The sequence below is a fragment of the Canis aureus genome, chromosome 18 (genome assembly GCF_053574225.1).
Source record: "Canis aureus isolate CA01 chromosome 18, VMU_Caureus_v.1.0, whole genome shotgun sequence".
Classification (NCBI taxonomy): Eukaryota; Metazoa; Chordata; class Mammalia; order Carnivora; family Canidae; genus Canis; species Canis aureus.
In genome coordinates, this window is record NC_135628.1 from 33,782,393 (window position 1) to 33,909,858 (window position 127,466).

At 35.7% G+C, this 127,466-nt stretch overlaps 1 protein-coding gene across 3 annotated transcripts; it reads left to right on the top strand.

Moving 5' to 3' along the window:
- The first annotated feature begins 12,874 nt into the window (after positions 1 to 12,874).
- Positions 12,875 to 112,032, top strand: VWDE (von Willebrand factor D and EGF domains). Of its 3 annotated transcripts, XM_077856739.1 has the most exons (31): positions 12,875 to 13,115; positions 21,799 to 21,877; positions 22,625 to 22,809; positions 25,623 to 25,854; positions 33,974 to 34,039; positions 37,409 to 37,656; positions 38,291 to 38,380; positions 40,165 to 40,309; positions 43,249 to 43,466; positions 43,712 to 43,785; positions 45,691 to 45,961; positions 48,158 to 48,366; positions 48,513 to 49,477; positions 52,262 to 52,398; positions 58,457 to 58,612; positions 58,731 to 58,835; positions 60,583 to 60,697; positions 65,184 to 65,434; positions 66,277 to 66,496; positions 68,124 to 68,261; positions 72,977 to 73,546; positions 74,958 to 75,053; positions 75,135 to 75,230; positions 76,636 to 76,731; positions 77,292 to 77,387; positions 78,826 to 78,921; positions 81,519 to 81,614; positions 81,716 to 81,811; positions 82,520 to 82,615; positions 85,364 to 85,467; positions 111,694 to 112,032. In XM_077856739.1, exons 2-31 carry the CDS (start codon positions 21,847 to 21,849, stop codon positions 111,718 to 111,720), a joined length of 5,325 nt encoding a protein of 1,774 aa, XP_077712865.1. In that variant the 5' UTR covers positions 12,875 to 13,115; positions 21,799 to 21,846; the 3' UTR covers positions 111,721 to 112,032. The 3 variants fall into 3 exon arrangements, with proteins under 3 accessions (XP_077712865.1, XP_077712863.1, XP_077712864.1); XM_077856737.1 differs by lacking the exon at positions 21,799 to 21,877; XM_077856738.1 differs by lacking the exons at positions 21,799 to 21,877; positions 111,694 to 112,032 and adding an exon at positions 88,535 to 88,838.
- Positions 112,033 to 127,466: the final 15,434 nt, after the last annotated feature.

The window sequence follows — 127,466 nt, forward strand, 5'->3', positions numbered from 1 at the left end:
CGTGGACAAATGTACACATTATAAATGAGCTAAGTCTTGGTCATCATGTTGGGGACAGATTCTGATTATATGAAACTGAAGCTCAGGCAGAAGGTCAGGACTAGAGAATCACATTTGTAATTTAGTGGGCAAGAAAAGTAGATAAAGCATCAGAGTTGATGGATAATGCAAAAATATTACAAATGTGAACAAAGTAAGAATGATGGGCCAAGGGAAGAAGTTAACATCATTGAATAAGAATTAACATAGCAAGAAACCTTTCAGGGAAATAGTTAAATAAAGAAAAGAACAGGAGATGCCAAGGGCAGTTTCAGACTTTCTTGCTCTATTTTGTCTCATAGAATCTGGTAAAAAAAAGTTTGGTTAAAAAAAAAAAAAAAAAAGGTTCCTGGGGCACCTGGCTGGCTCAGTCACTAAGGCATGCAACTCTTGATCTCATGGTCATGAGTTCAAGCCCCACATTGTGTATAGAGATTACTTAAAAATAAAGTCTTAGAAAAGCACAAAACATAAGGTTCCTTTCCAGAAAGTCTTTATGTAAAATCTAGCATACAGAATAAATCATACCTTGTATTTTTTATTTATTTGATAATTCCCAAAAATTAATATTAAATGATGTACTATAATGGAGCATTCAGTTAATATTAATTAATACTATTTAATATAACAATATAATAAATACAAACTAATAGTCATTAATATAAGACATATAAACAACATATGTATTAGTGGCTTTAAGCAAGGCTGGGAATTTTTTTTGGTAGTTAAAAGGAAAGAAAAAGATCTATTCAAAGGCTTCATGTTATTGAAAGTCTATCATTAAAGCCCTATTCAACATGGCATTATTTGTAATAAGTACTGTATTTCCCCAACATTTTTTATACTCTTGTAAAAAATTACATTCATTTGCTTGTACATTTTGAACTGTAGTTTCTTCTTGTTCTACATTAAGCAACTCAAATAATAAGGGTGAAGCTGAGATATTCAGTGTGTCACTTGTTACCTGCTAGACAAATTTTCTTGTATGACTTTGGTGAACTTGCACGTTCAGTGTTATCTATGTCATGAACTATAGTCTCATCCCCTCTGTTTTTAGAAACACCCACATAAACCTGTGATGGGTATTTGTTTTATTGCAGATGAATACATGAGCATATATTTTGGACTTATATGATAAATTTGGGAGAAATTTATTCTGTAGACCCAAGGGGAAAAGCATATATATTTATAATCATGCTTACCCAGTGAAGCCAATTAGGCCTATACTTTCTCTTTTCTCACTAACTCACACTCAATTTTTTACTTCTATCTAAGATTTAGGAATATCGCAGTTTATCAAATAGTTACTATATACAGGGGTGAGGATAATACTTTCCATTTACTATCTCATTTCATCCTCACTACAGCCCTGTGTGATATGCATTTATTACTATTATCTTAGAAACAGGCAAACTGAGACACAATGGAACCCAGAGCTAGAATTGTGGAAAGTTCTGTCCAGCTACAAAGTCCAGGCTCTTAACCGCTGTAAGATTAGCTCAAACCTCTTCTCAAATCAAAGATAATGTGTTATTGATCTAGCATTTGGTTACCGAGGTCATAGAGCCATATGCCAGACTTACTCAAGTTATGAAGATTTCTGATTCTCCATTACCTCATCTCTACCCTATTGAGTACAGATTGCTAATTGGCAGTTGCCTCAAACAATTGTTTCTTTGGCCAGAACAAGGTTGTTTAATTTTTAAGATTAATTGCAACTTAAAAATATTATACTAAAAAAAACCCCCCACAAAACAAGAGTAAAAAGAAAATATTTTTAGTTTTTTCTTGAAAAAACAAACCATCTGACAAAATAGGACCACATTCCTTCAGTGCAACAGTCAGCTGGGATAGACAGTTCCCTTTAAGTTATCAATGCTCTTTTGACTTTCTAATTCCTACTACTCTCAGTTGCCTTGCATTGAACAGAAGTCACCCATTTTCATCTCAGGCACTGCCTGTGTGGACATCTGAGTATTAGTCCTGGTCTCATGCCATGTTTCCAAACTGCTCCCTGCAGAGATGGTGAGTAGGATACTAGAATTTCCACACCATCTTCAACCAAAGCCATTGTCACCTGTAATTAACTTTGAATAAATAGCTCTTCACCTTAAATAAGCTTAAAAACAATTTCCCCAAATATTTGAAAATGTCTTATTTCTTACTTTTCAAATTTTCCTATATATTTAAGGTTATTACTATTTTGTTTTTAAAATAATTACTTGATAATACATTTACAAGTAACTACATATAATTATATAACAACACAGGTTCATGAGTAGTTACTCGCCATTCTTTTGAAGAATTTCCCTTATAATTTTGGTATATTAAACCATCCAACATGCATTTTTAGGTTGTTTTAGAAGACTGACTTTTTAAAAAAATATGTTCTGTGCCCAGCATGGAGCCCAAATTTTACATCAGTAAAATTCATAGTTTTGCTAGAACCAATTTAATTAGGCATGTGTGGATTGTGTCTATGATGCCTCAAGCACTGAGCCAACCTTGGGGAAAACATCACATCTCAGAAAGATTTACCTTCCAGGACGTCCTCATATGGTGAGTTAGACAATCCGGGAGGAGGAGATTTTTAATGCCATAGGTGAAGATAAGAGCTGCGAGAATGTGGAAGATGAATGCCATCGGAATGATTGTTAGTGGGACAAGAAAATGCTGGAGAAAGAGATGTCTCTGTGAGACTTAAACTCAGGGAGTAGAAAGCCAGGTAGAAGGTGAGGAACAGAAAGAATGCAGGCCAGGGATCCAGTGCTGTAAGGAAGTACTTGCTCAATCCAGGTAATTCCAAGCTGCTTATTACGGCTGGAGAACTGTATTGTGGTAGGAGACTCCAGAGATGTAGGCTAGACTCTTCAGCCCACCCTGAAGAGCCCTGCAGGCTATCTTATGGACAAAGATAAAGGGGAGCTGCTGCAGAGGTGTTAGGAGGCCTGGGGGCATGAATGAAGACCACGGGGTGAGTTCACCTACTTACTAACCCCAGGAGGGGTAACGGTAAGCTATGCTAATGTATTATCAGTAGGAAGGTGAGAGATGAATGGAATTGAGTGATATTAAAGAAACAAAAATTAAATGGAATGGCTGCAAAGGTGAAATAGAGGCAAACATGTCTTTTTCTTCAGGCAGAAAAGAATGTGAAGATACAGGTTTTCTGTAGCAGTGCTGACTTCCTATGCGCCCTGGCTTCAGTTTATTGAGTATCTAGAGGCATTAGAGTGAGCCTGGTGGCCAGACTCTCTTCCATTTTCCTTGTATCAACATTTTAGCTTTTTGGCGCAGTGCTGGTGGCTGCAGTGGCAGAAGCATTGCTGGCTTCATCTCCACCTACTGAACGCCGCTTTGTAGAGAAGGTAATGGGTCTTTTGAGTCGATATTTCCAAGGCAGCCTCTTGATTATTCACATTTCTGACAATGGTAGAGATCGAAGCCCACTTATCAGGGCAGATCTTCATGCCAAGAGATTCCTGGGACCTAGACTGAAGTCTTTTCCTCAGACCTTGCAATGATTGAGGGAGCATCCAGTTCCTCCATTAAATCCCTTCTTACTTACATCACAGAGTCATTGTTTCCAGCACAGCAACTTGACTGACACAACTTTATCACTAATTTTTTTTAAAGATTTTATTTATTTATTCATGAAAGACACACAGAGAAAGAGAGAGGCAGAGACACAGGCAGAGGGAGAAGCAGGCTCCATGCAGGGAGCCCGACGTGGGTCTCAATCCCGGGTCTCCAGGATCAGGCCCTGGGCAGTGCTAAACCGCTGAGTCACCGGGGCTGCCCTCACTATTTTTTTTTTTTTTTAAGATTTTATTTATTTATTTGAGAGAGAGAAACCAGCAAAAAAGAACTGGCAGGGAGAGCGGCAGAGGGAGAGGGAGAAGCTGACTTCTGGATGACCAGAGAGCCTGATTTGGGGCTCCATCCCAGGACCTGGGGATCATGACCTGAGCTGAAGGCAGATGCTTAACCCACTGAGCCACCCAGGCACCCCACTTTATCACTATTTTTAAGTGGCCCATGTATTATTTATATCTGTTTCCCCTGCAGTACCCAACAAATCACGGCCTACCTAAGAATTTATTTAAGTGAAAAGTAATAAATATTACTATTTTGATTTCTTAGGAATCTTTCACACAACTAGATTACAAAACCCAACAGTCCTGCCAATTTGGTACTTACTCTAGTCTACTATTTTCAACAATTTTCATTATGAATAGGTCATGATGATTTATCAAAGCAAGCTGTTCACTGTTTAAATAATCAGGTTTAAAGAGGAGTATAAAAAGAGAATTTTTCTGCTTTGGACTCCTGGGAGTCTTCTTGTTTTATATCCTGCTTCTAATGGTGAGCTATACATTTGATTTTAAGAAATGAAACATGAACATAGTGATTTGTTTTTGAAACCTTTCTTTATTTAATTCAGATAATATCCTCTATCATCTACAAAATCCTTTTATTACAGTGCTTTGGTGGTGTATGCCTTTTTGATTACTGCCTGAAGTTGAAATTGCCATTCAATAAAAACAACTTGTAGCTCTAAGAAATAACAAACAGGAAATTCAGTTCCTTGAAGCAAGACTTGCTTGGATTTGCTTTGATAGTTAAAAGGAAGAAAGAGATCTTTTCAAAGGCATTATTTTATTGGAAGTCTCTCATTAAAACCATTGTTCAACATGATATGAATTTCAAGAAGCCATATGTTTCCTCAATGTGACAATTTCTTCAGTCTCCTTTTGTAGTGAATTATATTCCTGTGTTTGCTTATTTTTAGGTGTAGTTCCTTTCTCATCTAGCTTGAGTGTTACAACATTTAACATGAAACTGAGATATGTAATGTTTCACTGACACTTGCAAGATAGGCTCCCCTATATGACTTGGGTTTCCATGAATTGTCACTGTTACATATATAGAGGGCTACAGTCTCATTCCATCCGCCTCTGGAAACTTCCAAAAGCATTCATATTGTCCTTGTTTTCTTGATTGAAAACTAATATAATTAAACAACTTTTATTCGTGTAATAATTTTTGGAGACTTTAATTCATTCTGTAGACCCAGAAAGACAGAAATGTGTATATGGACATAGCCACAATTGACCAATGAATTAGATCTATATTTTTCACACTTATTTCTTATCAAAATTTTCATTACTTTGTAAAATTTAGTAATAGGCCCATTAATCAAGTGATTACTATATGCCAGGAATGGGACTAAGTGATTTCCATTCACTATCCCATTTAACCCTCTTCACAACCTTGGGAAATATGTGCTTATCCTTTAATGTTACAAACGAAAAAGCTAAAATATTATAGGATTCAGAGCTGAGATTTCTAAAACAGGTCTGTCCAACCACAAAGTCTGCTCTCTTAACTACTACATGATCAGCCCAGTTCTCTTCCTAGTCAAAGATAATGTGTTAGTGAAAAGTGTATTTGGACACCAAAGTCAAAGAATATATACCAGCCTTACTGAAGTCATGATTTCTGATCTTCCATTCTCTTACCCATAAAATGAGAACCTTTTTTTTTTTTTTTTTAAGATTTTATTTATTCATGAGAGACACAGAGAGAGAGGCAGAGACACAGGCAGAGGGAGAAGCAGGCTCCATGCAGGGAGCCTGATGAGGGACTCAATCCTGGGTCTCCAGGATCAGGCCCTGGGCTGAAAGTGGCGCTAAACTGCTGAGCCACCCGGGCTGCCTGAGAACCTTGATCCTAAGCAGAAGTTACTGATTGACAGAATTGTTTCTTTGATCTAACAAAATATTGTTTCTTTTCTGTTTGTTTTAAACTAGTTTCTAACTTATTTTTTTCAAGATTTTATCTATTTATTCATAGGAAACACACAGAGAGAGGTAGAGACATAGGCAGAGGGAGAAGCAGGCTCCATGCAGGGAACCTGATGTGGGATCCTGTGTGGGACTCCATCCCAGGACCCTGGGATCACACCCTGAGCCAAAGGCAGACACTCAACCATTGAGCGACCCAGGCATCCCAGTGACTTTTAAAATTGTAGTGTTTAATAAGTATTTTAAAAATGAAAGAATGAAAGAATGCTTTTTAGAAAAAAGATATATTTAGCAAAATAGGTCCAAAATCTGTTAGTACAACAATCAGATGGAGGTAGCAGCTACTTTATGTAATCAATGCATATATCATGCCCTAGTCCCCACCTTTCCTAGTTGTCTTGCACTGAACCATTGTCACATATTTACCTCTCCTGCCCTACATCTGTGGAATCCTGAGTACGTACCCTGAGTTCAAGCCATATTTCCTAAACCGTCCTCTGCAAAGCTAGTAGGTAGGGTTTCAGGACTTCCATTCCATCTTCAATCAGAGCCTTTGATACACACTTTTTTTTTTTTAATAAATTGTCTTAAAATAAGCTTAAAAACCATTGATCTTGATGACTTCTCCAGCTCTAAATAGGTAAATTCTATTCAAATATAACTAGAATATATATATATATATATATATATATATATATATATATATATATATCTCACGCCCTCTGCTGAAGGCGGCGCTAAACCCCTGCACAGGGGCTGCCTGAGAATGAGTATTTATGATAGCCATAAGCAATCTCTCAGTTTCCTGACAATTTCCTGTAATTTAAATTTTTTTATTTTTATTTTTTATTTATGACAGTCACAGAGAGAGAGAGAGAGAGAGGCAGAGACATAGGCAGAGGGAGAAGCAGGCTCCATGCACCGGGAACCCGATGTGGGACTCGATCCCAGGTCTCCAGGATCGCACCCTGGGCCAAAGGCAAGCGCTAAACCGCTGTGCCACCCAGGGATCCCCCAATTTAAATTTTTTTTAGTTAAATACCACTAATTAACATATAGTGTATTATTAGTTTCTCAGGTAGAATTTAGTGATTCATCAGTTTCATATAACACCCAGTGCTAATCACGTCATGTGCCCTCCTTAATGCCCATCACCCAGTTACTTCATCCCGCCTCAACCCCTCTAGCAACTCTGTTTGTTTCCTGTAGTTAAGAGTCTCTTATGGTTTGTCTCTCTCTCTGATTTTGTCTTATTTTCTCTTCCTTCCCCTATAATTATCTGTTTTGTTTCTTAAATTCCACATATGAATGAAATCATATAATGGTCTTTCTCTGACTTATTTCACTTAGCATAATGTCCTCTAGTTCCATATACGTAGTCTTATCAGTAAAGGGTTAGTACTCAAAATCTAGGAAGAGCTTATCAAATTCGACACCCCAAACCAAATAATCCAGTCAAGAAATGGATGATTTCCTATAATTTTATTTTCTTCAGGCTGCAGTTACTAGATGTGCTAAGGTAAAGGAGTTTGCACTGATTCAGTAAATGAGAAATTATAATATTAACAGTAACAAAAGCCTCAGCCATTTGTAGAGCATATTCCGTACCTCATATAAATTGTTTAGTTTAATTCACAGAAGAACTTTATCAAGGAAATACTATTATTAACTTCATTTTAGAGATAAATACCAGCCATTCCATTCCTAGATCACTTTGCATCTTATAAAATTCTGGCTTATTTCAAACTGGATTAGGGTGAGTGGGACAGTTGGACAAAAACAAATTTACTAGATTTAGATTTATTAGATTTTTGTCATAAATCTAACTATTCATTTTCTAAATAATGGAATTTCTGCTCCAATATTATCAAACTTCCCTTCTATAGTTACAGAATTTAGCTAATCATATATTACAAGTCATAATTATGAGGCTCAAAATGTTTTATGATTTAGAAAGGGATGATAACATAAATCATATAAACAGAAATGTTGCATAGTTTTCCCACCTGCTACAACATTTTATTTAAGTCTTCTGGAAGAATCTAAATAACATTCAAGTATAATCATGACACTTACTAGGCAGACATTTTGGTTATAAAGGCATTTTATAATATATACTTCAGATGCAAACAGTATTACTTATGTGTATGGATGGCTGTTAAAGGGAATAATATACACCTTTTCCAATTCCATTCAAAGGAACTTTAGTATTTCACTCTCATTTTTAAACCACATTGTGGAAAATATTAAGTTGAAACAAGTTAATTTCTTTATTAAAATAACTTCATAAAATCTGCTTTTATTCTATAAAAATGACAGAAACAAATCTTTGAGAAGTAATTTATGTGAAATATTCTGACTGACGAGATAGGAAAACTGCTGAGCTGGCAAATCTTATGTCACCATGTTGCAATTTATGTGGTTTTGCATGGCTGATTGATGTGTAATCAATTTGTAATCAATTTGTCAACCTCTGTAAGTATGAGTTTATGTCCCAGTTGTAAACTCAATCAGAAGTTAAACTAGTTTTACTCTACAACATTTCAAGAAATCTTCTTGTAGTCAATAATGTTGAGATCTGTTTAAATGAAGAGTTTACTTTCTGGCTGACGTCTGAAAGATTCACTCATTTTATTTATTTTTTCTTATTGTGAAATTTACATAACAAAGTTATCATTTTAACCATTTTAACTATACAGGTCAGTAGCAATAAGTACATTCATATTGTTGTGCAATCATTATCACCATCCATCTCCTGGAGTTTTTTTATCTTTCCAAACTGAAACTCTGTAATCTTTATCTAATAATTCCCCTTTGCCCCTGCCCCCAGCCCTTAGGAACCACCATTCTACCTTCTTTCTCTATGAACATCATTACTCTAGGTGCATCACATAGTGGACTCATACAATATTTGTCTTTTTTTTTTTTATATTTGTCCTTTTAACTGGCTTATTTCACTTAGCATAATGTCTTCAAGCTTCATCCTTGTTTGTATTGTATCAGAATTTCTTTCCTTTTTATTTTTTTAAGATTTTATTTATTTATTCATGAGAGACAGAGAGAGAGAGAGAGAAAGGCAGAGACATAGGCAGAGGGAGAAGCAGGCTCCATGCAGGGAGCCGGATGTAGGACTCGATCCCAGGACCCCAAGATCACGTCCTGAGCCAAAGGAGACGCTCAACCACTGAGCCACCCAGGTGTCCCTCTTTCCTTTTTTATTTTATTTTTTTTTAAGATTTTATTTATTAAATCATGAGAGACACAGAGAGAGAGGCAGAGACACAGGCAGAGGGAGAAGCAGGCTCCATGCAGGGAGCCCAACGTGGGACTCAATCCCAGGTCTCCAGGATCACTTCCTGGGCCGAAGGCAGGCACTCAACCACTGAGCCGCCCAGGCGTACCTCCTTTTTTAACGTGATAATATTCCACTCTATGTATATACCACGTTTTGTTTACCATTCATCCATCAGTGAACACTTGGGTTTCATCCACATTTTAGCTATCGTGAGTAATGCTGCTTTGAACAGGTGTGGAAAGATTCATTCTTCTAACCAGCATTCATCTTGGCAGGCAACTCTCCTCTCTCATGTTATTTTGTAGAGGCGTGTCACGATAAACATTAAAATTCACAGTTAATGGATGTTCTCAATGACTTTCCTTTAATATATCAAATCTCTAGTTCACTCCTCATTAAGAAAAAGAAGCTTGTATTCTTGGTAGTAAGATGTCTATTCCATTTAGTGTCTCTGTCTGGGAGCAATAGCCTCCTGAATATAAACTCGGAATTAGAGCCAAGACATTATTTATGAAGCTCAAGTATTGATTTGGTGATACCATTATCTCCCCCTGATGGTATTTCCTGTTAACCCTCCCCCAACTGCCAAGAAAAAAATTAGATGTATCTGGGAGAGAGCCAGACTCTCTCATTTAGTTAAATATACACTGGCTGAGGAATTCATATGTTATGTAAATGTGTGTTTTCAATAATTTTACTCCAAATTACACTGTACACTGTTACAGGATACTACTGAGAAACTATGTACCTTTACATAATAACAAGATAAGAAAAAGAATAATTATGTGGTATTACACCTTTGTTTTATTAACAGTAAACTATTATCTGCATTCATTTTAGTTACTCTGCACCAGATGCTAAGTGTTCTCTCTTCAGAGGAGTCTGAAGTCTTAGCACCCATCACCACACATATATACACTTCTGTTTCTTAAACTCCATGGAGTATGTATTATTATTATCATCATCCCCGTTGTACAGAAAAATGAGATTAAAAGAGGTTAAGGGTGGTGTCCAAGGTTACATAGCTAGTAAATAGGTAGATCTAGGATTAGAGCCTGGGTGTTCTGACTCCAAGGTCTGTGCATTTAATTTGCTGTGTCTTTCTGCCCCCTCCAAATTTGGGGGCTTTACCTAGACAAGTTCATCATCATTTTGCAAATGAACCTGGCAAGTGCTGAGTTATTTTCATTTCCAAGAAAAAAAAATCATCCTTTGAAAGTTTCTATTGATGGGCTTTTCTCTTTATTCAAGTTATATTGTACTTATTGACTCTTGGCTTCATTTCATCTTCCCTGGGACATTCTATACTATTTTCCTCTTAGTGATATCTGCTGCGTTTCCCCAGCGCTTTAGATATTTACAATAAGGGTACCATGCATTCACTGTTTTTTCTCCTTTTCAAAAAAAAATAAAAACTTAAAAGTGTTTGAATCCTTTGAATTGGTTTGAAATCCAATTTTTGATGAACTTCACCAGATATGTGTTAAAGCATCATTTTTATTATGTTGCTTTTTCCCACAATCCTATGACTAATTTTTATTTGGTATGTTCTTACAGACCCACACCAGTTTAGACAATATTTCCATTGAGATTTGAAAATCAATTTTTTGAGTTCAGCTTTTTTTTCCATCTTAACTCACTTATATCAAAGAAAGTTGGTTCTTTGTTACAAATGTAACAAATGTATTGTAAACTCATAAAATGGTATTCATCATCAAAAACTGAAGGGAAAAATGGTACTTAAATTGTATAATCAGGGTTTGTTGAAAATTAGGTAAGTAATGTTGTCCTCTAAGAAAGCATAAAAGTTTATTGCATTTCTACAGATATTGTTGAACCAAAAAATTTACAAAAAGCCTGTTACAACTTAATCTTGATTATAACTATTATTTTATTCCTTGTGATTTCACAAATTGAGACAATTGATATTTATTTTTCTGCCCCAGTTTTTTTTTTCTTAAGATTCATTTATTTAAGGATCCCTGGGTGGCGCAGCGGTTTGGCGCCTGCCTTTGGCCCAGGGCACGATCCTGGAGATGGGGGATCGAATCCCACGTCGGGCTCCCGGTGCATGGAGCCTGCTTCTCCCTCTGCCTGTGTCTCTGCCTCTCTCTCTCTCTCTCTGTGACTATCATAAATAAATAAAAATTTTTTTAAAAGATTCATTTATTTATTTGAGACAGACAGCGTGAGAGAATGGAGGGAAGGGCAGAGGTGAGGGAGAGAAAGAATCCTCAAGCAGATTCCCCCACTGAGCATGGCGTCCTATGCAGGGCTGGATCCCAGAATCCTGGGATCCTGACCTGAGCCAAAAAAAGAGTCAGCAACTTAACTGACTGCGCCACCCACGTGCCCTTCTGTCCCAGTTTTAGTAGGGCCTTATTAGCTAAAACCAAAGATGTACACTAAAAAATCTCTCAGCTTTCATCCTGCTTATTTTAAATTGTTCTTCCATAATTAGTCTAAAGATAAAAATCATCTATCCAGCCCCACCAAAAAGTTATGTTTCATTTTTGTTCTGGATTGGGTGCCTTCTTTGTGTGTAAAGGGGGCTACGCACAACTTTTTTTTTAAATTATATTTATTTATTCATAAAGACACAAACACACACAGAGAGAAGCAGAGACACAGGCAGAGGGAGAAGCAGGCTCCATGCAGGGAGCCTGATGTGGGACTCGATTCAGGATCTCCAGGATCATGCCCTGAGCTGAACCGCTGGGCCACCCGGGCTGCCTTACACACAAGTTTTGTGCACTGCAAAGTTTTTTGTTTTTCTCAAAATAGGTTAATACTTATATTTTGGAAACAGGTTTAAAATTTTTAATTGCAATTTCTCTTTCAAGTAAAAAAACTAAACTATTTTTAAAAGAACTTCTTTATGCATTTGGGCATCTTCTGTGTTATCAGCATGCCTCATCCAAGCCTCAGTCTTTCAAATCTATAGGTGAAACTGTGGCCTGAATCCTGGAACACACCAGGACCTACCTTCTGTTGACTAGTGTCTTTCTCCTCAAGTACCAGCTCTGAGGGCATAGTTCTAGGTGATGGATAAGGGGACTCAAAAACTGAGACTGCCAAAGAAAAGCGAGGAAAGTTGAGGTTTCATTTAATGACCTATGATACAGAATCAGGTGTTTGTTTGTTTTAAAGGTGGGGGCCTGTTTCCTCTGCAGAGGGAACCACACATATGAAGATAGCTTCAGATCAAAGACCATTTCCCAGGCCACTTTGAGAGTCATGTGACCATGTACTAAAGGATCCTGAGTTACTGGGTCACCACTGGATAACTGAAAGAACAGTAGGATCACCAGCCAATACAGCCAGCAACATTAATCTCACTCCCTCCCTCCCATCCTTCATCACTGAGGCCTGAGGGGACAGGGGCAACTTCTGAGAAGCATGTGTGCCTTTGGAGGCAAACCAGCACCCCCAATGATCAGGCTAAGAATCCCTCCACAGGTATAATCAAGGACACTGCCCCTTCCAACAGAACCGCTCAAAGGTTGCTTTTATTGAAGGCCCATCTGAACAATTTCTAGGATTTATCAGTGAGATGCGAGGTGCCAAGCTCTACCCCGGGAGCTTGCCCCTGCACGCCTGTGGTTGAGATCCAAGGTGGTGGAGCCAGAGCTGGGAAGCGCGGGAAGGGTCCCCGGGGAGGGGAAGTGGGCGTGGCTTCGTGTCGGGGCGTGGCTTTGCGCCGGGGGCGTGGCTCCGCCGGCTGCTGCAGCCGCCGAGGGGAGGCGCGAAAGGCCGGCGCGGCTCTTCCCGGGAGGGCGGCTGCGTCCCAGAGCGAGGACCCGCGGCGACCCTGCGCTCTGAGCGCGAACCGACTGAGAAAGCCCTGATAGGAGGGGACAGGGGTCCGCGTCCTGCCTGCACCCGCTGCCAGGGCTCTGCGACAGCGGCAGGGATGCTCGGCCGGGTCTGGGCGCTGGCCCTGCTGCTCCTGGCCCCGGGCCGAGGTCGGCAAGGTAGGGCGCAGGCGGGAGGGAGCCCGGGGCCACGCTCCGGCCTTCGGGGGCGCGCGGTGCCCTGGGTGACTCGCGGAGCGCCCCTGCGCATCTGCTCCTTCCTCCCCGACCGCAGCCTTTGGCCAATGCATGTTGCTGTTCCTCTGTTTCCTCCTCCTATCCTGGTCCCTGAGGGCTCTCTAATTTGCCGTTAGAAACTTTCACTGGATCTGCCAGGCATCCCAGCTGCAAGTGGATCCGCATTATCCGAAAAGAGTTCGGTTCCAAACTGCTCGGTTTCTACCCCACTCCCACCCCACCGCCGGAAATAAGTAATTGATGAACATTTTATCCCTACAATAAATCAGTAAGTTTTGTGTATGATTTTTTTTTAGTATATCTATTAGAATCTCTCTTGATCCTGTAAGAGGTCTCTACGAAAAAAATAGCCCTCCTCCCCCCAAAAAAGAAAAAAAAATAGCCCCATTCCTGCCTCTTTAATCCATGACAAAGAATAGTATAGAATGCAGTGAAGTTAAAACGTTAATTAGCGCTTCCTGATTGTTTTTTGTGTATATGTAGATAAGATATTAAGTGAAAGGTAGCTTATGCTTGTATTATAAATTTCCATATATTTTTCAGAAATAAATCTGTTGTACAACTTCGAAAAAAGAATTATGTGCAACATTTATAATTGCTTAGGGTATAATTTTGTCTTATTATCTTGTTGATCTACATCTATTTTACTAAGGTAAATTTGCTCTGTAAAAAAGCAAGTTGCACTAGCCCATGTAACATTTTTTAAAGAATATTAAATATATTATTTCCTGAAAGGTATCATTAGTCTATACCTTCTTTGATTTGCTTACAGATTTACTAGATCTTCCTGAAGAACTGTTCAACATACGTGTAATGACATTAAATATGCATGTATTGCGGTTAGATAAAATATTTCTTAAAAAATGACCAGTATATATAAAGAGAATTTCAGTGTTGACTATAGATCACATAACCCCTTCTTGCCTCTCCATAATAGCTTTATCATCTCTCTACTGAAGCCAAATATTAACCCTTACCAGGTTCTAAACTCGTATCATGGTAAAGTTGGTAACTTTTTTATATTTAATAGAGATAGGAGAGGAATGGAAAATATGAAACTTTTTTCAGACTTTATTGAATATAGTCCACAGTGTACAATAGTTATTGCAGTGTACAGTGATCTGGTTTTTAGTATAGTCACAGATATGTGCAACCACTATCATCAGTTTTAGAACATTTTTATCACCTTGAGAAAAAATACTTACTCTAGCTTTCCATCCCCTATTCCCTCCATGACCCTCTCCTCCCACTCTTCCAAGTGTAAGCAATCTCTGATCTTACTTTCTGTTCTATGGATTTACCTATTCTGGATACTTTATATAAATGGAATCATGTAACAGGTTGTCTATTGTGACTGAATTTTTTTCACCTAGCATGTTTTCAGGGTTCATCCATATTGTACCATATTTAGTACTTCATCTCTTTTTATGGTGAAATAGTTTTCCATTCTAAGTATTTACCACATTTTGTATGTACATTCATCATCTGATGAACATTTGGGCGGTAATAAATATTACTACTCAGAACATCATGGTACAAGTTTTTATGTGGACACATGTTTTCATTTCTCTTATGCATAGGTATAACTAGAAGTGGAATTACTGAATCATGGAATAATTCTATTTAACCTTTTGAGGACTAGATTGTTTTCCAAAGTGGCTGTGCTGTTTTATAGTCCCATAGAAGTGCACAAGGGTTCTAATTCATGCATGTTCTTGTAAAGATTGAGATTTTGATTTTAGCCATCCTATTATGTATAAAGTGACATTTCATTGTGTTTTGATTTTCATTTCCCTGGTAGCTAATGATGGCAAGCATTTTTCATGTGTTTATTGGATATTAGTATATCTTCTTTAAAGAAATACTACTCAGATACTTTAACAGTTTTTAAATTGGGTTAAGTTATATGAGTTATTTATGTATTATATATACAATTCTCTTACCAAATATGTGATTTGCAGTTTTTTTTTTTCCCATTCTGTGGGTTGTCTTTTCACTTTCTTGATAATGTCTTTTGAAACACGGAAGTTTTAATTTTAATGAAATCCAATTTATATATCTTTTCTTTTGTTGCTTGTGCTTTGTTATCATAGTTTGGAATTTGTTGTCAAATCTAAAGTTTCATGAAGATTTACCCCAATATATTTTTAAAGAATTTTATAGTTTTTGCTCTTGTATTTTGGTCTTTGGTACATTTTGAGTTAATTTTTATATATGGTACAGCATAAGGGTCTAAGTTTATTTTTTTTTTGCATATGAATATCCAATTTTCCCAGCACCATTTGCTGAAAAGACTGTCCTTTCCCCATTAAATGACGTTGGCCCCTCATGCCGAAAATTAGTTGAAAACCATAGGTAGGTACGTGGGTTTATTTGTGAACTTCCAATTTTATTCATTGACCTATGTTTATCCTTATGTCAACACTATGCTGTTTTTATTGCTGATGCTTTGTAGTAAATTATGAAATTGGAAAATATGATTCCTCCTATATTTTTTCAAGATTGATTTAGCTATTCTGTGTCCCTTGAAATTCCATATGAATTTTGAATTAGTTTGCTAATTTCTACAAAGGAGTCATTTGGTATTCTGTTAGTGATTTGATGAATCTTCATGTTAATTTGGGGAGGATTGTAATCCGAACATTAAATCTTCTGATCCATGAATGTAGATGTATTTCCATTAACATAGATCTGTAATTTCCTTCAACAGTGTTTTTTGGTGTTTAAAGTGTAAGTTTTGGCTTCTTTTGTTAAATTTATCCCTGAGTATTTTGTTCTTTTGAAGCTATATAAGTGAATCGTTTGAATATTTCATTTTCAGTCTATTTGTTTGTTGCACATGTATGAGAGCATAATTAAACTTAGTATCTTGATTTTGTATCCTGAAACCTTGTTAAACTTGTTCATTGTAACTTTTGTGTCTGTAGATTTCTTAGGAATTTTTACATAAAAGATCATATCATCTGTGAACAGAGATGGTTTTTCTTTTTTTCCATTCTATGTACCTTTAATTTATTTATCTTGCCTAGTTGTCCTAGTTAGAACCTGAAGTACCATGTTAAATGAAAGCAGGGAGAATGGGCCTTCCTAATCTTATAAGAGAGCATCCAGTCTTTCTTCATTAAGTATGATGTTAACTGGAGGCTTGCTTTTTCTTTTAATTAATTTTTTTTTAATAGATTGTCAGGTTGAGTAAGTTCTATTCTATCCCTAGTTTGTTGGGTATATATATCAAAAAAAGGTGTTAGATTTTTTTCAAATGATTTTTCTGGGTCTATTGAAAAAGCACTTGTGAATTTTTCTTTTTTTATCCTATCAGTATGGCATATTATGTCGATTCATTCTTGGAATTTAAATCAACCTTGCACACCTGGTTTAATTTCCACTTGCTTATGGTTATAATTCTTTTTCTAATTTCTGGATTCATGTTACTAATATCTTGCTGAAGATATCTGCATCCATATTCAAAAGATACATTGGTCTACAGTCTTCTCTTCTTGTGTTTTTTTTTTTTTTTCTTCTTGTTTTGGTATCAAGAATAATCCTGGGTTCATAGAATGAATCTGGAAGTATTCCATCCTTTTATATATTATTTGGAAGTGTTTGTAAAGAACTGGTATTATTCTTTAAATATTTGGTAGAATATAGTATTGATGCCATCTGAATCTGGCCTTTTCTTTATGGGTGTGTTGTGTTTTGTTTTGTTTTTTAATTTTTTTTAAATTTTTATTTATTTATGATAGTCACAGAGAGAGAGAGAGAGGCAGAGACACAGGCAGAGGGAGAAGCAGGCTCCATGCACCGGGAGCCCGACGTGGGATTCGATCCCGGGTCTCCAGGATCACGCCCTGGGCCAAAGGCAGGCACTAAACCGCTGCGCCACCCAGGGATCCCTTGTTTTGTTTTTTAACTCAATATTTTTACATGATGTAAACCTATTCAGATTGCTTATTTCTACTTGAGTCAGTTTTGTCATTTGTGTCTTTTTAGGAATTTGGCAATCTCATCTAACTTATCCACTTTATTGACATATACCAGCTTGTAATAATATTCCTTTCTTTTAAAAAAATATTATTTATTTTAGAGAGAGAATGAGAGAATGTACAGAATGGAGAGCAGAGGGAGAGACAGAGTGAGAGAGTCTTATGCAGATTTTGTGCTGAGCACAAAGCCTGAAGCAGGGTTTGAATTTACGACCCTGAGATTATGACCTGAGCTGAAACCTAGAGTCCAACACTTAGGCACCCTTGTAATAATATTCCTTAATAAAATCTGTAGTGATGCCTCCTGTTTCATTTCAGATTCTGGCATCTGAGTCTTCTCTTTTTTCTTTCTCAATCTCATTAGAGATATGCCAATTGTGTTGATTTTTTTCATAGAACCAGCTTGTGGTTTCATTGATTTTCTCCATTGTTTTTCTATTCTCAATTTTATTAATTTTCTCTTTAATCTTTATAATTTCCTTGCATCTGCTTCCTTTAGACATAGTATGCTCCTCTTTTTCCAGTGTCTTAAGGTGCAAGGTTAGTTATTACATTGAGATCTTACTCTTATCTAATGTAGGCAAATACATCTATAAATTTCCATCTAAGTACTAATTTGGCAGCATCTCATAAATTTGACATATTGTATCTTTGTTTTAATCTTTTCAATGTATTTTCTCATTTCCTTCTTAATTTCTTTTTTGACCCATTGATTATTTAGGTTAATTTCCACCTATTTGTAAGTTCTTTAAATTTATTTCTGCTATTGATTTGTAATTTCATTCCATTGTGATCAAAGAACGCATTTTGCATGATTTCTATCTTTTTAAAAATTTATTGAGGTTTATCTTGTGGCCTCGCGTATTGTCTCTCCTGAAGTATGTTGTGTGTGCACTTCGAAAGAACTTCTATTTGCTGTTGTTGGGAGGAGTGTTCTATAGATGTCTGTTAGATCACATTGGTTTATAGTATTGTTCTAGCTCTATTTCTTTGTTGATCTTCTGCCGTTTTTCTATTCATAGGGAAAATGAAGTATTGGGCACCTGGGTGGCTTGCTCAGTGGTGGAGCGTCTGCCTTTGGCTCAGGGCGTGGTCCCAGGATCCTGCGATTGAGTCCCGCAATGGCTCCCTGCAGGGAATCTGCTTCTCCCTCGACCTATGTCTTTGCCTCTCTCTCTCTCTGTGTCTCTCATGAATAAATAGATAAAATCTTAAAAAAGAAAAAAAGAAAAGAAAAGAAAAGAAAATGAAGAATTGTGGGGCACCTAGGTGCCTTAGTTGGTTAAGCATTCAACTCTTGATTTCTACTCAGGTCATGATCTCCTGGTTGTGAGATTGAGCCCTGTGTCAGGCTGCATGCTCAGCGTGGAGTCTGCTTGTAACTCTCCCTCTGCTCTTGCCCCTGCTCTTTCTCTCTCTCAGATAAATAAATAAATAAATAAATAAATAAATAAATAAATAAATAAATAAAATATTTTTAAAAAATGAAGTATTGAAGTCTCCAACCATTACCATTGAAGTACGTATTTTTTCCTTCTGTGCATGTGTGTGTATTCGTAATTGAGTTTCTTCCTCATGAACTGAACCTAACTGCCCCTCCTTATCTCTAGTAACATTTTTAAAGGTTTTTTTTTGTCTGATCTTAATTTAGCCAATCCAGATTTTTTGTGGTTGCTGTTTGCATGATATTTCATACTTTTACTTTCAATCTATTTGTATTCTTTGCAAGAGGCATACTTTTTGCCTCTTGATATAAAAGAGGGCAAAGTAATATAGCAAACTAGTCACTATTTGACCTTGCTTTTCAACCTTTGTGTTGTTGCAGGATTCATAGTCCTATTTTGAATATCAGAAGCTTTAGGGAAGGTATAAAAATTTTAAAAATCCACAAATATTTGAAATTCCCATAGGGCAATATACCAAAGATTTTATATTTATAAATGAAAATATTATGAAGTACCTGTCTTCAGACATTAATAAGCATTTTTGCCTTTAATAATACAATGATTTATCTACTTTCTTAACATATTTGTTTATCCACCAATTATGAATTTTAAAGAATCTTGGCTATTGTGTTAAACTAGAAAACAATTTGGTACAGATTATTTTGTATCTACAAACAAAACTAGAAAACCATTTTCATATTGTATCATTATGTATCAACTTTACAACTTGACACCTCTCCCTGCTCTCCCTCTACCCCTGCTGCTCCCCTTGTGCTCTCTCACTCTTTCTTTCAAATAAATAAATAAAATATTTTTTTAAATAAATAAAATCTTAAAAAAAAGAAGACAGAATAAATAGAAATGTCAATTTTAATGTGTATTTTCTATGTATTTCTGAAAAAAAGAAAGATTTTATTTATTTCTTTGAGACAGAGAGAGGGAGAGCAGAGAGGAAGAGGGAGAAGGAGACTCCCCGCTGAGAATGGGGCTTGACATGAGGGTGGATTCCAGGACCCTGAGATCATGACCTAGGTTAAAGACAGATGCTTGACTGACTGAGCCATGCAGGCACCCCTATATGTACTTTTGTTATGAAGGAAAAGTTATATTGGGAGTTTTCTAGAAAGCTTAGCATATTATTCATGCCATGAAATTGATTAATGAGTAATTGTAATAATCTAATTGTAGAGCTTTCTTTTATTATTTGAGAAATATTATTTATATTTGAGAAGCTAAGTCCCCAAATTTCCAAATGGGAGCCAAAACCATCCTAATAATTCTCACCTAGTTAATTATATGTTGCACTCTAGGGTTAAGGTTGTAATTAGGTTTTTAAGAGTGTGGCTTGTTCATTGCTAATAAAATTTTTAAATTTTCTACAGAGACCTTGAACTTTTTAAAAAGACAAGCAGAAAAAAAAAAGACAAGCAGATTTTTTGGTAAAAAATGAAGTGAACAATACAAAATATGAGTTCTTTTAATTATATGAAATAAGAATTTTTGTCTAAAATAAATGTTAAAAATAAATAAACTTTTAAAAATTTCTGAGTAAATATTTTATAGTTCTTTAGTGTTTTGATGTGGGGAAAAAAAGCAAAAGAAAAAATTAAATATCCTGGAGGATCCCTGGGTGGCTCAGCGGTTTAGCACCTACCTTCGGCCCAGGGCGTGATCCTGGAGATCCAGGATTGAGTCCCACGTCAGGCTCCCTGTGTGGAGCCTGCTTCTCCCTCTGCCTGTGTCTCTGCCATTCTCTCTCTCTCTCTGTGTGTGTGTTTCATGAATAAATAAATAAAATCTTAAAAAAAAATTTCCTTACAACTTAAAACCCACTGACAAGTCCTTGAGAAAGGAAGAGTGACCTTTCTATAGGAACTCAACTGCTTCAATGTAATACTTTGCTAGTACCTTATCTTAATATTAACCCAACCCCCACAATCCTGTAAGTCTCCTTTAACATATAAAAATTCTTTTGGAAACTTCCTTTATCTCTAGCCCCACAAGATACATGTTAGCAATCATACCCCAAGCACATGGCCCATTGATACACATCTACAGGGTCTCAAGACTAGGGTTTTAGTAGACAGTAATGAATGGCCTTTCTCTAACAATAGCTAACCCCCTCAAGGTCCTAGAAACCTTGCTTCCAAAATTACTCAGAGAGTTACTCTAACCCCCTCTCAAAAGCATAGAAGTCCTGTCACCATGCTTTATTTTATTTTATTTTATTTTATTTTATTTTATTTTATTTTATTTTAATTATTCATGAGAGACACAGAGAGGGAGAGGCAGAGACAGGCAGAAGGAGAAATGGGTGACTCAATCCCAGGACCCCGGGATCACAACCTGAGCCAAAGGCAGACTCTCAACCACTGAGCTACAGGTGCCCCACCATGCTTTAATAAAACCACATTTTTGCACCAAAGACATCTCAAGAATTCTTTTTTGACTGTTTGCTCTAAACCTCAGAATTTCCACACACTGTTGATGTTATGCTGCGATTGCCACTACATTTATTACATTTTTAGCTTTGGATTAGTGAACAATAATTCAAAGTGCAGAGTCAGAGGAAATGTGAGCACTACAGAAACATTAAGGAGAAAAACTGTACAGAATAAAAACGGAGTTAGTGACTTTTTTTCCCCAAGATAATATTCTATCGCAGGAAAGAGATAGAGAAAACATTTCAATAATTCATGCAAACCTCACTGGTAATCTCTTTTTAAATATTTTCCTAAGTTTCCAACCAGGTACAATGTTCTGATATTGAGAGTATCTTGGAGTTATTTCAAAATTAAATGAAATGACAGTATATATATCCCCTGAGTTCTATCCATACACATTTTATGAAATATTTATCTAGTGTTGACAGATTGAGATCATCAAAGTCAATAGAGCATTTTGAATTACATTTTTCTTGGGAAGTTGAAAACTGGTGGAGCAAGAGATAAAGGGAGGAGAAATCTTTTGTGCTCATTCCTAAATTTTTCTACTACAAAAAATTCTTTGAGGAGACTTTGTCTTGAAGAACACTATATTTTGTACAGTTTAATTGCTATCTCTACAAATGACAAAAAACAAAGTTATAATAATAACAGTTTTTATAAGCTACACTTAGGAGATCAACTTGCACATTAATATCTCTAATTTATTGTGCTGTTATTAATTTGTTTCTAGGATATATTTCTACCCCAGTTTCTCTCTTCTTGCTGGGACAAGAGCTCTATGATCTGCCTATGTGGGTTTGACAGAAAAGGTATCTATCTTCCAGGTCAAGTGCTGCTCAGAAAATGGCTTCCCTAAAAAAAACTACAGAACTCTCCCTTTCTCTAGGGTCTTTTCTTGTTTCTCCTTCAAAACTGCTCCCCTACACCCTATTCCTTTCCTGTGCTTGGTAATAAAGTGGATTTCAATACTTTATCTTTAAAAAAAAAAAAAAAAAACTTTGAAAACTTTATATTCGTTCCTGTACTGAAGAATGTAAGGAACTTCAGTAGGAGAGCATTTTGCAAAAAATAGATTGACATTAAAAGCTTAATTTACTATGTTGCCTTCCAAGATGTGGCAGAGATGGGACTTGGGGAGTCATGTGGAAAGCAGGTCATGGAGGGTCGTTGATGGCTTTCAGATCTGGAAGGCCACTCTCAAGAGGAGTCTTTGCAGGGTCTGTGACCTCAGGTGGCAACAGTCCTTTTTTTTTTTTTTTTTTTTTTTTTAACAGTCCTAACTCAACAGTGATCAGCAGTATTCCTTGTCCAAATTAAATGAAAATAAATTTCTTGAAATACAGTACCTCAAACATTCTTCAGTTTGTAGATTGGTTTATTGCATTTATGGAAAATGCAAGTCGTCTTTGACTAAGAGACGCTGACATTTCAGATGGTCATGATGTGCACTTGTAGGTTATTTGCTTAATTTGGGGGAGAAATCAATTTTAATTGAGGGCTAAATTATGTTAATGAAGAAAACACATACACATGAGACACCTGTCTTTCCATCCTAGTTCAGGAGTGCTCTCCTGGAGGACACCAGCTTCTTCAGAGCCCTTATAGAAGTGTGCATTTTGACTCAATGCACCTCCAGCATTCTCCCTTTCAAGACCTAATATGTGACCATTCCCTGTCTCCTGGATGGTATCGATTTCTCATCTTTGACAGACCTGCCGAGATGCCCACCAAATGTGTTGAGGTATTTCAACTACTAAGAACTACACATGTATTTTCTTATATATTCTTTCATGTGAGGATTGAATCATGTTACAATCCATTTATTTCTTGCTCTGAAATATTTTATTATAATATATATATTATTATTTAATATTATAAATTATATTCTTTAATATAACTGTAAATATTATTTTATAATATTTATTTTTGTGTCAAGATTGAATTAATGCAAAAGAGCATTGCCATGTTTTCTGTTCTAATAATAATAGTAACATTAATATTATGCTCATTCATGCAGTCCACCTTTTAAATCAGAATTTAAAAGTAAAAATTGAAAAAAAAAATAAAAAAAAAATAAAAATAAAAATAAAATTTGGGAATGCCTGGGTGGCCCAAGGGTTGAATGTCTGCCTTTGACCCAGGGAGTGATACTGGAGACCTGGGATCGAGTTCCACATTGGGCTCCCTTCATGGCGCCTGCTTCTCCCTCTGCCTGTCTCTGCCTCTCTCTCTCTCTCTCTCTGTGTCTCTCATGAATAAATACATAAAATCTTTAAAATAAATAAATAAATAAAAGTAAAATTTGAGGAAATTCACTACATCTTTAAATATTTGTGTTCTTTTTCTTTGGCTGAACTAATTATAATTGTATCTAGAGCCTCCCATAAATGTAAAGGTGAACTGATTTTGCTGGGTCTTCCATGGGGAAGTGTTCCCTATCCCCACCCTCTCATCCTACTTGAGCCAAGGCTTTAGAGCATCCAACTGGAGAATTAGTAGAATTTTTTTTCTTTAACTCTACAGGATTGGGATCCCTGGGTGGCGCAGCGGTTTGGCGCCTGCCTTTGGCCCAGGGCGCGATCCTGGAGACCCGGGATCGAATCCCACGTCAGGCTCCCGGTGCATGGAAGCCTGCTTCTCCCTCTGCCTGTGTCTCTGCCTCTCTCTCTCTCACTGTGTGCCTATCATAAATAAATAAAAACAAAAAAAAATTAACTCTACAGGATTGTACAAATCTGTGTAGATAAATGCCTACTTATGATGGTTAAAATAATTCATGTGTATTATAGAAAATTTAGAATAATGGACAGTTTATAGCATAACATTCATTCATCATCTACTCACACAGTCATACTACCATGAACATTCTGCTGTCTTTCCTTCTTTTCATATTGTTCTGTAAGGTTCATGCTGCATGTTCAGTTGCATAACATGCTTTTCTCAGGTACAGTTTTCAGTTTTCAAGTACAGCATTAGCATTTGCCTATACTGTTGAAAATTCTTTAATATTAATGTTGAAAATAATATTCTGTCATATATAAGCCATATTTATTTAAACATTGTCATGTGTGCACAGTCAGGCTTTTGCTATAATAATTCTGCAATTAGCATATAAATCACTACTACAAAAAAATCACTGTTACATTTTAGTGTAGTTAGATTATTTTTATAAGTAAAATTAGTGAAGGTTAATGTCCTTTTGAAGGTTCGATACATGATTATTTTTAAAAAATATAAGGCTCATTTCTCATTTTAGTAGATAAAAATATCTTTTCTAATACTGAATAGTTTCATGTATTCATTATTAAGCATCTGTATGTTTCTTCTGTGAATTATGTGTTTGTGTATTTTACCCATCTCTGATCTTAAGAGTTTTTAAGTGGATAATATTATATCATTAAAATAAAATAAGAAATATAATAATGTGACAATAAACAATACACTGAATATAATGCTATTAACAAATACTTTTTCTTATTCTTATATTTTAAAAACTATTATTTAAACATAACTATCAATCTTGTCCTTTATGATTTCTTTTGTTTTTAAGCATGGAAATAGTTATAATATTGAGCATTATTATTATTATTGAGTTACTGACTCATTGTTTTGTAGAAATTATGTTATGTACATAATTATACTTATATCTCACCACAGCACAGTGAGGTGGGTACTAACTACCATCCACCTAGAGCAAAAGGGAAGGATATTGGGTGCCTTGCCTGAGGTCATGCATTTAGCAAGTGCTTGGGGCCTTCCCAAATTATATAGTTTCCTCTTATTTTTCCTGGGTCAGTTTTCTATTTAACTCCATTTTCCATCTGGAAATGATTTTGATAATTGGCTTCAAGTGAGGCTTTAACTTCATTTTTTTTTCCAAATTGCAAACCCATTGTTTCATCACCAGATTTTGAACATCTTTTCCTTCTCCCCTGACTTTTGATGTCTCCTGAACTGTGCATTAACTTCTTACATACCCTATATCCAGTAATTTTAGAAGAAATCTCCAAGGTGAGTTTATCTTTTGCTCTGTATTAAGATGACTTCAGATTCACTTATCTTAGGATGTATCACTATGGAAGTAAGTTATCTGACACTGAATTTCTCTTGTTTACAAAGGTAACAAATAGAATACATTTAAATTGAATAACATTATTATTGGGGATCCCTGGGTGGCTCTGCGGTTTGGTGCCTGCCTTTAGTCCAGGGCATGATCCTGAAGTCCTGGGATAGAGTCCCACATTGGGCTCCCTGCATGGGGCCTGCTTCTCCCTCTGCTTGTGTCTCTGCCTCTGTGTGTGTGTGTGTGTGTGTGTCTCATAAATAAAAAAAATAATAAAATCTTAAAAAAAAAGAGTTAAGATTATATTAATTATGAGCAATTTACCTTAAATTTAGTATTCTGTAGTTACTTTAATAGTAGGGTACAAATTATTAGAATCTTTAAATAATTTATTATTTTAAGGGTTATTTAGAAGAAAATGCAAAGTTGACTTATCTATCATGTGTGAAAATAAATTGGATTTTCAACTTTTGTTTTCTCTGTTGCAAAAGATGAATCACTGTGGAACACAGGCTCCTATCTGGCTGTCTCTGAGAGATACAGAGACCCTGCCTTTACCTGGAGAGATCAAGCAACTGACAGCTTGTGCTACATGGCAGGTTTTGTTTAGTGCTACCAAAGACTGCTGCCTTTTTCAAATCCCAGTGTCTGTAAGAAACTGTGGAAATTTTTTTGTGTACTTACTACAGCCTACTCAGGGATGTATGGGATATTGTGCAGAAGGTAAGAAAATATGAGTAATATATGTGAACTGCTAGTCACAGAACTGTGTGTGTTGATGTGTTGGGGCCATTCTCTGGAGAGGTTGTGTTGAGATAATACATATCTCAGGAAGAGTCTTGGTCTGCCACTGCTGCAAAATGACAGCTAAATTTCTGGTTTAAATTGTCCAAATTTGTTTAGGATTCTTTACCAAGATCTTAAGATCTTGGAAAATATTTGTTGATGTGAAAGTATCAGAGCAGATTGCTTGCCATCCCTCCCGTTGAAAATGATGATTGAGAAAACTGGTCAATGCAATAGGCATTGATTGGCACAGGGTTGCTGCCTTACAAAGAATACCTGAAGAAGGTTTCTCTCAATAGGTGATGAACTTGAGCTGAGCTCTGAATGAGGACAATGGGCCAGCCATGGATACTACGGGGAAAGAGCATTCCAGGTAGAAAGAGCAACAAATGTCAGTGTCCTTAGACAGGTATGAAGATGGCCCTCCAAGGAACTGAGGGAGGAACAAAATGGCAGGAAGACTGGGTGGATGAGACTTTAGAGATGAAGTCAGAGTAATAGGAAGAGGCAGAATCTATAGGTTCTGTAGACCATGGTAAGAACTTAGAGTTAGTCATAATTGCAGTATAAAGTCTTATGGGGTTTAAAGTAGGTGAATATGATCTAAAGATTGTATTTAAAGGGCCACGAATGCTGCAGTAAGACTCCACCTAGGAGGCTATGGAAAGATGGTGGTGGCTCAAAGGTGGGGGGAAGAGGAAATGATTTAAACTAGTGGCAGAGGAAAGAGGTTATTGAGTTCAGATGTCTTTTGGAAGCAGAGCTCATGCATTGAATACAGAAGATGGAAAGAAAGGAACCAAGGGCAAATCCTAGTTTTTTTTGCTTGGGCCATTGAGTTGGGAAAGTAACACATCAGTTAGAGTGAAGATAGAAATGGAGAGTTGTATTTTGTCCTGTTCTGTAAGAGGGGACATGAGATGTACAGACATGAAATGCACACCAGATTCATGAGCCTGCCACTGATACGGTATTGACTAAGGATGTTGGGGAGTAGAGTCACTTGTGAGTAACTCCCATAATACACTATCATGGAGCTCACAATAGATAATTGAACTTAATGAGGTTTTGTTTCTTTTTTCTCTATACTCGATTATGACTATGAACTCTTTGAAGATAATGTACCCTTTATACCAGGGTCTCATGACCTTATGTCTTGAACAAAGTAAGGACTTAATAAATGAATGTTTAATAGAACTAGTGACCCAACTCTTCAGATATACTAGAAGCTCAAAATAGAAAGAAACTCCATAATGGTGATTTTTTTTTTAACTTGGGCTGCTTAGATAAGAATGAAGCCAATAATTGAGGGATTTATTCTTTTGGGAGGATGGAGGGAGTGTATTGATATGCTGTTACGTGGCCAGATTGTGGGAGAAGACCAACCTCCCTCTGCTATGTTATCTGGACTCCTCTATACGTAGAAGATTGAAAATGCTGGGAGATAGTGTTGTAGATCAGTGTTCTTAAACTAGGCAAACACTTGATTCAGCAAACAATAATAATTGTATGAGTAAATACCTACAAACATTTTCATTTGAGGTTGTTAGACTTTCCAAATTAAAAAACCCAAATAACAGATATGGCACAACGATGTTAAAGAGCATACATGGAACCCCAAATTGCAGTGAATGGCATGAATGAGGAGATTAAAAGTTGTTGTAGCTGAGAACACCGGAGAGGAGGGAGGGTGACATTTACAATGAGGTGCCACCTGAGAAAGCCTCTTCTGAGAGCAGGGCATTGACAGAGTTTGAGGCTAAATGGTCCTGGGTCAGAGAAAGAGAAGAGTGTGGGGAAGAACCTTCCAGACAACAGCATGTGAAAGGCCTTAAGGCAGTGAGTGTGGTGTTGCTTCAGGAGTGAAGCCCCGTAAGACATTGGAGCAAGATATTGGATTGCCAAGAGTGAGGAGCGTAACAAGCCATGGGTTTGGAAAGGCAGCAAGGCCTGATATTTAGGGAGCTCTTCATTTTATTCTCTGTGCTTTGAGAAGTCTTAGGAGAATTATCCTAAGAGCCATAGCCAGTAAATCTTCACATTTCTCAAAGGGCTGCTAGCCAGTTAAAACTGGCGGAAAGCAATATATTCAGTAAGGACGGACAACATCTGCTCAGTTAATACAGCTAGTGTTATTCACTGGGAAGGAGAAAATCCAGGGAGATGCTTCAGCTTCATTGAGTGGCCAAGATGAGAGATTTTGAAAAATGTCTCTTTGTGTATTTTTCAAAATTCTGGTCATTAAAAATAGTTAATTTTTATAAAATCTCAAATAATATTACCAAGTATGTGTGGAAAATGGTGTAGGTGTTGCAATGGGGAAAAAAAACCCAAAATATGCCTATATTATTTTAAGAAATATTGATTACTATTAAAGATGAAAATAAAACTTTAACACCAAATAAATAAAGACAATCACCTCAACAGAAAGAGATTACATTGAATTTAAAAACAGTACATAAAATTTGCATTTTTATGACAAGCCTTTAAAACTTAAAAAAAATTTCTCGTTTATGCCATTTCCACCCATTCAGTTCCTTAAGCTTGAATATTCTGGATTATTTCTCTTATTTTCCATGTTCAAGTCCTCCTACTGGTTTTAAGTCAAGAGAATTTTGGAGAGAGGATAGTTATTTTTACTCTGTGTTTTAGTTATTAATCAGATAAACACATGAATTATCCTCTCTGATGTGCCAATAAAAGCTTACTTTGAAATACTCTTTAGACTTGAATTAGACTTCATAGATAGCGGACAAAAATGAGTCACTTAATCCACTTAAGTGTCTCTTTTTCTTGCTTACTAAGAATCTGAAGCAGATGTTCCCTGGTGATGGTGATTTGGCCACTTTACAATGTCAGGTGGAGGTCTCTCTGAGTTTCTAGGCTTTTGCTTTTCCTTCACAGTGATGAGATGAAGCTCCAGTTTTAACCCTTTATGTGCATTTTAGACAGGAGAAAAGCAGAAGCCCTAGGGGCACAAAGAAGGTGTTTGCTAACTGAAACTTATCCCCCTTTAAGGAGCTTATTTGGAAGACTTATCATAGCTACTTCAGAAGAATTCTTTAGCTTATCTCTGTCCTCAGAGGCAGTCTGTAAAATGTACTGTTTTTACCTGAACATTCTTCTGCTTCCAACTAATAGGCTATCAGATATCAACAATTAGTCATATTTAGCTTAAAATAATCAAAACAGAAAAAATAAAGATGTTTCCAATTTAATAATATATCCTCATAGTTATGAGGATTTTAAAAAATAATTTATATATAATTTTTACACAATTTATCTGTATTTTCTAGAAGCCAAATAAAAGAAATGTTAATTTCTTATACTTACAGTCAATGCCATTCAAACAAAAAGATTTATATGTCATTTAAGAAGAATTCACTGGAAAAATATTTTTCACATTTTCCATATTTTTACTTAGCAAGGTACTTAGATGCTAATGCTACACCTGAAGAGGCATTATATCATTTGAAAGTAGGCTATGAGAATTTGAGGGCAGATATTATATATCCTACAGGACCCACTAGAAAATGTATATGTGTGTCTGTGTGTATAATAGCTAATAGCCAATATAAGAGATAAGTCGCACAAGTTACACATTTATTTAAAGATGCAGAAAAAGGTGAAAAGTGCTAATAGGACATATAGGAAAGAGCAACATGATAAGTTTAAACCCTATAGTATCAATAATTATATTAAATATATATTATCTAAAAACCCCAATTGAAAGTCAGAAATTTCCATTCCAGAAATGTTATCCAGATTGGATAATAAAAGCATGCTCAACTACAGGCTGCCCAGAAAAACCTATTTTAAATATAAAGAAAAATGGGGTTGAAAACATAAGGATAGAAAAATATATACTTAGGTATCACAAATCACAAGAAATCTAGAGAGGTGATATTAATATTAAAGAAAGTGAATTATTGAGCAAAGAATACTACCTATAAAAAAAGGTCATTTCCTAAAGACAAAAGGGTCAATTGAACAACAGGACAAAACAGTTCTAAATCTTTATGTACCTAATAATGGAATTCAAAATACATAAAGCAAAACTTACAGAACTTCAACAAGAAATAGACAAATCTATAGCTCATGTTGATAATTAAGCACATAGACACAACAACAAAATAATGGAGGAGACTAGAAAAACTCTATCAACCAACTTGATCTAAATGACAGAGTGTGGAGGTTCCTCAAAGAGTTAAAAATAGATCTGCCCTACGACCCAGCAATTGCACTGCTGGGGATTTACCCCAAAGATTCAGATGCAATGAAACGCCGGGACACCTGCACCCCGATGTTTCTGGCAGCAATGGCCACGATAGCCAAACTGTGGAAGGAGCCTCGGTGTCCATCAAAAGATGAATGGATAAAGAAGATGTGGTTTATGTATACAATGGAATATTCCTCAGCCATTAGAAATGACAAATACCCACCATTTGCTTCGACGTGGATGGAACTGGAGGGTATTATGCTGAGTGAAATAAGTCAATCGGAGAAGGACAAACATTATATGTTCTCATTCATTTGGGGAATATAAATAATAGTGAAAGGGAATAGAGGGGAAGGGAGAAGAAATGTGTGGGAAATATCAGAAAGGGAGACAGAACATGAAGACTCCTAACTCTGGGAAATGAACTAGGGGTGGTGGAAGGGGAGGAGGGCGGGGGGTGGGGGTGACTGGTTGGCGGGCACTGAGGGGGGCACTTGAGGGGATGAGCACTGGGTGTTATTCTGTATGTTGGCAAATTGAACACCAATAAAAAATGAATTTATTATTAAAAAAATATAATTCCTCAGGGATAAGATGCTTACAAAAATTAAATAATCCCTATGAGATATGAAACTCACGTTATAGTATATAAACAGATCTAAAGACATTTGTTAAAATAAATTACCATTTTATAATAAAGCTATAAATCACAGCTCTTATAAATAAATAAATAAATAAATAAATAAATAACAGAGAAGATTCCACAAATGATTGAACAACCACATTCTTTACAAGTGCACAGGAAACATTTACCAAGATAGATATAGTCCAGGCCATAAATTAAGGAAATTAAAATATTAGAAAAAGTTTGATGTTAGTAAAAAGAAAAACCCATTAAATATACTGTGAAAACAAGAAACTTTACCAAAAACAAAACAAAAAAAACCCTCAGCTAATATGTGAAGAAACTAGAAGCAGCAGCACAAAGGAGACCCAAAATAAGCAGAAAGGAAATAATGATCAGAATGAAAATCAATGAAACAATATACAAAACAAAAAACTTAAAATCAAAAGCTAGTTCTTTGAGAAATTCAATAAAATTAGTAATTCTCTAGCCAATTCAGTCAGTACAGAAAGATAAATTTCTAGTATCAGGAATGAGAGGTTTATACAAATACAAACCCTACAGATATTAAAAGAATAAAGAATTATTATGAAGAATTCCCAATACTTTTGAAAATTGAAATTAAGACAAATTTCTTGAAATACACAGATAGAGCTCACTCAAAAAGATAATTTCAATAGTCCTATATTTATTTAAAAAATTGTATTTCTAGTTAAAATCTATTCCATAGACAAAACAAAACAAAAGGAAATCCCTGGCCCAGATGGTTTGGGAATTCTTCCAAATAATAAAGGAAGAAATAATACCAATTTTACACAACTTGTCCAGAAAAATGAATAGTAGGAACTACAAAACTTCTGTAAGGCCAGCATTAATCTGAAACTAAAAGCAGACACAGACTTTATAAGAAAACTATGAAAAAATGTCCTTCATGAATATAAATATAGATGATATCATCTATTTAGAAGTCTAGTTGAATCTATAAAATAGCTCCTGGAGCTAGCAAGCAGCGATGCTGAAAGAAGAAAGACCGACATATTAAAAGACACTTGTATTTATATACTAGAGAAATTTCATCTAAAAATACCAATTATAGTGCCAAGAATATGAAATATTTAGGAATAAATATGGAGAAAGTTGTATAAGGCCTATAAAGTGAGAATAGTAAAACTTTGCTAAGATAAATTGGAAAACTTAAAATAATGGAGAAATAAACCATGTTTATGGAACAAAGATTCAATATTAAGAAATCAGTTCTCCTCAGAATAATTTAAAGCTCTAAAACAATCCTAGTCAATAACTCAGCAAGCTTTTTTGTGGAAATTGATAAATTTATCCTAAAATTTATATGGAAATATAAAATACCTACAATACTCAAAACTATATTGATAAGGGAAAGAATTGGACAATTTATACTAACTTTTAGACTTAATCTAAAGTAGCAATGATCTACAGAGCGTTATATTTCCATCAAGATAGACAGATCAGTGGAAAAAGAATGGAGAAGTCAGGAATAAATTAACACATAATTAACTGATTTCAACCCAGGAACACAGTCAATTCTTTAGAAAAAGGACAGTGGTTTCAATAAATTAGATTTCCATATACAAATAAAATGATAAAAATGCAAATGAAAAAGTGACTCACAATGGTTATTAGAGTTGCAAATACTAGAAAACAAATAAAAACAATGTTTAAAAATGATGAACTGTTGGTGGGAATGTGAACTGGTGCAGCCACTCTGGAAAACTGTGTGGAGGTTCCTCAAAGAGTTAAAAATAGACCTGCCCTACGACCCAGCAATTGCACTATTGGGGATTTACCCCAAAGATACAGATGCAATGAAACGCCGGGACACCTGCACCCCGATGTTTCTAGCAGCAATGTCCACAATAGCCAAACTGTGGAAGGAGCCTCGGTGTCCATCGAAAGATGAATGGATAAAGAAGATGTGGTTTATGTATACAATGGAATATTACTCAGCTATTAGAAACGACAAATACCCACCATTTGCTTCAACGTGGATGGAACTGGAGGGTATTATGCTGAGTGAAGTAAGTCAGTCGGAGAAGGACAAACATTATATGTTCTCATTCATTTGGGGAATATAAATAATAGTGAAAGGGAATATAAGGGAAGGGAGAAGAAATGTGTGGGAAATATCAGAAAGGGAGACAGAACGTAAAGACTGCTAACTCTGGGAAACGAACTAGGGGTGGTAGAAGGGGAGGAGGGCGGGGGGTGGGAGTGAATGGGTGACGGGCACTGGGGGTTATTCTGTATGTTAGTAAATTGAACACCAATAAAAAATTTAAAAAATAATAAAAAAATAAAAAATAAAAAAAATAAAAATGATGAACTGTAGAGATTTTAGGAAATGTTATTGAATCTGAGGAAGAGTTGCATAGGAAGGCCTCAGAAGGTATGAGCCATAAAGCAGCTCCCATGATGTTGGCAGAAATCTATAGACATTCCATCATTGACCTGACTCAGATTTCAAGTTCTATCTCTCAGTTTAAATTCTAAATTCTTCCAAAAGGCAATGTGATGAGCCTATCTTTGTTCAGGTAGTTACCCTTGTTCCAATTAACTGAGCTGTGGCATTGAGTTATAGTTATTGCCATGACAGTTGTTGACTCATTTCTGTGATCCTGCACATGATTAGAGGCGAGGCAAGGTCCATGGAAGTGGTTCAAACCAACTGTTGTATAAATTTACGGAAATTGTTTCATTACTTAATAATGTAGACTAAAATTTAGAAAACAAGATATGGGATGCCTGGTTGGTTCAGTTGGTTGAGCATCTGCCTTCAGCTTAGGTGTTGGTCTCTGGGCCCTGGGAACAAACCCCTGTCAGGCTTCCTGATCAGTGGGGAGTCTGCTTCTCCCTCTCCCTCTGCTGCTCCCCACCACTCATTCTCTCTGTCTCTCAAATAAATAAAATCTTTAAAATAAAGAAAGAAAAGAAAACAAGATATGAAAGCTATTGTTTTAAAATGGGATTCCAGATTATCTCCACTTGATCTCATCCTGAAAAGGGAAAAAATTATTATTAAAAAAATGAGAAGTCTTAGTCTTCATTAAAACATACTTCTCAAAATAAAAATAAAAATAAAACATACTTCTCCAAAGAAATGTTATTTCAGATATTTATGTATGTATTTATATCTTTACGCTCAATTGAATAAGTACCCAAACCTTAACCTTCTGCAGCTATTTCTGATGCAAAATTATACCCATGTGACCCTGATGAAATTGAAATTGGAGGTAACTGTGTTCGTAAGTATCACATTATTTTTAATAATGTATTATAAATTAATAATTTCAGTGGGTTTTTATGTTCTATAACTTACTTAGGTGTTAATTATACTGTTTGACAATGCCTCATTCTAGTGGCTATCAAAAATGAAAATCACTTTATCATGCCTTTAAGGAATAATACTGGAATTGGCAAATATACAGAGTTGAGCATTTCCATACCCTGAAGACATGTATGTATGTTGGTAGCATCTTTTTTACAAGGAAATTTGGCAATTTATTTTAATCTTAAAAATTCATGTGTATTTGTAACAATTCCATTTTCAAAAATCTAGCTTACAGAAATATTTAAAGTATATAAGTAGAATGTTTCAAACAGTATTTTCTAATAACATGAAAAAAATAAATTGCAGATATCCAATAACTGTTGATAATTCAATATTTTTGATGTACCCATTATAATAAAATATTCTTTAAACAATATTAAAATTCAGGAATACATTCTTTGACATTAGTAATTATTAATAGCATATTGTGGGTAAGAAATTAGATTACACAGCACAATCCCATTTTTGTTTTCTGTGAATTATTACATTTGTACCAAATAATTCTTGAAAGATAACCACCAAAGATGTTAATGATACTGTTTTTCTCCTCCTCTCAATCTCTATATTTTTTTTATTTTCTAACTTAAATTTTTAAGTTTTTTCCAAAATAAAGACTCACTACTCAATATTTCTTAAAATAAATCACTCTAAATAGATTGTCTAATAAAATTTATGATGTCTACTTAAAGGATGAAAAGAAATTAAAAATTTTTATTGAAACATTAGCTTTTTGGTGGAATCAGATATATTGATGGTAATAGGAAGATATTCTAAATGAATAAGGGATTGTTGACATATAATTAATGAAGGTGTTTTAATGGTGAAATAAACCATAATGATATAAAACAGATCAGGATATATCACATAATATTTAGATACCAGTTCTAAAAATTAATATGCTTTGCCTTGAAAAGTACTCTTATAGCAGTGGTCAAAACAAATCACTTGTTTCCTATATTCTATTCCAGTTGTAAATGGATTTGCCTTCTCATTTTTCTAGTGTTCTTTAAACAAGCTGTTATTTTATTTGAAAGTATCCGTTATATAAATCCTGTGATTTAAGATTTTAAGAGAATAAAATAATATCCCTAATATAGTGGACATTAACCATAAAGTATAATTTCTTGGCTGTTCTGCATAATAGGTTTGGATTTTCTTTCTCATACACATATATTATAGTAAAATCACTTTCTCTTCTGAATAAGTAATAAATTTAAGCTACTTATGTTATTCAGAATGTTTATGCAATTAATTGGAAAAAATGCTATACAAAACCATACACAATTTGGGGAGGTGACACTTGAATGGAAATATTTAGTCAAAAGTCAACAGCTTCAGGTCACCTGGGTGGCTCAGTGGTGGAGCGTCTGCCTTTGGCTCAGGGTGTGATCCTGGAGTGCCCGGATCGAGTCCCACATCCAGCTCCCTGCATGGAGCCTGCTTCTCCTTCTGCCTATGTCTCTGCCTCTTTCTCTCTCTGTGTCTCTCATGAATAAATAAATAAATCTTTAAAAAAAGTCAACAGCTTCAGGATAAAATAGAGAATATGTTAACATATTTAGCAACTCAATATTGGAATTGACAAAGGGATAATAATTATGCTTATGAAGCAGAGATCATTTATCTCTCCGTTTTTGAAACCGTTCCTTTTAAGTATATGTTGACAAAGTTTCTTTGATCTACATTGCTGTAATGATCTGTTTACCCAGAGTTGATGCCATTTAAAATATTGATTCAGGGACGGCTGGCTGGTTCAGCGATTGAGCATCTGCCTTTGGCTCAGGGCTTGATCCTGGTTCTGGGATCGAGTCCCACATCAGGCTCCCTCCGGGGAGCCTGTTTCTCCCTCTGCCTGTGTCTCTGCATCTCTCATGAATAAATAAATCTTTAAAAAAACAAATAAAATATTGATTCAAAAATTTTAATTTTCATGAATTATTTTCTTTTCAGTTATTTATCATCTCTAACTCTTAACCATCATTTCCATAGATAGTTCTTCCCTGTTTAGATAAAAGTTCATCTTCTTTTTCCTAATTTATTTAAGAGGGAATTTTCCCTTGGATATATAATTTTTAAAAAATCAATGTACTAGGGACGCCTGAGTGGCTCAGCAGTTGGGTGCCTGCCTTTGGCTCAGGTTGTGATCTTGGGCCTCAGGTTCGAGTCCCACATCGGGCTCCCTGGGAGGAGTCTGCTTCTCCCTCTGCCTGTGTCTCTGCCTCTCTCTCTCAGTCAGTGTCTCTCATGAATAAATAAATGGACCTTTAAAAAAAAAAAATCAATGTAGTAAAGGGTAGCCTATTATTTCAAATCTGAACATAATGATTTGGTGTTTAGCAAAATATTTACTACTTTGATAAATTTGAAAAAATTCATTTGTTATTGAGATTTTGTAACTAGATATCTAACAAAATAGCACTTTAAAATATCTCAAAATACATTAGGTTTTCTCCCATACATTTAGGTTAAAGTCCCTCAGAGTTTCCAAAAATCTATATGATGGGGCTAAACTTTTAACTTTGCAATTCTTGTAAAGTTACCACCTATTTCACAGAAGAATATTTGTACATTTTAGCACATATGTTTTAAATCTTGTAAAATTTATCACTTATTTTTTTCTTTTCTAAAACAAAACAAATCAAAACATTTAGATCCCCAAATTAATCTTGCAAGTGACCAGAGATAAAAATTGTGAAATCTTCCTGTTTCTAGAGAAAATTTCAAACATTTTTAATATCAGAAAAATGAAAAGAATAAGACTATTTTTTAACATTAAATGTATTTCACTGAACAGTATAATCACTCTCATAATGAGCAGCTCTTTCAATCCAGAGTAATGATGTGTTGAGTTGTAAGAGTAAATGATAACAGTAAATAGTAAGTCATTTGAATTTACATTATAATTTTTAAGCAAGAAATTATAATGTAAAAAATCTTAATTTTGTTTGTTCCATCTTTTAGGAAAATCTTTCAGAAATTTCTTAAAAAGAGGTAAATTACTTTAGTGTTCAAGAGCTAGACTCTTCAAGGCTAGATGTATCCAACATGCATTAATATAAACTTGATGAGCTGATGAATTTCTCTGCTATCAGTATTTCCGTGATTATGGGTCAAAATAAGAACATGCTATTTTGCTGATTGCTAGAGAATAATTATTTCTCTAAATGTTATTTTCCTTTTTGTAATATAAATCCCCGAGTTACAGTCTCCATGAGCTTTACCCATAAGCCAGTTTCCATTCTTTAAGATGCCTGACTACAGATCATTCATTTTCTCCCATCAGGTCAGCTGTCTGCTTCATTGCCACCACCACCCCCAGGAAGGCCGGAAGTTGTGGTGGAGCTGATTGGATCCAGGCTTTTCTGTAGGTGTGCTTTTGATGTTTACCCTACAAACACCTCAGTGGGATTTCTCATAACTTGGTCTAGACTTTCTTCTCAAGAAATCAAAGAGGAACTGAAGCAAGAGGCCACAGTTCAGGCATCCTCTCTATTAGAACTGGATGGCATAAATCTCAGACTTGGAGATAGGGTATGTTCACAAACAATTGGGTTTTCTTTTTCTTTTCTTTTCTTCTCTTTTTTCTTTTCTTTTCTTTTCTTTTCTCTTTTCTTTTCTTTTCTTTCTTGTCATGAATGTATTAATTTTCAAAATGGATTTCTTAACATAACATATCCTGAAAATACTCTTGTCCCCAAAATATAAAGCACTATTGTTTTTCTTTTTCTTTTTTCCTTTGCAATTGTGCCAACTCCAGTGATTATTGCATGATCAGTAATCTTAGTGACTACGTATGAATATCCACTGTTACAGTTTGCTGTATTATCAATGAACCTTTATAACTTGATGCCTCTTTCTGGTTTTAAAATGATATGTTTTTATTCTAGAAAAATGTTTTTATTTTTTTAATGATGGTATCACTTATTATATTTTTTTAAATATATCTTAAACACAAAGTCTATAGCTCTTTAATTTATGTTGAGGCTTTGAATAGCTAATACTTTTAAATGGTGGAATTTTTCTCAATTTTCAATTAAGTTTTAACATCATTTAATTTCTTATTTTCTTTTTTGCACTACCAAAAGTTAAGTACTTAATTATAAGTTTACACATATTTTCTCCATAATTTTACTACTAAATGATTATTTGTTAATTGTATTTGTAGATATTCTGTAGTGCTTCCATCTTTTTATTGGAGAAACCACACGTACAAAGTATAGCCATCGAAAGCCAAGAATTTTTTGCAGGCATTAAGGTATGTAGCCATAGGGATGGATCAGAAAGATTATTTCTCTATCACTGTGTTTTCCATACTGTGGATGCTGGTTCCAGGATCTTTTTTTTTTTTTTTTTTTTTTTTTAGATTTTATTTATTGACTCATGAGAGACACACAGAGAGAGGTAGAGACATAGGCAGAGGGAGCAGCAGGCTCTCACAGGGAGCCTGATGTGGGACTTGATCCCTGAACTGAGGATCACATCCTGAGCTGAAGGCAGACGCTTAACTGCTGAGCTATCTAGGCATCCCTGGTTTCAGGATCTCATCATAGACTGAATATTGAGAACCAAGAGCCTCAAAATCCTAATTTTTTTTTAAAAAAGGTCCAATTATACACAATAGAAACCAGGGAAAAGAGTGAGAAGATCAACCATGTTGCCAGAACAGCATAATCACAGTGGAAGGAGAGCAGAGCTCAGATGTCGGAACACAGAACCTTTGGATCTCCACTGGTGAACACTCAGCAGACAGTTTCAGGGACAGTGGTCAGCCCCCAGAAAATGTTTTTGATTAGGCTAACAGGAAGACAGTGCGGTGCTAAGAAGCATCTGTTTTGAGAGCTAGACAAGAATCAAGACTGAGTAAAAACTTCCTGCCTCAAAAAAGGATTGATCTATGAACTGGGATAGGACCAGTTTTAGATTTCAATACTCCATAATCCAAATAAGGAAAACAGAGGCTGTGAAATAAGCTGAAGGTTGAAATGTTTGAGGTGACAAAAGTATTTCGATTTATATATTCAAAAATACTTAGCTTTCTGTTTGCAACAATGTGGATGAACCTAGAATGCATTATGCTAAGCGAAATAAGTCAGAGAAAGACAGATACCATATGTTTTCACTCATGTGGAATTTAAGAAACAAAACAGATGAGCATATGGGAGGGAGGGGAAGAAAGAAGAGGGAGACAAACCATAAGAGACTTTTTAAAAAAGATTTTTATTTATTTATTTTTGTGGGATACAGAGAGAGAGAGAGAGAGAGAGAAAGCATGAGCAGGAGAGAGGGAGAAGCAGGTGCCCCACTGAGTAGGGAGCCCAATGTGGGACTCGATCCCAGAACCCTGGGATCATGACCTGAGGTGAAGGCAGATGCTTAACCATCTGAGCCACCCAGGTATCCCCATAAGAGACTCTTAATGATAGAGAACAAACAGACTTGATAGTGGGAGGTGGGCAGGAGATAAGTTAAATGGGTGATGGGTATTAAGGAGGGCACTTATGAGCACTGGGTATTATGTGTAAGTGATGAATCACTAAATTCTACCCCTGAAACTAATATTGCACTGTGTGTTAACTAACTAGAATTTAAATAAAAAATTGAAGAAAAAACCCTTAGATTTGTAACTTATGTTAGGGATGATATTAATCCCTAAGAATAAACAGACTCTTAACCTTGGTGAGTCAGTAAACAGTAACAAACAAATGAAAGAGTGTAGGCATTTCTTTGTCTCCTCCATCCTCCAGTAACCATTCCCAGAACCATAATCGCGAAGGCAGATTCCTACCAGACTGCCTAACATGCTGGGGAACCAGATTATGCCTTAACTCAGAGCAGTCCAGTGACTCTACATGCTGCTAATGTTTTTAAGGGTTTGGTTTTAACTGATCTTATTTAATTAAAAAAATTCCAGGGTTTAAGTTTATTACTCCCAGATTATTTGGCAAAATATGAGCTGTTGAGAAAACTGCTCTTGCAAATTTTTGTCTTTGGAATAAATTCTATTTCTACATATCTGCTCTACATATTTTCTTATACCAGTTACACCCTGAATTAAGCACTATATCAGAAGATGGGAAAGAATATCAGTTGAAGATAGAGAGCACAGTTCCTGTCATTTGTTCTGAATTCAATGAGCTTGACCAGGAATGCAAAATCTCATTAAAACTGAAAACTGTTGAGCAAGGTAATATACTAAATTCCCTTATTTTTATTAGATTTCAGATAATAATTAATGCTTTTTTTCTTCTAGAAAAAGTCACTGGAGTGTACACATATAATTCATTATGTTGTGTGTTTACACCAAATTACAGCTCAGTCATGTTAATAATACTGGGCCATGTTTATGACTGTCAAAACAATCTATGTTGCAATTCACATTTATCCCTCCTGGGCTTGACCACAAACTCAGTACACATTAACTCTCTGCTAGCTCTCTTATTCCTTCTTTTCCCCTTGATGTATCTTTTATGGCCCGGTCCAATTTCCCTCCTTTTTAATCAAGGTGGAAGTAATTTTTATTGACTTTGAGCTCTTATGAACTAAATCTTCAATATAAGTATTTTGATGTTTTTCATTCATAGCCTTATTGTCTTTTTATGTGTTTAGCATATTTGCCTAAAATATATGCTCTTAGAAAGCAAAGGTGCTATCTATTGCCTTAAAGTAATTCTCAATGTTTGGTTAATGTTTTTTGGTTTGCTTTTAAACTAATTAACTGACTATGCACATATACACACACACATACATTTTTATATGCATGCGTACACGCACACACACACACACACACACGACGGCAGCAACTTCACATTAAAAAAATCAAACAGACAGTAATGAGCAGCTCCTCCTCATCTTTCTCTTCTTCCTCCTCATTCTCCTCCTCCAACTTATGTTTTTTTCTTTGCTTTGTTTTCTGAGTTGGAGGGACAAACTGCCCTTTAAGTTTTTCCAGATACTCCTAGCTAGGGAGGTATGATATGTTATGCTAACATAAGTTCAAACTTGGGCAACACGGATCTCCTAACCTCTCTCTAACATAAGCTGTGTTTGAGATCTTTTGTTTTAAAATTCTATTTAAATTACTAATTATATAGATTGTATGATGCGTGGCTGCATATATGTCACTGTCATAGCCTATAGATAGAGATGAAATTCTCCCATAGAACACGATAGACTGAGAGGACAGACCATATATAGCAGTCATTGGCTTGATTGAGTTTTATTTCTCCCCCTGAGACTTAGATGCAGAGACCAAAGCATGTAAGAGATACATAAATTAGAATATAAGTTGTAAGAGAGATTCTTTTTATACAGTTTTTCACCATAAGACATAAACTGTTATGTAGTAAATACACCAAATACAATGTATCTAGGTCTTCATGTCTATGTTATATCAAATTAAACCAGAGAAACAGATAAAAATGCTAGGAGAGTCCAATGGGAATGAATGTTGCACTCAGAAAAGAGATGAACATGGAAATAGAGGCATCAGGAGAGGCTATACCAAGACAATTGACAATAAGCAGAGACTGAGGTAATACCCCACTACCTATTTAGATTTCAGGAGCATCATGAACAACACTGTGTTGTGAAATTCAGCACAGAAATATGCAGTAAAACCGTCTATCAGACTGCTTGACATAATTCTACTTCATACTATCTGTGAAAGACATATTTTGTAAATTTTACTATAGTTTATGAGGGGCAAATAGGAAGAGGATGATGTTATCAATATTTTCCAGGCCTGTGTTAGACGAAGATTTTCTTCAACTGCAAGTTTACTTTAAACTATATTTTTGTGCTCTCAATTCTTTCAACAAGACAAGCATAATTATAATAAGAAAGCAATATATTTTCTACATTTTAGAAATTGGCATGTTCCTATTATTTTTCAATTAAAAATAATTTCCCTTTTTTTTGGAGAAAAATTCCTGGATTTCATTCTGGATATGCCTCATTTTATCTTTTTTTAAGTGTATCTACTTCCATACAGAACAAGTTGGTGTCTCTTAGTGATTTTCTACAATGACTGCACTAATTTTTATAGGCTTACAGAGAACAGTATTTGGCCCTCACACTGTGGATCAAGGGAAATGATGTCAGGGGCTATATCCAAGCCAGATATATTCCATAATTACCTTAGGGAACCGGCTAAGAGTTTAGATGTTTCTGTTATTTTTTAAGTGCATAGGAACAGTATGTATTTCTTGGGGAAGAAATGTACGAAGTGGAACTTTTTTTTTTTTTTTCAGGAATTTGGAGTCTAGTGCAGTGTTCTATGTCAGAACAGTATAATTTTATACTGAAAATTATGTGTGGAAGAAAAGAAAATAAAAAGTTTTTAATGACTGCTTTTTTTCCACATCTCAAAAAGGTTTTGTAATCATTGATTAGATATAAGAGCAAACTTCCCTTGTTGCCAGTTTTTGGAGCAATCTATCCTTTTTGTTTAGTTACACATTTGCGATGTTCCTTTCTTCTGTTACTATTTTCTTTCTAAATTATTAGTTTTTATTCTTTGTTCCATAGGAAAGGGAGCATCTTAGGGTTCTGAATATATTGGGCCATTTGGGAGATGAAAAGCAATAGAGAGTTTATTACTGGTATGGAGTTACTTAATTTATTTTAATTTTTCCATTTTTAAGATGATGATAACAATAATCATCTCTATCAATAATCATTGCTAACACTCATCAATGGATAGAACATAAATACAAACCCTGTGAAATACTACAGACATATCTGGACCCAAAGCACAATTTTTAGGCGGAAAGAACATCAAATTATATTCCTTGGTGGTAGAATTATGATTTTTTTTACAGAAATACAATCAATCTTATATATTGCTTTTGAATTTTTTACAAGTACACATGGGTTTATAACCTTATTGAAAATAGTACTGTGTATGTATAGATATATGTTTATATTGCAGTTGATTAATTATTCGTAAAGATTGGGAAGGGTTCATAGCTTTGGTTTTATTTAGACAAAATTACAACCATATTTTTTAAATAAGAGAAAATAAGAATAATCTCTCAACTCAGTGTTCCATGTTAATCAAGTTATTACATGTTTTGGTTGGTATATTTCCTTAAAAAAATCTCAATGTATTCTTTCACAAAATAGGTAAAGAACAGCGAGGTTTAAATTTGGCATTGTCTTCCTGTCACGTGGACCTTCACCAAACATCATCCTGTGCTAATGGATCCTGTAGCCATGCTTTTGTGTACTACACTGCTGTAACAGATTTTTCTCGAGATGGAGATCGAGTTACAAACATTGTAGTGGAGCCTATAGTTCATGAGGATTTCCTGTGGAACAGCTACATTCCAGACAGCATCCAGGTTGACAAATTACAAAAAAAATCTTTACAATTGGAGCTTTAAAAAAGATATATTTATTTGATCAATGCATCTTGTAAACTTTTCATTTCAAAATTGTTTGTTTTTTCCATTTTAAATGATTCAATTTCAATAACTATGATAAAACAATAATTAATGAAAAAGTCATTGAGATTGCTAAGAAATTTATTGTGTATCAGTAAATACAATTAATGATAATATTTACCAAAAATATCTTTGCTTTTAAGATCAAAGTAAAGGATGTCCCAACTGCTTACTGCTATTCATTTACTGACCCACATATAATTACATTTGATGGCAGGTAATTTCCTGAAAGTTTTTTCTTATAGTAGTTGTTGTTTTCTTTGGATTTTGCTGTTGTCTTGCTTTAAATATCTTACTATTTTATTATTTCTTCATCCTGGTCACTGAAAAATTAGAAGGGAAGGCATATATGGATATTGCTGGCTTGTTTCAAACTACTGATTTATTTGTATGGAGTGTTTTTACCCTAAAATTTGGCCCTTGGTAAATACACAAATTAGTTGTGAGCTGAATTTGTAAAAATGAAAATTCTTGCAAATATGAACAATCATTTTAACTTGATCATTTAGTTATTTTTAATAATGGTTTCTTTACTCTAGTGATATTTTAGTATATTACATTTCTGAATGATACTGAAATAATCTTTAGGATTTAGGCAAAATGATTAGACTAACACATTATAATTATTTATAAAACTAAGCATTTCTACTTCATGACAAGAATAATCAGGGTAAAACTATTGTAGCCATCATGAATAGCTGGATATCTGCCCCTGGAATGCAAGTAAAGTGGGCAAAATGATCAAAAAGTAATCTAAGCTATCTTGCTATTAATATCTACCTATGAGGATTTAAACTCAGTTATACCATTCTGGGAAATATATAATTTTAAGATGTCACTAAAGAAAATTATAAGAACACCTCTTTGTTGAGTCAAAATTTTCTTCATGATGTAAGGTAAGGTAATTTATTATTTACAAAAAATTTTTTTAAAGATTTTATTTATTTATTCATGAGAGACACAGAGATACAGAGACAGAGACATAGGCAGAGGGAGAAACAGGCTCCTCACAGGAAGCCTGATGCAGAACTTGATCCCGGATCCCAGGATCACTCCCTGAGCGGAAGGCAGGTGCCCAACGACTGAGCCCCCAGGCACTCTGCATGATCCCAGGATCGGGGAGCAAGTCCCACATCGGCCTCCCTGCAGGGAGCCTATTTCTCCCTCTGCCTATGTCTCTGCCTCTCTCTCTCTCTCTCTCTCTCTCTCTGTGTGGGTGTCTCTCATGAATAAATAAATAAATATTTTTTAAATTTTTTTAACGTGATCATTTTTCAATATGAGCAAATAGATTTTGAACTCCATAGCAAATGATAATCCAGAAGTTGGAGCAAGTGTTGAAAAGTTGTGGAAACTGATTCCACATGCAAGAATCCTTTATGGTTACAATGAAAAGCTTAGAAGTTTTAGTGGAAAAGCCTCCAGAAAGCATAGTTGGGATTACTTTAATTGGTTATAATTCAACAAGATTAATTGTGCAATGAGTGACAAACTTTGTGCTAAATGCTGAGGGTATGGCAGTGCATAAAACAAACATCCTCTGCTCTCATGCAGCTTACATCTGTATAGGTAAAGAGAGATATGCACAATTAATAAATAAAATACATAGTGTATCTAAGGAACATAGGTGCTATGAAGAAAAAAAATACAGCAAGGAAGAGAGGAGAAGAATCTAGCAGGAGTTGACTGAAGTGGTGAAAGGAAGAAACAAGTAGTGAGATCACTACTTTGTTTCATTCAGTTCTCTAAACTAGTATGAAGCAGGGACGCTTGGGTGGCTCAGTCGATCAAGCATCAGACTCTTGATTTGGGCTCAAGATCATGATCTCAGGGTCCTGGCTGGGACCTCCTGTAGGGCTCCACACGCAGCAAGGAGTCTGCTTGAGATTCTCTCTCTCTCCCTCTGCCCCTCCTCCCTCTCACATGCATGCATGCACTCCCTCTCTCAAATAAGTAAATCTTAATAAAATAATATGAAGCTATGAGAAATATGGATTTTTCATTCTTGCATCAAAATATATTGAATGTGTATGAATAAATTTAACACACTTTTTTTGCTTATAACATATTACTGTGGTATTTTGTACCAATTCTTAATGCAGTTGATTTCTGTTAATGATAGGGTATATGATAATTTCAAGACTGGAACATTTGTGCTTTATAAGAGTATGTCACGTGATTTTGAAGTCCATGTACGCCAGTGGGACTGTGGAAGCCTTCACTATCCTGTGTCATGTAACTGCGGGTTTGTTGCCAAAGAAGAAAGTGATACAGTAACTTTCGACATGTGCAGTGGTCAGCTACATGAATCACAGCCATATTTATCTGTAAAGAGTCAAGATGTAACCAGCAATGTCAAGATAAGTGAATCTTATTTAGGAAGAAAAGTCACAGTATGTATAATTCTTTACAATTAAAAGTATTTTTCCTCTTTTTCCTATAGATTTTGGCTTAGTCTGAACTTTTTTTCATCTCCATTAAATTAAGAACTATCGTTTTCTAACATTAGTTTTTTTCCCCAAAATACCTTTTGATTAATACTGATCTTAGAAGGAATAACATTATTTTTCACTTTGCACACACAAATAGACACAACATGGTTAAGACACTGTTAAATCTAAGCAGCCTTATTTTAAGATTTTGGTAACTTGATGGGTTATTCCTAAAAATTATTTTTGATGGTACCTAATAAATTATATGTTACACAGAAATGAAATATATAATTAAGAATAAATATTCAGGAGTAGTTAGCCAATTTTTGAAATGAGTACAGGTGGTTCTGCCTCAGGAATAGGCTGGCAGGTACATGGAAGAGATTAGAAAACCAACAAACAGATCCAAGAATATGTATTCATTCATATTTTAAAATAATGCTTGACATCTATAAGCTCTTTATGTTATAATGTCATTTTCCTTTCATCTTCCAAGAAAGTAAATTCCAGGTGAATAAGGTTCAAATTTAAATGAAAATAGTAGAAAAGATAGGTGAATGTTTTTTTACCTGAGGTGAACAAGAATTTTTAAACATAATGTTACATATTTGAATTCCATCCTCAAAAAACCAAAATGCAAATGAAAAGTTGGGGAAATATTTTCTACATATAAAACATACAGCTAATAGAGAAAATATGCCCTTTTAAAAATATTTTTCTATCTTCCAATATTTTTTTTTAAAGAAACTCTACAGCCAACGTGGGGCTTGAACTCAAAACCCCAAGATCAAGAACCACTACTGACTGAGCCAGCCAGGTGCTCTTAGAAAACAATCTTATACTTTACTAATAATCGGCACTCCAGTTAAAATGAACAAATAATATACACAGGCAATTTACAAAAGAAATAAAACTGATAAATATATCCAAAAGTATAAATAACCAACAAAAATATGAAAACCACAACCTCATTAGTAAAGAAATGCAGATTAAACATCTCATACAATATTGGCAAGAGTAGAAATAGTATCTACGCTCTTTCCAGAGAACACATATATTATGCATGCATAAATCCTTTGCATGTCATTTTTCAAGAAGTTCCTTCTGGAAATTTACCATAATAAATAATTAAGTATATGCAGAGCCCCAATGATATTCATTGCATCTCTCTCTAAAGGAAAACGTTGAAATTAATCAGTGAAGAATATTTTAGGTTAACCAAAACTCTAAGTGATGTCATATAATAGAACACTTTCTAGTCGTTAAAGTTTTGGAGTTGATTGCATTTTTTTGGAGTTGATTGTATTTATTGACAGGCAAAGATAGTTTTAGAAGAAAGAAGAATTAGAAGAATCTGTACCACATTAACATTAACAAGCTCGGATTGAATTAAGCAATATAAGGTTTGTTTGCTTTTCAAATAATTTTCAGGAATGAGCACTTACCATTTCTATAAAGAGAAAAAAGTGCCATTTTTAAATTTAAAAAATTAAAGGAGAAGGAGTCAGAAGAACAGACACAGATGGTGTATCTTCATGATTTTTAGAGGATAGTTTTTCAACATTCAGGTCCCTGATCTGGGAGTGGTGATAGGCCTTCGAGGAGGATCACAGATGACACAGGCTATTAAGATAATTCAACAAACCCCTTGCTCTCATTCCAACTCCCCAGATATGCCCTGGTTATAATTTGGCTTCTGATTAAATTTGCCTACTGTGAAGATGAGAATATTGATTAGCCACAGGAACATATATTCTTCTGGAATTATATTTATCTGTATAAATTAATTACTTGGTAGTCTAAATCTATATTTAATTATCATCAGAGACATTACTTGGTAAACATTATCCTCAACATCTATAACTGTTTTGATTGTATAAAATATCTCACCTTAGTTTAAATTTATTTAAAGAAAGAGGCTTGAACAATATTTATCAATGAAAGAATCAATATGAGATCAAATTTCAAGTCAGCAAAGTGCAAAAGCCCACTGGTTTGACATATAGCATTAAAAGGAAAATTGTAGTCTGAAGAAAATCATTATTCTGTTCTCTTTTTATATTGAAGGAATAAATGAATTTATTTCTTCTCAAATAATAGTTTTTTTCTTAGTCCATGTTGAATATTGTTTAAGCATCTTTTATTTCTGTATTTCAGATCTGGTTTTCTTCTGGAGCATTTATCCGTGCTGATCTTAGTGAATGGGGCATGAGTTTAACAATCAGAGCCCCTAGCCTAGACTACCGAAACACTCTGGGACTTTGTGGCACCTTTGATAATAACCCAGAAAATGATTTCCATAATAAAAATGGGATAAAAATTGATCTAACATTTAATAATTGTGTTGCTTTTATTAATGAGTGGAGGTAAGAAAGTAAACTATTTTCATTTGTTATTGTATTCACGTTTGATTTAAAATGGTGACACGATTCTCAGATTTTTTTTGCAACACATTACTGAGAAAACATGTTCTTGTCCAATTTACTATTCTTTTCTGTTTTTCACCTGGAAGGATTTTGCCGGGGAAAAGCATGTTTGACACAATGCCAATTTCTCCGCCATCACCTGGAAAACTCTCCTATTGTAGCTGCTCATTGAACACTAATTCATTATATCCTTTTGATCACCTGGACAGTGTATCTCAACAAGAGATTATTTCAGGTTGCAAAGATCTCAAACATGCCAAATTCTCTTTCCTGATACCAGAACTAGATGTCACCTCTGAATATATTAATTCAGAAGCTCTCATCAGAGGGATAAATGAGTATACATCTGGAGAAGAAAATAACTTGAACTTCCTGCCTCAAGAAAAAAAGCATGTGAACCTAAGCAAACTGGAATTACATTTACAAAAACATCCTGGAAATGAAAAACAAGAGGCACCGAAGACTTTGGACAACGAGAAACATACACAGGACCAGGGGAGCCACAGCCAGGAAATGAGGCGGGATCCACAAAACAGATGGAAACGGCAAAACTTTTATGAGTTTCTTCCTATGTTTGCTTTCCAGAGTCTCAGCCAAAGTGACCTAGAAGAATTGACTTATTTTTTCCCTGAGGACCATACTGAGGATGTCCACCAGGAGTTTGTCCCTACGTGGCCCACACCCTCTGGTCTCACCGAAGGCCACACTTTGGCACTGTGCCAGCAGACTCTTGCCAACTCTAGTGTAGGAAGACACTGTCTTGCCTTTCTGGGCAAGAGTCTGGACAATGCTATAGATATGTGTGTTAAGGATGTTCTCCTAAAAGATGACCTCAGCTGGGCAGAAGCAGGTGTGGCTCTTTTAGAAAATGAATGTGAAAAGAGAATTTTGGAAGAGGGGAAATACAATGCAGAAGAAAATAGCAAGTCAGTCGAAGATATTCTCTTGGTACTAAAATGCCCCAATTTATGCAGCGGCCATGGGCAGTGCATGGAATGGGGATGCGCATGTTCCCCTGGCTTTGGTTCCTATGACTGCAGTGATTCGCATGGTAAGTACTCTCCAACTTCGATATTGTGTATGTTATTTGATTATGAAAATTCTTTGTTTTTTACCTTCAGTATCTTAACAACATTTGTTCAGATTATAGAGGGCAAAGAACCCAAATTATTTAATCAATATAGTAATAATTCTTCCAAAGTGTCTCATCTTAGAGTAAAAGCTGAGGTACTTACAGTAGCCTATACTGCACAACATAATCAGGCACGCAGTAACTCTTCAGTCATCCCCTACAACTAAAACCCTTACTCATTTCATTCGACCCACTTTGGTTTCTGTAAAGCCAAGTTCTCTTGACCTCAGGGTCTTTGCACACAGCTCATCCCTCCACTTGTAGAGAATAATTATTTTTTCTAGAACTCAAATTTAATATTTTTTGAGTACTGTGTTTATAATACTCTGCTAATCATACCAATTTGCTTAATTTTTCTCTAGTCCACCTACGTGGCACAAACTATTATATCTCAATATGTAAGAGAAAGAAATTTTTAAAAATCAATTTGAGGGGTGCTCAGGTGGCTCAGCCGGTTAAGCGTCTGTCTTTGGCTCAGGTCATGATCTCTGGGTCCAGGGATCAAGTGCTTCCTCAGGTTCCCTGCTCAGTGAGGAGTCTGCTTTTCCCTTTCCCTCTGCCCCCAACCCTGGCCTTGCTCTCTCTCTCACAAATAAATAAAATCTTTTTTTAAAAATCAACTTGATTTAATTAGCTATTAAACCAATTACTCCTCCTGATTTTCCTTCTACCCCCACCATCCTGCCCTTTTCCATCTGCAGACTTTGCCATCTCAGTAAATGCACACTTCATTTCTCTTAACTGTTCACATTAAAAACTTGTAGTCATGTTGACTTTTCCTCTTTTTTTCATGCCTCAAGCTTAACCCATTAGTAGCAAATCCTGCTCTAGCTTCAATGATTTTCATTTCTTCCCCTGGTACAACTTAGTCCAAGCCACCATTAGCTCTCACCTAATTATAAATTCTCTCAAAGCTTATTCTCCATGCAGCAACTAAAATGATCCCTTTGAGGGGCACCTGGGTGGCTCAGTGGTTGAGTGTCTGCCTTTGGCTCAAGTCGTAATGCCGGGGTTCTAGGATTGAGTCCCATGTCAGGCTCCTTGCAGGAAGCCTGCTTCTCTCTCTGCCTCTCTCATGAAGAGATGAATAAAATCTTAAAAAAAATAGTAATCCCTTTGAAATGATAGTGAGATCATAGTACTCCTGCTTAAGTCTCTCTAATGGCTCTCCCCTCTCCTTCCAAGTAAAATCTACATTCCCTACTACCATGGCCTAGAAGCCCCTATCCAATGGGAGTCTCCTCTCTCACTGAATTTCATCTGTCATTCTCTCTATAACTCACTTCACTGCTCCCCAGTATTCTTAAGTGGTTGCTGTTTCTCAAAGGGCCAAACCTGCTTCTTCCTCAGAATCTTTGCATTTACTTCTTTCAACACATATCTTCATGATGGACTTCCTTCTCATCTCTCTTCAAATGTCATATTATCTGAGACTTCTTCCATGGTCATTCAAAATAAAGTGGTTTTCTTCACACAAGTCTATAGTCTTTATGTCCTTTCATATGGTTAATATATATGTTTTCTCCCTAGTCTTGAAAACATTTATGTTATACACTTCATTTTTCATTTGTTTATTTTTTTGTCCTCCTATATTAGAATGAAGTTATATGAAGGCAGGAACTTTATTCTGGCTATATATCCCAGGTACCTAGAATAACCAGAAAAATAGAAATTGCTTAGTAAACAGTTTGTCGAATATGAAAGCATAAACTACCAAATATATTTTTATAATTTTCATAAGCATTTTTGGGATTCTGAGTACACAAATTATGATTTTATATTCCACTGCTAGTAAAGTTCTATTCACTTCAGTTTTGCCAATAGAGGATTCAATTACTTTTATATGCTGCATTAATCTATTTTGACAACTAGATCTTGCTTATACAAATACTGTGTTATCTTACCAATGCCAGAATCATAGATATAACTATATGAAGATCAGTTAACACTGTCTGCTAGGAGAATTTTTTTCTATGATTGAAAGTACATCTAAGATTATGGTGGCATATAAGATAGCAATAATACCTAAAAACATTAATAACAGTTAAATGAAATTTTGATACCTCTTATGTTTAAGAATTTTTAAGAATTTTAATACATTACATTGCTAGTTACACTATTTTTAAAAAATATTTTATTTATTTATTCATGAGAGACGCAGAGAAAGGCAGAGATACAGGCAGAGACACAAGCAGAGGGAGAAACCGCATCCTGCAGGGAGCCCAACGCAGGACTCCATCCCCAGACCCCAGGACCATGCCCTGAGCTGCAGGCAGATGCTCAGCCACTAAGCCACCCAGACCTTCCTAATTACAGTATTTTATTACCAAAGTATTTTTTTCTGTAACCTATCTCTATGGCACAAACCAAAATGGCAAGAACAAAACACAGACCATTGTAGTAGTAATTTCTTAATACTTGTAAATAATTGATATTAAACTTTATTAAAACATGAATTAAACCTGCATATTCAGGTATTGGTAATATCTTTATTGCTATTTGTATTGGTTTGATGGTGGGTCACACTTCTTTTAACATCAGATTATTCTTAATATTTAATAGTTTAATTAATGTACTAATATTTGGAGTAGATTTCAAAATATTATGTTCCAATGCTTTTAATTTGGACCTTGAAAATAATTAGTTTATTTTTCTGGAATTAAAGAAAATTTATCCATTTTGTTTTATCATTCTTTCCAAAAGACATGCCTCCTGAAATTATAGAACTTGAGAATGCTGGATTCTGTAATATTCGAAAATATAATTGTATGATAGTGAGAGTGTTTGGTAAAGGCTTCAAAGAATCACCTTCAATTAAATGTGAAGTTACTAAACTGCAGGTATGTTAAATTTAGTGTTGAAAAACAATTAAGTTTATGAGTTATTCAGATTAATTTTATCTTGGACTAATTTGGTTTACCAGTTAGCAACATAATCCCAAAAGATGTCATATCCACAGAGAGCTCAGTAGGAAAATGGCTAAGTTGCTTAACCTTAAAGCTTCTCCCTTATTTGTTAACTCTATTAAACTATTTTATATAATTCTTATTACAGTATTGGTTCACTATTCCAGTCATACTAAGAAATTAATATGATATTAAGCTTGATATGCAAGCTTCTGTATTCATCGAAATGTAAAACCACAAAGAATGGAGATCATTTTTGTCCAAGACAATCTGTATAATTTATAGGACATAAGGATATGAACAATTCCCTTTACAAGACAAAAAGATGAAGATTAACTGCACTTATCCTGTATATTCTCTTACTATGGATTTCAAAAAGAAAATAGTGTTTTCTTTCTTCGGGCCACAAACAGCACATATGATCACTCAGTCTGAACACTGGTATATCAGATTATACCTTATTTGGATGATTACTTGTATGTTCTTCTTTTTCTTTATTCAGGTGGCTTTTTATTTTAAGGAAAATTCTTTGAAGTACTTACTTAGAGAAGCTGAAAACTTAAAACAGCAAATGACATTTTAGCACTCTTTATACTTTTTTCTCTAAATTGTTGAAGCCAAATATAATACTGGGTTTGAGAATTTAAGGAGGAAATAACTTTTATATCTGTCTTTATCAAATCATGATACAAGACAAGTATACTTACTTCCATGTTTTTTGAGTAGAACTTTTCTAAATAACCATGAAATATTTTAATCCCAGTGAAATAAGACAGAAAATAGAAAACGGAAATTTTATTCACTTCAGTATTACTCAAGAGAGTAGACATTATGTCTACTGTTGTTCATGTAAAGTTGTTCATGTTGTTCATGGCAGAATAAATTATATGACATCACACTACTATTAAGTGACTTGCCAAGAAAGAGTTTTGTAGGTTTATTTTTTTTTTTTTTTTTTTTTTTTTTTTTTATTGGTGTTCAATTTACTAACATACAGAATAACACCCAGTGCCCGTCACCCATTCACTCCCACCCCCCGCTCTCCTCCCCTTCTACCACCCCTAGTTCGTTTCCCAGAGTTAGCAGTCTTTACGTTCTGTCTCCCTTTCTGATAATTCCCACACATTTCTTCTCCCTTCCCTTATTTTCCCTTTCACTATTATTTATATTCCCCAAATGAATGAGAACATATAATGTTTGTCCTTCTCCGACTGACTTACTTCACTCAGCATAATACCCTCCAGTTCCATCCACGTTGAAGCAAATGGTGGGTATTTGTCATTTCTAATAGCTGAGTAATATTCCATTGTATACATAAACCACATCTTCTTTATCCATTCATCTTTCGTTGGACACCGAGGCTCCTTCCACAGTTTGGCTATAGTGGCCATTGCTGCTAGAAACATCGGGGTGCAGGTGTCCCGGCGTTTCATTGCATTTGTATCTTTGGGGTAAATCCCCAACAGTGCAATTGCTGGGTCGTAGGGCAGGTCTATTTTTAACTGTTTGAGGAACCTCCACACAGTTTTCCAGAGTGGCTGCACCAGTTCACATTCCCACCAACAGTGTAGGAGGGTTCCCTTTTCTCCGCATCCTCTCCAACATTTGTTGTTTCCTGCCTTGTTAATTTTCCCCATTCTCACTGGTGTGAGGTGGTATCTCATTGTAGTTTTGATTTGTATTTCCCTGATGGCAAGTGATGCAGAGCATTTTCTCATATGCATGTTGGCCATGTCTATGTCTTCCTCTGTGAGATTTCTGTTCATGTCTTTTGCCCATTTCATGATTGGATTGTTTGTTTCTTTGGTGTTGAGTTTAATAAGTTCTTTATAGATCTTGGAAACTAGCCCTTTATCTGATATGTCATTTGCAAATATCTTCTCCCATTCTGTAGGTTGTCTTTGAGTTTTGTTGACTGTATCCTTTGCTGTGCAAAAGCTTCTTATCTTGATGAAGTCCCAATAGTTCATTTTTGCTTTTGTTTCTTTTGCCTTCGTGGATGTATCTTGCAAGAAGTTACTATGGCCGAGTTCAAAAAGGGTGTTGCCTGTGTTCTTCTCTAGGATTTTGATGGAATCTTGTCTCACATTTAGATCTTTCATCCATTTTGAGTTTATCTTTGTGTATGGTGAAAGAGAGTGGTCTAGTTTCATTCTTCTGCATGTGGATGTCCAATTTTCCCAGCACCATTTATTGAAGAGACTGTCTTTCTTCCAATGGATAGTCTTTCCTCCTTTATCGAATATTAGTTGCCCATAAAGTTCAGGGTCCACTTCTGGGTTCTCTATTCTGTTCCACTGATCTATGTGTCTGTTTTTGTGCCAGTACCACACTGTCTTGATGACCACAGCTTTGTAGTACAACCTGAAATCTGGCATTGTGATGCCCCCAGATATGGTTTTCTTTTTTAAAATTCCCCTGGCTATTCGGGGTCTTTTCTGATTCCACACAAATCTTAAAATAATTTGTTCTAACTCTCTGAAGAAAGTCCATGGTATTTTGATAGGGATTGCATTAAACGTGTATATTGCCCTGGGTAACATTGACATTTTCACAATATTAATTCTGCCAATCCATGAGCATGGAATATTTTTCCATCTCTTTGTGTCTTCCTCAATTTCTTTCAGAAGTGTTCTATAGTTTTGAGGGTATAGATCCTTTACATCTTTGGTGAGGTTTATTCCTAGGTATCTTATGCTTTTGGGTGCAATTGTAAATGGGATTGACTCCTTAATTTCTCTTTCTTCAGTCTCATTGTTAGTGTATAGAAATGCCACTGACTTCTGGGCATTGATTTTGTATCCTGCCACGCTACCGAATTGCTGTATGAGTTCTAGCAATCTTGGGGTGGAGACTTTTGGGTTTTCTATGTAGAGTATCATGTCATCGGCGAAGAGGGAGAGTTTGACTTCTTCTTTGCCAATTTGAATGCCTTTAATGTCTTTTTGTTGTCTGATTGCTGAGGCTAGGACTTCCAGTACTATGTTGAATAGCAGTGGTGAGAGTGGACATCCCTGTCTTGTTCCTGATCTTAGGGGAAAGGCTCCCAGTGCTTCCCCATTGAGAATGATATTTGCTGTGGGCTTTTCATAGATGGCTTTTAAGATGTCGAGGAATGTTCCCTCTATCCCTACACTCTGAAGAGTTTTAATCAGGAATGGATGCTGTATTTTGTCAAATGCTTTCTCTGCATCGTTTTGTAGGTTTATATTCTCTTGGAAAGTACACATTGTGCTTACTTTCAGATACATTATTTGCTGTGATATTTATTCTCATATTACATTCCTTTTCTAAACATCTGATAAAGAGCACACTGTGAAATTCTCTAGCACACTATACAGAACTACAGAAAGAAATATCCATGTTCACTAGCCCCAACCGAACTTACTTAGATTAGCTATTTTCTTTCGCACCCTGTTCAGGATATTTTTGTATTTCACTTGTAAGACAATTTGGTTTATTTTTAAATATTTATACTCCACTTCGCATTTTCTCCACACTGTGTTGATTTTAGTTATTTACTTACTTGGAAAATATACAAAATAATATCATGGTTCTGAGGGTCTGCGCCATGTGAAAGGTATACACAGAGAAATGCCACTGTCTTATCATCTCTGCCACTCTGTCCATTATCCTTTCTTTCCATTCCATTTCCATCTATCACCTTGAGGTATCCACTCTCATTATTTTCTGGTTTATCCTTACTGCATTTCTTTTGCACAAAGGAACAGATAAATCCCTTCTTTTTGCATGAAGGGTAGCGTATTATTGATGTTCTTTTCTGCTTTTGCAGTAGTACTCTTAAACAAGTTTTTATCTAGAGATGCAAGCACCCAATCCTTTCTTTCACTCCCTTCCCCCCAAAACAGGAGTTTATAGAATACAATTTTTAAATACTTATAGGATTAAATCCAAGTAGCTATCCTAGAAATGATTAGCCCTTTGTGATCCAGCTCTTGTCTAATTTTGCAAACTTGAACTCCCTGGAGTTCTACTAAAATCTCATGCTGTCTCATGCATCCTTGCCTTGCACTTGGTATCCCCTCCAGCCACGCTGAATGGCACTCTCTCCATTTCTGCTTCCAATGTCCAGATGGCAGTCTCTTCTGCTTTCAGGAAGAGAAGCCTCCCTAACTGTGCTAGACTCAATGGCTTCTTTCTCTCTCACTAAGCTTTATTTGAGTCTCGATTACAGCAATATTAAAATTATTTTATTTGTCTGTCTTTTCCTCTGTGATCTTTTTTTCATCAGAGAGTCCTCAGCATATAAAGATACACAAAATATGGATAAATGGAAAATAAATAGAACTCTGTTTATTCCTTATTTGGGGTAGGCTTCTCCAAAGACAAGTGGAAATAATTTCTGGATTTCCAGTCATTGGCTGGAGTCTTGTTTCAATGCACAAAGTCCTGTGTCCATCCAAGTGTCCATATCATGACTACCCTGAGACATTGTTGTCAATTTCTTTCCACTAGAGGGGGACTAGAGAGGGACCACTGAACTGACCAATCTGTTGGGCCAGATTGTACACACCCTCTTAAACATAGAGATTTCTACTTTGGCCTACTCTTTCAGTTATCAAATCTTAACAGGATAGTTTCTGTTGGCCACAGGTGAGCATGTTCTTACTTTCTTTCCCATCTCCGACTGACCCTCAGTATGGAAGTGTCAGCATGCTCCTTGACCATTTCTTTTTTAAAAAAAATATTTTATTTGTTTATTCATGAGAGACAGAGAGAGAGAGAGAGGCAAAGACACAGGCAGCGGGAGAAGTAGGCTCCATGCAGGGACCCCAATGTGGGACTTGATCCCAGGACTCCGGGATCACGCCCTGAGCCAAAAGCAGATGCTCAATCGATGAGCCACCCAGGCATCCCTCCTTGACCATTTCTGAACAATTGAAAGCATTCTGCAGTCAGAAATTTTTTAAAAAATTGAAATCAAAATATTGTCAATAAAACATGTCCTTTTAGTTTTCTGTGTAGTTACCAGTACACAGAAAATTATTGTGGCTTTTCTTTTTTAGACACCAGTGCATTTTAATACTGAAAAATAGTCCTTTAAGCATAGGCTAAGTGTGATATGCCTCTGAGTTATTAAATAGGGCTAACTGATTAGAATTTAGTTATAAGTTACATAAATTCATTCGAACTACCCTGAGCAAAAATAGTATTTATTATAGGACAAGATGTTTTTCACAGAATCAGGATTAGAATGTAATTGCTGAATTCTCAGGAATAATTTGAACTTGAAACTTGAACACATTAAAAACTCTGTCTGCACTTATATGTGTGTTTATCTGTCTCAGTTCTGTTTTTCTCTTCAGGCTTCATTTTTCCCCTTTTACTAGATACTAACTTTCTCCAAGTAGTGAGAAGCACAGCCCCACAGCTCCATAACTTTGTGTCTTGCACCTCAAGCCACCAGAGCTGGACAAAGTTACCCTCTAGTACAAAGTTAAAATATTCCAAATAATCAAAGCATTGGCTCAGCTTAGATCCACCAGGGAGTAGTTAAGTGTAGTTAGGAAGATGGGTCATATAAGAACATGAGGGGGTTCTGGGAACCACACAGATGGAAGAATGGAAAGAGCAATTTTGAGTAGAAGTAGAAAGGAGCTTTTGCAGGAGAGATTAGTTTCTGGGTAGGAAATCAATCCACTGTGTGTCAGCTATGTAGTCAAATGTGTTTCCTCTTCCTACAAAACTCACTACATGGTGATTCATTATGTATGATCAATATTGGTAACTTCTTTGATCTGAACCCATAAGAAATGCATGAGGCATTAGAAGCAGTTTCTGTCAAATTAAGGTGTATATGATTTTCATTATTCTGGATAAAATTCACTGTGGATGTCACTTTTATTACTTCATTATATATTCCAATATACCAGGCATGCATTTTAAAATTTATATTTTGATCATACGTAATTTACTAGCAAGAGATTTCCATAATTAAAAGGGGTTAATTACCTTCTCATTATGCCTTTAGTATAATAGCAGTAAATGGGTCCTTGGAAAACCTGTCTACACGCATACTGTTTTTCAAAATAGCAGAACTGTTGATTGTCAGCTGCCCCCTGATGTTCAACCATCTGATACCATGAATCTGATGGGTGAGAAACCAATTGCGAAGTGGCAATTAAAGGTAAATATATATATATATATTATCATATTTGTAAACAAAGTAAATATATATTAAAAGTTCATAATTTATGAAGCTACATTTAGAATAAATTATCTTATTATAAAACTATATCTTACAGGTATCCAATGATGGTTATAGGTTCAGTAATCCCAAAATAATGATCATTTATGATGGAGCTTGTCAAATTTGTGGTCTCTATGGGAACGACTCATGTGCTCTAAAGGTATGTATTTTTTTTTCACTTATTTTCACATTTACTTGATAGGTATTTTCGTGATCATGGTATCTCCCCTGCCAGGTAAGTATTGATAGGTATTTTCATTTCCCATGCTACTGGCATGATAATGGTATATTAGTTTTTTCACCTTCATATCAGAAATACTAATGGAGAAAAGCCTTTCTCAAGTTTATATGAGGTTAATTAAAATTGTTACTCTGACTGTAACTCTTGTTGAAATGGCAAGGAAAGGATTTCTACCTTTTGTGTTTTAAAGTTAGCAGATTGTTTATTCTTTAAAAAAAATTAAAAGAGGAGGTTCAGATTGAATTTTAATTCCTGCATATATTTCTTTTTAAGGACTAAAAATTATTTTCCAGTAAGATGTTTCTCCGCAGTCACCTAATCTTTGTAACAAGTGGTGTGCATTTGAATGGAGCTTGTAAAATGTATAAGGCTAACACTTTTACAGGAAGGAGGGTTTTTTTGGTTTATTTTGTTTTGTTTTTCGTTTTTTTCTTTTTTGTGGCAACTAAATTAATTGAACCTTGCAAATCTCCACCACTGAAAGGATCACAGAACAACCCAAAAAAAGCTGAATCCTCACAGCCACACCCTCTTAACCTAGGTCCAGTCTGTTGGGTTTATCAACAGATCTTTCTCACATGCCAGCTGCTGATTTAATAGATACCATGGATCTAATATTAGTTAGCTCTTCAAAACTGAGAAGCATATCAAATAATACTCAAATTTAAAGTATTATTATTTAAAATTTTAAATCTATCTTCCCTTGAGATTAGTAATTAGACCATATCAGTAAGAAGTTTCTGTTTCTGAAAAGTTGTTTGATTTTTACTTTCCCCTAAATACTCCATTTCCACATCTTACAAGAAATACTTTTTTCTTTTTTTAAAAGATTTTATTTATCTATTCATGAGAGATATATATAGAGAGAGAGGCAGAGACACAGGCAGAGGGAGAAACAGGCTCCCCTCAGGGAGCCCAGTGTAGGTCTCAATCCCTGAACTCCAGGATCACCCCCTGAGCCAAAATCAGAGCTTAACCACTGAGCCATCCAGGCATCCCAAGAAATACCTTTAAAATGTCGTAACTCACAATTGTTTTATATTCTTTCTCTTCTTATTTTTGCGTCATGTTCTAAGTGACATCAGAGGAGATTTTGTTAAATGGGCAAAGTTTATATATGCTGAACAAAATTTGGTCTTCTACCCAGGTTAAAAATGATTGCTACATTTAACATTATTTTTTTGCAGATCAGCCTTTCTTTCTACTATTTTGTAAAATATCCATTGTCAAGTGTGGATAATTGTGCCATGGTTCTGGTTGAGTTTCACCATGTTCAGAGGACATAGTGGGCTCCTAGAGCAAGGGAAAATGCTATAAACTAATGTGTTTCTGTAAGATGAGCAGGGGAAAAAATTGCTTCATTTCTTTATTAAAAGAGTACTTCCAGCTGAGTTAGCAGTAAAAAAACAAAGAACAAAACAAGAAGAAAAGACAGGTTTTCTTTTATGTTATTTATAAGCTATAATTCTACATAGAGATAAAGCTATAAAGTGTTTTCTTATTCTCTCCATATTGATCAGTTCCATTAGGACATATGAAAAAATCAAAGCAGACTTAAAATATACTTTCACTAGAATCACCAACATATGTGATGCTGGCTTTCTATGTACATTTTTTCCTAAACACTAACTATAGTATCTTGTTTTTCTTTTTAAATTTCCATTAGGAAAATGTTTGCATTATTGATGGACTCTGCTACGTTGAAGAAGATAAAAATCCTACCAGCCCTTGTTTGATTTGTAAACCAAAAATGTCAAAATTTACTTGGTCAGTTTTAGAAAGTAAGTTAATCTTTATTAATCCAAATGTTTTCTCTACAAGATATTTTTTAAGTGATTATAAACCATGAGTTACATAAATGTGTTTAAGATGAACACTGTGCTTAATTTAGCATCTTTCCTGTCTGCATGATTCACTTTGCTTGAATGTAATATAAGGTGAAATGTTATTTCATGTAATTTCTACAATTATACTACAATAGAGTATGGGATTTTCATTTTAACGTTTGATACTGAAAGCAAATGTGAATTATTAATAGAAGAAATGGAAATGATTAGTTCAGCTATACAGTTTGTACAAGTCAAATAGCTACTAACAAAACAACCTCTCAAGTACTAGGTAAGTACATACAACATCCATCAGTAAGGTTGGTGGGTATAGTGGAAAGAGAACATTGCTTTGAGACCAATGCTTTATATCCTGTTCTTAGCCTTAATTCTTTTTTAGTTTTGTGACAAGATATCTAGCTATTTAAATTCCAGAAGCCATGCATTCATCACCTATTAAATAAAATTACCTGGACTCACGAATCTATTAAATGCCTCCCAGCCCTACCATTCTGTGACTACTTGAGTATAATAGCAGGTCCAGATAATGTCTGGATACTTTGTTCCATCTGAAAAAATACCCCACATCATAGTTATGTACCATATAATTTCATCATTTCCTCAAAATACAGCATCCATTCCTGATCAAAACTCTTCAGAGTGTAGGGATAGAAGGCACATTCCTCGGCATCTTAAAAGCCATCCATGAAAAGCCCACAGCAAATATCATTCTAAATGGGGAAACACCAATAAATAAATAAATTAATTAAATTAAGAAATAAAAAAAATAAAAATAAAAAAACATTCCTTGGCATCTTAAAAGCCATCCATGAAAAGCCCACAGCAAATAACATTCTAAATGGGGAAAACCAAAAAAAAAAAAAAAAAGGGGGGAGGAAACCGAGAGCCTTTCCCCTAAGATCAGGAACACAGTAGGGATGTCCACTATCACCACTACTATTCAACATAGTACTAGAAGTCCTAGCCTCAGCAATCAGACAACAAAAAGAAATAAAAGACATTCATATTGGCAAAGAAGAAGTCAAACTCTCCCTCTTAGCAGATGACATGATACTGTACATAGAAAACCCAAAAGACTCCACCCCAAGATTGCTAGAATTCATACAGCAATTCAGCAATGTGGCAGGATACAAACTCAATGCCCAGAAATCAGTGGCCTTTCTATACACTAACAATGAGACTGAAGAAACAGAAATTAAGGAATCAATCCCATTTACAATTGCACCCAAAAGCATAAGATATCTAGGAATAAACTTAACCAAAGAGGTAAAGGATCTATACCCGAAAAACTGCAGAACACATCTGAAAGAAATTGAGGAAGATAAAAAGAGAAGGAAAAATATCCCATACTCCTGGACTAGAATAATTAATATTGTGAAAATGTCTATGCTACCCAGGGCAATTTGCACATTCAGTGCAATCCCTATCAAAATACCATGGACTTTCTTCAGAGAGTTAGAACAAATCATCTTAAGATTTGTGTGGAATCAGAAAAGATCCCTAATAGCCAGGGGAATATGAAAAAGAAAACCAGAGCCGGGGGCATCACAATGCCAGATTTCAGGTTGTACTACAAAGCTGTGATCATCAAGACAGTGTGGTACTGGCACAAAAACAAACACATAGATCAATGGAACAGAATAGAGAACCCAGAAATGGGCCCTCAACTCTATGGTCAACGAATATTCAACAAAACAGGAAAGACTATCCACTGGAAAAAGGACAGTCTCTTCAATAAGTGGTGCTGGGAAAATTGGACAGCCACGTGCAGAAGAATGAAACTGGACCATTCTCTTACACCAGACACAAAGATAAACTCAAAATGGATGAAAGATCTAAATGTGAGACAAGAATCCATCAAAATTCTAGAGGAGAACACAGGCAACACCCTTTTTGAACTTGGCCACAGCAACTTCTTGCAAGATACATCTATGAAGGCAAGGGAAACAAAAGCAAAAATAAGCTATTGGGACTTAATCAGGATAAGAAGCTTCTGCACAGCAAAAGAAACAGTGAACAAAACTGTAAGACAACCTACAGAATGGGAGAAGATATTTGCAAATGACATATCAGATAAAGGGCTAGTATCCAAGATCTATAAAGAACTTATTAAACTCAACAGCAAAGAAACAAACAATCCAATCATGAAATGGACAGAAGACATAAACAGAAATTTCACCAAAGACCTACACATGGCCACAGGCACATGAGAAAATGCTCCATCAGGGAAATACAAATCAAAACCACAATGAGATACCACCTCACACCAGTGAGAATGGTGAAAATTAACAAGACAGGAAACAACAAATGTTGGAGAGGATGTGGAGAAAGGGGAACCCTCTTGCACTGTTGGTGGGAATGTGAACTGGTACAGCCACTCTGGAAAACTGTGTGGAGGTTCCTCAAAGAGTTAAAAATAGATCTGCCCTATGACCCAGCAATTGAACTGCTTGGGATTTACCCCAAAGATACAGATGCAGTGAAACGCCAGAACACCTGCACCCCAATGTTTATAGCAACAATGTCCACAATAGCCAAACTATGGAAGGAGCCTCAGTGTCCACAGACAGCTGAATGGATAAAGAAGATGTGCTTTATGTATACAATGGAATATTACTCAGCCATCAGAAAGGACAAATACCCACCATTTGCTTCAACGTGGATGGAATTGGGAGGGTATTATGCTGAGTGAAGTAAGTCAATCGGAGAAGGACAATCATTACATGGTTTCACTCATACGGGGAATATAAAAAATAGTGAAAGGGATCATAGGGGAAAGGAGAGAAAATGAGTGGGAAAAATCAGAGGAGCTGACAAAACATGAGAGACTCCTAACTCTGGGAAATGAACAAGGGGTAGTGGAAGGGGAGGTGGGCGGGGAGATGGGCTGACTGGGTGACGGGCACTGAGGGGGGCACTTGATGGGATGAGCACTGGGTGTTGTACTATATGTTGGCAAATCGAACTCCAATAAAAAAATATACAAAATAAAATTTGTCACTTCCTGAAATACAGCTTATATAATTCCATGTAGATATTTCTTCATTCTCTTTCCTCAGTCAAAAGACCAGGCATCATTACCCCCTGCCCCCAGCCCCATGTAATTTTATCTGAGTCATAAAACCTTATACTGTGCTTTGTAACATCACTATATATATTATTGTATATAAAAATTCCGTTACTGTGTTAGACCATTTGTCAGATAATTCATCGCTCAGGTGCAAGACTCATGGGGTGTTATAGGAAGACGATGAGAATTTGGAGAAGAATTTAGTGCCGGAGACCAGGGAAACACAATAGAGCTTATGAATTGATGTCTATGTTTTTCATGGCTTGGTGTGACTGACTCATCACAGATTTACAATGTTCAAGGATAAAAGGGTCTGGAAATATCATCTATCCCAAATTTCTCATATTGAGGGGTGAGGACATTAAAATCAGTAAATTATATAAAGATATATGAGGGCAGGGACGCCTGAGTGGCTCAGTGGTTAAGCGTCTGCCTTTGGCTCAGGTCCTGATCCTGGGGTCCCGGGATCGAGTTCCACATCGGGCTCCCTGCGGGAAGCCTGCTTCTTCCTCTGCCTCTCTCTCTGTGTCTCTCATGAATAAATAAATAAAATCTTAAATAAAAAAAGATATATGAGGGCAGAACAGGAGCCAGAACTACATTCTCTTGGCATCAGTGCTTTGTTGATGTCAGCAGAGTGTATTTGTACCCAGCGCAATTAAAAAGGCTATTCTTCCTATCTGTTAAGCCGGTGGGTAAGGAAGGGGGACATTTTTTAATGTGACAGTATAAAAAGATGTTTTAAAGCATGACATGAGCACAAAGGGAGCCCCCGTGCCCTCTGAAATAACCAGCATTCCAGCATGTGAGCTTGGCAGCAGGAAAGCCCTTGGAGGAGCAGAGTATTGCTGTGACTCTCTGGCCCCCAGTTCTAACTGAGGAGACAGGTGCAGTGAGGAAAATTCAGGGGACAAGAAAAATGAACAAGAAAAAAAGGTGTCGAGGGGGAAAGTAAAGCTGAAAAGGGAGAGGATGAAGGAGAGAGAGTGAAAGAGCAAGCAGTTAGTTGGTCGACTCCAGAAGTAATTTTCAGATCTCAAAGAAGATGCATCCTGTCTGAGGAATGCAGATGTGGCTATGTATCTTATGCTCTGGTCAAAGTGCTTTTATGCTCTCATAGCAAATTTTGAAGTCTTGCACCTGCCAGTTACTTTTACATTTTCTAAGAATGCAATTTAATTTATTTCAAATGTAAAAAAAAATTGAAAAAGGAGTCAAGGTAGGTATTGGATGTTATAGCAGAGTTCAAAAACTTCATCAGAATGTTGAAGTGAGAGCTCTCTGTAGCCTAGTCTCCCTTTTCCTTTATCTTTCTACACAAATATAAAGTATATGTTTTCTCTGTGACAGACAACCAACCTCCAGTGATTCAAATACCGCAAGACAAATTACAGACATTTTTCGGGGAGAACTTTTTGTACCAGTTCACGGCCTTTGATCCTGAAGGTTCTGACGTCCGTTTTACCTTGGACTCGGGTCCTGAGGGAGCAAATGTTTCCTCTTCAGGACTTCTTATGTGGAAAACAGAATCCCAAACTCCACAGGAATTCACTCTACGTTTTAATGACGACTGTAATGCTGAAACGAGAGTCACGATTATGGTAATATTTATCATTACGTAAATGCCACTGAATTAATTAACAATACCATTATCTATTTTAAACTCAAAATATAATTCTTAATTTGTGATGAGGAACTAAATTATTCAACGTCATGGGAAAATTAAACTGCCAAAATTCTGTTTTTGTTGGAATTTAAACCTTAGGGAGAGTCTCAAGTCTAGAGCATGGAGCTAAATGACTAATTCCTAGACCATTTTGGCCTGTATATAACTATGAAAAAGATAAAGAATACATTCATGTCTATCTCTCTGAATGATCAACCTAAGATTGATAATTATATACTTTTCCTTCAAGGAAAGTCATTTTTTATTGACTGTTATTTTGGTATTATCAGTCATGAGCTATTAATAGTGTATTTTGTACACTGTATTCACTTGAAATTTGGGACACATTTATAGAGAAGTAGTAGTATGAAGCGCAATTGTGTACTGTCATGTTAACCTGTTAATTCAAGTGACTGTTTATTCTCTATATTTGGGATAACTGGTGACTGTTTTACACTTCAGGGATTTTTTTTTCCAATTGTGTTGCTTGCATTATAGAAATTGATCAATCATCTAGTAACATTTAAAAATTTTTCCCCAGCATTTATATTTTGGCTATGCTCTTGAAAGTTGGCATTATTGCTTTATTAAACTATCTTTTCAAATACTCTTGTACATGAAATATATATGTATTTTTAATTTTTTTTAATTTTTTGCAAAACTTGTGATCTGGTCGTACTTACACATAAACATACATACTTATCACAATTTCTGGGGGCATAAACTGAAGTTACTTTTATTGAAAAGTAGAGCATTTACTTTTTGTTTCTTTTGAAGGTGACTGTGAAGTCTTGTGATTGCTTGAATGGTGGATTATGCGTGTCAGACACTAAATCTCCTCCAGGAAGTGGGATGTACCTGTGTGTCTGCTTGCCTGGCTTTCAGGGCAGTCTTTGTGAAGTGAACGTCACTGAGTGCCAGTCAAACCCCTGTGGTCTTGGCAAATGTGTTAGTGGATTTCAGAGTTATTCTTGTGTATGTCCACCTGAACTCAAAGGTAAGTTTTGGTTCTTCGTGAATGAAATTAATATGTGAACAAGTTAGACAGCAGATTAATCTGCAAACAAATTAATCTGCAGATTACTCAAGCAAGTATATGGTCCTAAAGATTTTAATACACATTTAGAAAGTCTAGTAAAAGTCATCACAAATACATTTGCTACCCATATTCTTTTATGATTTACATTGAATACACTCTTATAATTTTTCCCATTTTCATAATTTTAATGGCAATATTCCATGTCCATGTAGTATTTTGCAGGTTCCCAAACACTTCTGTATATATTTAGTAGGTAGAAACATATTTTAATGAATTGCCATTAAAATATTGTATGGAATAATAAGGAAATTTGCCATGGGAAATGTAAAAATTATCATTTAAAAACGTTGATATTTCATTAACTTAAAAGGATCATGAAAAAAAGATCATGACATAACGTTAGAGTTGAAATTAAATGAAATTTGCTAACTCATTAATTATCCTAAAGTGTCTGATTCTAGAAATCTCAACCAAGTATATGAATGACAACTTTTAATTTCCCAAGGCTTTTTATATGTCATACCGATATTTCCTCTAATTTCCAGATATAAATTTTATTTTATTTTATTATTTTTTAGATATAAATTTTAAATAAGTAAATATGCAATTATTGAGCTGATATTTTCCTTGAAGACATCTATTTTAACATTGTAATAGAACTAAGCAGGATATTTAGGTGTCTACTAGTTTTCTCAGCATTTTGAAATAAAAATAATAGGGGCACCTGGGTGGCTTAGTCAGTTAAGTGTAAGACTCTTGATTTCAGCTCAGGTCATAATCTCAGGGTCTTGAGTTCAAGCCCTATATAGGCTCCATGTTCAGCACAGAGTCTGCTTGTCCCTCTCCCTCCCCTTCTGCTCCTCCTACTGCTCACATTCTCCCTCTCTCTCAAATAAATAAATAAAATCTTAAAATAAAAACTTTATCATTTTATAATTTGGAACTATTGAACTATAGACTACATTTAAAGAATTCATATGTTGTACTCTAATGAATAAATGACTATGAATATATTCATTCAATTAAGTTTTTAAGCATTTCAGAGAGCAATACTTGATCTCAAAAAATTTTACTGAGGAAAGATTAACTTTTCCTAGCATGCTGTAAAATTTTCATGGATTTTCACGGCTAATGCATTAACTGCACTGAGTAAGTTGTCCTTAAGTTAAGCAGGCAGTCATTCTAATAACTTTTTAAAAAATTCCCTGAGCTTTTTGTACAAACAAGGTAAAAATTGCTGCTATTATATGGTAATTTTTTGCCTTAAAATATTAATGGCTTTCTTATCTTCTTTTTTATAGAAAAAAATCTTATGTACTTGAAAGGTCTTTATTTAATGTTAAATAGAATCTAGTTAATGACTTTTTAATTCTGCTGTAAATTTTAAAATGAGTACATTCCTCTTAATGTATGATAGCTTTTCCAGAATTTATAAGACATAGCTTAAAGTAAAAGAAATAAGGATGTCTTTAGGAAAGTAAAATAAAATATCTTTAGGTAAAAGAAATCAAATAATGAGTGCTTGATAGGACATATGATGTTTTTAAAATAAATAATTTAAACTCTCAATCTGTATTTTGTTTAGGCAAAACTTGCCAGGAGGATGTTGATGAGTGTGAATCCAGGCCTTGCTTTCCAGGAGCAGAATGTCTCAATACCTTTGGTTCCTATCATTGTGGTGCATGTCCAAAAGGATTTTATGGTGATGGGAAAATATGTCATGGTAAACGTCTCGATTTTCTGCCATGAAATGTTTTTTGCTACATTTAATTAATCCAAATTTCTCAGTTCTATTATCTCTTTAACTCATGCATTCATGTGGTATATATTCTTTAACTGTCATGCACTGAGCTGGATGCAGAGGATGCAAAAATACATAAGACATGCCCTCTGACCTAATAGGTTTGAGTATAATACCAGGGAGTCTAATGTGTAATCACATAGTTAAATATGGTGTTCTGTGTCTTGATAGAAGTGCCTGGAGAGAATAGAAGGAATACGAGACAGGGAATCATGTCTACCTGGAGGGATAATGAAAAGTTTTAAAAAGGAAGTGTTGTTACAGCTAAATCTAATGTATCCAGTCAAGAGAGAGAAGCTTTCTAGGCAAAGAAACATCTTGAATAAGGGTGGAGAGGCATGTAATGTCACAGCACACCTTGGGCACTATGAATAACTCAGTGTGCTTAAAGTCGAGGGTAAAAGGGACTGCTACAAAGAGTTAAAGCTAGAGAACTAGCCAGTGGCCAGATCACTGAGACACCATGAGAAACATGATACAGTTTACATCTGAGAAGTCTACTCAAGACATGTACAGAGGATGACCACTTATGGGTGAGGAACTGTGCAAGTCTGAAGGTGGGAAGAAAAGCTGAGACAATATTACAAATAAGTAGGAAAGACATGAAGATATTCTGACCTTGAATAAGGAGGTAATGTCTTAAAGAAACACTAAAGAAGCAAGTTGATGGCCTGTGGTCTGTAATTAATATTAATGTGGAAAAGGAAAGAGTTACTAAGTCCCAAGCACTCAGTTTAGGCAAATGAGTGTGTAGAATTGGCATTCGCATTGAGATTAAATGAGATCATAAAGGAGGATTTGGATCCAATAGGATTAGTATCCTTATAAAAGGACACAACAGAGAACTTACTCTCTTTCTGCCCTGTGAGGACACAGGGAGAAGGTGGCTGTCTGGGAGCCAGGAAGAGACTCTCACCAGGGACCAAAAGGGCCTCCATCTTGATCTTGAACTTGCTACCCTCCAGAGTGGTAAGAAAATAAATTCCTGTTGGTAGGACACTCAGTCTCTGGTGTTTTATTATGGCAGCCTGAGCTGACCAAGACACACAACATGCGTGAAAACTAAGAAAGAAGAAGTGATTTGGGAAGGGAAAGAATGCATTCAGTATGGATACATAGAGATTGAGGTGACTTCAAGTGGCACTCAGGAGGGAAGGTTAAAGTAAAGATACAGTTCTTAGCGGCATAAGTCCTGGATGAAATTGCCCAAAGAGAATGCTAAGAGAAGGGAGGACAAAAATTGGTGGATGCTAACATTTTAAAAGCTTAAAAGAGAAAAGTTATTTATAGAAGACAGTGTCAAAGAACCGTATTTTGGTATCGTTAGGTAAATAAGACCCCATTTTGGTGAAAAATAGATATTAATGCAGGATGGTAAGGGAAGTTCCCTATGAGCTCAGCCACTCACATTTCTCCCTCCATACACAGTCCCAAATACTCAACAGTATCATACCCTTCACTCTATGAACTCAAGTGATCTAAAATCTGCCTTTCACAGAAACTCATTCCCTGAATGAAACCTATAGCAAGTGGAACTTAAGACAAAAGCAGGTTGAACCAACTCCCATTACACGAGTGATTAATAAATTTCTCAACTCTGTACAAGACATTTGTGTATTTAAGAAAATGCTTATACTTAAACAACAGAAATTCATTTCCTCAGAGTTCTGGAGGGTGGTAGGTCAGGATCAAGGTGCCAGCAGGATTGGTTTCTGGCTTCTCTCCATGGCTGACAGATGGCTACCTTCTCACTGTGTCCTCACCTGTACACCTTCCTTGTGGTTCCTCCTCTTCTTAAAAGGACACCAGTCCTGTTGAAATAGGACCTCACTCATTACTTCATTTAACCTTAATTACCTCTTTGAAGGTAATATAGGCACATTTAGAATTAGGGCTTTAACATAAATAAATAAATTTGGGGGAATACAATTCAGTCCATAACGCATGGATTTGCTGAAGAGGAACATTTAAACTAGCTCTGTAATCTAAATTGTGAAGCGTTCATTCCAAGTGACATTTTTTTAAAAGATTTTATTTATTTATTCATGAAAGACACACAGAGAGAGAGAAAGAGACAGAGACACAGGCAGAGGGAGAAGCAGGCTCCATGCAGGGAGCCAGATGTGGGACTCGATCCCGGGTCTCCAGGATCAGGCCCCTGGCTGAAGGAGGCGCTAAACCGCTGAGCCACCCGGGCAGCCCTCCAAGTGATGTTTTTATTGTATGTTCTTACAGTATTTTGATTTTGTAATAGTTTAGTCTGTTTTTCATGCATACATCCATAGTTGAAACACAGATTTTACATGAATCTACTACACATACTGTGGTTCTGACAAGTTCTAACAAAAGTAAAACTAAGGAAGAGAATGGTAAAAATGCCATACAAAGAGAGAGCTATGTTAAGTCAACAAATGGAAATGCCTCTAGTAAGTAACGATCTTGCTAAAATTTAATGATGAGTAATACCTCCCATTTATTTCCAAGAAGACCAACATAGTTTTCCGTAGGGATTTTTCTTTTTAAGATTATACAATACAGTTTACAGATTATTCTTTTTCTGCTAATCCATTGACTCCTTTGGTTTATATTCTAGAAAAATGATGCATGTTGTATAATGAACAAATGACATTTAAGATGATTTCAGAGAAGCTTATGACTGGAAGTGACCATTTCAAAGTTATATTTTATAACTCCCTGGTCATTCAACATAAGCTCAAACCCTAAAAATTATAAGAAGCTCATTATTTCATAATGCCTTTTCTCTTCCTAAAGAGTACTATCTTTATAACTCTTGATTTATACAATAAATATTCTAATTGTCTTCATAAAGACCTTACACATTTTACATTAGTTTTCTTTATGCTTTTGCATTTTGTAATATTAGCTATTCATCTTGCAAAATTATCACTACACATTTATTTTGAAAGATATCATTGTTGATTACTGCAATATAGGAAAGCTATCTGATTTTAATGTATTCATGCATCGTTACCTTACTAAACGCTCTTATTTACACTGTTTTTATAGTTTATTCTCTTTCTTTGTTTTATAAATAGGTAATACCTCTTGCCAACAGTGAGTTTGTCTCTAACTCTTATTTACTTTCTTATTATAGTAGTAATTATGATTTATTCTGTATTCATGGTATACCAGCGTTAGATATTATTTATATACTATCTCATTCAGTCCTCTCAATAGTTATAGACAGTAACTGTTATTATTTCCATTTAATGGATATTACTCATCTTTACAGAGGCATAGATGAGTTAAGTATTCTGTTCTGATTTATAGAGTTTGTAAAAGAAGAGAGATTTGAACCTGAATAGTCTGACTGCAGAGTTCCAGCTCTCAAACTTGGGCCCTCATTGAAACGGCTGGGACCTCCAGTGCAAAGTGTGTAGGGAGAGAATTGTTTCTTAATGGTTTTAATGGAAATTCTTCTCACGTTTCACCATTAAGTATGATATCATCATAGGTTTCTGCTAGAAAACCTTCACCCAGTTAAGGATGCTTTTATTTGTTACTTTCTAAGAATTCTCTTTAGTTTTAAATTAGAAGTAGTTTTCAAATTTTATCAAATGGTTTTTCAGCATCATTTATTACTTGCTGTTATTTCTGTTAATGTTTCATTAGGCTAACTTTTTCAGAAGGTTTCAACAGAAAATTGTAACAAATTACTTTTTAACATTTTATATTGCTCTCTTTATTAATATTATAATGCAATTATATGTAATTCGATTAGTAGAGATACAAGTCTATTTCATCCTGATGTAAGAGTCTGTAATTACACTGCTGCATTTGATTTGCTAGTATTTCATTTAAAATGCTTATGTATTTTCATAAATGGTATTGATGATAGGATTATGCCACTTGATCAATTGTTTATAAAACTTTTCATCTCTTTCTGTGCATTGCAAGAGTTTTATAAAATATTCTTTCCTTGATAATTTGGTCATTTTTTTCCATTAGATCATCTGTCTTGGCATCATATTTGGGGGTGACTCTAAAATATTTTTGTTTCTTTCCTTGCAATTGTTCTATCAACTCCTCTGTTTCTTCTTCAATTTAATCATTTATAATTTGAAAAAAAAATGTTTATCTCTTTGAGATTTCAAATTCTTAGCTTAGAATTATACATAGTATGTTTGTATAATTTAAAATTTCCCCCATGTCGGGCTCCCTGCATGGAGCCTGCTTCTCCCTCTGCCTGTGTCTCTGCCCGCCCCCCCCCCTGTGTGTCTCTCATGAATAAATAAATAAAATCTTTAAAAAAATTTTTGCTTCAGATTATTATTATGAATTGTGAGTAATTTCCTTTGCTTTGAGCCTCAGTGTATGAAGTGGTCAATAAATGTTTGTTGGCTATTTCTAACTCTTAATACAATTATTAGTTATTGTTCTTTAACTTTTACAATGTTTAACATTCTATGTACTTGGCATATCCAAATGGATTACAAATCCCTTGAAGGCAGGAACTGATTGGTGACTTCTTATTACTATACAACTCCTAGTATAATGGTATACATGTGATAGACATTAAATGAAGGAATTAATTGCTTAATGTTAAATACTATGGGAAGAGCAGAATATTAATAAATGTTATTGACTGACATTTCTTTTTTTTTTTCGTTCTTTAGATACAGCATTTCAGCCACCATCAACAGATCACTCACCATCTGGGGCAAACTTTACCCACAGTCCTCCTACTGTCAAGAAGTTCTTGGACACACCCAGTAACATCTCACACTTCTCATTAAAATCAGTTACAACTCAAATGAATAATTCAAAGAAAGTTCTTTCCCATCAAATATCAGGCTTTGAACAGATGGATCATACTATCAGTACAAATCTCAGTCTGGAGGAATTGGGAGTTTCCATGAACAACCATAATTCTTTAAGCGTTAACCCAAATCATTCCCCTGGTGAAGTAAAGGATTTTATACAGAGCACCATCCAAACAGAGGCAGGAGGGCATAATTCTCAAATTAACAGGTCTGCCCAAAGTTACACGCAGTATAAAGATAGGTATGCCTCATCAGTTACTAGAGCCATCACTGTTTTGCCAGAAAAGCCTGGATGGATGAAAATATCAACTTGTGCTGGATCACCTTGTTTTCTCGGTGTTTCTTGTGTGCCAACCACAGATGGTCACTTCCAATGTGGACGCTGCCCCTTTGGATATTATGGAGATGGTATCAATTGCAGAGGTAGTATGAAAATTCTTCAGAAGATGGGAAGAAAACTATTTGGTTCACATTTAAGTAATTAAGAGATGCTTTTCTTTTTACTTCACTTAGTTCACCAATTTCTACACCAATTTCTATTCATTGTATTTGTTTATTATTTGTATAAATACTCTTCATATTTCAAAAAAATATTAACATGAGTGTTCCTGAGTTATTTTTTTAAATAATATCAAATAGTACTAAAACTATATATTATAAATACTTTCTGAGTACCTTCTGTGTTCCAAGGTCTATAGAAACATTCTTTGTCAGGTATGCCATATAATGCATAAAGACTCCACATATTATGTGTTATTTTTCCCATTGTCCAGATAGGAAGGCAGAGCCTTAGTGGGCTAGCTCACTTGCCTAGCATTAAGCAGCTAAAGAGATAAAATAAGGATGTGAATGACATTGTGGTCTGGGTTCTTTTCAGCTCATGGTGGGCATTTAGCCCATTAGTAATTTAAATTACTAATTCTGGCATATTCACTTATTTGCATAAACTAGATTTCTCTGTAATTCCTCTAGCTCTTGAGAATAAAACAAGTTGGGCATCACTTTAATTTTGAAAGGAGTGTTTACTCTTCACAATTATCAGTATTGTTTTCTTCGATGCAAATCAAATTGTTGGCTTTGGTACTGCAGAAGCTTTTCTGTGTTGCTGTTATTTTGTTATTTGTTTTGTGTTATTTGTATTTTGATTTATTTGAGACCAACTTAAGCAATAGAGCTTGTTGGAGTATTTCTTTGTTCCCAGTATTACTAAGAGTAATTACTTTGTTTTTTTGGTTTTCTTTCTTTCTTTTTTTTTTTTTTTGTAGGAATAGTGATAATAATAACAACTTTCAATTCTTACATGTTTATAATATAAACTCCATATTATTAATAAACAAAACAAAACAATCACATACATTTGGGTTACCTCAGAAAAATGTTAAATGCCTAATAGAATATATCATGAGTTAAAGAAGCTTAAGGAATACAAACCTATAAACTTAGGATGTGTTCCTAGCATCTTGCTCTTGCACTTTTATATTCTGATTATTCCTGCCATTTACCAACATTTACCTGATTAGTATCTGAAACTTTACAGACCTCTGAAAGAAGACTATAATCCCATTTATGGCTAGCAGCCACCTTCGTCAGGCTTTGCTATGGGAGTAATTACCACATATGGTACTTCTTTCTGACTATATTAGTCATGTTTCTCAGTCACTCTAGTAGTAAAACAAATACAAGGGAAAAATTTTATGGATAAATGCAGATGTTATTGCTTAATAAGCAGCCTCAAAATTTTCAAATTTCAGAGAATTTGATCTTCCTTGTAAGTCTATGAGCAACATGTATATATTGTATCAATAATTCAGCTTTTTTTCCTTCATTTCTGCAGCCATTTGTAGACACCCATGTGGAAAAAGCAGGGAGTGTGTAGCCCCAAACATATGCAAATGTAAACCTGGTTACACTGGTTCTAACTGCCAAACTGGTAGGTATGGTATTCATTAGTTCACATAATGAATTTAATTGATAATTGACATTTCTAAAACATGAGCTTTATTTTACGCAGCTGTATGTCATCCTGATTGCAAAAACCATGGAAAATGTATCAAGCCTAACATTTGTGACTGTCCCCCGGGACATGGGGGTGCAACCTGTGATGAAGGTGATAATTCAAATTAAAAATCAAATAACAGATCCAAAATAAAACTGTTTTCTTTAAAGTTTTTTTGTAAAGATAAACCAGTTTTACTGTGTTTATACTAATATATGCTCATTAATGCTGGTGGGGAAGTCTAAGCTTTTTAATGTTTATTAAAAATAATTTATTTAATTTTTAAAGATTTTATTTATTTATTCATGAGAGACACAGAGAGAGAAGCAGAGACACAGGCAGAGGGAGAAGCAGGCTCCCCGCAGGGAGCCCAATGTGCGACTCAATCCCAGGACACTGGGATCATGCCCTGAGCCAAAGGCAGCTGTTCAACTGCTGAGCCACCCAGGCATCCTTAAAACTAATTCATTTGAAGATTCTGAAAACTTAAAAATAGAGAATTAGACATCCAAAGAGTAATAGCTTATTTGTCCTTGGTAAAATTGTCTTCGGAAGTAATATTTTTGAGTGTTAGTTATAAGGTGCCATATCCCTACGTATATTTTAGCTTCAAGCAAAGGACACCTGATTATTGAATAACTTGCCAAATGTGGCTCCAAGAAAGTGCTAAATCCAAATAGTTAGAAGATACTAAATAGTAAAAAGAATCCTGAAGAGTGATTTTTAATAACATGTCTTTAGCCATATAATTTTATTATTTTGGTTGCAATCTTTGGAGAGGTTATGAAATGGCATTTTAAAAATGGTTAATATTTTAAAAGAACACATTTGTTATTTTTAATATAACATTTTAAAGAACACACTTTGATAGATGGTACAATAATTATGAATAAACTAAGTTACATTAAATACTTTCATGTCAAGCGTAGGTACAAATTAACAAATTAAATTCAGTAGAGAGTGAACTAATAGAACACTCAATATTGATGGCATATGAAAGTAATTGTGGAAATATAGGAGTATTGTATTTTTAGGGCAGGAACATGTAAGTCTAAGTCTCACTTTTCAGAAGAAACCTAAGATGGTATATTTCCATCCAACTAACCCAAACATGCTGATGATTTGCTGGTGTTTTTAGGGTATAAACCTGAATAGTCAATCCCACAGAACTAAATTTCATAGTAAAAGAGAACTGAGGTTGGGTGGGTGACTCAGCGGTTTAGCACCTGCCTCCTGCTCAGGGCATGATCCTGGAGTCCCGGGATCGAGTCCCACATCAGGCTCCTTGCATGGAGCCTGCTTCTCCCTCTGCCTGTGGCTCTGCCTCTCTCTCTCAATCTCTCTCTCTCTCTCTCTGTCTCTCATGAATAAATAAATAAAATCTTTAAAAAAAAATAGAAGAGAACTGAGTTTATTATAAATTGCTCTTACAAGAAAGTTTATTGTGGCTATGATTTGTAAATATAAACTGACCTTTTCCTAATAGCTGATATAATAACATAATCTGTGTCTGCAGAACATTGTAGCCCACCTTGTCAACATGGTGGCACCTGCTTGGCTGGAAATCTCTGCACTTGTCCTTACGGTTTTATAGGACCAAGGTGTGAAACAAGTAAGCAGAACTCTCTTGCAGCCTAATGTAATGAAACTGCTCCTTTAAATAGTTGATGGCTTTAATACTAAGATAAACCCAGAGCCTAGTTATAGAACGTACATTAATGATTTATTATGACAGTTATCATTCTGCATACCACCAGGAGCCCTGGGTGCCAGTACTAAGATAAAGAATTTTGTTCTTAGCAACTCTCTTCTTGACCATTTCTTTGAGATAATAAGAATTTCAGTTTGTTGATTTGCATGTAAGTTTATCTTGTTTCATTTATATCTATGATTATTTTCATTAATAACTAATAATTTTCTCAAATACCCAACTCTTATTTACCATTCAGTTCAGTGATTTTCTTCTTTCCCCATATCTATTAGCAAAAAAATAGCTGAATGTGAGAATCAGAGACTATTTAAAGCCAAAGAATAAATTATTTTTATTTTTCTTTCTGATCTCATTCATTAGAAAATGTGATAGGCAGTTATGAGCTAGCTAGGTAAGAGCCAATAATATAACCAATTCCAAGACTAATTTACTTTGCTTTTATTTTTATTCTATGACCTTAGTGGTTTGTAACAGGCACTGTGAAAATGGAGGTGAATGTCTTACACCAGATATTTGCCAGTGCAAGCCTGGCTGGTATGGACCTACTTGTGGTACAGGTAAAATAAATATTTCAATGAATAAATCAGTTAAAACAAATTTAAAGCTTAAAATTAATATGATAAGATTAATTTGAAGTTTTACTAAAACCCTATCTCTTATCTTGGTTCTTTTTCTTGTCTCAGACCATAGAGTGTATTTCAGCTTTACTGTTATCCACCCCAACCAATACCTTTCTTTTTCTTTCTTTCTTTTTTTTTGGCGGGGGGGGGGGGGTTATTTCCATCATCCACTTGCCTTAGAGTGGAGAGAAACGGATCTGTGCTACATCTTCTCGATCTCTTTCAAGTTTTTTTTTTTTTAATCACAACACAGACATTCTGTTTCACGAAACATTCAAGCAATTGAGTTAAGTGACACCATCACATTATTCTGTTTCTTTATCACAATATCAGGCTTACTTCTTTGCCAGCAATGTTTGCAGGTATCTATGTGTAATCTAATCTATTGTGATCTAATGACTTCACAAATTTAACTTAATGTTTATAGCTTGCCAACTATGTGTGAAGCATGATGCAAGGGGGAAACAAAGATCAGTTTGATGTTTGCCCTGACTTCAACTAGCATAGCATTAGTGAAGGAGACTTAGGATACAGTTATTTAAAAAGACTGTGATACAGGTTGGATTATAATTGGCAATGTAATTAACGCACAGTTCCTTGGAAGCAGAGAGGACAGAAATTCATTCTGGCATGTACAGTTTGGAAGAAAATAGTATTGAGGTAGACCTTGGAGGATAGGTAAAGTCTGGGTTGAAAAAATGAATTGGGGGTGCCTCTCAAAGTGGGACAAGGGAAGAAGCAAAAACAGAGAATGCTTTTGAAAATGTTAGGACTTGAGTGTTCCGGGCAGCCCAGGTGGCTCAGCAGTTTAGCATGGCCTTGGGCCCAGGGTGTGATCCTGGAGTCCCAGGATCGAGTCCCACATCAGGCTCTCTGCATGGAGCCTGCTTCTCCCTCTGCCTGTGTCTCCTTCTCCCTCTGTCTCTCTCTCTCTCTCTCTCTCTCTCTCTGTCTCTCATGAATAAATAAATAAAATCTTAAAAAAAAAAAAAAAGAACGACTTGAGTGTTCCAATTTGGATTAGGAAGGAGACTTAAAGAGGTATTTGAGTAGATTACAGACCATCCCTTAGTGCTGTTGAAATGTCTTCTAGTTTCCCATCATGTTCTCAGCCTACAGAGGGCATTCTGAATTCTAATGATAACCTCCATATTCTTAGCGTGGTATTATTTGTAAACTTAATGAACAAACTTTCAAAGCTATTATCCAGTTATTTCATTCCTCTTATGTTTGGCGAAGTCAAATTAATTGTAGGTTATGGGTTTTACTTGCAGTAAAAATAAAATATTTCATTATGCACTCTTTTGTACTTCAGTGCAGCTTTCATTTTATAAATAATAAAACTTTTATGGTGTCTCTTCCCCCTGCTGTTCAGCTTTGTGTGACCCCGTTTGCCTCAATGGTGGTTCCTGTAATAAGCCAAACACTTGCCTCTGTCCAAATGGATTCTTTGGTGCACAGTGTCAGAATGGTAATTAGTTTTTATGTCTTTCTTTTTTTCTTATAAATAAAAAGGGAAAAAAAAGGGAAAAGTATAAACAGAATTCAGAGTAAACATAAGATAAGTCTCAAAAGGGAAGATGCTATTTTTTTCTCTATTTCTTGTGATGTTGCACCTGTGGCCACCAAATGACCAGATCATAGAAATGTATGAGTTATTATATAAAATATTTGTATTGGGATCCCTGGGTGGCGCAGCGGTTTGGCGCCTGCCTTTGGCCCAGGGCGTGATCCTGAAGACCCGGGATCAAATCCCACATCGGGCTCCCGGTGCATGGAGCCTGCTTCTCCCTCTGCCTGTGTCTCTGCCTCTCTCTCTCTCTGTGACTATCATAAATAAATAAAAATTTAAAAAAATTAAAAAAATAAAATAAATATTTGTATTTATTCAACATACATTAGGCTCCCGACCTTGGCACTTGTCTGTGCAGTTCGATAGGATCAAAGTGTGAACCAAATAAGCAAAGTTCTCTTGCAGTCTGTTGTGTGCAGTGGTGTCATTTTTATTGCCCCCACAGCAAAAGCATTTGATTTATGGCTAAGCTAATGTCTGCTATTATCTCATGATCTCTCAACTTCAGTTTTATTAAACGTTTATGAAAAGCTAGCTATGCATGGCACTGTGCAAGGTGATATGGGGACCTAAAGATGCATCATTTCCCCCCTTTGTGGCCTGCTATTTTAATGCTTTTCCTGATATAGTAAGGATACAGGGTTTTGTTTTGTTTTGTTTTGTTTTTTCAAAATAACGAGCATGTCCTGAAGCTCACGGTGTAGTCATGAATTAATATCAGTAAATGGAATTTAAAATGTATTTTCTACATCATCATATCTTTGGGTTTATGCAAAATGCAGAGTAGATTTTTAGTAGAAACATGTCAGAACCTGTCATAATTCAATTCCTAAAACCTATACTTTCCTTGCCATGTTATACTTTGATGTGATTTCATTTCTTTTATTTGGAGGTTGGCTAGGATTCTTTCATTGCCATTGAGGTAGGGAAGAAACCATCACTAGAGTACTAGCTATATAGGCATGGCAGATGAGTTTTTCTAATTAAGATTTCCTTTAAGGAACTAGTTTGTGAAAGGGGAGGAAGTAAAGACTAAGTTAAGGCAAAACCTTGGAAACCAAGCGACTATGTCTAAACCCATATTTATGAGCTATAGATGTAGTTTTGACTAAGAATGTAAGAGAGAAATAAAAAGCTGATCTCTCTCATGCTCCTTGCAGTAGATGTAAGATAAGAGTGAGAAAACTTCTCTAAACTTTATATGCCAACTGTATAACTGGGAAAGGAGCAGATCTCTCAATTATTAAATATTGAACTAAAATGTACCTATTGAACATATGTCATGTTAGCAGGTTTTGGAATTAGGTAGCCTCTAAAAGTTGTAGCTGGCATGGTTTGAAATTTACTTAAAGTCTCTAGGATTAGACCTCCTGACTTTCAGGTTTGAACTAGACAGTTGCTGTAGGATTAAGTGAGACATACATACTGTAAGCACATGGCTAGCTACCATAAATAATAGTATTTTTTTTCATTTTTTCGTTTTTTTGTTTTTAGAGAGGAATAGGAGGAAGGGCGGAGGTAGAGGGAGAGAGAGAATGCTAAGCAGGCTCCATGCCCAGAGCAGAGCCCAATGTAGAGCTGATCTCATGACTCTGAGAAACAACCTAAGCTGAAATCAGGCTCTTAGGTAGGGCGCTTAACTGACTGAGACCCCCAGATGCTCCATTGTCTTTAAGACATGCTGGACAAGATGCAGGAGAGATAAAAAAACATGATCTTTATTATCATTTACAGAAAAAATAAACTTTAAATTTCCAGGCAGGATTGCTTTTTTATTTTTTTTTTATTTTTTATTTTTTTTAAGTAAAGGCATTTAATCATCATGTCTGGAAGAAACATGAAACAATAAAAATTCTCTCGTAAAAGATGATAAATATTAACTTCTGAATTCCATGGAGCAGAATCATTTACACAGAAAATACGAGTAATAGCATAGTCAAGGTTATCCAATAAATATTCCTAACAAAGCCAAGGATTTATTGTTAAAATGAATTTTCACTAAGCATCCACAGAAATAAGTCACATATAAAGCTCTGCCTTTATTCAAAAGTCAATTTAAGATTATTTTCCAAAAATCCTATGACAGATTATTGACATTTTCTAATTTCTGCAGGAATAGATACATTTCTTATTTTGAACCAGGTTTTAACTTATTTTCTTGGTTCCATCCAGATCATTTCACTCACTCTTAACTTATAAGAGTGGTGAAATATAAGATTCATAATTTAAGCATTATAATACCAAAGATGCCATTTGTTGTGAACATTTCATCAATACATTTCAAATTGTGCTAATTCACTAGCTGCTTAAAGCTATGAGCATTGGATTTTATGATTTAGAAAGGATGGTTTTAATCACCTGCAGTTGTGATCTTTTATTTTAATAGCACATTTCTCTGCCTTATGGCCCCATAGATAACAAGCACATGATGCAATATGTAATATATAATAATTGAATTTGTAATATTCACAGATTGCTGCCATGTGTTCTTTTAGCTATCTGTCACCCTCCCTGTAAGAATGGTGGCCGCTGCATGAGAAATAATGTGTGCGCCTGTCGTGAAGGATATGCTGGGAAGAGATGCCAAAAAAGTAAGACACCACTGGATGTATTTGCCAACCACAGGTAAAGCAGACACATTAAATCTCAAAAGTATTGCTGTTTCAGGGCTGTTTCATCCTTTTACCTTAAGGTATCTGTGATCCCATGTGCATGAATGGAGGAAAATGCGTGGGACCAAACATTTGCTCTTGTCCTTCCGGTTGGAGAGGGAAACAATGCAACATAGGTAAGAATACTCTTCAAATGTTAAAGCCTCATGAGAACATAAAGCAGAATTTACTACAAAAAAACATTTTCCTTGTTTTTGTTGTGTTGTGTTTTTTGTTCCTACTTTAGGGGATTCCCTTTTGAAATAGAGTAAAATGCCAAGCGCTCTGAATTCATTCTTTCAGGTTACCAGAGAAAGAGGGTGTTTTTCCAGTCTCTACACTGTGATTGCCAACATAAATGACAAGTCTTTAAGTCCTGTCTCCTTGTCATTAAGTAGAAGACAGGAGAAACGGTAAAAAATGACATTCCTCCACCCTGTCTCAGACCAACCAATTCAGAACCTTCCAAGTTGGGGTGCTCCTGCTTTCAAGTCTGGCTAGATTTTGAGGTGATAGCAGCTCTCCTCATCCAAATGATTCATTTTTTTTCCTTTTTTAAATTATTATTTAAAATTATCAGCTATTATAAGGTATTTATCAAAGTGAAAAATAAGAGGCAACTTAAATATCCAACAATTGAGGAAAAGTTGAAACACAATGCATTAGATCAGTGGAACGTTATATACTTATTAAAACCAACTTATTAGAGTCAGCAAGAACAGTGAAAAATATTCTTGGCAAAATGTTACGAGAAAACTTTAAATCATCAACTTTTAACTGGTTCTCTCCTTTAGTGAAATTTTTTGCGGTTTAATTTTTTAACTTTTTTATATTTCTGTTTACAGCTCTCTGCTTTCAGAAATGTAAAAATGGTGGCGAATGTATTGCTCCCAGTATATGCCATTGTCCTACCACATGGGAAGGAGGGCAGTGTCAAATACGTAAGCCTACAAACTTTGTCTTTTAGTCTACATTCTTGAACCTGAATCTTTACAATTATCAAAGTGTAGTGTGAGGAAAAATCACAGAAAAGAGCAAATCCCAGCATATTGATCCATTCAAAAAATGGTTTTAGAAATAAAGAAAATCTTATTCATTGTTACACCCATTCAAAAGGAGAAAATATGGTAAAATGATTTTAAGATTTTGTATGATAGAGTTAACTCCAAATTACAGTCTGTGCATTGCCTTTGAAGTTCTCTCAGGTGTGCTGAAGAAGCACTTAATATACACTTTGAGTATTTTTTCATATTATGAGAAAAATACATATTAATCATGAAAATAATAAAATATTAAAAAAAATTTTAAACTAAATTGTCCCAGATTTCACCACCCAGAACTAATTCCTTTTATGACTTTAGTATGTTAATATAGTTCCCTTTAGTTTTAGTCATAGATGTTACATAGATGAGGTGTCAGGATATTGAAGAAAATCAAATTTCATGAAATTTTGAAATTTATGAAAACTTGAAATACCATGTTAAAATATTTAAAAACTTGGGGATCCCTGGGTGGCTCAGCAGTTTAGTACCTGTCTTCAGCTCAGGGTGTGATCCTGGGGTCCTGGGATCAAGTTCCACATCGGGCTTCCTGCATGGAGCCTGCTTCTCCCTCTCCCTGCTTCCCTGCCTCTCTCTCTGTGTGTGTGTGTGTGTGTCTCTCATGAATAAATAAATAAAATCTTTAAATAAATAAATAAATAAATAAATAAATAAATAAATATTGAATAATTGACTCAATGGGAAAAACTGGAAATCCCCCCAATATTTTCAAGTGATCAATAATTGCATCATTTCAAAACTGATGATCCAAGTGCATTGTAAACTGAATATATACAGTTGCAAAATGACCATGTGTTTTTACTAGAAATACTTGCCCTGTTTTTTGATATTTTATGAACCACACTTCTTTCCATGTACCAGAGAATCTGCATATATCTTTTATGACTCTTTGACTTTATTTTATTGGTAACTGCTATTATAATTTGTACATTTTTCATTCTAAGAAAATATTATCAAAGAATTCACTAAGTGCTAGTACCTAGTTAGGAAATATCTGCTCAAAAGTTTGATCTGCTTGAAGGTCAGTGTGATTAAATTGCTAGAAAAAAGAGCTATTACCGTCAATTTGGCCTGCTTACTCTGGAGAGAGGTCTATGTGGACCAGGAGGGAGAATGATAAGATATTAAAAGCACATTAATGTGGGACGTGACCTAGTGTGTGTGGATTGAAGTACTCTGACCACGGCCTGAAGATGTGCCTCTAATTTTGTACCTTGCAGCTTCTCTGAGAATTTTTCAAAGTCCCCTTCCTCAAAATCCTTTATTTCCAACTGTCCAGAAATTCTAAATATTGACGTTACTTGAACTAGATGTCTTATTGCCATCTGCTGGAAAGTTCTTGTAACAAATATTCAAATCTATGATGTCTGTGATGTGAAAAGTTCTTCTTTAGCTGTGGAACTTTGTGCCTTACACAACCTGCCCAACCATACCTACCAGCCCTGAGAAGAACATAACCTTTTAATGTTGCACTTATACCAAAGAAAATATTATTCTTGAGTTATACAAGCTTTCATTACGAGCTCTGGAAGCAGATACCTCTCTCATGAAAAATAACTGTATTGTATGCAATTTTATATTATGCTTATTTTCACTCAGTATTACTTAAAAGCATTTTCTATGTCCTTCAAAACATAATTTTGAATGGAATATTAAGTTCTGTAATACATATAAAATGTAATTTTAAATGTAACATAATTTATATGTACATATATACATATGACATTCACTTGATTTTTACTCTTATTTTGAACATTATAGTCATTTACAGAGTATTACTCTACCAGGCATTTTCTCTATAAGTCAGTAGGTAGATAGATGATAGTGTAGGTTGATAGATTAGATAGATAGATGATAGATAAGTAGATCGATATTGAGGTATATTGAGATAGGTATAGGTATTAGATTTCATGAGAAGAGATTTTAAGGAAGAAATTGCTAGTGTAAAAATTTTTAGGAAGTTTCTTTTTTTTGTTTGTTTAAATGTTTTATTTATTCATGAGAGAGAGAGAGAGGCAGAGACGCAGGCAGAGGGAGAAGCAGGCTCCATGCAGGGAGCCCAATGTGGGACTCGATCCTACCCCTCTGATATCACGCCCTGAGCCAAAGGCAGACGCTCAACCTCTGAGCTACCCAGGCATTCCTTTAGGGAGTTTCTAATAAAGTTATTACAGTCAATGATAGTATATTAAATTGTCAATTTTTCCATACACTGGCCAGTACTGAATTATCTCTTTTAAACTTTTGCTAAATTATTAAAAAGCAAATTATGAATTCTATTTTATGTTGCTGATTTGTATCTCCTCTCTAAAGAAAACAAAACCATATACCTAGTGTTTAAAGTGTAGCCAATGAAAATTCTATTTGCTTTAATAATATCTTCATAGAAATGTGAAAATACTGTGTTGTGTTTTGAATGTCTTGTTTTTTTGTGTTTGAGTGTGTGTGTGTGTGTGTGTGTGTGTGCATGCACAGTGGCTGCACAAGGATGGGACTGCAGTTGGTCGTTCATAAAATCTTATGACTATTTTATAGTTGAGTAGCTGAATGGCTTCAGACCACCAGAATAGATGATGTCATAAGCATTTGTGTCAAAGGACAGTAATTGTAAAAATCTGTGTATTGCAGCAATTTGCAAACAGAAGTGTCTTTATGGAGGGAGATGTGTATTTCCCAATGTGTGCTCCTGTCGCAATGGATATTCTGGAGTCAAATGTGAAAAGAAAGTACAGGTATTTTCAATTTTAAACAGAAAATAAATATTATATATTGACATCTGCTGTCTACTCAGATATTCTACTTAGCAATTGACACCTACCTATTATGTTTATTTTCTTTTACTTCTAAATAAAAAACATGGGAGGATTTACTATTTGCCTCTGAAACTAAAAATAATATCATTTTGTATCATTATAGAGTTATCTTATTCAAAATTTTGATGTGCACTTAAGGAATTTTAATGAATAGATATGACTGGCAAGTATAATGTTTTATTTCATGGCACTGGAGCTGAAAGAAAACCAATATTCCCCAATATGGACTTAAGACCATTAATTTATATTTTGGTCAAATACTAGATTAAAAGACTACCTTCCTCCTCCCTCAATTTTTTTTTAAATCCACTACTTGATTGATTTGAGGATGAATTGTGTGCCATTAAAACTTTGTCTATCAGGCAGCCCCGGTGGCTCAGTAGTTTAGTACTGCCTTCTACCCAGGGCATGATCCTGGATCCTGGAGACCCGGGATCAAGTCCCACGTCGGGCTCCCTGCATGGAGCCTACTTCTCCCTCTGCCTGTGTCTCTGCCTCTCTCTTTCTCTATCTCTCTGTCTCTCATAAATAAATAAATAAAATCTTTAAAAAAAAAAAAAAAAACCTTGTCTATCCTCATTCTTTTCTCAGACAGTATTTCTTTTCTTTTCTTTTTTTTTTTTAAGATTTTATTTATTCGTGAGAGGCACAGAGAGAGAGGAAGAAACATATAGGCAGAGGGAGAAGCAGGCTCCCCAAAGGGAGCCCAATGTGGGACTCAATCCCAGGACCAGGATCACGGCCTGAGCCAAAGGCAGACACTCAACCACTGAGCCACCCAGGTGTCCCATCAGACTGTAATTCTTTCTCTTTATTTGCTCCCTATTAGAATCAATTTCAGGGAAAGAAAAAAAAAAAACCCTCTTCTTATCATTAGAATTTGGATCTATTTAAATTTTAAAAATCAAGAAAACAAAGGAAAAATAGATGCTTTCTTAGAGTTCCTGATAGAGCCCCACACTTATTTAGAAGGCCAGTGCTATAGAAACATCTATTTTAAGAGTTTCTGTAATCAAATCTGTGCTTACAAGATTAAACTGAATTTTATCTTGTCTCCAGTCTTAAATTTGTAAATATCTACAGCCAAGGTATTTTGTCAGTCCTAATTCCAGTATGTATGAGGGTAATGCTAATCGCAAAAACAACAACAACAGAAAGGCAGCAGAGCTCTCGAAAGTTTCTTAAAGTTAATCTGCATTAGTTTTAATTTAAAAAGCAATTATACAGCAGCCTGGGTGGCTCAGGGGTTTAGCACAGCCTTCGTCCCAGGGCATAATCCTGGAGACCTGGGATTGAGTCCCTGCATGGAACCTGCTTCTCCCCCTGCCTGTGTCTCTCCCCCGCTCTCTCTGTTTCTCATGAATAAATAAATAAAATCTTTTAAAAAATAAATAAATAGCAATTATATTCTATTTAGCATTTCAGAAAGCCCAAGGTTGTGAATATCAGTCTGCTGGAGTACCATAATTTGAAAAATGATAAAGAATTTTCTTTCTGAAGTGTGATAGTGAATCAATGTGGCTTAGAGGCAAAGTGGACATGCACTTGCACTTCTCCTTGCCCTGGTGTCCAGCCTGGATGCATACAAAACAAAAACAAAAAAAAACTCATAACATTACTGTGTTTTGAAAACCAGAATACCAAAGTTATTGAGTATCCATTTGATTAACTGTTGTTAAGAACAATAAATGTAAAAACCCGAATGCCCTGATTCAGCAGCAAACATGTCTATTATTTTATTTTATTTGAGATTTTTATGGCACAGAAAACCCTATGACTTCAAAAGCTTTCAAATCCACTTTGACATACTAAACTAGGTGTCTTCTCTATAACCTATATTTATCTATTTCTTCACTACCTCACTCCCTCCTCAGATTATCTTCATCCCCACTAATGGTGCTGCTGAGACTGTACCTGGAGTCTTATTAAGGAAGGAAAGAACAGTGGGTCATGGAGAAGGAAAAGGAAAACAAACAAACAAAAAAAAATAGCTCAGGGACCCCATGTCCTACTTTCCTATAATCTTCTCTTCCAAATTCTTGACTTCAGTTCTCACTTGAGCTTTACTCTATTGCTCATTGGTGAGCAATAACAGAGGGTAAAAATAAATTTCTTTTTAACAGGGAAAAACAAACAAACAATTACTATTTATGGGTTTCACAGAACCCTCCCTGACTCCTCCCCGAACTCCTCCCTGCTCCCTCCCTGTCTACCTTCCTGGCCCTTCTTCCAGCATCCTGAGGTAGTGGGGGGAAAAATAATGGAAGATAGTGATTGAGTTGCTAGAATTTCAATGGAAGCAACAAAACGAGAATTTCTAGCTAGAAACAAGTGCTAAAGACAGGTGGATTTATGAAAGGCTTCCAGAGGTTTCAGAACTTGCTGCCAGCTGCTAGGTACATTTAGCATTGGCCCTGCCACTTATTCACTCTATGACCTTCAGCAAGGTATTGAAACCCCCTGAGTTTCAGTTTCTTCATCTGTACTACGGTGCTCATAACACCTAATCATAGGATTGTTAAAGGACTAAATTAACACATATGCCTAGTATGGAGAAAACATTGTGTAAGTTGGTTATCGATTATTACGATTATTACATTGAATAGAGGAATAGACCTGTAGAAGGAAAAAAATGAGGAAAGAGACTGGAGAGAAATGTTGTCACACACTGAAAAAACAGTCTTTTCCTGAAAAGTTTCAGGAAGAAATGTCCTGGCTTCTATTCAGCATGGATGTTTCTTGAATACAACCTTTTGTCAAGATGGAGTAATGTAGTATCCAAGCTCCATTTAGTCACAACTGCTTTGATATTTAAATATGATCTGGATTAGATCTTAGTTTTATGAGAACAGTATTTAGTCTGCAGTGGCAAACGTAGAACCAAGAGCTTTCTGTCACATCAGAGAAAAGGAGGTACAAATAATGAGCAAGGGTCAAATGGTTTTCTAATATTCATTGAAACTTGATTTCCCTCTTCCTACTACAGACAAAACGCCATTAATATCAAGTTATGTGCATCACAAGCCTGTTGTAAGAATGAAATTTTTAATTCAGAAAAAGTTGAAGATAACTACTTGAAGTTGATTTGAACCTAATTTTAAAAATTATTTAAAGACTGAAGAAACTAATAACATATAGAATGCTCTTACCTGTCATTGTTAGAGAATATCAAAGAAGAAATCCAGGTAATCTGAATTGACCTGGAAATGTGATTTGTTATTTTCATATTGAGATGATGTATCTGATATTTGAGACATTCACCATAACCTAATAAACTGAGTATTTCCCAATTCTTACTGTGATGGTGTCTTTATCATCAAGAGTAAGTCATCAGTCAACATAACAGAAGCCATTTGATGTATCCAGATATGAAGTGTTTAATGCAGAATTAGGAACTCTGAGGATTCTTGGAAGAGCTGGAGGTGAGGGTGGGGAAAGGGGAGGTAGAGGTCAGGAAAGCAGCTGCTGGAGCTCAGAGAAGTACATATTGAAGACAGCCTAAAGGCTCAAGCAGATGCCTTTCAACTTTCTTAGAGCTGCTGCAATACTTGAGAATCTTTAAAAACTCCACCAATTTCTCAAGCAAAGCAGGTCATTATAAAAAAATTGTTGCAAAGCCACTGTAATTTTTTTTTTTTATCTATCCAAATACCTAGATGCAAACACCTTGAAAAAATAATGACTTCCATTTCCATCTCCTGTCTCTCTGGAAAGCTTTTCTCATCAGCAAACTCTAACCGAGAACCACATAGAAAAGGGGATTCCGGAGAATCCAGCCTTAGAAGGAAGTCAGTGTTACCGACGAGACAATAGTAAGCTACTAGAAGACATACCCTGCATTGTACTTATTGCTTTGGGCTATATTCCAGAGACTAAAGCCATCATTTTTCCATGATAAAAATACTATATTTAGTTTTGCTGTTTTTTCCCCTCAAGTCTTTCTGTTGCTCTAACCTGTACCACTTCTGAATGAAGTGGAAGAAATAATGAAATTTTTGTCTTGGAAGGCTTACTTGGTCACTGTACTGATATGTAAAAAAGAGCATGAAATTGTCTGTTTCATTTTTCCATTCTTTTGGTACCTTGATCTATTTTGATGTAGAAGCAAAGAGAGAAACTATCACAAAATCAAATCCTTCTACAAATATCAAAAGAGAAGTGAATGCTAAATAAAAGAAAAACTTTTTTTTTTTAAGATTTTATTTATTCATAAGAGACACAGAGAGAGAGAGGCAGAGACACAGGCAGAGAGATAAGCAGTCTCCTCTCAGGGAGCCTGATGTGGGACTCAATCCCAGAACCCTGAGTCGAAGCCAGACGCTCAACCACTGAGCCACCCAGGCGTCCCAATAAAAGAAAACTTAATGGCATTAATTATTGGGGAAGTAGGTAATGTCAACAAGTATAAACATGTGATTGAAGGATTTGCCTCAGATATAAATAATTCTAGATTATCTACAGTTATAAATCTTTTCCTCTCCTATCTCATATTTGACCTCACTTTGTCTTTTCCAGAAAATATTTTAATTTAAAAAAAATATTTTTATATTTATTTATGAGAGAGAGAGAGAGAGAAGTAGACTCCCCACTGAGCAGAGAGCCTGACACCACGCTTAATCTCAGGACCCAGAGATCAAGACCTGAGCCTAAGGCAAACATTTAACCAACTGAGCCCGCAGGCACCCCCAGAAAATATTTTAATTTGAAGATATCTATTTTAAAGCATGCAAGTTCACAAAACTCATTTTGTTCTTTTAAGTGGAAATATTGAGCATTCCTAAGTCATGTTTATTTTTTTTCTAAGTCATGTTTAAACTATAAGATAAAGTAAGACATTTTTAGACTAAAATTATGCTGACTTTGGTAAGAATCTTGTAAATAATAGCATTTAATGTCAGAATTAAAGAGATTTTAATTTATTTCATATTTACGGAAAGGTATTTTTAAATAATTATTTAAGAGGGATCCCTGGGTGGCACAGCGGTTTGGCACCTGCCTTTGGCCCAGGGCGGGATCCTGGAGACCTGGGATTGAATCCCACGTCGGGCTCCCGGTGCATGGAGCCTGCTTCTCCCTCTGCCTGTGTCTCTGCCTCTCTCTCTCTCTCTCTCTGTGTATCTCTCATGAATAAATGAATAAAATATTTTAAAAAAGAAAGAAAATACAGTATTTCACCATGTTTTACTTTGTTACCAAAAGTACAGATACATGAATGCAGAATGACAATGCAATTGACAATTAGTGTGTGTCTCAATTTTTGTGCTCTCATAAAAATATAAGTCCTAGAAAGAAAAAAAAAAAACTAGATAAAACTGAATACTTAAAAAAAAAAAAACTGAATACTTTTTAAAAGTTAATAATTGGAATTAAAATTCCTACAAAAATAGATGTAATAAAAATAGATATAATTTTAATAATTGTCTCTTTATGACCTTTGCTGTATTCAACATAGCAACTTTATCAATACCTTATTAAATTAATTTTCAATGTATTTTTTATGACTAAAAAGTTATAATTGCTCAAGGATTTATTCTGAAATGTCTAAACCAACACTTTTAATCTTTCATTAATATTTTCTAGATCTACATCAAGAACCCCAAGCTACAATTAAAATATTAATCAGTAGACTATCCATTTATAATAGATTTAATGGGCCTGTACATGCTAATAATGAAGAAATGCTATGGTTTACAGATTTTATATAAAAGCGCTCTTTATGAAAGCTAATGACTCATGCAAATGAAAGTAATGTTTTAGAAATATAATATGAGTTTAGAAAAGCAAGTAATTTGATAAATTTATGGAGAAGAAATTTAATTTTTCTTACTTCTTGTTGATATTTTTACATTTATTAACTTTAAAATGTTTTATCCAGAATCCATTTGGATAATACTTTGAAGATAATGAGTGTCTGAGAACTTAAGCAAAAATGCTTTAAAATGTGTACCTTTCAATGTTTACCTTATAAATCATTTTCCAAAAAGAATTCAGATTATAGGCTTTGTTTAATATGCTTGGCTTTTTGTGTTTATTCATGTTAACATTTAAATGAAATGTTTGAGTTGTCCAATATTCCAATCCTTTCTCTGGCCCTCTATTTAAATATAAACTTCTCTAAACTTTTAAAATATCCCTGCCAGCCCTTTTTCTAAAATATTAAAGTATCATAATCTTTTTGATGGAATTATAAATATATCTTATTTTTCATATTCATGAATTATGAAACTTATCCAAATCACAACATACATAATAAAATTTTAAATTTTAGATTAAAATTATCTGTAAATATTTAGAATCAATAATGGAACATATATATATTATATATTTTATAAGTATCATTATTACTCTGTAATTATTTTTATAGTACTTATGTGCTAGAGTTTAAACCAGTGTATTTATATTAATTAAATAATGTAATATTTTGCTTTCCTTTATGCCACTTAATAATTCATTCTTCATGATATGTGTGCCTCTTATTTCTAAAATGATATGAAGTAGCCTAAATATTAAACATGTTAAATGGGGAAACAAAAGAGGAATAGCCTCTTTTGTTCATAAAAGATTTGTAGATGATCTATGTGGAATGTATTAATTACTTCTGAGACTTTGATAGCCCTGTAGCTGATATTTTCTCAGTCACTGTTTGCAAATGATACCAAAAACATCAACTCAATTCTTTATAGAAAAAGAAAATCCTGATAGTCTTAAGAATCCATACATTTTCAACATATTTTCCTCATCTGATGAAGAGGATGAGATGATATATTTGTAAACATTAGTAAAATACAGTTATGCTGAAATTTCTAATATTTAACATTGAATAAGAAACATCTGGGTAGCCCCAGTGGCTTGGTGGTTTAGCGCCACCTTCGGCCCAGGACCTGATCCCGGAGACCTGGGATCGAGTCCCACGTTGGGCTCCCTGCATGGAGCCTACTTCTCCCTCTGCCTGTGTCTCTGCCTCTCTCTCTCTCCCTCTCTCTCTCTCTCTCTGTGTGTCTCATGAATAGATAAATACATAATCTTTTTTTTAAAAAAAAAAAAGAAACATATTACAAAGTCTTTTCCTAGATACCTTACATTTTTCATAGAACTCAGCCATTAATCCTGACAATGGGCGGCAAAAATGAGCCTGTTGATGACTTTGTCAGTTTTTCGCTTCCCAAGGACCTCCTCATATAACTCTTCAATGATGTTGAAAATGATGGGCAGCAAAAAAAAAAAAAAAAAAAAAAAGGATGGGCAGCATCATTGACACCATATCCTCTGATTATCTGTTCGCAACAGCCTGGAATACTTCAGAGTTTGCTGCATATATGTATGGGGACGGCTACCTATCCCTTGTGTTGAAGAGTGGTTAACTGCCCCCAGCTTCCTTCATTTTCTGTCTTGTCGTACTTTGCTGAAAACTGCCTCTTTTCGAACATACAAAGCATCAAGTTGTAAGTCTAATTGAACGCCGTGAAAATGACTTAGTAAAAGAATATAGAGAAATCTCATAAAGCTCAAAGGCAAGATGCAAAGTTGGGATTAATGGGAACCAGAAACAATCAAGAAAATAGACCCACTCTTTTCTCTTACCAGAGCTGCATAGCTCATCTTCCCTTGGTTTTTCTGAAATTTTCTAGTTCTCTCTACTCTGCTGTCCTTTATGGATCCTCCTCAGGATCCAATATAGCCACCAAATCCACATGGCAGTCTTTCAGTTCCCATAGCAGCCACCCACTGGCTAGAAAACATCTCGTTTAGTTCAAAAGTCTAGAGTGAGAAAAAACTCAGAAGGTAATGAAAGTCTAAGGATTGGGTAGGCTTGAACCAGTGTCCAGCTCTGACTAGCCATGATCACAGCCAGAAGAGTTACATGGGTGGAGCTGCCTGTATTTAGGCTATGAGAAAGTTCATGTTCTGAGGTGGGTATATAAGACTTCTAAATACAGGAAGATCCCAGTATACCATGGGTTTTGTGATGCTGAAGTTAGTTGAGTTAAATAACTAAGAGTTTGACTTTGGCGCTCCTGAAATTAATTGAGGTAAATAATTAGGCCAGAATAGACCCCTATTCTTGAGAAATTATGGTAATTCTAGATAGAAAATTGTTGTCAAGGGAAGTTTTTTGTATTTGAGTTTTCTTTTTAACTATTTTAAAGATTTATTTATTTATTTTAGAGATAGCACTCATGCTCTGTCTCGTGTGCTTACCAGTGTGGGGAGGGGCAGAAGGAAAGATCTCCACCACACCCCTGGCTGAGTGGAGATTCCCCCAGCGGGACTCAATCTCATGCCCCTGAGATCATGACCTGGGCCAAACCCAAGAGCTGGATGCTTAAATGACTGAGCTACCCACGCACCCCTGGATTTTAAAAAAATTATGTATTTGAGGCAGGTAAACTAAAGCTCATGAGAATAAATGTTAAAGAAAAATGCTACCTATGATACTATCTCCAGTCAACATCCACTCTTTTTTCATAGATTTTTTCAGTAGCGAATTATGAGAATCAGAAGTATTTCCTTGATTTGAAGTAGATCAATTATGTGATTATCAAATTGTCAGGCTACATTGAGAGAAATAAAACTAAACTGTATTGAACACAACGCCAGGGATTTTAACTAATATTAATTATTTAGACCTCACAAAATTATGGAGATAAGGAGATTCATCCCCATTTTACAGATAAAGATTCCAAAGGCCAGAAAAGTCCAGTTGTTTAATATGCTGCTACTTATGTATTGCAGTGGTTGTATTTGAATGCGTATCTATCTGAAATGGAAGCCTATTATTTAATTGCATCGTATCACTTATTTAAAAAAAAAAAGCTGAGAATTTTCAATGGCTTTCAATGGCTCAAGACCACTTGATAATTTCAATAAAGGATTCCTCTTGGGTATCTCTCCCCCTCCATATCTTTTCGATCCACAGTATGCACTGATAAAAAAGACAATGCATGTTAAAATAAGGGGTTTTAATTTATTCACTTATCTAGCAAAGGTATTTTTGAATGGAACACATTTCAAGAAGACTTTCTGAATTAGTAGCCTGTTTTATTTTAATTGTGGAATATGCATCCATATCTAGAAAGGAGTCTGATAAGAAAGAGCATTCTCCAGAAATAAAACGAAAGGTAGGAGAGCAGCATGACATTGGGTTGGGACTTTAGAGTTGGGGGAGCCTGAGTTTAATTCAGCCTCAAATCTTTGCTCCACCTCTTCCCAGTGATGTAGACATGCACAGAGAGCTTCACTTCCTTCATATTTAATTCCTTCATGTGTAAGATAGGGGTAAGTAATATTTATTTCATGGGAACACTGGGTAATTTTAAATTGAAAATGAGATTATTAGAAATGATTTTTCACAATGACTGTCATCTATTAAGTGCCAAATATGTGGGTTTATTATTTATATTTATTATCTATTATTTTTGTTGGTGAAAATAAGTCTGTGGAACCACCCAAGGACAGGATGACAAATCTACTCCCCTACTTGGGTTCTAGGTTTTCCAATGGTTCCTGTATATTGGTGCTTCTTGTTCCCTGATTAAAGAATTTATTTAAAAAAAAACGGCATTGATTAAATAGTATGTGAGCTGAAAACAAGATAAAATAAGTGGATGTAAATTTTAAATCAAGTCTGGCATACAATTAGTGAGAATGAGACTAAAAAGGCTTTAAAAGCAGCTGGTGTAGAATGACTACAATTTGTGAACTGCGTGTGTGCCAGGTTGTGTTGTAAGTGCTTTACACGGTTCAGTTGATTGCTCCTCCTGACTCATCTGTGAGGAGTGCTCTTTCTAGCTCAGCATTGAGCCATCCATGGGTGCTAAGCCCTCCTGTCTTTCTGGGCCCCTTCCTCCACTTAAAAATATTTAAAATGATATTCTTCAGGTAGGTTGATAAAAAGGCCAATATATTAATATTATACTTTAAAACATTTTCTTGGGGCACCTGGATGGCTCAGTGGTAGAGCATCTGCCTTTGGCTCAGGTCATGATCCTGGAGTCCCAGGATCAAGTCCCACATCAGGCTCCCTGCATGGAACCTGCTTCTCCCTCTGCTTGTGTCTCTACCTGTCTCTCTCTCTCTATCTCTGTCTCTCTCTGTGTCTCTCATGAGTAAATAAATAAAATACTTAAAAAATAAATAAATAAAACATTTTCTTTGACCTATAAATGCTTTTTCCCCTGATTTTACAAAAAATTAAAACATTTTCTTGAGCCTCTAAAAGTACTGTGGATCCTAGTCACTATGTCTTTTGTGCCTAATCAGAAAGGTGGCCCTGCCTGCCAGTGTAGCAGCCGGTGGCATACCGAGTCTTAGACCACAGTACTACCCACTGTGGATGCTCTGAGAGAATGAAAGAAATGGAAAACAAACTAGATGGCATTTCACCTGACATTTTTGTTGTAAGGACCGTCTTCTTCATTGGAGAAACAATTTTAAAGCTTTGGAAAGCTTTAAAATATTGGAAAGCTTTTGTAAAACTGTATCCTGCCGGATGAAATTAGCCAATTTTCGCCTGCAGGTGGTGCTAGATCCTCAGTTCCCAGGTAACACACCAGAAATGCAAAAGGACTTTAGTAAGAGAGCCTACTAAATATTTAATGCAAACAGGACATTCTTCAAAATTAAAATTCTTCATTAATACAGCATCAGTCTTTCCTGCAAACCTAGATATCTTCATCACTCCTGATGAGTAATCAATAATAACAGCCACATGCCTGAGTGCAGTGAACATTTCATTCAAAGATGTGGTGATTTACCCGATCTATACTAGATTAAAACTTTTGTGAGTAATATTAATGTAAGCAGAAAACCTTTTGATTTTCATATATACCCTGAACTTGGAAAATTCTAGCAATTTAAATAGCCAGTAGTTTCAAGTATTTCAAAATTACCTTTTTTTTCCTGTCCTTAAAAAATAATTCTAAATCAAGATTCATAGGATCTCTCCATGAAAGAGAAAAAAATATTTGTGAAGGATGCTTTCCTGAATATGCTCCTTCTTGGCACCAGCCTTTTGTCTGCAGTAAGTGGGATCCCCCTAGCCACGTGTCTAGTACATGAGGATACCTAAAGAATCTTTGACTAAAAACACTATGAACTTGGGGAGCCCTGGTGGTTCAGTTTAGCGCCACCTTCAGCCCAGGGCGTGATCCTGGAGACGCAGGAGCGAGTCCCACATCAGACTCCCTGCATGGAGCCTGCTTCTCCCTCTGCCTGTGTCTCTGCCTCTCTCTCTGTGTGTCTCTCATGAATAAATAAATAAAATCTTTAAAAAAAACAAAAACAAAAAACTATGAACTTGAGAAAAGTATAAGACTTACTGGATACAAATATTAGAGTAAGAATAATCTCAATTTGTTTTATTTTTTAATTCCCTCAGGCAGACAGATACATAGATCAAAATATATAGAAGGGTTTCTTTTTTTTTTTAAGATTTTATTTATTTATTTATTCATGAGAGACAGAGAGAGAGAGAGACAGAGACACAGGCAGAGGGAGAAGCAGGCTCCATGCCGGGAGCCCGACTTGGGACTCGATCCCGGGTCTCCAGGATCACACCCTGGGCCAAAGACAGAGACTAAACCACTGAGCCACCCAGAGATCTCGAACAGGATTTTTATTATTATTATTATTTCAAATCCTTTCTGGTGCCAATTTTCCATTCTTTCTTTGGAGTTGACATGAATCCTGTCTCCCTATATCAAAGAGTCAAGCCATTTCCAGTGTAATGTCATAAACACAGCCTGCTGCAGCATTACAAGTGAAATGAATAAAGCATTAACGATGTATATACATAGTCTGACCAATCATTTCCTACTCAATGGACTACATAGGAGAGTAGAATGGTTTGATCCAGGAAAAAAAAAAATCACAAGGCACCAACAGAGCTTGGCGTAAAATGTGGGTACCTTTATACAGAGAAAATGCATCATGCCTCACATGAGTTGCAAATACTTTGAAAAAATATTTTAGTTTTACTTGTCACCCCATAAGAGAAGAAATAGCTATAGGAAATGGAAATTTGCATTCCCAAAACATAAAGCCTGAATTGCTCCTTTTGAGGGTTTGGCATATGGCTGTGTGCCTGGCTCTGCAGAACAAGAGTGGGATTTTTCTAAAGCCATATGGTCAAATCAAGAAGGGCAACGGGCTAGAGCGGACAGAAGGCAGTTTACCGTTAATGATAAAGTCCTGATGCATAATATATTCTAAAAAGCTTCCAACATTAGATTCACGTTAAAAAAGGAGGAGCCTGCCAAGGAATACATTGTTGTTGTTGTTTCACCTAAAATGAAAGAACAAAGATCCCAGATAGAATACTATCTGTGAGCTCTGTTTAGCTGACCTAACCTTCCTATCACTGTTAAGACAAGCAAATTAAGAGAAAAATTCTATTTGTAATTGTTTTAAACACCATAACAGTCTTCCAAGCGAGTAAATATTGAGTTTCCACTAAAACAGAAAACTCCTTTACCAACCCAGACAGGCCTATTTCAGGCCCTGCCTTTCCCTTTAACAAGCATCAGTGAGATAACTTGCAGGAAAGAGGAACGGGGTGGGCTCCCCTCCCTTAGGAAATACTCAAAAAGACAAGTGTGCTTGAAACCAAAATGAATAACCAGTTTGTAACTTCTGATAGAATACTCATGCAGAAAATATACATGTGAGATTTTAACTAATGAGGCTCCAAGCTCTTTGTAAAAGCCACATTGCAATTAATTAAGATGATTGCTACTCATTATTCTTTAAAAAGCAAAGTAAATTCTTTATCTTAAGTGTAAGACTGTCAGAGGAGAGCAAATACTCTTATACTACCATGTGATAGTTTTTATGCTAAATTAGATAAAATATTTAAGACTAACTTTATTTTTGTTAAGTTGTTCATTTGAGTTGAAACTGACATACAATTATGAATACTTTAGTTAATATATAATATAATTGAATTAACAAGTGAAAATTAAAATCAAAATCTATAACCTTTCATTGATGCCCAAACTTAAAGAATTATCACATCTATTTAGTGCAATGAACTGGGACCTGCCAGTGAAAATTATGAGATATGGCCATTTAAGAGAGCACATGGAGGGCATGTGGCTCAGCGGTTTAGCGCCGCCTTCAGCCCAGGGCATAACCCTGGAGTCCTGGGGTGGAGTCCCACGTTGGGCTTCCTGCATGGAGCCCGCTTCTCCCTCTGCCTCTCTCTGTGTGTCTCTCATGAATAAATAAATAAATGTTAAAAAAAAAGAGAGAGAGAGAGCACATGGAGATTTAAAATTATAAACTCTGGTATGTTACTCTTCTGATAATTTAATTATTAGGGCAATAAATAATTCCACTGCCAAAAATGTTTATTGTGGCATAGTTTTCAATACGAAAAAATAAAAAAATAATAAATAAAAATATTTAAGTGACTAATAGGAAAATAGTTAAATTATTGTATACTCATGTATAGAATTTCTATATACTCAATAAAATAATGATTCATGCAGAACTATGTCTTATATCTTGGAAAGATGGCTATGTTATAGCAAATGAAAAAAATGCAGAGGCAAATTTTCAGGCAATAATTATAGTATATACTCTGATTTTAAAATGTATATGTTTGCATATATATAAACAGATGTATATTATTAAAAGCATAGAAAATTTCTAAAAAGACAAATATTGGGATGCCTGGGTGACTCAGCAGTTGAGCATCTGCCTTTGGCTCAGGGCATGATCCCGGGTCTGGGGATCGAGTCCCACATTGGGCTCCCTGAGAGGAGTCTGCTTCTCCCTCTGCCTATGTCTCTGCCTCTCTCTGTGTGTCTCTCATGAATAAATAAATAAAAATCTAAAAAAAAAAAAGACAAATATCAAATGTTTAAAATTTTGTAAGTCAGGGAAGTGGAATTAGGAGCTGAAGGATGATGTAGGTAGATTTCTTTATTATTTCGTATATCTTTGTACTGCTTAAAATTTTAATAATAATCTTATTTTTACAATATAATTTTTTGCAGAATCTCTAATTAGCCCCAAACAATGCAGCTTTCTTGAAATGCCAATTAAGAGACACTCAAAAAAATAGGAATTGAAAATCAAAGAACCAATGCGTAGTTTTCTTTAACTGAAAAGGGTAAATAAAAATGAGTTAAAATATAATATGTTCTTTGTATAAAATTTTAGCCATGATGCTTCTACTCTTTTTCAGAGAAAAGATTTTGCTAATTCATTTTTGCATATGTGTTTAACTTGGAAACCATTGTATTTAAATTAGGGAGAATGGTTTACAGTCCCTTGAGTATTATCATAAGATTAAAATTAATTGCTCAGAATTTTCATATGAGGCCAAACGGGACAGGTAATCAGTCACAGGCTAATGTTATTAGCTTGATTCATGTTATCAAACTATATTTCTAATACTATCAGGCAAGGGGGTGGGCAGGAGAGAAATATGCTACATATGAAAATGATGAAACCAAGTTCTTTTGTTTGCATTAGTTCTAACATTTAGAGGTCACACATTTACAGCTTAGAGTTGAGTTTATTACCTGAATAATTCAATCAAGGAGTTCACATTTGCCTAAATTTATGGGAGAACATATACCACAAAATAATGTTTTATACTTATATGTTGTAGAATGCCTATTATGTGAAATTTTTGGAACCTTTATTTTTTTTTTAAGATTTTATTTATTTATTCATGAGACACAGAGAGAGAGGCAGAGACATAGGCAGAAGCAGGCTCCCTATGAGAAGCCTGATGTGGGACTGTATCCCTGGACCCGGGATCAAGACCGGAGCCAAAGGCAGATGCTCAACCACTGAGCCAACCACATGCCACTTTTTGGAATCTTTAGAGAAATGACTTAATGATACTTTAAAATGAATTTATGAACATATTACTTTACAGATAGAATTAAAATGCTCTATTCATTATATATATGTATATACATATATATGTGTGTGAGTGTGTGTGTGTGTGTGTGTGTGTGTATGGCAGATAGAGATGAAGCAACTTTCCCAAAGACTCATAAATCAAATGAAATGCAATGACTAATTTTCAGTAGAACTAAAGAGGTCAGTACTGAATACATAGAGATTTGTTTTGTTTCGAGGACGACCGGTACCTTTCTTTTTGAAAAGACATGTGGTATTTTATGCATGTAAAAGAAAATAGTATGTATCTCTAAGGTTATAAAACATACCAAAATAGACATCCACAATTCAGTCATCCAATCCAGAAATATGCTATGTCAATATGATTGCACCTACTTCTATGCTCCTCTTGTGACTCTGCTTCTCATGGCTCCAAGCTACTGCCCTGTATTGTGTCTATTACCTGTGCCAGGCAACTTCTAAGATGCCCACCAACGACTACCACTTTCTCCTAGTCATACCCTCATGTAATACCCTTCCTTTGAGGGTGGGTTGCATTTAATGATTCACTGCTAACAAATAGAATATGAGAGAAGTAATAATGGCTGTCACTTCTTAGATTATAGAATAACTATAACTTCTCCCTTGCTCCTCTCACCCCTCCTCTCTTGATCTCTGGCTTGCTCTGGGGAAAGCCAATTGCCATACAGTCAGTTTACCTATGAAAAGGTAGCAAAGAATGAGGAGGGCCTCCAGCAATCAGCCATTAAGAACCGAGGCCTTCAGTCCAAACAACCCAGGAGGAACTGAATCTTGACAACCACTGAGAGATTTTGAAGTGGATCATGCCCAAGTCAGGCTTTGAGATGAAAGCATAGCCCCAGGCACCACTCTGATTGAAACCTAAGTGACCCTGAGTCAGGGGCACTCAGTTAAACCAAACCTGAATTCATGACCCACAGGAAATGGAATATAAAAGATGTGTGTTATTTTGAGAGACTGTTTTGGAGTGATTGTTTGTCAGCAGTGGACAACTCATATATTGTCCTTGCCTTGTATAAAGTGTTGATTAATGAACACAAAGTATATTAATTTCTGCTAAATCAAACTCTTAAATTATGTTGTTCAATTTCTTCACCTTGCAAATTTTTTAGCTGCTTGATCTTCCGATAATTTAGAAAGGTATTGAAATCTTTCTTTTTTAAAATCATTTTTGTATTTGTCTCTTTCTCCCTGTAGCTTTCTCAAATCTTACTTTATAGGGGCACGTACGGGTGGCTCAGGTTGCAATCCCGAGGTTCTGGGGTTGAGTCCTGCGTCAAATTTCCTGCAGGAAGCCTGCTTCTCCCTCTGCCTGTGTCTCTGCCTCTCTCTCTCTCTCTCTGTATCATAAATAAATAAATAAATAAATACATACATACATACATACATACATAAATAACTTTATATTCTTGAGGCCATTAAATTGGATGCCTACAAGTCTCTAGTACAGTTAGCCTTTGATCAGGGACCATATCTTGGTGGTTTAGTGCATGGACTCTAGGGACATATTGCCCTCTGGATTTGAATCCTAAACTTATTAGCAGGGTGATCTTGAGCAAATTACTTAACCTCTATCCCTTCATTCTTCACCTGAAAAATGGAGATAGAAATAATGCCTACTTGAGGACTGAAATGAGGTTTAAATAAGTTAATACCTACAAACCCATAGTAGTAAGTTTACATACAGCTATTGATAAATCAATACATGTTCTGACTTCTTTATTCCTAATAATGCTTTTTTTGATTAATGGTTATTAAAGGTTACTTACAGGTTATTGATAGCTACTCCATTTTTTAAAAAAGAATTTTCCTGAAAAAAAAAAATCCTCCTGAGTAATCGTTTTCTCCTGTGTTTTCAACTTTTTTCTCTTTTATGCATACCTCTTGAATTCAATATATAGCTGGATGCTGGATTTTTTTCTAAAAATACAATTAGTTGGGGCAGCCCCGGTGGCTTAGTAGTTTAGCACTGCCTTCAGCCTGGGGTGTGATACTGGAGTCCTGGGATTAAGTCCCACATCAGGCTCCCTACATGGAGCCTGCTTCTCCCTCTGCGTCTCTGCCTCTCTCTCTTTCTCTCTCTCTCTCTCTCTCTCTCTGTGTGTGTGTGTGTCTCATGAATAAATAAATAAAATCTTAAAATATATATATAATTAGTCATTTTGTCTTTCAACCGGAAAGAACTGAATATTGTGATTATAAGTACTTTGACATTTCGATTTTTTGTTTTTTCTTTTTTTGCTAGTTGTCACATTTTTACTATTTCCCTCCCTTTCTTGGTTTATTTTTGGATTGACTGAGATATTATGTTTATTTGATTATGATTCATCTTTTTGTTTTAACAGGCTTGGGAGTAATTTATATTATATTTTGATCCTTTTGATAATTGCCTTTGAAATTTTCAATTGATGAATAAAATATAAATCCCTCTTCACTCTCATTTTAAAAAAATATGAGCCATTCACAACCTCCTTCCAAGTTACATGTTATTGTTGTATTTTTTTTAAAGATTTTATTTATTTATTCATGACAGACACAGAGAGAGAAAGAGGCAGAGACACAGGCAGAGGGAGAAGCAGGCTCCATGCAGGGAGCCCAACGTGGGCCTCGATCCCGGGTCTCCAGGATCACGCCCTGGGCTGAAGGTGGTGCTAAACTGCTGAGCCACCTGGGCTGCCCCTGTTGTTGTACTTTAATTTTATCTTCTTTTACATACTAAATTAGAATTTTTTATACTTTATTTTATTTATTTTTTTAAAGATTTATTTGTTTGTTTGTTTGTTTGTTTATACATGAGAGGCAAAGACAGAGGCAGAGACAGAGGCAGAGGGAGAAGCAGGCTCCCCACAGGGAGCCGGATGCGGAACTGGATCCCAGATCCCAGGATCACACCCTGAGCTGAAGGCAGAAGCTCAATTGCTGAGCCACCCAGGCATTCCAGAATTTTTTAGACTTTATAAAGATAATTTATAAAGACAATTATTACTATTACTGTAAAAGACAATTATTTGCTTAAATCTAGTTAAATATTTATCAATATTTTCTCCATTCTGCCTTGCTTCTTCACCTTCTTTTTGCAATTAATTTTCGTCTTCCTGAAGTACATTCTGAAGCTCTTTTAGTGAAAGTTTTGAATGCCAACATTGCTTTTACCTTAGAATATTGCTGTGATTCCCTCATACTTGAAAATAGTTTTATAGGACACCTAATTATACATTCATAGCTATTTTCTTTCTATACATTGGATTCTTATTCCAGTGTTCTTAAAATTTCTGTTATCAATCTAATTATTGTTACTGTCTTTTATTTTGGCTCTTTTCTCTTTCTTTTCTTTTTACGTAGTATGCTGTAGTTTGACTACAAGGTGAATGTTAGTTTATTTTTTATTTATACTGCTCACTAATTACTGTGTTTCTTGTATTTTTGGATTCATGCTATACCTACTTCTAAGATTTTTACATTGATTAAGTTAGTTAATGGATGTCAAATACCCAGCACATAGAAAATGCTGTATGTGTTTTCTATTATTATTATTTTTAAAGATGTATTTATTTTACAGACAGAGAGAGTGCATGCAGGAGGAAGAGCAGAGGGAGAGGGAGACAAGCAGACTCCTGGCTGAGCAGGGAGACAGTATAGGGCTCAATCCCATGGCCCTGAGATCATGACAGGAGCTGAAACCAAGAATTGAGCACTTAACTGACTGAGCCACCCAAGCTCCTCCATGTTTTCTCTTATTATTGGAAAATGACTACTTTTATTAACATCTCCTTTAATTGTGCCTCCTCCCTTTATTTGTGTTCTTTCCTCCAGAATACTCATTAGAAATATAAAACACTTGGGGCACCTGGGTGGCTCAGTGATTGAGTGTCTGCCTTTGGCTCAGGTTGTGATCCTGGAGTCCTGGGTCGAGTCTTGCATTGGGCTCCCCATATGGAGCCTGCTTCTCCCTCTGCCTATGTCTCTGCCTCTTTCTGTGTATCTTTCATGAATAAATAAATAAGATCTTTAAAAATAATTAAATAAATAAAAATTTAAAAAACAGAAATATAAATCCCTTGTTCTCTTCCATTCTGCGTGTCAATTAACTCATATTCCTTATTTTCCAAATCCTCTCGGTGCTACTGGATGATTTCTTCAGACCTATATCTAAATCGCTAATTATCTTTTAAATTTTGTCTAACCTGCTGTTTGACCCATTTGTACTGGTGGTTAGTCATTCTCTGCCTCTGTGCCGTCCTGTTGATTTTTACAGAGAGCCTTACCCTGGCTTCCTGCAGGGCAGCTTCTGAGGCAGCCAGGACACTTGGAGTCAGCAGCAGTAGATCTAAGATTATTAGGAGGAAGAGACATCAGGGTACTCAGTTCTCTCTCTCTCTCTCTCTCTCTCTCTCTCTCAGTGTCCTAGCCCTTGCATTTTAGCGGAATTAATATTTTACTTCCTTCTGAAGCTTCGATTTATTCTTCAGTAGATGAAAGACACAAAAACACAAAGGGTGTTTTTCCTCAGACGAGTGAGTTGAATTCTTCAGAGTCATGACTAATTCCCAAATAAATCAGGAAAAACAAAACATTTTTGCTTCACCTGAATACTGCCATGCCCATCATCTCTGGGTGTTTTATGTGGGATTGCTTCAACAATGTTAAAGATAAATAAGCAAATCCTTTTCCACTCTAAATAAGAAAGACAGAGCAATTCTCTATAGATGTAGCACATCTGGTAACAGAATGGGCATTGTTGAATGAAGATGGGAAATCTGATTACAAAAAAAAAAAATTTTAATGCATAGAGATTTGGCATAATGGATCCAAAGTGTTTAGAAAAGGAAAAAATAAAGACTGCTGAAAAATGAATTTATAAGCTAAAATGTTTTTTTTCCTTGGCGACATAAAAGATGGTAATCATAAAAATGCTTTGTTACTTTTCTGTATAGTTTTATTATTTATAGGCAATTACTGCAATATTAATGACACATGTAAGGTAGAAAGATTGCAAGTTAACTTCTAGATTTAAGAAGGAAGAACGGAATTTTAAAAGTTGAAGAAATTAACTTCATACTGCAAGGAAACTGCTGCTTTAGCATAAAACTTCTTCATCTAGTCTATATTTTACAAATTTTCCCTACCATCTAATGTAGTTAAGAGTGGGACACGTGGGTGGCTCAGCGGTTTAGCACCTGCCTTTGGCCCAGGGCATGATCCTGGATTCCCGGGATCAAGTCCCACATCGGGCTCCCTGCATGGAGCCTGCTTCTCCCTCTGTCTGTGTCTCTGCCTCTCTCTGGGTCTCTCATGAATGAATAAATAAAATCTTTAAAATAAATAAAAATTAAAAAAAATAAATACAGTTAAGAATGAGAACGGACACTGCCATCATCCAGGCTCATTTTTAGTTTCCCTTTGAAGCTTAGGGGAACTGAAGCATGTGTACATCATTTCCAGAACTGCTTTTCTCTCTCAGCACTGCTACTTGGTGTTAGTAGCTGAAAAGCTTAACCAACTTCCCTGCCCTGCCCAATGACCATCTCACAAATCCTAACCTGTAATAGTGTCACCAAAGTCCTTGAGATGAGAAATAACAGAAGTCAATTTGTCCAAAGCATCTCTAACCAGTGACTCCATTCTTGAACTTTCCTTTTGACCTAATTGTGCTTTTAATCATCTTATAGTGACAGAAGTAAAAATAGTAATGAAATCTAGTATGACAAATGTTGACCCTTACATGCATGCTTTTTAGTTGTTAGGTCAAAGATGTCATTACTTACATGAAAAAATTGTCTATAATACTTCAATGCATATAAAACAGTTCAACTATTAAATTATAAAACATTTAAATCAAGAAAAAATCTAATGAGATCTGCTCTTTAACAAAGAAGCTAAAAAGTATTGGTATTCATGTGTTGCAATGGGCAAATTAAGTTGTTTCAGAAGTGCTACATGTATTTAAAGAGAAACCTCAAATTTAGAGTATTATTGACTAATGCAGTAGTGTGCCACTTTTGATAAGATGACATTTAAATGGAGGTTTGCTTCAAACCAACAAAGATATACACTGCATGTTTTGAAAGTGCTAAGGACAGGGCAAGTATGAATATTTCTAGAACCAAACCAAATTTATTTTAATTTTAAATAAATTGACTAGGGTATAACATCAAGGAAGAAATGTGAAACAGTACCCTTTGTGTTGCTTAAAATTTGGAAAAAAAAACTATGAACAAATGTATCTGTCTTGAAAAATATATAACTGAACTCAGCAAACTTGATACTTTATCAATTATTAAGAATACATATAAAGGGAATTTCTCTGCATACTTTCCTTCTCCCCTCTGCCATATAGCTTTAAAGGTTCTTTGTTCCTTCTGATTTACTGTCCTGTTTGTACATTCCAGCCCCGGAGTCATAGTTAAGGGGACAGCCTAAATAAAGGGACTAAGAAATAGTCTGTCAATCTTTGCCCTTTGGGTAGAGGCTGCTATAAAGCAAATGAAAAATGAAGCATCATTAAGAATAAATTGTAGGTTTTGAGTATGTTCCTTTATTCTCAAAATGGTTTTTCTTTTTTGAGAATCATCTCTTTCCATTTGAATTGGCTTGTATTATAAGCTGATTGTGGCATTCTGTTTTCAACGGAGTCTGCCCAGATGTTCCTTCCATTTACAGGAAAAATTTCTACTTCACATACAAAATTCTGTATTTTTAAGGCCTATCTGATGAGTTAGGCTTCAAAGTCCTAGTAAAGTTTTCAGAAACTTTAAATATTTTCATTTTTATTTATTTTATTTATTCATGAGAGAAACAGAGAGAGAGAGAGAGACACACACACACAGGCAGAGGGAGAAGCAGGCTCCATGTAGGAAAACCGACGTGGGTCTCGATCCTGGGTCTCCAGGATCGCGCCCTGGGCTGAAGGCAGCGTTAAACCACTGAGCCCCCAGGCTGCCCTCAGAAACTTTTCCTTTCTTTCACTCTACATTTTGCTTTCTAATTTGAAGAGAACTTCTGTTGATTTTGTTTGTTTGTTTGTTTTATTGAGCTTTGAAAATTATATTGCATTTTACCAGTTTTTTTCCATTTCAAAGCAGGATCTTCATGTTAAAACTGTAACCTGAATGTTCAGCTTTGAAATGTGTTAATAGCTTTATTTTTATTTTTTGTTTCCATTGATTATTACTATGGATGGAAGTTTTAATGTTTCTAATCATAGTAAATTGACAAATACAGAAAACCATATATAAATATGAAAAAAAAATGGTAGAAGAGAAGCCAGGTCTTGGCCACAGGTAGCCTACCCTACAAAATAGAAAGGTAAAAAAGAATTTCTCAGACCAGTTATTGTAGGAGTATCATTGGGAACAAGGTTAGGAATTCACAGAAGCCATTCCACCCACATCTCAATATCCAAATATAAGCGAGAGGAAATCTCTTCAGGTAACCCCTAGAAGCTGATGGAAGGCTACTGCCCAGACTCCTACAGTGGCAGGAAGGACTGTCCAGGGTACGTCAGCAAAAACAAGAGAAGAATGAGGACTCTACCATAGCCCAGCCACCCTGCCACAGTGTGCCATCCTCCACATCTTGTCCTGGTATTCGGCGCCCTCCTTACCCTCCAGGCTTATTTCTCTTTCCTCCATGCCACCAGGCTGGACTACTTCTCAGCTGAACTACTGAAAAGTCACAGACCAATTTTTTTTAACCCACTAAAGAGTTCTGGCTCAAGTTTTATTTCCTAAAATAAAAGCCATTTCCTGGCTCCTCTAGGCAGCATGAGTATCTGCATTCCCAGAGCCTTGAGCATATTTTAGCTGTCTCTGTTTCCATACTCTATTATAAAGCTCCCAGCACCAGTCATTATTCCTTGTATATAGGAGGTGATCAGAAATGTCTGGTAGATTCATGAAGGAATCAACAGAATTTTAGTTCTAAGTAAACCACAGACTGACACAAGATTTTAAAAATTGATTTAGCACATGGTTAATGAACTCTTGGTTATTATTGATGCTACCTTAAGGAGACATGTTCTTTTTTGGAACACATTTTAAAATTTATAAAAACTAGCTAATGATTTTTATGGATATAACTGATTCCAATATCAACTTTTACTGATTCAATCGCTGCTATAAAATTTAAAAAGAGGCCTATTCCTCAGTTATCCAGTGCAAATTGTCAGGCCATCAGTTTTCACCATGCTGAAATTTAATAAGAGTGTAGGATTTTTATTGTAAAAAGGTCTGAGGTCAAATTATAAGTCACTTTATAAGAATTGTATTCTCACTGTGACTGGAAATATTTCTTAGAGGGAACATAGATTAAACTCAGTTTTTAGCTACAAAGTGTTATCTATCAATCAAAGGAAACTGAACATTGTTTTTAGGCCCCGAGTGACCGAGGAGAGGACATGTGCAAAGGGGAATTACAAAGATTTTCATGTTTACAAAGTTGAGTTTCTATTTGAAGAGAAACTGATTAATTTATATCTTCATAATAAAAGGATAAAGAAATAAGTGTTACCCCAGCCCTATTTATTGACATATGATCTTTTCATTCAAATATTTCTGGCTCGTACATTTTATCACCATAACTTTTATATTTTAATGTGATTATCCACTGGCAGTTTTTAAAGCTTTTCCAGTGCAAAGATGGAAAGAGACAGCACACGGAATTTACAGGAGGTGAAGGTCTCTTTAAATACTCTTGAACTTCTTCAGTATGCAATGATTTAAGAATTGGATGACATAAAGCCATTATTTTTTCTTTCCATACCTTAATGTCATTTTTCACCAACCAACCAACCAACCAGCCCCACAATCCTTATTATCATACCCATTTTTCTCCAGGGCTAGTGGATTACGTAAGTCTATACACATCACTTTCTACCTGTATGTCACCTGAATTCACCACAGGTGCAGATCTTACTGATGCTGCGTATCCCAGGGACAATCACATCCTATTGCCACCAGCAATGGGAACTTGTTGGCATTTACCTAGTGTGTGATTGATTCAATTCCATTATTGTGTCTCAAGGCTTTACTTTCGATACTGTCTTAATTTTGCTTATCCCCACCCCAAGTCGACCTAAAACAAGGATTTGAGTTTAACTAGTTTATTGGAAGGTGATTCTAGATAGCATTTGCAGGGTAGTGAAAAAATGAGGCAAAGAAGAAAAGAAAGTTGATTAAGAGATTTTTTTTTTTTTATTGAGGTCAGCTGAAGCCTGATCTCACACAGTAATGGCCTCATATCTCAAAACTCATTCACTGAGGCAGCAGTAGTATTTACCTACAAATTTCCACTAGTCACTGTTTGAAGGATGTTATGGGAGACTAGAAGGCAGGCATTATGTGCCATTCCAGTTGACATGGTCAAAGTGGAATAGCCAGAAAAATTCTTCTGGCAAAGAAATACACATGTTGACAATTAGAAGTAAGGTTTACATATCATGCTTGTTATGGAAGTCAGATTGAGGAGTAACCAACAAAATTACTTCTCATTTTATAAAATTCAAAAATATCAAGAGCAGACCAGTAGAGAAGCCTGCTACAATGGAAAAATCATTGATCATGTTATCCAGTTTCTAGACCTAAGCCATTTCTCATTCCCAATTGAGAGGGATGTTGAGTGCTATTAAGGAAAGACTCTAACACCATGGCAAGTAGAGTAGGTATTCCTACTCTTCATAGTATTCCTAGTCTGTCCCCAGAGGGATCCATGACATGTACCCATATAACTGTATGCAAAGGAAGAGTACAGATATTCCTCAGGACTGTTGGACACCGATTTGTGACTGATGCTGACAACCAATATTATGCGATAGGAGGTAGAGCAGACAGCATACAACCATAGACCCCAAAGTTTGGTTTTACTAAACTTATCACCCAAAAGCTGCCGGACTGATAAAATTCTGGAATGGCCTCTTAAATGCCCAGCTAAGGCTTCAGTCTGAGGATGAGTGGTTGGCAGTTGGGACATTATTATATAAGATGTAGTATATATGTTAAACCAAAAGCCATTATATGGTGATATTTTCTCAACAACTATAAATGCATGAGGCAGAGTCCCAGGCAAGTGAGTACAATTAGACTCTCTTATCATCACTCCTACTGACCCACCTGAGGAATGTGTGCTTAACTCTGACACAACTTTGGGCTTTGTAGGATTAGAGGGTTTAGGGTTTAGGGAGGGGTAGGGGATGGAATGATTCTTTCAGGAAACACAGCAAAGTTTTGCCTGTAAGCCTATAGTTGTGGTTGCCACCTGGACATGTTGGATTCCCAATACCAAGAGACAAGCAGGCAGAGTTACTATAGTGGGAGAGGTCATGGATCTGATTATCATGAGGAGGTAAAGTTGCTGCTACTAATAGAGGCAGGAAAGAGTAAAGTTTGAAATTTAGAAAATTCTGTTGCATGTTTCTTGCTGTCTGTCATCCCCAGTGATAACCATGAATGGACAATAAACCATACACAATCCATTATCATATTGGTGAGGAAAAAACAGCATTTTGATGCTAGTTTGATATAAAGAATGTTAAGATACCGAGAAAAAGAGTTTCTAAATTTATTTGTAATTTTAAAAACTTAATTGTTATCCTTATTTTTCATTATCTTCTATCATAGAATATGATTTTTTAAATTAGAAAATGGGTTATGGATAATGTACAATTAAAAAGAGATGAAGCTGTATATACAAAATCTACTTTTCTTTAATATCAGAGCTTGTTTGAAAAGCCACAGTGTAATAAGACTTCAACTGAAAATTGAGAAGGTTAAGCTATTTGTCAGAGAACATCTATTTCTAATTTCAAAGATTATTAAAATCAATTGAGAAACTCTGTTTTGCCTCATCCTTTCATTCCACTTCAGAGCACTCATATTGAACCCCACAGGGCTTGGACAATCATGGCAAGCTAGCTATCATGCAGCATCATTTTAAAGCCTGTTGGCTTATTACGTAGTCATTAAGGAGATTGATTTTTTTTCTAAAGTAATTTTCATATTTCCGATTAAACCTTTCCATGGATTTATTTAAAAAGTTGTGGGACACATCAGAGATGTAGAATACATTAAGCCTAAGTTGAAACCTCACTTAAAGCACTATTTGATAGTTTAACACATTTAACTAATTTGCTTCTGTAAGGGAGTAATTTTTGGAGATACTCATTTTTGTTTGGCTTCCACTGCTATGCCAACTACCTGCCAGTACATCTGCTGATGCCTTCTCCATCTTTTCCCACCCTGTTTTGTGCCTCAGGATGCTGAGCCCAGGATGCATCGGTGATTCCCTTGCTCACAGGCTTTGGCTTCAGCCAATGGGACAAAGCCAGGAGATTGGAGAGAGTGGGGAAACTCATGTCAAAGTATGCATTCTTTCATAATCAGCACCTGGCTGACTGTGGTCTGCTGCGAGGCCACCCTCCCTCCACAGCTTTCTTCTCTGGGATCTAATCACTGTTACCTCCCTTGGCCTCTATCAAGTTTGGGCTGGTAAAGGCCCTTGTTAGTTGCACAAGCATAGTGTATCACTCATTGATGCTTTTTCTGGACAATGCTTTCACTATTGTAAAGTCCTTTTTACTAAAAATTCTCCTTCATGACCAAACTTGAGCATACGTGTGTTTCTTACCGGGACCCTGGTTAGTATAATTACTCTAAGTATATTTTTCTTCCCTACAACAAAAAGCTAGCAAAATTATAAAAGGTAATTATTACTTTAGAATTCATGACTTATAATCGCTACACTGAATTTCCTTGGACACACACTCCTGAGCTTGTAAATCCGAGATGGATGACTGAAGTTCTTCCTTTACCGACAGAACACCTTTCTTCCTATTTTCTCAAATCAATTTTATGATCAGTTTACCTTGAGCTCCTTTCTTGTGCTTGTCGCCTCCTCCTATTCTCTGATTTCTCCAAGTGAACCAAAGATCTAGACTGTATCTTCCCGTTATATCAGCCTCCACTCCAACTAAAGCCTAGAACAAACACAGATGTTTGGAAACATCCTAAGCAATTTTCAAGCCCTTCTTTTATTTTGTTTAAAGATTTTATTTATTTATTCATGAGAGACACAGAGAGAGGCAGAGACATAGGCAGAGGGAGGAGAAGCAGGCTCCCTGCAGGAGCCCGATGCGGGACTCCATCCCAAAACTCTGGGATCCCGTCCTGAACCGAAGGCAGAGGCTCAACCGCTGAGCCACCCAGGCATCCCCAAGTCCTTCCTTTAACCAGTGTCTAAATGAATACAATCAGTTATCTACTGGAAATTTCTACCAAGTTATCAAGCACCTGTGATTTAAAATGCTCCAATATTGTCTTTATTTTCTAAGTGATTTGCTACAACATCCTTGCCAAACTAGAAACTGTGTTCATCCTCCTCAACTTTTGATTTTTTCTTTCTCTGACATCAAGTAATAATACTTATTAAAAGTATTGCACCAAGCATGCATTAATTACCTTTATATCCAGGCCCTAAAATCAGTACTACACATAAATTATTATTATTATTTGTTTAAGATTTTATTTATTTACTCATGAGAGACACAGACAGAGAGAGAGGCACAGGCACAGGCAGAGGGAGCAGCAGGCTCCATGTAGGGAGCCCGACGTGGGACTCGATCCCGGGTCTCCAGGATCGAGGCCTGGGCCTTAGCTCCAGGCCCTCAGCTAAGCCACTGTGCCACCCGGGCTGCCCATAAATTATTTATATAGCATTTACAATAATAGCTAATATTTATTGGGAAATTCTATTTATCAGATTCCTTGCTGAGTTTAATTTGTTTTAGCTCAATCTTCATAACATCATTTCAATGTTAAATATCATCTTCCTTTTCCCATATGATACAGAAACACAGTAAGCTGTGTAATTTCACAAAGTTACACACATCATAGCTGACATGACCTGAATGCGGGTAGTTTGAGTTCAAAAACGTGCTATGAACCACTCCTTTTTTTCCCCTTTAACTCCATATGTAAGAACTATTACCCCAATTTCACAGATGAGAGAATGGATTTCCAAAGATGCTTAATAAGATTGCCCAAGACTATACAGCCAATTGGAGATAAACATAAGTACAACACACAATTTTTTTCTTTAAAAATTCCCAGAAACAGAAATTTTATTAGGATTTGCTTATAGAAAAAAAGAAAAGAATAAGAATTTGCAAAAAAAAAAAAAAAAAAAAAAAAGGAAGAAGAAGAAAAAGAAGAAGAATTTGCTCATAGGTCTTCCAGAAAATTTTTACTTCGAAAATCCCCCAAACCTGAGCATTTGAGCAAATTTGGATTTAAAAAATAATATTTATGAACCATTTTTAAGTTTTTAAAAGATTTATTTACTTATTTGGGAGAGAGTGTGTGCATGCCCTTGAGTGGGGGGAGGGGCAAGAAGGAGGGAAGCAGACCTCCTTTCTCCCTGGAGGCACAGAGCCTGACTCCAGGCTCCATCTCACAACCCTGAGATCAGGAATTGAGCTAAAGTGAAGAGTTGGTTGCTTAACAGACTAAACCACCTAGGCACCCAGGACCATTTTTTAATGAAAATTGTGGGGCAGCCCTGGTGGCTAAGCCGTTTGACGCTGACTTCGGCCCAGTCCTGCGTGATCTTGGAGACCCCGGATGGAGTCCCACGTTGGGCTCCCTGCTTGGAGCCTGCTTCTCCCTCTGCCTGTGTCTCTGCCTCTCTCTCTCTCTCTGTGTGCCTCTCATGAATAAATAAATAGAATCTTTAAAAATATATATTAATAAAAATTGTGTGTACAATTATGTTCTAAAAACACCAATACTTGGCTATCCAGCTAGTAAGAGGAAGCATGAGGATTACAGCTAACAGTGTCTCACAGCAAAGCCCAGCTCCTTCATCTGCTGTTATTATCAGATACAAAAAAACAACTCTTTAAATTTTCCCTATTTCCTCTCGTTTTCCATCACTATTGCTTCACCATTCCTCATTTTGAGTTACTCCAATAAGTTAGTAATTGTTCTTCCTTCTTCCTTCCTCATTCCTCCTAATTAGAGGGAACAAATATTTGTAAATCATATATCTGATAAGGGCCTAGTATCCAAAATATAAAAGAATGCTTACAACTCAACAATAAAAGACAAATGACTCAATTACATTATGACATAAGATTTGAACATTTTTCTTAAAATGATGTAAAAATGGTCAATAAGCACATGAAAATATAATGAACATCACTAGTTCATTGGGGATATGCAAACCAAATGCACAATGAGGTATCACTTCATGTTCGCTAAGATGATTCTATTCAAAAGGATGGACAATAACAACTATTAGCAATAATGTGGAAATATTGGAATCTTCGTACATTGCTAGTGAGGATATAAAATGGTGCAAGCTGCTTTGGAAACAGCCTGTCATCTTTTCAAAACATTAAACCCAGTGTTACCATATAACTCAGCAATTCCACTTCTCAGTATGGACCCAAGAGACCTGAAAATACATGTTTGCACAAATGTTCATAGCAGCATTATTCATAATAGTCAAGAAGCAGAAACAACCCAAGTGACTGTCAGTCAATGAATGGATAAACAAAATATGACATATCCATGCAATGGGTATTTCAGCCGTGTGGGAATGAAACCTTAAAAACATGGATGAACCTTAAAAACATTATTCTAAACAAAATAAGCCATTCACTAAAGGACACATAATGTATGATTTTGTTTATATAAAAATATCCAAAATAGGCAAATCCACAGAGTCAGAAAATAGATTAGTGATGACTGGGTGCCAAGAGGAGGAGAAAATGAGGAGTGGCTGGTATTAGGTATGGGATTTCTTATAGGCCAAGCCTTTCACTACAACTGTTCTAATAGTTATATTACCTACACCATATTAGTCAAGACAGACTTGGTAATCCTGTAGGAATAAACCCTGGTAAAATCTCAGTAGCCTAAAACAATCGAAAGTTAATTTCTCATGAATGCTGTAAGAAATATCTCATATTGGGTCATCTGGGTGGCTCAGCGGTTTGAGCATCTGCCTTTAGCTTCGGGCATGTCCTTTGACTCTGGGATCAAGTCCCACATCAGGCTCCCTGCAGGGAGCCTGCTTCTCCCTCTTCCTGTGTCTCTGCCTCTCTCTCTCATGTGTCTCTCATGAATAAATAAATAAAATCTTAAAAAAAAAAAAAAGGGAATATCTCATATTTACTAGAAAGAATCAACTTGTCAAACCACTGGTGAAATGTTAACTGTATCACACAGAGACTGAAAGGAGAGACAGAATTGCTTTAACATACCTTCCATTGACAGCATCCTTAGTAAAACATATTTTGCAATATAGGCTATATTTTGCCTCGTTTTTTTCTTTTAAAAAAATCCTTTAACTAACTTATTAAATTTGAATGAAGCCCTGAAAATTCATTGCTCTTTAATGACCTACAAAGATATTTGTCTTCCTAGTTTAAACATGTTTTATGCCCAATTAAAAATAAAATAAGCATGTCTCATGTGGTGAATTTTCATATCATTTTATGACTATAAGAAATAAAATTAAATTTTGTAGTCAACAGCCTGCTAATTTTTGTAGTTTAGTAATAAAAGCTTAGATGTAATGAAAATATATAGTGATTTACCTTGTAAGTAATCAAATGATTGAGGGCATAATTTTAAGGGTATAATTTTTAGTATAAAGTAATATTTTGTTACTCTGAAAAAAAAATATTTTGTTACTCTGAATAAACAACTAGTCAATTAAGACATTACTTCTTAAACTTTAAAAAGTATTCAGAAAGTTCTTAGTAGCTCAAATTTTAAGTTGCTACATTTCAATAAAATTTTGTTATATAATGAGGCAGAATTTGAAAGTTAAGCAACACATTCTGTAACAGTAGGATCAACTTCTTCGGTAGACAAAATAAGGATTGGCTTATATAATTTGAGGGTGTCTCTCCAAAGAAACTCCTACTTGCTATTCTGTCTTACATTCCAATTAAAGATTTAGTCACACAACAAATATTATCTACTATGTATCACACTTTGTTCAAAGTCCTGAGAATTCAACAGATAACAAAAACAAAGACCCTGTTCCTTTTTTGGAAACTTTGTTCATTGCCACTTTGATAAAGTTTGACTCGTTTGTGTGTGTGTGTTGTGAATTTATTATCTCTTTTGAGAAAAAAAAAAGTCTAAGCTGAGATTACTTTTTTTTAAATATTTTATTTATTTATTCATGAGACACACAGAGAGAAGGCAGAGACACAGGCAGAAGGAGAAGCAGTTTCCTTTCTGGGAGCCCAATGTAGGACTTGATCCCAGGACTCCAGGATCATGCCCTGAGCCAAAGGAAGACTTTCAACCACTGAGCCACCCAGGTGCCCCTAAGCTGAGATTATTAATAAGGGAAAAACAAATCCTGTCATTGGTGTGCTGGACAGTTTTGATTTGCTCAACTAGAAACACTATCTTCACCCTACTCTGTATTCTGGAAGACTGGACTTTTATGGATTATGTCAAAAAGCTCCCTTGTTGTAGGACATCATTCAAGGGAGGAAAATGAAATATGAATGTATTTTCTCTCTGGCTTCCTTCCTGTGAGGTGACATGGGTTGATGAAGTCCCTTGACTAGATCTCAGTACCTGCCAAGAATTCCTCTCAAAACAACTTTTTATCACTTCCCCTTCTGTCCTAAGGGTGGAATTAGTGCCAGGATTCATTCACTAGTCCCAAGATATAGGACTATTTCTTGTAGTTTCCCTGTACTCCGTCCACACACCTAAGGAAAAAAAAAATCATTTCATTAAACATTCCTCAAGTTATCCAATTTTTAAAAAAATACTTATTTATTCCAGAGAGAGAGAGAGAGCGAGAAAGTGTAGTGGGAGAGGAGGACCAAAGGAAGAGGGAGAGAGAATCTCAAGCAGACACTCTCCCACCCCCACAGCCACCACCACCATGTGCCACTGAGAGCAGAGCCTGACAGTGGGGCTTGATTTCACAACCCTGAGATCATGATCTGAGCAGAAAACCAGAGTCTGATGCTCAACTGACTGAGCCACCCAGGCACCCTCCTCAAATTACCCAATTTAAATGTATCACTTTTTTATTTCCTGATAGGTCCCTGACTAGCTCAGTCATTTATCTTCTGAAAAACTTCAGTGGTTTGGGACCAAGTATGTAGCACATACAATTAATCTTTCATAAAGAGACCTAATTTTAAAATGACATTTTACTGTAATGTTTTATATTTCAGAGAAAACACTCTGTACTAGCATTAAAAATTCGGGTCCCTGCTCTCTATTTCATTATAACTTATGGTCATTATCTAAAAGGGGCAAAAAGGGGAAGCCTAGGTGGCACAGTGGTTGAGGGTCTGCCTTCGGCTCAGGGCGTGATCCCAGGGTCCTGGGATGGAGTTCCACATCAGGTTCCCTGCAGTGAACCTCTGCCTATGTCTCTGCCTTTCTCTCTGTGTCTAATGAATAAATAAATTTTTAAAAAGGGGTGGGAAGTTTGGGAAATAAAATACAAAATTTCTAAAATAGCTAAAATCTCCTATTATCTGATTGCAAATACATATTAAATTTTTTTTTCTTATAATAAATTAGTTTTCAAAATTTAATGGCTGGTTCTGGCTACTATGGAGTAGCTAGGACCAAGTTTAAACTCCTGTTGTGAATATAATAAAAACTGGAAAAAACTTCTAAATTTAAAAAACGATTTGCTGGCAATGAAGAGCTATCACATGAGGTTACTTATGATCTTGAGCAAAGGGAAGAAGGTAAGATGAGAGCACCACATTCACTGGCTTTCTGACTGAGGCATTTCCCACACAGTAATTCAGGAAAACAGAGCCCAATGAGAGGGTGTAGTCTCATTGTGGGAAAAGAAAACAAAGATCAGAGTTCAGAGTTACATAATTATTTGAGATTTGAGAATCAGAGTACTGAAGAGGAGGCCAATACACTAGGCCTCAAAAATCTGCATAAAAATTTCTCTCTAATCTTTGGCCAACTCCTAAACTTTGCATATGTATTAAGAAGGGCTGGGAGGTCTAGCAGAGAATAGCTGTTGGGATCCTGAAGGGATGAGTAGAGATGCTGGAGCTGCACAGAACAGTGCCTTACAGGGACAAAAAACTAAGAGGAAGAAGATGGCTAAAGCTAACCAGGCTACACATCCCTAAATCAAGCCTTTTAAAATAGGTGGTGTTAATTTATTGCTGGCCAGAGGAAAACATGACAAAAGCTAGAAGAATATAATTAAGAACTCCCATATAAAATAATTCACAATATTTGGCATAAAGTTAAAAATTATTAAACAAGCAAAACAACAACAGGTAGTCATTGATATTCAAGATGTAAAATAGTCAACAGATTCAGACCCAGAGAAAACTAAGGAAATGAAGTTGAAGAAAAAGAACTGCAAAATAACTGTGATTAAAATATTAAAGAGAGGAAAATGAAGAAATGAATGAATAATGATTTCTATAGAACTTTAGAATCTGTAAGAAACTGGACAACAGGACAGCAAAATATAGTATCTGGAATTAATAACATTGAAGAGTTTTAGCAGCATACTAAGCAAGGGAGAAGAGAAAATTAGCAAATATGGAGATAAAACTTGTACATAAAACCCAAGAAGTTTATGCTCTGCATCCCGCAGTTCTTCAAAGTGACATTTAAGTGTTCTTACCGGTCTGCAACTCAGCTTCTCTTCCAGGTCAGCTGATTTCATCTGGGATTCTCTGTATTTGCCTATCTCTTCAGATTTCGCATGGTGATTTGCTCTGTAACCTCAGGTCTCCAATAAGCCCAAGATAAACCACAATTTTCAGTTTTTTTTTCAAAATTTTTCTTGTTGCATGATCTGAGTGATGACTTCTAAGTTCCTTACATGTCAGAGTTTAAACTGGAAGTCTGCATACATTTTAAATTAAACTTTTTATTTTAGAACATTTTTATACAGTTTTCAGAGTCTATCTGTTAATTGAAAACTAACATGTGCCCTGATATCAAATAAAGAAGCATTTTCCAGAATGTCCCTTTTTGGTTTTCTTTTCTCTCCTCTTGGTCTCTCTCTCTCTTACTGTCTCTCTCTTTTCTTTGTTTGTTTACAGATCAGTTTCCTCCAAAGGATGTGCCTGTGCTTGTTTCTTGCATGCATCTCAACTGCAATTTGGGAGAGACATGACAATCTTCTCAATAATGGTGTTGGGTCAACTAGTTTATGCATTTTTTAAAAAGAACCTAGACCCTTATTTTATACCACATACAAAATTATTCCAAGATTGGTCCCAGATTTAAATGTAAAACTAAACCTCTACAAGATACAAAGTAAGATATATGCATGTAGTGAACCATAAAACTATTAACATTTGTTAAATTAAGAACTTAACGTTTATTAAAATATGGGATGCCTGGGTGGCTCAGAGGTTGGGTGTCTGCCTTTGGCCCGGGGCCTGATCCTGGAGACCTGGGATCGAGTCCCACATTGGGCTCCCTGCATGGAGCCTGCTCCTCCCTCTGCCTGTGTCTCTGCCTCTCTCTCTCTCTGTGTCTCTCATAAATAAATAAATAAAATCTTAAAAAAAAGAACTTATGTTTATTAAAATAAATTATTAAAAGGATGAAAGGTAAGTCAAAACTGGGAGAAAATATTCTCAATACATAGTATGTCAACAGGCTCACATTTAGACCTCCTAAAGAACTCCTACTAATAAATAAGAAAAAGAACATTTAATTATTAATGAATAAGAATTAAACACTTCCTAAGAGAATCAAAAGAACCAATAAATATATAAAAAGATCCCAAAATATTAGTTATCAGACAAATGTAAGTTAAAACCACTCCACATCCACCAGAGTAGCTTAAATGAAAAAAAAAAAAAACAAAAGAGGATGGGTGAGGATGTGGAGCAACTGGAACTTTTACTGTTATCATCTATCACCAATTTGGAAAAATATTTGCTTTTCTACAAATGTTCAACAAACTCCCTGATCTACCAATTAATGCACAGTAACAAAAAGTAACTTATTACCGATACACATGACATGCATGAATCTGACAAACTTAATGTTGAGTAAAATAAGCCAGATGCAGAAGAATATTTGATGTAGGAACCTACTGATGAGGTTTAAAAAGTAGCAAACTGGGACATCTGGGTGGCTCAGGGTTTGAGCATGTGCATTTGGCTCAGGGATGGAGCCCCACATCGGGCTCCTGCATGGTGCCTGCTTCTCCTCCCTTTGCTTATGTCTCTGCCTCTCTCTGTCTCTCATGAATAAATAAATCAAAAAGTCTTAAAAATAAATAAATAAATAAAAAAGTAACAAACTTAATGTAGTGATCAAGAGTAGTGCCGTGTGTGTTGGGCGCGGGGACAGGGAGTACCGGTGGGTATGGGCACAATGGAATCTTCAGGGAGGTTTAGAATATTCTATATCTTGATTAGGGTAATGGTTAAATGAGTGAACCAACATGTAAAAACTTATTAAGTTGTGTACTTATGATCTGAGCACTTTATTTTGTGTAAGTTCTATCTCAATTTTTAAAAAGACATATTCTCCTTTCCCTTGCAAATGAAATCAATATAAGGTTGAAATCTTTCCTCCCTACACAATCAATTTTTAGTGCTGCTGCACAGGCAAAATAGAAACATTATCTTCAAAATATAGTACAAATTTTCCTTTAAAATTTAATTGCTAATGTATTTTTTATGATAGTAATGTTAAGCTTCCTTTTAATTGTTCATGTTATAAAAAACTGAAGCAACTCTTTGCCAAGTATACACAGAACCATCTACCCTAATGTTTTTGTCAAATACTGAGAAACGGGTGGGATACTAATCATAATCAGAGATTTAAAGCAAACATATTTTTAGGATTGAATAAAAGTTTCTGTTGGATATTGCTCCAAAAAGAGAATGCCTCTTTCAGCTGTCCCCTCATTGTCTAGTGGAGTCCTGAAATGAACTAAGGATCATAAGTACCCAGTTAACTTTTTATATATAGTTTTCTGTAGGTTTACACAATATTTGCTTAGTAACAATCAATTCCAGTTAAACCAGTAAGCAATAATGTAACAAACCAAGAAACAGGGGAATGTTACCTTAATTTAACAGAAACATGACCCATGTATAAATTAAAATAGTGTAAAAAGAAATATAGTCCATGTATGATATAAAATAGCTTTTGGGGGCATTTTGTATTAATGATAGATCAGCCATTTGGAATGATTATAACACAAAGATTAGGAATCTGGCACCAATACTATTTAATTATAGGGCCTTAGCTGAAGCTCTTGGTCTCAACTTCATCATACATATAAAATGAAGGGTTATTTCTAAAGTTTTTTTTATTGCCTAAAAGAAAGTTCCATAATAATTTTTAATACACTGTATCATGACTTTCTACATTAATAGTCACTTATAAATGCAGAGTTATTAGGGATTTAATCATTTTCCATTTTAAATATAGATCAGTGCTTTGCAAACTATGAGAAAAAGAGTCATTTTGTTATGAGTGGCAGTACAATTTTAAGAAAACTTCATAGCATGCATGAGATTCCTCCATTCTCTCCCCTTTTCTTGCACTGTAGCATGAAAGTATTACAAAAATACTCATCTGAATCAGTAATTTCCTCTCAGTCCTATACCAATAGTACCCAGGGATGCCATGAATGCCCTGTTAGGTAATCAGGTCTAGCAGTCCAAACATAAAAGATACAAAAAATAGGCCAACAAATTGTTAAATATTTTCTACCTTTGTAAAAACAAATACAGCTCTACACAGTTGTGTGTGTGTGTGTGTGTGTGTGTGTGTGTGTGTGTTTAATGTCAGTAAAGAACAGTAGGATGGATAGCAGGATTTCAAAATTAATTTCATTCTTTGCCAAAAACATTGTGGTACAAGGCAGTGTAGGCAGCAAAGGAGAAGATTTCTTGAAGGCTTGAAGGCTTCTCTTTAGGTCTAGAATCCTCTGACCACCTAGTGATCCCAGGCTCTACCTCCTGGGTTCTTCCTTAAAAATCCTGCAAGAAGCCTAAGGCTGAAAGACCATGTTCTATTTGAGGCTTTTCAGATCAGACCTTGTGAGGAATTGTGTGTGAGGTTAAAGCTTGAGACACCATAAAAAAAGGGGGATTGGGGTGATGTCTAGGAATTCTGAGGTCCCGGGGAGCCCCTTCACCTTCAGCCAAGGGTGTGATCCTGAAGACTGAGGATCGAGTCCCACGTCGGGCTCCCTGCATGGAGCCTGCTTCTCCCTCTGCCTGTGTCTCTGCCTCTCTCTCTCTATCTGTCTGTCATGAATAAATGAATAAAATCTTAAAATAAAAAAAAATAAAGGAATTTGGAGGCCCCAATAGACTTTCAGAGTTTTTTTCATCCTACAACTAATGTAGTGATGGCAGGAATTGGTCCAGTCCCATCTCCAGCTCTCTCCACTTTACCACCCACTCCTGTTCCCCATTCCTTCTCTCCCCAACAGCACTCTACACTTGTGCCTCTGGTGGCCAAAGGACACATTCACATCCAAGATCCATGGACATCCCTGCTAACAGCTGTCTCTTGCCCACCCTTGGGATATAAGGATGAGTACACGGGGCTGAAAAGTGGGCTCAGAAACAGACATCCAGAGTCCCAGCTACCCATGGTATGGTCTAAAGGCAGAATGTGGTTTCTGGATGACCACATGCCCTTAGTCCTATAAGGAGTGACATGGTGAAAAACAGCTCCAGAGCTCCAGCACCTGCCTGGGTAGATAAAGACCTCTGTTGTCCAAGTCTGAGATGAACTGATCACAGTGCTACCAGAGGGACAAAATTTAGTTAGAAAATTTAGTAGAACAGTTAACTGTGTTCAAATGTCAATGCTGTAAATAAAAAGCAGAATGCTGGCAAGAATGTTCAGTGAACAGAAAATATGATCAGAGATATATGCCTCTGATGTTCATTGACAATCCCATCTGCTCCTAGGCAGCACATAAAGCATGTGGCTTTTGTATTGATGTCTTCCCACTTTTCTATGTCCCCTCTGCCCTTTCAAGATGAGGAACCTGCTCAAAACTTGATAGTTATCTCACCCAGAATTATTTTCCTCATAAGGATATGACCTTATTATTTTCCCTTTCCTTCTAGAAATTCCCTTTATCTTAAGGAAAGTGATGCCACCTAAGGGAAAGGCAAAAAGCAAGGATGGGAAGAGCAGTCTCAACAGAATACTCTCAGAGAATTTTTTTATTTTAAAAGATGATACTCACTGGGAAAAATGAATCTTTCATTGGTGGATATCATATTACAGCAAAACTTGTTGAAGAGATCATTTGGGTTAATGTATTCTATTTTTAGACACCTAAGTTTAAATGAGGAAAATACTACAATCCTATTGGCACATTTTGGAAAATATGATAAAAGATACACAGGCTTCTTGTAAAGATTTTTTTTTAAACCTAGGAGCATTAAAAGTAACAGACTGTATATATACTGTTAGTAATGGAGGTGAGACTGGAAAAGAGGAATAGAATATGTATAAAAATAATATATATAATTTCTATTAAACAGAAAATATCATAACTTTTTCAATGTAAAAAAAATTTAGCTGTCCCTTCCATTAAAAAAATTAGTGCTTTTTCAAATTCCTTATAGTCATTTATATATTGTCTATTCCAGATTTTCATTTTCCTACTTTACAACCTAGGAATGAGTTCTTAGAGGTGCAATTAATGACTCCATTCTCGTTAACTAATATGAGAGTATAATGATTTCATTGGAAGTCACTACAATGTAAGATTTTGTACTTTATTTTTTCCATAACTTTGTTCATATATTAGCTTCATACAGTGTCTACCGTATAAGATATTATAAGAAATTATCAGGAGAGATTTAATGTAGAAATAACTATGGTATATGATATCCCTACTTATTCATTTATGCTTATATAACCTCGGAGGTGCTCAAAGAGTTCCACAAATATTGAGTCATTAAAGCTTAGTACCCCTGTGAGGTGCACTTGGTTATTAACATTATAGCTTATTATTATTCCTACAGATCAAGTTTCCCCTGGAGTGCTGAGTGGCTCTGTAGAAAGTGTTGGCTTTTTAATATTCTGCATCTGAGAATCACATTTCAGGTTTATAAAATCAGTTCATTTTTCCTTGTCTCTTGTGAGTTACCAGCGGCCATCATCCACTTCAGGTAACATAGAACTAAGTAATCACCCAGTTTCAGAAAGCCTTCTACTTAAAAGGGCATTTTTGTTTCCTACCAGAGGTATGGATAAAAGGCAAAATACTTGAGGGATAAAAAGTAATCAGTGGATGGTTTGCTTTCCCACACCATCAAGCAATTCTCCAATTTTCAGTGAACATCAACTGGGTATCCTACAAATATAACTCAATCCAGACAATATTTACCTGAAGATAGCATCAGATCCTGCAGGTTAAGGGTTCAGCCCCACAACACTGCCCCCGCTTCAGACACCAACTTCAAGTCCAGATTGTTGGCTGTACTTGGAGTCACAGGCTAAAACCTGGAGTTCTCATGACCCCTTCTTTGAATTCAATTTGCTAGAATAGCTCACAGAGCTCATGGAAACATTTGCCAGTTTTTTATACGGGATATGGATGAACAGCCTAATAAATTGGTACACTGGGGATCCCTGGGTGGCGCAGCGGTTTGGCGCCTGCCTTTGGCCCAGGGCGCGATCCTGGAGACCCGGGATCGAATCCCACGTCGGGCTTCCGGTGCATGGAGCCTGCTTCTCCCTCTGCCTGTGTCTCTGCCTCTCTCTCTCTCTCTGTGACTATCATAAATAAATAAAAAATTAAAAAAAAAATTTAAATTGGTACACTGGGTGAGGTACAGAAGGTCCTCAATACAGGTGCTTCTGTGTCCATAGAACTGAGACTTGCCACCCCCTTGGCATCTGGATGCCTTCACCAACCTGGAAGCTTTCCAAATTGTGTCATTCTGGATATTTATGGAAGCTTCATTACACAAACATGACTGATTACATCACCAGACACTGATAACTGAGCTCCATTTCTGGTCTCCCCCACCCTTCCGCAAAAATCTCAGGGATTACATTGCCAGTTCCAACCTCTAATAGCTGGCTTTCCCAGCAACCAGTCCACCCAAGGAATTTTCCAAATACCACATCATTAACATAAATTCGGCTGTGATTGAAAGGGGCTTGCTATAAATAAGAGAAGGCATTTTTATCACTCCTATCACTTAAGAAATTCCAAACGTTTTAGGACCGCAGTACCAGCAATGTGATGAAGACCAAATACATGATTATAAATCACACAGTAGGTGATGTGAAAATTATTGGCAATTTAGCATCAAAATACAGCCTATTTAAATCAATTACTGTGGTTTTTTCATACAGTCCTCTTCATACAGTAAAATGTTAGCTTGACTTACAGTAGGGGCTGTTTTTAAAGAGGGAGGATGGAGAGATATGGCAACTTATGGAATCTTCCCTTTTGGGGAAACTGTGCCTGGTCTTAAGTAGCCCACTGGTAAATTAGGGCCATTTGGAGGTTTTGAGGTGGGTCAACTGATGGGCCCATCTGTATTCAGCCAGGAGGTTGCTGTGACCCTCTCCTACATCCCACAGCTCAAGCCTGTTTGCCTAAAAGTCGTCTCTATAAGGAAGATATTGGTTTAAGGTGCTGCTTTTAAATTAAGTGTGCTAAGTAATGTGAATATTCAAATAACATAGTTTTACAATTTCTAAAGCAATATTCCATATTGCTTAACTTAAAAACACAAAAGTTACCTGGTAAGGACTCAAAGGTAAAACATAACAAGTAGGGATGTATTTTTTAAAATTTATTTTAGGATGTAAATAGAAAAAGTCTTTTTACTCAAATCAATTTCAGATCCATGAAAGTTCACATTTTAGTAAACACCATTTAAAAGAATCTGACTTTAATCTTATTCTTAACTTTACATAGGTTATTACATATGCCTGATTATCTCCATTTGTATTTGTTCTAAACAGCGGAAATAATTGTTCACAAATTACCAACAGGGCAGAAAACTCAGTTTTGTTTAGGAAGTGCACCCTTCAAAATTTAAGAATTAAATATCTGAAGCAGATATGGGATTGGAATTCTTTGTAGTTCTATTCTCTTCTGGTAACTTAAAAAAAATGCTATTATCAATATATTCTATTCATGAATCTGGAATCCATTAAATAAAAATAAATTCATGGGAGGCCTGGATGGCTCAGAGGTTGAGTGTCTGCCTTTGGCTCAGGGCGTGATGCTGGTCTTGGGATTGATTCCTGCGTCAGGTTCCTTGTGAGGAGACTGCTTCTCTCTGCCTGTGTCTCTGCCTCTCTCTCTATCTCTCATGAATAAATAAAATCTTTAAAAAAATAAAATAAAAATAAATTCATTATATAATCACTTTAAGATGATACACATTGTCCAAAGTCTCAAGCCTTTTTTTTCTCTTAATTTCCTTTGATCCTGGAGACCCGGGATCGAGTCTCACATTGGGCTCCCTGCATGGAGCCTGCTTCTCCCTCTACCTGTGTCTCTCATGAATAAATAAAACATAAATAAGTAAAAAGTAATAATTTGAAATATATGTAAAAATGGAAAATCACTAATTAGAAAGTTAGGAATTCCATGAGCTCCCTTTGTCATTTTAAAACAATTCATAAGGGCAACCCCGGTGGCTCAGCGGTTTAGTGCTGCCTTCAGCCCAGGGTGTGATCCTGGAGACCTGGGATCGAATCCCAAGTCAGGCTCCCTGCATGAAGCCTGCTTCTCCCTCTGCCTGTGTCTCTGCCTCTCTCTTTCTGTGTCTCTCATGAATAAATAAAACCTTTAAAAAAAAATAAAACTATTCATAAAATATAAACCTAAAAAATAAATTTAGGCTTGTATTTGCTCAGTTTCTAAAAATGTGCTAGTCATACACAAAAGGAATTTTAAGTTGCCCTAAGTTATCAGTAAAGAAGTGGCTGCAGGTTGGCTTCCTCTTCTACTGTGGAAGGAGTTGTCTCGGACTGCATGCATTCTGCTCCTAAGTCAAAGTGGTTAGGTTT

Coding starts and splice junctions, on each gene's coding strand:
- VWDE (XM_077856737.1), top strand. CDS start 13,055: ATGCTCGGCCGGGTCTGGGCGCTGGCCCTGCTGCTCCTGGCCCCGGGC. Junction 58,836..60,582: donor ACGACTCATGTGCTCTAAAG/GTATGTATTTTT, acceptor AATTTCCATTAG/GAAAATGTTTGCATTATTGA. Junction 68,262..72,976: donor TGATGGGAAAATATGTCATG/GTAAACGTCTCG, acceptor TTCGTTCTTTAG/ATACAGCATTTCAGCCACCA.